Source organism: Brienomyrus brachyistius, chromosome 21, assembly GCF_023856365.1.
Source record: "Brienomyrus brachyistius isolate T26 chromosome 21, BBRACH_0.4, whole genome shotgun sequence".
NCBI classification, from domain to species: Eukaryota; Metazoa; Chordata; class Actinopteri; order Osteoglossiformes; family Mormyridae; genus Brienomyrus; species Brienomyrus brachyistius.
This window is the reverse complement of record NC_064553.1, coordinates 13185479-13309394: the sequence shown is the minus strand read 5'-3', so window position 1 is coordinate 13309394 and position 123916 is coordinate 13185479. Positions and strand designations below refer to the sequence as shown.

General features: G+C 45.1%; 7 protein-coding genes and 2 long non-coding RNA genes across 30 annotated transcripts; 5 read left to right on the top strand and 4 right to left on the bottom strand.

Moving 5' to 3' along the window:
- Positions 1–41238: 41238 nt before the first annotated feature.
- LOC125716930 (cold-inducible RNA-binding protein B-like) lies at positions 41239–46821 on the top strand. 4 transcript variants are annotated; one of them, XM_048989788.1, is made up of 8 exons: positions 41257–41343; positions 42137–42246; positions 42418–42524; positions 42618–42765; positions 42906–43068; positions 43149–43210; positions 45921–46014; positions 46407–46821. In XM_048989788.1, exons 2-7 carry the CDS (start codon positions 42147–42149, stop codon positions 45923–45925), a joined length of 585 nt encoding a protein of 194 aa, XP_048845745.1. In that variant the 5' UTR covers positions 41257–41343; positions 42137–42146; the 3' UTR covers positions 45926–46014; positions 46407–46821. The 4 variants fall into 4 exon arrangements, with proteins under 4 accessions (XP_048845743.1, XP_048845745.1, XP_048845744.1 ...); XM_048989787.1 differs by lacking the exons at positions 45921–46014; positions 46407–46821 and adding an exon at positions 43717–44708; XM_048989786.1 differs by lacking the exons at positions 45921–46014; positions 46407–46821 and having other exon boundaries at positions 41239–41343; positions 43149–43574.
- A 1062-nt stretch (positions 46822–47883) lies between these two features.
- On the top strand, positions 47884–51076 carry LOC125716933 (uncharacterized). Its single transcript, XR_007384438.1, has 3 exons — positions 47884–47957; positions 49205–49267; positions 50668–51076. It is a non-coding gene; the product is annotated as an uncharacterized LOC125716933 (long non-coding RNA).
- Positions 48665–66423, bottom strand: yjefn3 (YjeF N-terminal domain containing 3). 3 transcript variants are annotated; one of them, XM_048989789.1, is made up of 7 exons: positions 66191–66423; positions 66029–66113; positions 51644–51752; positions 50656–50766; positions 50351–50464; positions 49475–49625; positions 48665–49328 (listed from the first exon to the last, which is right to left on the bottom strand). In XM_048989789.1, exons 2-7 carry the CDS (start codon positions 66085–66087, stop codon positions 49132–49134), a joined length of 741 nt encoding a protein of 246 aa, XP_048845746.1. In that variant the 5' UTR covers positions 66088–66113; positions 66191–66423; the 3' UTR covers positions 48665–49131. The 3 variants fall into 3 exon arrangements, with proteins under 3 accessions (XP_048845746.1, XP_048845748.1, XP_048845749.1); XM_048989791.1 differs by having other exon boundaries at positions 50351–50434; positions 66029–66423; XM_048989792.1 differs by having other exon boundaries at positions 50351–50410; positions 66029–66423.
- A 1178-nt stretch (positions 66424–67601) lies between these two features.
- Positions 67602–71765, bottom strand: ndufa13 (NADH:ubiquinone oxidoreductase subunit A13). Its single transcript, XM_048989793.1, has 5 exons — positions 71606–71765; positions 70887–70965; positions 70143–70214; positions 68248–68317; positions 67602–67856 (listed from the first exon to the last, which is right to left on the bottom strand). Exons 1-5 carry the CDS (start codon positions 71697–71699, stop codon positions 67737–67739), a joined length of 435 nt encoding a protein of 144 aa, XP_048845750.1. The 5' UTR covers positions 71700–71765; the 3' UTR covers positions 67602–67736.
- A 436-nt stretch (positions 71766–72201) lies between these two features.
- gatad2ab (GATA zinc finger domain containing 2Ab) lies at positions 72202–90276 on the bottom strand. Of its 5 annotated transcripts, none has more exons than XM_048989774.1 (11): positions 90138–90276; positions 82543–82740; positions 78076–78202; positions 77833–77964; positions 77596–77670; positions 77354–77482; positions 77088–77264; positions 76466–76724; positions 75534–75955; positions 74699–74912; positions 72202–74186 (listed from the first exon to the last, which is right to left on the bottom strand). In XM_048989774.1, exons 2-11 carry the CDS (start codon positions 82731–82733, stop codon positions 74053–74055), a joined length of 1860 nt encoding a protein of 619 aa, XP_048845731.1. In that variant the 5' UTR covers positions 82734–82740; positions 90138–90276; the 3' UTR covers positions 72202–74052. The 5 variants fall into 5 exon arrangements, with proteins under 5 accessions (XP_048845731.1, XP_048845730.1, XP_048845734.1 ...); XM_048989773.1 differs by lacking the exon at positions 90138–90276 and adding an exon at positions 89910–90104; XM_048989777.1 differs by lacking the exon at positions 90138–90276 and adding an exon at positions 89910–90104 and having other exon boundaries at positions 74792–74912.
- Positions 90277–90390: 114 nt separating this feature from the next.
- On the top strand, positions 90391–91463 carry LOC125716934 (uncharacterized). The gene is made up of 2 exons (XR_007384439.1): positions 90391–90525; positions 91031–91463. It is a non-coding gene; the product is annotated as an uncharacterized LOC125716934 (long non-coding RNA).
- A 2627-nt stretch (positions 91464–94090) lies between these two features.
- mau2 (MAU2 sister chromatid cohesion factor) lies at positions 94091–106823 on the bottom strand. Its single transcript, XM_048989778.1, has 19 exons — positions 106535–106823; positions 105978–105993; positions 105689–105756; positions 104846–104941; positions 104580–104674; positions 102559–102586; positions 102239–102394; positions 101923–102069; positions 101433–101523; positions 99103–99206; positions 98775–98852; positions 98252–98317; positions 98042–98125; positions 97852–97901; positions 97621–97698; positions 97422–97533; positions 96919–97009; positions 96401–96528; positions 94091–95842 (listed from the first exon to the last, which is right to left on the bottom strand). Exons 1-19 carry the CDS (start codon positions 106766–106768, stop codon positions 95768–95770), a joined length of 1797 nt encoding a protein of 598 aa, XP_048845735.1. The 5' UTR covers positions 106769–106823; the 3' UTR covers positions 94091–95767.
- Positions 106824–107433: 610 nt separating this feature from the next.
- On the top strand, positions 107434–111909 carry armc6 (armadillo repeat containing 6). 5 transcript variants are annotated; one of them, XM_048989782.1, is made up of 9 exons: positions 107449–107597; positions 107693–107765; positions 107891–108036; positions 108130–108215; positions 108356–108926; positions 109578–109723; positions 110000–110131; positions 110218–110355; positions 111063–111909. In XM_048989782.1, the coding sequence occupies exons 3-9, from the start codon at positions 107916–107918 to the stop codon at positions 111273–111275; spliced, it is 1407 nt and encodes a 468-aa protein (XP_048845739.1). In that variant the 5' UTR covers positions 107449–107597; positions 107693–107765; positions 107891–107915; the 3' UTR covers positions 111276–111909. The 5 variants fall into 5 exon arrangements, with proteins under 5 accessions (XP_048845736.1, XP_048845739.1, XP_048845738.1 ...); XM_048989783.1 differs by having other exon boundaries at positions 107518–107554; XM_048989779.1 differs by lacking the exon at positions 107693–107765 and having other exon boundaries at positions 107434–107554.
- Positions 111910–112347: 438 nt separating this feature from the next.
- Positions 112348–123603, top strand: slc25a42 (solute carrier family 25 member 42). Of its 9 annotated transcripts, none has more exons than XM_048989560.1 (10): positions 112348–112720; positions 112940–112993; positions 116159–116236; positions 118140–118267; positions 119950–120061; positions 120166–120191; positions 120286–120452; positions 120644–120760; positions 120958–121109; positions 121234–123603. In XM_048989560.1, exons 3-10 carry the CDS (start codon positions 116209–116211, stop codon positions 121554–121556), a joined length of 1053 nt encoding a protein of 350 aa, XP_048845517.1. In that variant the 5' UTR covers positions 112348–112720; positions 112940–112993; positions 116159–116208; the 3' UTR covers positions 121557–123603. The 9 variants fall into 9 exon arrangements, with proteins under 9 accessions (XP_048845517.1, XP_048845516.1, XP_048845515.1 ...); XM_048989559.1 differs by having other exon boundaries at positions 112818–112967; XM_048989558.1 differs by having other exon boundaries at positions 112818–112993.
- Positions 123604–123916: the final 313 nt, after the last annotated feature.

Below are 123916 nucleotides of genomic sequence, written 5' to 3'. Positions count from 1 at the left end.
GCCACAGAAACGAAACCTAAATGACAGGCTCAGCAGCCTCACTCTGGCTTACAATCATTTTATTCTCCTTCGGAGAGGCAGGACTCCATAAATAACAGCTTAATTACAGACAGTAAAAAGGCAGTCGCTGGCTCCATTACCATGCACCACCTTCGGTGCCAATAACACATCCATTTGCGGTGGGGGGGGGGGATTAACTTGCTTTAGGAAGAATTCCTGCCCCCATCTTTATACATTAGAATGCAATAGATTAGCTGCACAAACAGTAGATCTTCACTGGTAGATTGTCAGCCAGTGGCTTGAAGCATCTGCCAAAGCTGAGTAGTGACGATCCCTGAGGGCTGAAGCCTTGCACTCTGCCCTCGGGTCCAGGAGACACGGGCTAATTACGGAGGGTGTGGCGTGGACTTGTGCAGTTTTTCTTGAACGGCCTCCGAGTTCCTTTTAACTTTGGCCCACCCCCATCACCTATGGTTGCTCTTCATCTGGCATCCCGACCTTTGTTCCCTTCCTGCTAATGCAACTGGGGCGGGAGTCGGGGGCGTGTGACGCAGGAGATCGCAGCGTCTGTAAGCGCAAGGGTGCGGCATGGATAGATTCACAGTGACTGGTAAACGCTAGCGGCGCTGGTGTTTACCACCAGTCAAACCACATGTTTTCATGAGACCCCGACATTTGAAGGCCCCCTGTTGGCCACAAGCAGTCACTACATTAAGGGGCAGGTGGGGGGGCAAAGGGAGGCCCTGAAGTGGCTACTGGAGTGGGTTTCCAGAAGGAACAAACCTGCTCCTGAATGCTAGCATGCATTACTAAGCAGTAAAACAAATCCACTGTTTATGAGCGTGAATACTGTAAGAAGAAATCAAAGTTAAAGGTATGAATCTATTACATAAGAAAGCATAGTGCACTGAACGAAGAAACGATCTGATTTCTTTAAGCAGAGTGGATCTCTGGGAGTTTTTTTGGCTCTTTTGGGTTCTTCTGACCCTTTAAATCCCTTTTAAGCTCTTTCAGGCCCTTTTCAGCCAGCAGGCAGTGGGCTGCTAGTGTGGGCAGGTCCTTAGGTAGCGGCTGGCAGTTCTGTGGAACTCCGTGCGTCTTTTGCAGCCGCCCCCGCCCCTAAGTGCGCCCCCTCAGCTGACCTGCTAACCGTCTTGGCGCCCAGCGGGGCCCAGCTAACCTCGTCGTCGCGTGCAGCTGCAGAATCGAAAGTGACAGCCGGCTGGTGAGCGGAGTGCGTCTCTCAGGCATTTCGCTTCCTGTAAGGGTTCTTTTTTTTTTTTGGTAGCAGAATCGGTTTTGACGTGTTTATTTCCAGGTAACCCGTGGCGACCCAGCCGGTCCCTGCAGCGCCGGCCAAGTTCATCTCCAGCGAGTCTGACGGCGGGGGCCATGAGGAAGGGAGGCGTCCTGTAGAGAAGATGACATCCAACACAGGACATAGAGGCTGAGAACACAAATGATAACCAGGGACTCTTCTACAATTTTCTACAGCAGGACAGTTGAGTGAAAGCAGAATAGGTCCCCTTCTGAGATTCACGTCTGCAACCTTCTGGTCCCATGACATGATATTCAGCCCCAATGCCAACTGCTCTCTGGGGACAGCTCAGCAACAAGAACCCAGAAGCTTGGATATTTAGGAAAGATGGAACTAAAATCTTATAAGTGCAGTGACAGGCTCTTCCGGTGAAAAATAACCCAGACCTTGTGTTTTGTAAGGAGTGACGTCTCCACCTGATCTCAGACTAATTGCTAGAATTGTCGCCTGTTCCAGACACAGTCGATGCATTCAGGCTTACGTCATGTTGTGCTCGTAATGACATTTTGGCCAAAATGGATGAACTGTGGTCTAAAACTATGGCTTCTCTAACTCGTGACCCTCTAAACACCCAGGCAGACACAGGCAATGATTTGAACACGCATTAAATAATTTGGATTCCTACTGACACAGCTGTGCGTTGTCGTGAAGCTCGTCACTCTTTATTAAGATTGGCAGATGTGGATTGGGCAATATGACTGAGAGGCTTCAAAGCAGACAGTCCATGACAAGACTGGAAATGAGTATCAGGAGCTGCGCCCGTCACAGTCCTGATTAAAGGGCCGCCTGCCAGCACCTCAGCCGTGTCGAGTCTTTTGTCTTCTGACGTTTTCGGGGGCCATGTCTGGGCTCTCATTGGCAGATAACAACTAAGCATAAATGCTGTCCGTCAACTCCCAGTATCCGCTTGTATACACCGGCTTAATGAATAGATATTGCATAAGAGTCAAATGATGAAGGGCGCAGGGGCGGAGCCAGATCTTGTACAATGAGGTAGTCAGACTAGTCCCAGTGATTTTACTGAGGTGGCAATGGGGTCATATTTTGCAAACTGGGCATGAAGGGGGGTTTCCCCTCAGTTTATTAATCGTCTCGTGATAGAGTTGGAGGCGAAGCACAGCTCGACTCATCGACGGGTTGGACTGCCCTGGTTTACAGAATTAAATGGCCCAGATTTTGTTTTAATGTTTTAGGTGGCGACTGAGACGATCATTTATTTACTGGGGGGGCATGGTCTCCCCTGGCCCCCCCTTAGACCCCCCCCCTGGATGGGTGGCTCACTGAATATAGTCCTGGCACTGTTTCTGTCTCCTTGGCCGCTTCCGTCCTGCCGTACATGGAAGCACGTGCTCATGGTCTGTGCCCCCACCCCCGGTCGGCCGTTGACCCCACCCCCTGATGAGGCAGATCCTGGGTTAATAAATCGGCAGAATTGAGGGGATAATTATGGCCCTCTGTTGGAAAGCACCGGTAGACAATCACCTAATTTGCACCAGGCGATACGGGTGACCCTGTAATCCATGTCAGGAAAAACACTGCAAGCTACTTCGGCTTTTAATAACAACGACAATAATAATAATAATGGCACGTGATTGATCCCGGTGCTGAAGTTCTCTTTTCGCCCACCCCATCTAGCTCTCCATGACACACAGACACATATGTAGGTGGCAGCATGGTAGGTGGCACCATGGGGCAGCAAAGGGCAGCAAAGGGCAGCCACCTGCAGCGGCGCCCATGGAGCTGGGGGTTTACGGCCTTGGTCAAGGGTCCACAGACGAGACTATTCCGTCTAAGCTGGGCTTGAACCGGCAACCAAGAAAATCTGTGGCACAGAGGCTTTAAACTACTTTAAAACTGAAAGGCTCCTGTGTTTGGCTAAATAGTTCAGTTCTTCTACTGCTTTGATTGGTTCCTTTCCTTGACTGGAAGACTCATCCGGCCGTTTCACCTTAACATTAATGGCACATGTGTGATTATAGGAGACTGACCAATCGGCACGCAGCGAGAACTCAGTGCTAAAGTGAAATCCAGGTCCTTTTAATTGAAATGATGGTTCACAAATCCTAACCTAGCTCATGTCCTCCCTGTCCTCCCTGACATAGATCATCTGGTCACTCTAGAAAACACAGATTCCAAGACGCACATCATCTCACACACTATCGCAGATCTCTGGAGAAAAGTCGGCAAAGAAAAATATTGATGAAGCCCATTTGTCCCATGGTTTGTTATACAACCATTTCTAAACTCGAAACTCAAGCCTCCCCACAGGCCACAGAGCCGTACTTAGCAAATGTGTTGGGGATAGTGGCAGGTCTACATAGTGATGGCTGTCCTGGTAAAATCTCTCCATGAACTTGGAATATAATCATCAGTAAGGTCAAAAAGAACTTCGTTAAGTCAGCGTTCACCATTCCACCATATGTCAGACACTGTTGTATGAGGAAGTAGCCAGACAGAAACTGCTGCACACTTAAAATAACTTTAGCTTATTTAAAACTGGATGACCCCGATGGAAGAATGTATTGTGAAGTGATTAATCCAAAATGGAACTTTTAATATAATGTGGGCTGCTGGCCAAAACCGAAAACAACGTTCCCCAGGAAGAATCTCTTGTGGTGCCGTGTAGTGGTGTGCAGGTCGGGGAATTTACCCTTTCAGGAGCTGGAAAAATCATCGAAAGAACTATGAATGCTCTGTATGAGCAAATACCTTAGGAGAATGGGATAGCTCACTCGTGTAGCAAGACAATGATTTCAAACATGCAACTGGAATAGTCTAGAGTCCAGTGTTTGGGTCCCTAATGATCGGATTGGTAAATCCTGATCTACAGCTGACTGAGACGTTTCAGCGACTCCTTTAGTCTCTTTTACCTAAAAGTATTTAATTCTTAAAGGCCCACAAGTGTCACATGGCGTAACTTAAACAGTTCTGCATGGGGACTGGGGCAGAATTATGGCATAACCCTGGGTAACATCTACAAGAAGCATTTAGTTGCAACATCGTAGCTAAAAGTGGTAACTGTAATGGTTTTTAATTACTTATTCACAAAGGGTTATTAGCTGATTCATTGCTGTCATTATCAAATGTTTTTTTCAGTTTCTTTTATCTAATTGTCATATTTGGCTGAAGATCTGATGATATCCTTTTATTCATTAATCCATCCATTCATCCATCCATCCATTCACCCCCCCAGACACTTAGCGTGGTCAGAGTCATGGGGGGGGGGGGCCGTAAAGCCTGTCCCAGGCAGCATGAGGCCCAAAGCAGGATACACCCCACATGGGATGTCAGTACATCGGCTGACACTGATTGCTCAATATGCAATAACATAAATAATAACATTGGGGAAAATGGTACCTTATAGAATAATATATATATGTATAGAATAACGTATATCGTGTTGATGATATCACAGTGTATTGATTTTCTCTTTGATCCTGACTTGGTCCCATGTGCTCAGTGATAAGTTCAGTGTGTGAGTGAGCAAAGGTGGGCAATTCAGGTCCAGAGAGTAAAACTCCAGGCCACGATTTTCTTTCTGCCAACCAGCTGAGCGTAAAGAGTCACAATCACAGAGAACTCAGCCAATTGGTTCTTGGTCTTGACTTGAACTAACCACCTGTCTGGATGAGAGCAGCTGCATCAGGTCCTCTGCTCCTGCTACAGCCAACTGAGTGACTGGAGTGCCCTCGTGCCTCATGACACAGAGTGAGCCTGTTACATGACTAAATGGATTACAAAGAGAACTACAACTGAGACAGGGAGCACGGGTAATTAGGAACACAGGGGGAAACAGCACAGGTACATACACGCAGTAATAACTACATGAACTACAGGTTACAGGTACAATCACTGTCCAGTGAAAGGAATGAGGGCAGACACATGAATCAACAGATAACAAGGGCTAACAAGGGGCAGGTGTGGACCATAACAAAATCAATGAATCATCACTGACATGGAACAAGAAGAAACAGGTGGAATACATCACAATTAACAAACAACACTGGGAAAGGACCAGGAACATAAGTACAGACAGAACAAGATTAAACAAGACATGAACAGGGAAAACCTAAAACAGGAACACAAAGATAAACAATAACAGACTCGAAGAAAACCGAAAACTAGTGAATAATAAAAAAAAACAGTGATTGTGACTCTTTATATTTAACTGGTTGGTTAAAACAAAAGCGTGGTCTGGATTTTCTAAAATAAAATTCTCAACGTTTTAGTCTGGAAGGGATATACAAATAAGATTGGTGTTAAATTTTGGGAGCAAGTGATTGGTGCTTGCTGGTGACTGTAGCCTCTGAAAGTCAACGGACATGGGTGACTCTTGGGTAGACAGCAGCTAGCTGTGACCTGTAAAGGGCACCAACTCAGGCCCGAACATCCCAGCTATCAGCTGACTATTTCATCTCTTTCAAGCGAAAATCATAAACGGTGTGGTTTGGGAAAGAGGCGTGGCCCGAGGTTTGAGGTTCTGGCGGGGGCAGGATAAAGGGAAGAGTGCCAGGCCTCACCTATCACATGGGAGGTGCCACATGCCGGCAGGAAGGCATGTGAGGATTGTGATGATTATCAGGAGACAAACAAACCCTGCTGCCTCCCAGTCCTCCACCCCCCCGCCCACTCTCACAACAATCTCACGGTTTTACAGGTCATATGAGGTCCGGGTCACTGCAGAGAGAAACATCCGCGACCGGCGTGTGTAATCTTACTGTATCTGCTCAATGATGAATATAGAAGTCCATTGACGTTCCTCAATAGACCCTCCTGCTCTCTCACCCGCTGCCCACACATTTCTCACTCTCCGGCTGTCACCAGATCCCGTGGCAGGAATTTTACAGAAATTTGGTCGGGTTTTTAGAAGCAAATGTTCATAGACACACTTTTAAACAATGTGCTTATATTGTTTATAAGCCTCTTAATGGCAGGAATTAAATACCAGCAGCAGTCTGATTAATGATCACACAGTCTCCTGTTCATTATAACATGTTTACTAAGGAAGAGATTAAAAGCCAGTTGTCTTGCCAAAGCAGAACAGATTGTGGAGGGATAGACAAAGGCCTCATAGTGTGAGTCAATTGTCCCAATTATTAGCAAAAAATACACTTGAGCTAACTGACCTTTCAAAGGTTTTTCTCAAAAATGAGACAGGGTTTTAAGCAGATATTGTATAGTAGAGACATAGAAGGCTTTGATCCGAAATCATTGTCTTTTATTAAGCCAGAATAATGATGGTCATCTCTTATGAAAGGAAATTGTTAAGATTTGGCACAGAGTAGCTTGACTGACTCATGATTTAAGTGAGATAAAAGACAATATAATTAATAAATTTTAAAAAATCAGTAATGTGTTGTGACCTCAGTCATTATTTGTATATTAATTCTTGTTTTTTAAATGCTGGAATTTACACACAGGACACAAACAAGCACTGATCTTATCCAGCTCATTCCGGTCCGGGTCATGGGGGGTAGAGGACTGTTTTTACTGGGAGGGAGCAAAAATGTGGACCATCTGGGGCCCCCCCAAGGACCATGTCGAGGAACACTGGTCTATGGACAGAATGGCAGTGGACATAGACATGGTTTTCCACTGAAGTTTGTGCTTCGCTCCAAATATCCCCTTAAAGGAAATTGTTGTCAGGATCCCTCCCTGCCCTGTTCTCTTGTTTTTCCCCCATTTGGCCAGCAGGTGTCGCTGGCCATCCTGTTCCATCTACAGTTTTGTAGCCCCTTAGTCCCTAGTGTGTTTGCCTGCTCCCTAGGTCACCACGTGGTTTAACAAGCTAAATGGTCAGCTGCCATCCCGACTCCCTTTTTGGTTGTGGGTTCAAGGCTGAAGGCCAGCCTCAATTAAGTGTTATTCAGTGTTGTTTTGTGCTCTTTTTTAACACGTTTATGTATTTCGGTTACCGTTTCTTGTTTTCTGCTCCCCTTTGCGTTTCTTTGGTGTTCCTGGTTTTTGGTTTTCTTGGTGTTTTGGACCTCTGTGTCTGTGACCCCACCTGTTCCTCATTGCCCCTACTCTCTCGATTGTATGTGCCAGTGTGTGGTTAATCCTCTATGGCTCGCACCTATGAATGGTCCTGCCTCATTAGATGTGTTTTTTAGTGCCTGCCTTTGTTCTGTTCCTAAGTGGGTCATTGTGGCTGTTTCCCAGTGTAGCTGTGTGATTGTTACTTGTATTCATGATCGTTATTGTCAGTTTCCTGTGTGCCCTGCCTTAATTTCTGTTTTATCAGTTTTGTTTTGACCCCCTCGCTGCCCCTTTGTTTTCTGGTTCTTCCTTTTAGTTTATTAGTTTAGTTAAATAAACCCTGTTTTTTTAGAGCCGCTACGTGAATCGGCCTTGCTTTTCCATGTTCTAAAGGAGTACCCGGAGGTAAAGATGCCATTTACACCCCCCAGAATCACCACCCTCAACAGTCCTCGCACCCATTAACCTTTCTCAGATTCCTCCGAGGCCTGTAACCGGTATTGACCCTGCTCCATTCTCACCAGCCCCCATGGTGCTGCCCCTCAGCCGACTGTACATTCCCCAGGTTAAGCCCATGGCGGTCCCCTGCTTCAATGACTCGCCCCCAGTCTGTCAGTCCCCTAGGATCCCATCAATGGTCTTGCCCTGTGCCTCCCAAGTTCCTTCACCCTCTGTTTGCTCCTTTACCTCCTGGTCCTATTCCCCTTGGTCCTCCATCTGTGAACCCCGTTGCTGTCCCTGTATCATTCCCCAGGTCCTGTTCTCATGTTCTGTGTCCTGTCCCCTTGTCTTGTCCTGTCTCAGCTCCTTGTGTTTCACCATCCATCTTAGTTCCCCTCTGGTGTAGTGTCTTGGTTCAGTCTGTCCTGTTATCTGCTAGAGGTTAGTTTTCAGTGTTATCAGGTCTCTGGCTATGTGCCCCTTCGTCCCTGTCCTGGTCCGGCCAGTACCTTGCATGCCTGGAGAAGGGGGCATTGCCTGCCTTTGTTCTGTTCATTAATGGGTCATTGTGGTTGTTTCCCTGTGTAGCTGTGTGATTGTTAGTTGTATTCATGATAGTTATTGTCATTTTCCTGTGTTCCTCCCTGCCTCTTTTATTGTTGTTCCTGGTGTTGCTCCCTACCCTAGTTTTTGTTTTATCAGTTTTGTTTTGACCCCTTGCAGTCCCTTTGTTTTCTTTTTTCCCTTTGTGCTCTGTTTTGTTAAATTAACCATGGTTTGTTGGAGCTGCTACATGGATTATCCTTCCTTCGTCCTGCCCCGGCATAATAATTGTCCCTATAATTAATATCACACTGAAACACTGGAAATAGTTTCAATTTGATCAATTTTGTACCTTGTTGAAAATAACGGTGGCTCAGAGTGTTGAGCTGTCGCCTCACCCGTTTTTCGGGGTGGGGGCCATTGTTTCCTGCCCCCACCCTGTGTGTAATTAACACTTTCTTCGAGCAATGCAGCAGTTCAAAGACATTAGGCTAACTGCCGTCTATGTGTCGCCCCTGGTGTGTTAGTGCGTGCTTTGTGGTGGACCACCATCCTATTCATGGTGCCCTGTGCTGCTTAGAACAGAAACAAGGCTCCCGGTGACCTGCCCTAGATAACACAGAGGGTAGCTGAATAGATGCTACTCGCAAATTATTTTGAAATATAACAAGCAAGTCCAGGTCATTCTGACACTGATGAATGGCCTCCCGAATGAATGATTAAGACGAGGCCTTGATGAAGGTAACTTATTTACAAGCATGAGAGGTCCAACATGACACCAGAATAGCAAACAATGCCTGTGAAAGGGGCTTTTGTTAAACTACACAGTCTTTTAATTGAAATGTGTGTGTGGGGAGGTGACATTGGCATCCTGAATAGTTTTATGTTGTGACTGGTTTGGTGTCACTTTTTGAACCGAAACCAGGACACCTTATCATGTGATTTTAATTGTTTCATTGGAATAAAGAACCTTTCTGCATTTTATTTTGCAATCCAGGCAATCAGCCCAAAAACACATAGGAAAGCAGAGTTTGCTACTACAAATCTACATGACATTACAGCTCTATGGGATAATAATCCTAATAACTTTTCACATTTAACATCTCATTCCATTTAGGCTGCATGAACTCATCATTCAAAGAATTGAATAAGGCAAAAAGGCTTTAAAGCAAGTTATCCGTAATTAAATACCATTGAGAGAACATTGAATTAACTGCATTTCTGGGAAAACTCTTTCCGAAGTGCACATGTTCTCATAAAATAATTAGCAGAAGTATCTGTCATTTTGTCAGGAATTGCCAAGATTACAAGTCTGTCTCTCATTATTACAAAATACATATGAACAACCCACAAAGAAATTAAAGATCTACTAACAGAATTGAGCAAATCACCTGATGTGTCTTGGTTACCCATGTTCTAGAGGGAGATAACCATGTTTGCCACCAGCAGAAATATCACTCTTATTTTCTAAACCAACTAGCCCTAAAAATCAACCTAATAATCACAGCCCCTCCCGACAGTGCAGTACTTCCAGTAACTTTCATGATTCATGATTTTATTTGCCATGTGCACAGTTAAACTGGTACAACTTGCAGTGAAATGAAAGTCTGGCTTGTTTCTGAGGTCAAAAAGATAATATTGATAGATTAAACAATTGAAGTAAAAATAGTGGGGGGGGGGGGGGGGGGGGTAGACGAAAAACACAAAACGAAGTATAACTTGCAGATAAATAAAAGATGTATGAAAATACTATAGAAGCCAGTGTGTAAAATAGCATTACATTCAGCATACATGGTAGGCAGTGTGCAAATGGTGCAGTGAGAGACATAAATAACACAATACAGACAATTGAAATAAAGTCATAGGCCTTGTCCATGCTGAGAAGCCTGATGGCCTCAGGCTCAGAATCTCATCTTGAGGTTCTCTGTTTTGGCTGTCGGGCCACGGAGGCAATTGTGAAATACACACACACCCTGTGTTACGATGGGCTTACGTTCCGATAAACCTATCGTAAGGCGAAAATATCGTAAGGTGAGAATGCATTTTAATACAGCACACCTAAGCTAACAAAACATCATAGCCTAGCCTAGCCTACCTTAACCACACTTAGAACACTTCGGGCAAAATCATTAACACAAAGTCTATTTTATGATAAAGTGCTGAATATCGAATATAATTAATTGAATAATGTACTGAGGGTGAAAATCAGAATGGAATTTGAATACCTATTGTAAAGCAGAAATATCATAAGATGGACCACTGTAACTCAGGGAGCGTCTGTACAATAAAGCAAGTAGTCGAAAGTAATCTAATGTTTAGCTTGCGGCCCTCCATAACTATTCAAGTATATGGGCCGGTTTAGTTGAGCTGATTTGTTTACTGGAACACACATACCAGGTGTCATTGACAACACATCAGACATCTTCAGATGGTGTTTATGTAGCCAAGTGCAATATTCCTTCATAATTCTGCATGAAGGGCTTTACCTAACAGCCATATTGACGTAACATAAATTTTTTGTCGACCACTGCTCGTCTAATGTTTTTTGACACCGTCTTCTCGGCACGTTATCTTCAGGTTAGAGGAGTAGAGGATTGCTTCCTGTTGTTCCCAGTTATGCCCGCGCCGCAGGAACGTCAAACGCTAAGTCACGGCTCTGAAATCCAGCCGCATTTGTGCTCAAACCTGCCAGCAAGACCCAGCTCTTGCACAGACACTTCCTCTTTCTATGAATCAAAAAGCAGAACTGGGTGGCACACTATCTGCCAGCCAGAAATATAAAGAGCCCTCCCTTCACACACAGCTCACAGAATATGACAGCCTGACCTCATTTTTGGTAATTCACGTCAATTATTTTTACCGCAATCATTCGTGTTTCACCTTCCTGTTATAAAAACAAAATGATCACCTAGCAATCGCTGCATGTCCGACAGCAACTTCATTCCACGATTTCATTTCATTCATCTGGAAATCCGCTTCGGCTTCTCAGAAACATGAACATATTTATCCTCTGGCCGCAGTATCCACACCAGCCGGGGGAAAAAAAAGTGACTGCATTTCTTTTGTGACATGTTTGCAGAATTAGCATTCCAGGGAAATCATAAGTAGCCTGGCCTGTTTCACTCAGTTTTTCATTTCCAGTGTCGCTTTGATAAGGTCTGGTTGCATATTGCAAAAGTCACAGGTAAAAAGTCAGTGTTTGTTGACATGTTCTGTATTTTTTTGACAGGACTAGTCATAGCTGGATGCGCAGATCAGTGTGATATTGCCTGCTTGGAAGAGAGACAGTGACTCAGCCTAATAGCTCTACATGAGTTTAGTCAAAGGCTGTGGGGAGGAAATGTGTTTCACAGAAGGGGTTATCATACTTATCAGAGTTAAAATACCGTACTGCTCAGCACTTAAGGAGGGTGAAATCAGAGGAAGTCATCATACTTAATCCTTCCCATCGCCTCTCTCCACACTTATTGACACCATCTTGTTTTCTTCTCCTTATCTGACTTCTGGGATGCCCAGTCACTCTGGAAATGTCTCGACGCCGGCGAGTGCTACGCAAATCAGGATATCAAAGCCTTGGATGTTTATTATTTAGAACTGGGGGGCTAGCTGTTGTCGGTTAATGGCCCTGTAGCCTTGAAACTCCCATGATTTCCTCTGAAAGGGAATTCTGTCGTCTTCTAGAAGATGGAAATCAGGAGAGTTGTGAAAGCGCAATCGCACCCTGCACTGGCAAACATACTGCTGCTGTCATCTTAAACTTTGGTTTTTATAAAATGGTTGTGTTGTGGATTCATGAGATTTCTATAGAATTGCTACAGAGGACAATAGAGAAGACAATATGGTCCTTCCCAAGTACTGAAGCTTCCTTAATTGTAAGTTTTCCTGTGCATCTGCTAGCACGTTCCAAACTAAATCTCATTGTACTTACAATGACAATAAGGCATCTCTATCTTTATTCCCAACACAGGGGGCTCATTCAGACAACGAACAGCCGACTTGGTGATCACACGTTACTCTTCCTAGAAGTAGCAGAAGCTATTCTCCTATTTTGGCAGCTGCATACTCCTTACCAATAATATAGGCTTGCTGGGGATGTTTATTTAACAGCCACTTTTATCCAAAGCAAAGCAGGGTCAGCCAGTTCTGAGAACAACTGGAGGTTAAGGACCTTGCCCAAGGCCTCAACTGCAAAAGCACTGCGCCAGCTGCAGCATTCGAACCCGTAACTTTCCAGTCACCAGCACGGCATCCTAACCCACTGAGCCACACAGCATTACTGGTGATTGGAAAAAAATTTCCACGCATTCCTCTTACAGTGATTTTCCACTAATAAGTCTGTGTATGTGTCTTTTTATTCATCTCATGCATGTAGACATGCAAACTGGAACTGAGAAACAGCCTGGGTTCAGGCCCAGGGCCATTTTTTAGTGTAGATTTGCATTTGTTTGTCTAATGCTCCTCTTTTTATTGTGTTCAGCTTCTATGACTCACGATTCTGTCTGCATTTCAGTCAGGTGTTCATCATTCATCATGCTTGTGTATCTGCTCTGCTGCTCCGCACACATTCCTCATGTTTTCCAGGCTGCGCCCCACACATGTGCCCCTCCCCACCTATGACCTATGACCTATGACCTACCTCCTCCATCCAATGACGCTCCGTCCCACCACTCCTCCCAAACCATCCAGATGAAAGAGAGCTTGTCTGTCCCTGAGGGCTCGACCATTGACCTGGTCCTTGTAAAGTATGGTCTCAGCGAGGGAGTGTGGGTAGTCGCTTGAACGAGATGCAGACCGAAACTCTTTGGCTACAGCAGTGTGGTAAAGAAGGGTGAGAGGTTCACGGCAAGCAGTTTGAGAGCAGTGGGTGTTATCAGCGTGAGTCTGGTGGTGGCATAGAAAGATTAAATCTGCCTGTTGTAGCGGAATTTTTAGCAATTAAACTCCATACCCGTATATTAAGTGACAAATAATTGATTTATGTACCGTTGATTAATTAATTGTTCAGCGGACTTAAAATGCACGTGCTTGGTGATGGCCTGTGCTGCCATTGTTTGTGGTAAGTGCCATTCTGTTGTGGGCATTACTGCTGTTGCTTAGCAACATCGTGAGGCAGTAGTCAGGGGGCCTCTTACGCGGAAAAACACTCTGTTCATCGTTGCTTTTCTGTACCCCTAGTTTCTTGTTTTTCCACCCAACTATTTTAAGCCGAAGGCTCCCCCCCCCCCGCCATGATTTTATTTAGGAAACATTTCAATGTGCATTGTCTGCCTTCATTCATCGTTATTTTCTTTGTAAATTGCCCGCTGAGCACATTTGACCTCTTCCTTGATTTGAGCTTTTGTTCACCAGGACAGCGTGGGCGTCCGTGCTTTTTATGGGGGGGGGGGGGGGGGGGGTTAGGCAACAGGAACTAAGCCACTTCACATTTAGGCTCGCTGCATGTTTATTACGCACATATTGTTTGCATCATTTATTTCTGCTGGGGCCTGTACTGCAGTCACAGTAATCTACCAGTGGTTAATGCTGGTTAAATAAAGTGTATTTGGAGGCCAGCAGTGCTTATATTTATTGGGTAGCGTGTAGAATTTTCTCATCCTGATAGTTGCTGACTGGTAAAGATAGCACTTTTTTTCGAATGTATTTTTTTTGTGTGTGTGTGCGTGTGTGTCTGGTTATTCTCAGCATGCTGAACATTCAACTTTCAACAAAAAACAACCTCAATAAGAACTCCACGTGTCAGCTGCTGCCAGGCATCTTAAATGGGCAAAGAGTGTTATTGGCGGAAACATGGAAGAAAGTAAAATTACATTGAATCCGACGAGTGGACATCGGTAATTGATATCCCTAGACAACTCGTAACATAGACGAGCAAATGGGCGGGTGGTTATGGGTTTGAGTCTAATAGATGAAAGCATAATGTTCATTGTCTTTGTTTTAGTCATACACACACAAACAGCAAGGGCATATTAACAGGAACACAATAGGACGCCATCGTTTAATAAGCTCATTTGTTTTTCTTCTAAATAGGTCACTGGCTGATTGTCCTCAGGGGCTGTTGACATATTTAAGCCTCATGTTAAGCCCCGCCCCCTAACACCAATGACAGAGTCCTCCCCAGGTTATGTGTGTAGGTTTGGCAAAACAATTACTGCACCATACAGATGTGGTGAGTGTTGCCATGCATGCAGTACCCACCTGTACACATATATAAAATTGGTTATATGCACTCAAAAGCACACCTACATAAAATACGGTATTGGGGGGTAGCTTGTTTAACCTGCCTACACACAACAGTATGAGGGATTTTCAGGTTTTTTACATGATTGTTTTTACAGACAGTGTGCATGGAGAAGTATCTCTACTGTTCCTCCACTCAACTTCATGAGCTAGCCGGCTATATGTTCTGCGCCTTGACTGTGCTCGTGTATGTGGTTCAAGAATCACAGAAAGCGATGCATTATTTAGAGTCATCTGACCATTGAATGTTAAAATTAACTGTGGGAGAGCATGGGGAAGGTAGGCTGATATTGACGGATGACACGATGACCATACGCGATGACCAGCAAACGACAGACAAACAAGGTCAAACACGCACACACGCAGACACACGCATCTTGCATCGAGTGTCTTAAACGAAAGCAGCCAAAAAAATCTGACTGCGCGCGTGGGCGGTGTGTGTGCGGGTCAGAGGAGGAGGTTGCCCCGGCAACCTGTTCCTGGTCCTGAGGTTAGCCGTGTGTGATTCTGTTGAGTGTCCCAGCTGGATCTGCTCTCTGGGGTCATCAGTCAAAAATAATATGGACACATCTGACAGTCCACCGGCAGCCAATTCTGCATCGCTTCCGCCCCACACCCCCCCCCCCCCCCCCCCCCGCTCCTTGCTTTTTCCATCACGTCAGTGTGCTGTCTTCAAATGACCTCGTTCAGGCCAATCAACCTCCTGTCAGAATATTTTCAATACTGTTTTGCACACTCCCTCAAATTGCTTGCACTCTTCTTATAGAAACTGCTCAGGACTGACCCCTGAATGTCCCAATATCAGATCACGCAAGTGTCCTTGGGCTAAGGTTAACCCTACTAACCGTGGGGGTGAGTTGGGTGGGTGGTACCGCTGCATACATTTTGCACCAATCACTGGGTCTCTGAGGTGTTCCATACCCTGGGTCTGTATGTCTGCCACATTTCCATTCCTTTCTCTTATTCTGAGTTTGCTACAGTCTCAAATTAAGTTCAAAGCATTTACTACAGGCTCAGGCCTCTGCCAGCAAGACAAAAGAACAGTCATTTCCCACAGAGATACTGTTGTGCTGCAAAGTCTTCCTTCAGCATAGTTTTGCCTCATATTATATAACAAAAGCTCCCCAAAAATCTGGTTTTATGACCCCGAAGTTCAGCCTTGAGGGGTAATCTTGCCAGACACGTGACAAAGACCAGAACACAAGCCTTTGAAGGCCAAAGGTGACCTACAATGGACAAACTAAATCCATCAGGTTTCGGCAGAACTATAAACATCTCAGTCAAACCAGGCTCTCGCATTGACCTCATATTTCAGCACAAAAGTCTGCAGTGCATATGGAGTTTTTGCACCCTCAAAGCTGCTTCCGCAGAATTCTGGGAGCATTAATATACAAAAGGTGCAATTGACCAGCCTTCCTGCTAAACTGCCATCAAATGGGCGGGGGGGGGGGGGGGGGGGGGTATATTTTCCAGGGAAAGAAACACAAATGACAGCCTGTTAGGACATGGTGCAGGACCCTTCCGGCCAAAGTTTCCTTTCAATAAACTGCTCGTTTGCACCTTCTGTTGCTTGCAATGATTATATGTTTTCCAAATAACAACCTCAATGAAGCAGAAGTGGTGGAGCAGAACTAAACAAGTCAACCTCCAGGCCCACAGGGGCGGCTGCGTCCCTCCCCAGTCCTAACAGGCCCCCTCCCTCTTACATGTGTCGTTCTGGTTCACATTCTCTCGCGTGATAAGAGGGTTTATCTCTCCGGGATTTAAATAAGCTGTGGAAAATGTATTTAAAAACCAAAGTTAATGGTTTATATAAAGCTGTGGTTATCTCTGTCACTGAACGTCTTCCAGTCCGGAGTTTACATACTGTCTCCACGTTTGCATGTGTTTCTATAACGTAAATAAAAATCACGCTGGATGCCTCCGCTGAGTGTTTTTAAAAATGTACAATGTACAGCTTGGAATGCATTAACCCACTTGTACCACAGTTACTACACATTTGGCTTGCACGTTTGTGCTTGAAGACATTATTTTCACATTGACGAGCCAAAAACACTTTTATTAGTGGATGTACTTTCTTCAGCCAATGATTACACATATCCTTTCAATTTCTGTTAAATTTAAACTGTGTTCTACTTCTGGAATTTTAACCAGCGTTAGTCAGAATTAAAGATTATAATCGCCCATTGATTTACTATCCTGATATGTCTGGTTTGCACTATGTGTGCAGATATAGAAAATGAATCAACACCCTTCTGACCAATTAAATCCAGGATTCAGCAGTGCCATGGAATAAGTACAGATTAGCTTTGCTAGATTTCCGGGTTGCTATGTCATGGCAATTTGAAAATCAGGGAACCACTACAAACCTACACTGCTGTGCAGTGACCTCATAAGCCCGTCCGGAGAATCCTCGGCTAGCGGTTTCTGGTCATGGGAGAATTCCTCAAATACTACAGTCTTCATTCCCTTGGCATTGATCTGTCTGGATTTCCGTGCTTCAAGAATGCTCTTGTTTGGTCACAGTGAACATCTTCTGAACAAGCTCTACATGCTTGCAGGGGTAAGCTGTTAGATCGGAACTCGATAGCCGGCTTAAAGGGAAATGTTCCTCACCGGTTGTTTAAGAACCTCCTTGGAAACGTGTTTTTTTTTACACAACGGTAGCGCAGGCCTCGTGAGAGCACCATCCGAGGCCGGCGCGATCTGATTCGTCACTTTGAAAACATTCTGGAGCCACGGCGCCCTGGGTGTCACGCACTGGCGAGATGACAGCGCGGAATGTTCCCCAATGAGTTGTCACATTTGCTGCTAGCTGGGTTGTTCGTCACTGTTTTCAAAGTCAGAGGAAGCCATGGGGAAGAAAGGCCATCTGCTCTGCTTCTCTGTCTGCTGTTTCTGTTTTTTTTCTCCCAACTGAGAGCCTATTTAAGCATGAGGGCTGTCATCCCTGCTATAAAAAGAACTGTGTGCTAGCCATTCGCTTTTCTCTAATTTTACACCCGGTTTAGCATTTTCTCTCCTGAGCCGCCACCTTTGCCTGACCCTCCAGGTGACCTGCTGTCGTTATTCACAACAGACGATCGTGCTGTGAGTCAGATCTTCCCCGATTACGCCCTCTGTCGCCACGGGCATGCTTGAGTGGCGGTTAGTCGCCCCAGTGCAGCGGTTTATCTGCAGCGTTTACAGTTTGCAATGCGACTGAGGCAGGAAATGCCAAACGGTGGAGAATCCTACACACCGTGAGCTACCCTGTGAGCTTGAGGATACGCCCCAGTATAGCTCCATGGCTGCAATGAGGACCTGCTCTCGTGTCATTGTGACATGTATTCGATCTGAACAGCTTCTCTAGGTACACAGGCATGCAAACGTGCTTTATGCAATGTCCACTAAAATCTTATAGAAAGTAATAAGAGAATATGACATAGTTTTTATAGTCAACTTTCTTGACAGACCTATCACAAGATATACAAACTTTTGAAAACACAGAGTAATATATGTAAAGGACTTAAAATATATGACTTGGCAATGAATGGATTTTGGACCCCATGAATGTTTTTTTTCCTTCTATGACATAATTGAATATTCAATCAAAATTGAGCTCTGAGCAGCACTGGGTCTCTTAGGCTTGTTTTGAACAAAAGAGTGAAAATTAGAGTAACCACACACATATGGTGGACAGCCAAACACACAAGTCCCTTTTCTCAGTGGCTATACCTTTTCTGTTGTAGGACAGTGTAGCAGTTCAGTTTTGTATCGTCTGCTTGTTAACTTGTATAATGTCACGTGCCCTTTTCCTGTGTATGCAGGTGTCCCTCAGTACTTCATAAATGCATCATGAGAGGGTCTTGAGGGAGGAAGGATTGGCTCAGTAGGCAAAATCACTCTTTTGAAGGTCTGAAGGTTGTTGGTTTGAGTCCTGGCCTTGGCAGAATAATCATACATCAGTGGCTCTTTGAGCAAGGGCCTTAACCTCCCCAGTTCTAAGGATGCTTCAAGCTGGCTATCCCAGCACTGTGACCCCCAGAGGTGGAAAATCCAGGTCCAGAGAGTACAAATCCAGACCACAATTTTGTTTCAACCAACCAGTTGAGTAATCTGTGGCTGTGAATCATCATACTCAATTGGTTGGCTGAAACAAGTTTCGGAACCTGAACTTTCCACCTCTGGTGACCCCCCCCCCCCCCCCCCCCCAAGCTTGTGCTCTGCTGTATGTGTGTCTCATGGAGAGTAAGATGGTGAAGGCAAAGACAAGCATTACAATGTTAATGCGCACATACTTCTGCAAATAGCAAATAAAGCATCATTTCTTTTGAGGGCTGTCATGGCGACAGATGCCAAGGGGCAGCAGAGCTGAGGGCGGGGCGTGGGGGGGCACCCACACGGCTCTCCCCCACTTTCTGTGAAGCTTCTGACCTTTGTCAGTGAGACCCTGGCATGCTAAATACCACCGTTGTTCGGACAGCAGTAGTCCTGCCCGCAAACACCTTTGCAGGAAGCGTGCACGGCAGCCCCCTCGCTGTGGCCCCCTGGGGGCCGCCCCCACAGCCCGCTGGCTGCACATGCTCCCACACCGCAGGCTGAAGGTCACACGAGCTTGTTAGTACTGGGCAGTTCCACCTGCCGCTCCGTAAGATGTCTGCTTCTGTAAAGCATTCCAGCACACACACGTCAGCAGAACACAAGTACAGAAAGTAATGAGAAAAACAGGCGACAACTCAAACTTTACGTGTATTTTCATTTAGCAGATGCTTCTGTCTATCGAACAGCACATTATGAACATATGGCTGATGAAGAGTCAACTAGACATAAGTGCAGCTGGGCTGAGCTTCCAGTGAATGCCCAGGCATGCACAGTTTAGTGACGGATTTCTCAGGTCAGGGAGGAAAACAGTGAGTGATACATGGGTATATGGGAGTGCCCAGGGGGCACCGTAAAGAGGGGCAAGTTAGGACTGAGTGACAGGGGATCGAAAAAGTTGCATGCTCCTGGAAGAGCCAACTGGCCAATGGCATGTGAGAGCAGACATGGGAAACCTCTAAGGTCCTTGTAGAAGTAGGTGTTTCTCAATATGCCTGCTTAACCGTATTTATGTTCTTGGGTACCCATTTTACATCATCTTCCATTGCCCAAGACCAGTTCCATTACTAAGAACAGAAGTACACAGGACGGTAAGAGTCCCCGAATGTCGTTTTTGCCCTGCCGCAAATCGCAAGGACACATCGATGGCATCCTCGCCGAACGTGACCAATCCCATGATGCATTGCACCCCACCGTCGTTTGTTGGAAGGCAAGTTAACAAGACCGTTCTTGCTCGTTCTCGGCATTAAGAAAGCCCCACATCTCCCTTATTGCTGTCTGAATCTTGGATGAAACAAAAAAAAAAGGGGGGAGAGAAGTGTGGTGCCACCCTGTGCCTGGATCAGCCAAGCGGGGCTGTTTTACTGGCAGATTTCTCTCCATGTGCAGAAAAGCATGAAACACATCAACACAGATTCTAGTCTAGAATTAAATTCAGATCACAATTACGAACGGTTTATGACAAAACCTGTCTGTATGATAATGTGCCTTTATGTATGTGTACTAGGAATGGATAGAATTGCTGAAATACTTAAGCATCTATTAACATCAAGCTACTGACAGGGAGTGGATCCACCCCAAGCCTTCAGAACAGCCTCAGTCCTTGGAATGCTGTTACAGCATAACATGTCTGGAACCGTGTGTAGTAGGACACTGTCACATTCTTCATGAAGACAGGCCCGCAGTTATGTGAGGGGTGAAGGAGGTGGGAATCTACTTCACACGCCACATTCCAGAACTTCTCATGGAGGTTCGCTGATGTGTTTATCAGGTTACCAGGGAAACCGGAACGAAGTCTAGTGCTCATCAAACCGCTCTTGAATTTCTTTAGTCATGTGTATGGGGTCATTATTATTTTGGAATATGGGAATGTGATGATGCAACATTTCCACCACTAGGGGCACCTTGTCCAGTATAATGGTCTTTAACCGTTATATGACCATGCAGAACAGACCATCAGACTAATGACCCCTGTGTGATCGCCATGTATCTCCACTTCTGATCCCCAGATGTACTTACCAGCTAGAAACAGACAGTACAGATCACATCTTTCCTTTGGCTTTCTCCAAATGTAAGCTGTAAAAGGTGAAAGATGACTCATTAGACCATATTACTTTTCTCAATGTTCGAATGCCCAGGTTTCATGTTCATAGCAGCAGGTTATGAGTCACTATACATTGGCCTTACATGGAAGTGGTTTCCAAATGCCAGCCCTGCATAATTCCCAGCTCGTGACGTACAGTTTTGGTTGAGATTGTGTTACAGAAGTGCTGATTCAGTTTGGTGGTCATTTCTGAGACCCTGTATTTGTCATACTCAGTAAATGACTTGTTTAATATCCGAAGATCCCTGTCGGAGGGTTTCCACCATTCCTCATTCCTGATGCAGTTTGTCCTTTGCTTTTGTTTCATAGGCTGCTATGATGTGATGTGAGATCATTTTGATGTGATGTGAGATCATCTTGAATCATGAAGCAGTTTAGCAGTTTTTCTGACCAATGCATCTGCAGATTGCCCACTGCCCATTCAGCCTCTGGGGAACTTATGTAATTGCTTCATGCTGCTTTGAGTACTCACAGTACTCAGTCAAATACTCACTTTTGATTGTATGAACTTTTCTGTAGCTCAGAGATAGATAGATAGATAGATAGATAGATAGATAGATAGATAGATAGATAGATAGATAGATAGATAGATAGATAGATAGATAGATAGATACTTTATTACTTCAGAGATCTACGTAGTTACATTAAAATCCATCTTTGTTTAGTGTCTTTGTTATTCTAACAACCTCTTGTGTCATTCACATCAGTTCAAAAGGCCTTAAATTAAACCGGATATCCCATTGATGGTGCATATCATTTTGAAGCCGACGTTAAGGCCAGCAGAATTTATTAAATCGCATCTGAAAGAGAGATGAATCATAAAGGACAAATAAGCTCTACTGAGAGGGGCATAATGACGTCGGAAAAAGAAAATAACCACCAACAAAGATGCAATAATTATATCAATATAATATACAGATAACTGCATAATTCATTTGCACATACTCCTGCAGGCAAGGTCGTGTATTACAGAGACAGGGTGTGTCACTTGGAATATATTTAAATAAGGACAAGGTCCTATACAGTGAGCGGGCTTTTCCATAAAAGGCAGTATCCAAGATAATGATGTGGCGCTGTCTTATGGTAATGTGTCCATGACCGATTGTTGGATTTCTTCACATGACTGTCCAGCTTGCTGTGCAGCAGATGAAAGGTTTGCCGGAGGGGCTGTCTGCAGACACGCGGGCATCGCTGCGGTGAAAGGGAGCGAGCTCACAAATTCGGCTGCTTTGAAACAAAACAGCGACGAGAATCTATTGTGCCGGGCGGAATTATGCAAACATGGTGCTATCCGAATTCTATATTGTCATTTTATGATTATACATACAACGAAACGCGGTTTGGCTCGGAATAGCAGCGTCAGTAGACAGGAAGAAACAGGCAAGATACGTTTTCCATGTCCATACTGTTGAAACAGACTGAATGTCTGGACTTAGGAAGGTTTTCCATGATATGGAAATAAGAGGAAGCTACAGGCAGTGCAAATGGGCAAAGGTGATGCTGTTAAACCAAATAGTTACTTCAAAATTAGTTCAAATGCAAGAACTCGTGGCAAAATTAGCGGGAGAACATTTTAAACTGGATTTGAGAAAACACTTCTTCACACAGCGTGTAGTTGGAGTATGGAATAGTCTTCCTGCTAGTGTAGCGCAAGCTAAAACCCTGGGTTTCTTTAAATCAGAGCTAGATAAGATTTTAACAACTCTGAGCCATTAGCTGAATTCTCCCCAGACAAGTTTAATGGGTGTAATGGCCTCCTCTCGTTTGCTAATGTTCTTATATCCTTAGATCTCCTGGATGCTGGAGGGTTGGAATTCTGTACATTTACATTTTACACATGTAGCAGACACTTTTGTCCAAAGCGCCATACAAGTGAAACATAAAGTCACGCTGCAGTCATACATGCTGTGTGTAAAAATTCACATTTACCCGATGCTTTTTTATCCAAAGCAATTTACAACAGATGAAGGAATTACTTCTGTTTAAAACACAAGCCCCCTGAGATTTAAACTCACAACCTTTGTGTTATTAGCTCAAGGCCCTTTTTTTTGCTGAGCTTCAGTTCCTTTGCTTCTTAAAAACCAATTACAATGGAACCAGTATCTTGCAAAAAATATCTCATTTAGACTCAACGCTGAAAGAATTTTTTTTTAAAAGGTTCCCTGGCTGCAGTTAGTTGACATGAGATTGACAGGATATCGCAGAATATGGGCAATCAGGGGTAGAATTAGGATAATTCAGCATTGTTGGTCAACTGGAGATGTCTGGACCAGGAGATAGAAAGTAGCACCCCCCCCCCCCCGCCTCGCTGCCTCTCAGCCTCCTCCGCAGCGTGTATGTGTCTGCTCAAAATGGGCAGAGGTGTGGGTGGAGTGGGGAAGCGGGTGGGGGGGGAGGGGGGGGGTACGTGGGGTCCAGATTCTTGGAATCATTTGCCGAGTTCATCTATGTGGAGGCGTAATGTGTGCCTGGAGACATGACAGAAAGTAAAATAAAAACAAGACAGATAGAGGGAACGCGAGAATACAGGAGTGCAGGTGCTGAGGGCTGGACGAACGGGAAGGTAGGGAGTGCGAGGCTGGGGGGCTGAGGTTTGAGCGAAGACGTCCTCAGGAGACGACAACAGCGGCCCCCCTGCGCACTGTCCTCCTCACGCATTTCGCGCTCCTGCGGCCATAGCTGCCAGCAGCGTCTGTTCTGCACAGCCTACGCACACAGCAATGACGCAGTCGCCGGCAGACAGGTCAAGGCGGAAGCTGCCTCCAGCAGACACACAGACAGAGACAGGCATGTGCAGGCAGAGGTGCAGGTGCAGACGCAGGCACACATGCACGTGCAGATGAAGATACAGGTGCAGATGCAGGCGCAGGCGCACATGCAGGTGCAGATGCTGGTGCAGGCGCAGACGCACATGCAGGTGCAGACGCAGATACAGGTGCAGATGCAGGCGCACATGCAGGTGCAAACGCAGGCACAGGCACAAATGCAGGTGCAGACGCACAGACACAATAACATGCACAGGAAGGCATCCATATGCCCCTCGTGACCTGACCCAGCTCTCTTTTCGTGATTTTAATAAAACTTCTCCTGCTCAGCACCGGGGAAGACTCAGCCCTGCCAGGAGCTCCACAGCGAATCTGACGTTTCACGTGGAAGGAGGTACCTGATAGATGAGCACCATGCGCTGAGTTTTATCTAACGGCAGTAGAAGTGCAGGACTCATCTAATGGATTTCTGTTGCTATCGGCTCACAAATGATCTGGACGGCATGACTGTGACAGCTACACCGTCACACTAAGCATCCATTAGCTGGTATGGTTCAATAGCACATTCACCTTAGCTCACCCATACAAAAACACCAGAGCCTGACCTTTCCTCCCTGTTGGATCAATGGCACATGACTGACAGGCTTGGTCGAAGGCCGTCACCAATGAGGACAAATGTTCATTGTGCCTGGGGGGCGGAGCAATGACCTTAATGGTCACATGACATCATTACACTGGGACATCATTCAGCACCAAAACCAAAAAATCGACAAAAAGGAGGGCCAGATTCTGGGTCCATGGAAGAGCTGGTTGGAGGCCCTGTGGCCCCCGAAGCAAGCCTCACACCCCTCCCCCCGCATGTTCACCACCTAGTTTCACTTTGTCTCATTCGCGTGACAGTAAAATTTGTCAGCCAGGGGGAGATTTGCTAAGACTGAGCCCTGGACAGTTGACCATCTTTGCCTTGCCAGGATTCACCTCTAGGGGGCGGCATGATGGTGCAGTGTTGCCTCACACCTCTGGGACCCGGGTTCGAGTTTCTGCCCGCAATTCATGTGTGTGGAGTTTGCGTGTTCTCCCCGTGTCATTGTGGGGTTTCCTCTGGACTCTCTTGTTTTCCCCTAAGGTCCAAAAACATGCTGAGGCCGGGTGGAGTTACCAAATCCTTCATAGGTGAGCGTGTGTGAGGGACTGGTGTGTGAGTGTGCCATGTGATGGGTTGTTCCCTGCCTTCAGACATCCCGCAACCCTGATCAGGACAAGCGGTTACAGGAAATGGATGGATGGATCCACTCCTAATCCATGGACATCTAGCGTGTTTCTCAATATACGTTCTTGACCATTCTTGTGTTCTCGTGTGCCCATTTTACGTCATCTTCCATTGCTAAAGCCCAATTCCAATACCATGAATATAGTGGATAGTAATTATCCCCAGATGTCAGTCATGCCCCACCCCAAATATCAATCCCATGATTCATTGCACCCCAAGTATGTTCTTGGGAGGCAAGTTCGCAAGACCGTTCTTGCCAAGAACACAAGCACGATCTTCGCCGTCTTGATATTGAGAAACACCCCATGAAGGAGATGGCAGCAATTAGAAGCTGGGCACAGGGCTAAACTAGAGTAGGCAAAGTAGCATCTGAGTCCTCAGTCTAGAAATATAGTGTTTACTCTGGCAGTTTATCAGAAATCTGTCACAAGAAGGTAATGAAGGAGTGAAGGTAGTGAAGAAGAGTAAACAAAAAGGCAGGGTGCGGACGCTTCGTGTCAGTGAGCGTACCACAGCGCCTGGTCCGTGTCTGCTACCATGACAGGAACCCTGGGAGAAATCAGTGTGTGGAGTCTGGTCTCCATCAGCTTCATCAGAGTCCTTTAAACCTCCGTTTTCTACAGGCGGACATTACAACTAAGGGAAACGTTTAATCGTTTGGGGATGAGTTTCTGCATGAATAGCTGTTTTTCGGGGATGGGAAGCGGCGTTTCTTACATCACCTCGGGAAGACGGCGAGAGGGTGGGTGCAGAACATGTAGAGGAGCTGCCATGTTTGTCTGAACAGGCGTGTGAATGTTAGCAGCCTACGCAACAGACTTCTGGGGGAGTGGGGGAGGGAGGGGCAGAGCATGCAGTGTGGCGAGGGGCAGGGGGGTTTGGGAGAGAAGGTAGGCGTGTCTCTGTACAGAACAACACCGCTGAGAAGACACCATAAAGTATAGGTTTCCCGGCTCTCAAACGTCACCGTCTGTGGTGCAGAGCTTCAAACTTAAGCTGTCACTGTGCTTTGCAGTGTCAGGTCTGCGGGGACTAAATACGGAAGCGGGGAAGTCTCAGACAAAAGCACTCCTCCTGCTTCTAAAACGGGCAGCCTGCCTTTCTCGCCGAGTCATTCACAGGCCTGCCTTCGCAGACGGCCGTCTGGGCTGAGCTTTCACTCCAGTGTTTTATCTATCAAGAATCTGAAGGAAGTTATGCATGAAAAGGCCCCTCAACCCCTCACTCCGGCTGTCTTACTCCATGGAGAGAATCTAAGAAAATGTCTCAGGAATAAACATTCAGTGTCATCCTTTTCCCCAAATTGACCTCACGCACATTGTTTTGTAGCAGTGTTTCTCAAGCTGGTCCTCATGGACCCCCAGACAGTCCATGTTTTTGCTCCCCTCCCAGCTGTCAGCAGGGAGCAAAAATTTGGTCTGTCTGGCAGGGAGCTGGGAGGGATCAAAAACGTGGACCGGCTGTGGATCCCCAAGGACCAACTTGGGAAACACTGGTCTATAGTCTTCAAGAGGTGAAACTCTGAAGGCCATGAGTGTGCCAGTGCCAGTGCCAGTGCCAGTGCAGCACAAGGGCTGCTTTGTGTGGGTGTGTGGTGGCAGCAGCATTGTGTCCCTGAAGCTGTTTGTAGAGCAAGCTGGAATGGGGCACCTTTGCTAAAGGATGGGCTTTGCAGAGTGACCGGTCAGGCTCACCGCTGGCTTGTCGTTGACTCTGGTGGGTGTCCTGCCAGGTAACAATCTGGCCATTTCGATCTCACAAGCATCTTTTCTATTTGGGTATCATAATATTTCCTTGTCTGAGATGCAGTCTCATATTTGGACAGGATTCCTTTGACTTGATCTCTAGTGTCCAAATTCGAAAGAGCGAATCGGTGAATCCAGGAAAGGCATCCGAGGCATCGTAGCTGTAGGCCGCAATGCCGGAGGGGGGGCGCCGGCTTGTTTGCTCAGATAGAAATCTAGGCAGGCTGCTGCATCAGGAAACAGGGCTTTTTTCATTTCTGTTTTTCTCTGCGCCACATCAGGCTCCTCTGCAGTTTCGGTGTGGGGATCCGCGCACGTCTTCGCACTGCCTCACTGCTTCACACTGATGCAGAGCCAGACAGCGATTGTGGGAAATCGCGGCGGCGTGGTCCTCAGTGGATAATTAGAAACTCATGAGCTGGGGTGTAGGGCCCGGGGGGCGTAGGGTCTGGGTGGGGGGGGAAATGAGGGGAGGGGTTACATGTAACCCCTAATATTTCATTTGTCTTCATTCATCCCCCCCCAATAAATAGAGCTTTCTATTTAAATTATTGTGTCCCACAATATCAATCTCTCGCCTACGCTGTTCACTATGAGGTGTGTGAGTCGATTTTATAGGAAGTCTGAGATGTTGGCTGAAGAACTGCTAAAACAGGACACAGGAGTTTGAGTCAAATGCTGGGGTTCATTACTGAGGACTGCGGGGGGGGGGGGGGGGGCTTTGTACTGGCCACACACCAGCCTTACAATTACTGTACTTCCTGTAAGTGTGTAAGTGAGTGTGTATGTCTGTTTTTGTCTGAGATGAGCGACCTGGGACTTCTTGGCGTGAAACCTTGTAATCAAATCCACACCCTGTACCCACAATGTGCAGTCACACCCGCCCACACACTCGCACACCCACGCAGTCACATGAGCGCACACGAACAGGCACGCGCGTGCAAAACATGCCGGCTGCAGAACGTGACCTTGTGCAACCTTCTGGAGCTGGGCGCCGGGGTGGAAAATTCACCCCTTTCTTGTGTGTTTCTGCCCCGCTGGCGATTTTGGCCCCGGATCGACACCCACGTCCCACACTTGGATGCACATCTCATCCTAACAGGACCCCCCCCCTCCCCCCAGCCCAGCTGGCCGGCTCCCTAGCTGCGGTTGGGCTGGGCAACCGCTGGTGACTAAGGGTGATGACCCCCTCCCCCTTCCCCCAAGTGACTCACCACCTTCCTCCACGCCCATAGTCACGCACACCAAAGGAACCACAAACTTACCAACCCATGGGCGACCATTAACCTATTCAAAAGGCCAGGGTATGGTTCTGGGTGACTTTAATAACATTCGAAAAATGAGCCCTATCATAAAGCAAACATTGTTCCTCTTTGGGGAAGTATGACCTTGGAGTTGAAGCAGGACCTTGAGTCGGGAATCAGCTTCAGCTTCCTTCAGGGAGGCAGCTTCAGCAGTATTAGACTCAGGACAACAATGAAAAAAATAATAATAACAGAAAGAATGAAACTCTGAGAGCGGCCGCTGTACTCTCCCATTTCCGTCGGCAAAGATAACTAATGATTAATCGCACCTTCTTCCTGTTATACATTCCAAAGTTCCTACATGAAGATAAGAAGAATGATAGAGCGAATCGATTACCAAAAGCCGCCCATATGAAGAAGGTCACGCGCTTCCAGATTGTCACCTGCATGACACCTTCAGAAAGATTCAGCTGCCTTTTCCATCGTCGCCACTTCAGCAGTCTGCCTCCTGCGTGCTTCTCCTACACCCTGGAAAATTAAAGCTTGTAATGTTCAAACCAAGCTCTGCTATTTTCCCACATCCCCCCACCCATGCCTGTCACTCAGTGTTTCTTACCAGTGCAAAGTTCACCGTAGGCCTTTATGACTATTTTGCCCACATTTTCTGTGTATGAAGTTGCCACATATACTGTTTATGACTTGAAAATGTTTCCATGAGCAAAAGCCAACGCGCTACCCAACACAGGGGGCCACCTAGGGTGCCCCCTTCTGAGGGGGTGTCCGATTCAGCCAACTGATTTCTCTTTGTCACAGACAAAGGACGGCAGTGGTCAAACCGTGTGGTCAAGAACTAGTACTGACGAGGCTGGTATAATAGGTCAGTGTGCAGCCCTCTTGCCTCACACCTCCAAGGTTGGGGGGGATTAAACTCCCCTGATGTGGGTGTGATATTTGCATAGAGCTCAGCTGGAATTTCAAATGATACATACATTGGTGGGGCTCCCAAATCAGCACTGGGTGTGGGCAGTCAGGAACGCACCTCTCAGGGAATTCGATTATGACACGTACGAGTAATACTCAGGATTCCAGCTACTAATGTGCTGGAACAGAGCAGTGACTCACATGTCACTCACAGAGTACACGGCATGCCGTTCCTGAGTCAGGAACAGCGAGGCACGTCTTCCTCTGCTCAGCGCCATCTCCAGGGCCTCTTCGGGACGTCTCACCACGCACATCCCCTCAAGGCACGTGTGGACATAAGCGAGTCCCCCGCCAAGAAATCGTGGGTTACAGAGCTCTAAGTTATCCCAGCAATGTCAAGTACTCTGATGAGTGAAGGGAAACGAAAATTGTATTTAATAGTTGCAAAGACAGAGCATGGCGACCTGACTTTCTTGGGTCTTGGTTTGCGAGGCAAATAGGGTCTTGTGACACGGCGGCTGAAATGTTGATTTAGACAAACAAAAGGTCCTCACTCCCAAAGTTCAGCGGGTGTGAAGTAGTTTTGTAACTTCCTCCTCCTACTCTTACACTCGGATAACCCACTGTGCACCACCGCCCCCCACCTCCACCCCCCAGTTGCATTCCGCGAGTGGGTGGATGGTTCACCAGGGGTGCCGGGTTTCAAAGGAGCCCAGACTGTGTCCGACGAGGTGCTGTGACTTACCTCCAGGTCCCATCCAGCGTCTGTCCACCACAGCTGGACTCTGGAAGCTGGAATCCCGAAGCTGGTTTGGTAATAGCTTCTAGGTCTGCTGCCACACACTGGTATAAAGGAGTCATGCCTAGGTTCTGTGCGGATAGCCAGCCTCCTGCTGGTCGGTAAGCAGTACTGCATCCTCTCTCGTTAACTAAATATCCATCCATCATTATTGCATATTCTGCTTATCCTGGTCACGGCTGTTGGACTAACAACCTTGCAAAAATCCACTCGAACTATTAAAAAGCTAGATACATACTAAATTTAGATGCAAACTGTAAATTTACAGAGCTTTTGGTCACCCTTGGGAGAGTTGCACTGGTCGTTGCACATGGTTGGTCACGTGACTGGTGACATGGCCGGTCACGTGGTTGGTCACGTGGTGGAGTCGCAGCACAGGAGTGACCGAGGAGTCTTGCTGACCGTGCGCTCCTGCTGGCCTGTACTTCGTCAGACTCCAGCAGCATTATGCTCTGAGAGTTCATGACGACTCATCTGAACGCCATGCGGCTCAGCAGGTTTGGACGCCGTTCCTGTCATCAGAGGCTCATTGGTACAAAACCTGTGGCTGGCAAAGCGATTTCAACATCTGTCCCTTGAACGAGTCTTTAATCTCCAATTGCTCCAGGGACTGGTTGACCCTGCTTTCCCAATCATAACGCCTTGGATAGAAGCATCTTATTGATAAGTTAAGAGTCTAGTTATCTTCTGCTTCACATGTGGATTGCCGAACGAACCGAAAGAACAACACCTGGCCATGGCGGTCTGACTGCTTCAGAAGGTTTCGATGGCGTCGATCCCCTGCCTCACTCGCTCTATTGCTCTCGTTTTCAGCACCTTCCTGTCTGACTGGTCGGTGGGTCATGTAGGCGGGCAGGACAGGATGCGGTGGAAGGCCGACGGGCTGCATTTCCCCAACTTGCCACTGCACTCCCGGCCCTCGGCAGATAGAAGCGACTCGGTCTAGGCCACCACACGCCCACCTGAGCCTTACTCGTGCACAGAGCACAGAAACGTGCATATCACACCTTTACTATAGACGCGCACGCGGCGGATGGCTCCTGCACCGGCAATCCATCAGCATGAGTTTGTTCAATTAATCATCGTACTGAGTGTGCTGATGGGGAGACATGGAATAAAGATGAAAAGAGCTGTCAGGGCAGGATTAGACAAAGATGAAGAATGAAATGAAGTAATGCAGTTGCCCTTTAAGACAGTTAACCGCATGCAGTAACTGTAGAAATCCCTCTCGATAAAAAAAAAACATTACCCATAATGCATTTCGAGGTTTAAGTCACATGACTATGGAACTCGCCAACCAAGGAAATCAAGTTATGCGGACTCACACTGTGCTGGGTCTGCCAACAGGGAGAGGGCGTCAGAATCAATCATGCGGAGGTAAGCAGCCAAGGATGAGACGAGTAGAACATGTGGGCAGCGTCCAGAAAGACCCCAGGAAAATCCAGGGGCTGCTTTACTTCACCTTCTATTGCCTGAATCAGGAATCTGGATTCATGTCACTTGACCTTCCGGCTGAAGGAAGCAGAACTATTTCCAGAACAAGAAGTGATTGCAGCTGTGCCCAGATCAGCAGCACACACACAAATAACATGTACACAATTCCGAACAGCTTGTACTCAGTCGAGAAGAACATATTTCACAAGACGTAATTGTTTTTGCATTGTATCATTTGGGTTATTAATTTATTTGGTACATTATTTATTTGTGCCTAAGGTATGCTTCCAGGATATGACAATACATCATTGTAATCCTACAAGAAATGTCTAAGTGGATATTAAAAATGAAATTAGCCCGAGACATTGCAGAAAGTCAAGTGATACGCAATTAATTTACTTTTACATTTACATATTTAACAGGCACTTTTGTCGAAAGCAATGTACAAGTGAGGCAAATCGCACGATACAAACAGACGTGCTGTCAAGGAGTCGACTAGGCAAGTGCAGCTTGGCTGAGCTTCTAATGAATGGCCAGGTCAAGTGTGAGCAGTACTGGAGCAGGAGCTACACAGCAACTTCTAACAAAGCAAGAACCTAATAAGATTTTTCAAGGACCAGAACTACAACATAAGAACGCTGAGGAAAAGTAAAGAGGCATCAAGTCAGTAGAGGATCTCATGGAGCAGATGGGCCTTGAGGCGTCTCTTTAAGGTGGAAAATGAATCTGATGGCCAGACGTGGTTCAGCGGCTCTTTCCGCCATCCGGGAATCACACAAGAGACCCTTCTGGAGTGACACTTCTCGCGTGTTGAAATTAATCATCATATTAGTTAATAATAGCATTAGTGAAATGCAGGGTTGTTTCGAGGAGCCTTGCGATTGCAGGTGGTATCGCTCTCTCGCCCCCCCCCCGAGAGCCGCTGGGATGGACGGGCAGGTGCCAGGGGCTCTGCTCTCACGGGCGTCCCCCCCTCGCACTCCTGGCAGCGACTCTGGCAACCCACAGAGCTGGCAGAGCAGACGCAGGGGGCCGGTGAGGAGGAACAGCGAGAGGATTTTCACATCTGGTCAGTAATGCTGCATCAGCCCTGAAGCACATCACAGAAGGCATTTTGTCAGAGGGAAGAAAATAACCAAAAAGATCCCAACACGTATAATAAGTCCCAGACTACTGGATAGTGGGACAACTGAAGACTCCTTGAAATGAATGCAAGAGAAAATCCATTTATCAGTAAATTTTCTATACCCACTTGTCCTATGCAAGGTAGCAGGGGGACAGGAGCCTGTTCCGGAAGCAATGGGTGCAAAGCAGGGAATAACCCAGGACGGGGCGCCAACCCAACAAGAGAGAATCAATAACATAAATTAAATAGTAATTTATAATTAAGCAGCATGTCCTGTGAATACATTTACATCCTTAATGTGTTCTGAGTTTTAATTAATAATGATCACATTAAGTCACTGGGCATCAGCAGGAATAATTAAATGTAACTGTGTTGAGTTGCAGCCATTAGTTTATTCACGTTATGCTGCAGAAATGGCAACAATAGCGAAAACACACAGCGACACACCAATGTGGCGCGCAGGTCGGGTGCATCCGCTGCGTCCGGCGATACACTTAGATAAGCCAGGAACCCTGAAGTTGTGATTTAAAAGGTCATTTTGCCATTTGCAAACACATACACACGACTGAGGGTGAGGTTTGAATGCAGAGCCAGCCAGTTATCCATGGCCTGACAGCGATTCAGCTGGTCTGCTGAGCATAGGGTTTGAACCAGCGACCTTTTAATCTCAGGCACATAGGCCAAAACCACAGTCACACCCCCCCCCAACCAGCTTCAGCCAGTTACTAAACCTTAAGATCTAGCAAAAAAGGAAATCAAATAAGCAGGATGGTGTCTGTCGCGTCCATAAAGGTGGCTGTATACTTCAGATGACGTCCAGACGAAACGAAATCAAGCTCGTCAGCGAGAATGATCCGCCGCACGCTTAAAGCAACCCGCACCCTGTTCCTTTTGTGTCACTCCACAACCCTAGAGGGACATAATGTTTTTGACGCAGTAGACCCACACACAGAGTGCAAATAAACACTTTGTAGCGAGTGCATGAGTCATTTTAATAAAGGAGATGTCAGCTCTTTTAAAATGGAAGTTTCGCTCTTTATTAACAGCCACTGTTGGTTTCATACTAGCAGCGGCACAGACAGGAAAGCCAACAATTTATGCGACACTCGTGGTTACACACTAACGACACACTGCATTCCACTGCAAACATTACATGTCACTATTAACAGTAATACACAGATACATATATTAATTTACAAAATTTAACATACAGTGTGGAACTGCCTAATTAGTCCTGCTGACCAATCCCGCGGCATCACATTTATCTCAGCCAATTGTGGATAGTGGGTGGGGATCAGAACAAACCAAAATGTCTGTCTCGGGGGGGACCCTGCACAGGTGGTGTGCTGAAATGGTGATCACCGCAGTGATTATGGTTCATACAATGTTGTATTACGGAAATAATGTTGATTTTGTCTGAAGTATACGGCCACCTTTAGTCCTAGACCTTCCCACCTCCTCAAGCTGTCCCCGTCTCTCTATACTGCATCGACCTCAGGCCTGAGAACAGATACGTGAGGAGAATAATGGCTGGTTTCCATGACAACCGGGCCTTCCTAAATTGGGGGTTGATGAGGATTATGGGGGACACTTCAAAGAGTTGCTAAAGGTAGCTAAAGTCAGGACTGCCTTGGAGGAGAGGTCGGGCAGGATCGGGCCTGCCTTGGGGGGAGGGGGAGGGCAGCATCGGGCCTGCCGTGGGGGGAGGGGTCAGGCAGCATCAGGCCTGCCTTGGGGGGAGGGGTCAAGTAGCATCGGGCCTGCCTTGGGGGGAGGGGGTCAAGTAGCATCGGGCCTGCCTTGGGGGGAGGGGGTCGGGCAGCATCGGGCCTGCCTTGGGGGAAGGGGTCAAGTAGCATCGGGCCTGCCTTGGGGGAGGGGGTCAAGTAGCATCGGGCCTGCCTTGGGGGGGAGGGGGTCGGGCAGCATCGGGACTGCCTTGGGGGAAGGGGTCGGGCAGCATCGGGCCTGCCTTGGGGGGAGGGGGAGGGCAGCATCGGGCCTGCCTTGGGGGGAGGGGTCAGGCGGCATCAGGCCTGCCTTGGGGGGAGGGGGGTCGGGCAGCATCGGGCCTGCCTTGGGGGAAGGGGTCAAGTAGCATCGGGCCTGCCTTGGGGGGAGGGGGTCAAGTAGCATCGGGCCTGCCTTGGGGGGAGGGGGTCGGGCAGCATCGGGACTGCCTTGGGGGGGAGAAGTCAGTCAACATCGGGCCTTCCTTAGGTGAGAGGTTGAGCAGCACCAGGCCTGCCTTGGGGGGAGGGGGAGGGCAGCATCGGGCCTGCCTTGGGGGGAGGGGTCAGGCGGCATCAGGCCTGCCTTGGGGGGAGGGGTCAAGTAGCATCGGGCCTGCCTTGGGGGGAGGGGGTCAAGTAGCATCGGGCCTGCCTTGGGGGGAGGGGGTCAAGTAGCATCGGGCCTGCCTTGGGGGGAGGGGTCGGGCAACATCGGGCCTGCCTTGGGGGGAGGGGTCAGGCAGCATCAGGCCTGCCTTGGGGGGAGGGGTCAAGTAGCATCGGGCCTGCCTTGGGGGGAGGGGGTCAAGTAGCATCGGGCCTGCCTTGGGGGGAGGGGGTCGGGCAGCATCGGGCCTGCCTTGGGGGAAGGGGTCAAGTAGCATCGGGCCTGCCTTGGGGGGAGGGGGTCAAGTAGCATCGGGCCTGCCTTGGGGAGAGGGGGTCGGGCAGCATCGGGCCTGCCTTGGGGGAAGGGGTCGGGCAGCATCGGGCCTGCCTTGGGGGGAGGGGGGTCGGGCAGCATCGGGCCTGCCTTGGGGGGGAGAAGTCAGTCAACATCGGGCCTTCCTTAGGTGAGAGGTTGAGCAGCACCAGGCCTGCCTTGGGGGGAGGGGGAGGGCAGCATCGGGCCTGCCTTGGGGGGAGGGGTCAGGCGGCATCAGGCCTGCCTTGGGGGGAGGGGTCAAGTAGCATCGGGCCTGCCTTGGGGGGAGGGGGTCAAGTAGCATCGGGCCTGCCTTGGGGGGAGGGGGTCAAGTAGCATCGGGCCTGCCTTGGGGGGAGGGGTCGGGCAACATCGGGCCTGCCTTGGGGGGAGGGGTCGGGCAGCATCGGGCCTTCCTTAGGTGAGAGGTTGAGCAGCATCAGGGCTGCCTTGGGGGGAAGAGGTCGGACAGCATTGGGCCTGCATTGAGGGGAGCCGGCCCAGCAGGTAGCTCCAGGGAAGCTGTCTGCTGATGGCAAGCTGACTAGGAGGCCTCAGTCTGGCTTATGTCTGCAAGAGCCGATGAGTCTGTTCTTGGATAGCTAGTCGACCATAGCCCCAGCACTGAGCTCAACACCCCCGCGCTCCACGTTCCACGCAACCCTTTCAATAGCTTCCAGCAGTCACTCCTGCTCTTTAAAATCCACTTACATGTTCCATTCCTCTATAATGAGAACAACACGCAACCGTATTTCATCCTCTTGTCATTTCTTTTATCTTTAATTAATACATAAAAAGCGAAAGACGATCTGGACTAGGTTTGCGTGTCTGTGTCCCCTTGCTGACCTCGAGCGGTATTTTTTTAATTTGCATGTACCTGATGAAAGTCACTTTGAACAAATCACAATGTGAGATGTTTAGTCGCGGACCATCATGGGCAGCAGAGAAAGTTTTAAACAGGTCAGGAAGGCAACATGGCTCAGAATTTACCCTGAGTCCTGTAGATACTCAGGCGGTATTCAGGTGGCAGCAGGACAGAGACCAAAAAGGTCAAACTTGATAGAGAAACCCTTATAAACATAGTGATCTGAGCATATGAATGGCTTTGTAGTCAGTGTATTAGACATTGCTAAAAGCTAAAAGCTAACACTAACCTTTACAAAGTCCTAGGTCCAGGATTTAGGCATGAAAATGCATAAGGCAGCAAAGAGCCATCAGCCTCCATATATTAAACATGGTGCCACACTGAAAGAAAAGATTAATAAAATCAATATTTTCGCAAAACATTTTCATCTGATTTCATCTTTATTGTACTTTACATCAGGAGGTTTCCGCCATTCAATAAATTACATTAAACTAAATTATAAAAAAATACTCATGTTGGTCAACCCCAAACCCGAACTGACTGCTTCCTCTCGGAATTCAAACTGCGTTTATTTCGAAAAGCAAACCGGCACAGATGATGGGGACAGTGGGGTTCAGCGTGACGAAATGCACTTTCTCCATATCCCACAGTCAAATGTCAATAATGATGTTAATTGTTATGGCCCTCAGACAATTAATAACCAGACGACTGATTCATCCTAATATATTTCTCTGTTGTCTTAGCTAAAGACGTAAACAAGTTAAATACTATTGTCAAGAGTAAGATGAAGCACTTCTGGGAAGATTGGTGTCTTCACAATACACATCCCTATTCTTACCTACTGCAGTAGTTGCCTTAAAAATGAACATATATCATGTTACAATTAGTATGTAAAATCATAATCAATTCAAATCAACTCATCAAATACAATCAATGAAGTAAACTTACTGATTAATTTCTAAATATATTCCATACTGGCAGATGTTATACCTTCTCTAGTAGCGGCTGAAGCAGGTCTAGCAACCACGTCCAAAAACATGCAATTAGGTGCAGCTTGTAGACCGAACAATGAAGTATCACTGCCCCCTGCTGGTGCTTTTAGGCAGCGCACTATATTAAAACGACAGATAAATTACCCACGTGACATGAAACTACCCAGATGCAGAGGCGTCGCTTTGCTTTGTGTATATTACATTATTCATTTATCTTCCACAGTCGTTTATCCTGCACTTGGTTTCACTGTATAGATATGTATATATCATTATCTTAACTATAAACTATAAATACAAAGTAAATAATAATATATTAACATATATTAAAATCATTTGTGCATACAAATGATAGGATTTAAAGATACCCTTTGCAGCTGACACAGATTAATCTTGTTTAGTAAAAACATAAATAACTCTTGGGAAATCAAGATCGGTACACCGTGATCTGACTTGAAATTGTTTTATGTGCATAGTTTTCAAATTATGTAAGTGTGGTAGCATGCGCAGTTTTATTTTGAGTAACAGTAGCTGTGTGATCCTTTACCCCAGAAAGGTTTATGAGAAAGGACATCAAACTGGAGGAGATGCGCAGGCCGTGTGAACAGCAGCGGCCGAGCGGAAAGCGGAGCTAATGAACAGGAAGCCGCAGAGCGCATGCGTGGGAGGGCATCCGCTGATCTCTGCTGCGGTATTTCGTGAAGCTGGAGCGGCAAATGACTTTTGGTTGTAGACCCCCGTGACCAGTAATAATTTACGTGGGGGGTCCATCAACCCTAGGGAGTTTAAGCAAACTATTTTTTTGTTATTTTACTACCTGGCTACGTGCATGCCTACAGCCCGACATACAGTGTCTTTCACAAACTAAATCCACTGTATTTGAAATTTAGAATAAAATATGTTTTATCACCTTGTATGCACTTGGTGAAAATCATTTTAACGAAACACAAATGAAGATGTTTGACCAAGAAAATGGAATAAAACACTTTTAAAACATCTCTTTTTTTACATTTAATCCGTATTAAAACTATAAGACTCCTGATATATTATACTGCATGTTGCACGTCATTATGCATAAGAGTTATAATTCGGAAATTGAAAACCATCTGCCAGACAGCAATTAAAAACGCCTAAACAATGGGTGTAAGATCAAAGCCAATATCCGTTAATTATTGTGGAATAGGATTGCAAATATAGGTAGGCCTACTGTTGTAAAGCTAAAACGCCAGTAGATGGCGCCAGGGTTAACTTCCTGTGTATTTCTGTGTATCGTTTAATTACGACACGTTATTATGATACGATAAAAAATAACCACTCACTTGCGTTATGTTCTCTTACTGTATTTTCCTTTTGTGCGATCAGATTTAACGATATATGCAGCTGCATTATGGTCTCACCAGCATGGCTGAGGGTGGAATATTTGTTTGTGGGTTAGGGATGCAGGAGTTAGTGCTTATGAGTGGAGGACTGCTGGTTCAAATTCGGTGACCCGCAGAGGGATTTCACTATTGGTCCCTTGAGCAAGGCCGTTAACTGCAATCACTTTGGATAAAAACGTTTGCTAAAGAAATAAAAAATAAACGGGTGTACTTCATGTATCTATACTTTACTATAGTGCACTAGGTAGAGTCCTTATGTTGCACTGTTTGCATTGGTACCAGAAACCCACAATAGTGCTTTTTTGTTTAACTGTACATTTGAGTTTAGTGAATAAACAATGAATTGAACTGAAATGGTCCAGTACAGATGAATCATATAAACCGGGAAGTTCTTAAACTTTTTGATCAAGGGTCCATAAGAACATAACAAATTTACAACCGAAAGGAGGTCATTCTGCCGATCAAGCTCATTTGGGGAGAACTTAACTAATAGCTCAGAGTTGTTAAAATCTTATCTAGCTCTGATTTAAAGCAACCCAGACTTTCAGCTTGGGCTACACTAACAGGAAGACTATTCCATACTGTAACTACACGCTGTGTAAAGAAGTGCTTCCTCAAATCCGTTTTAAAATGTTCTCCCGCTAATCACGAATTCTAGTATTTAAACTAATATTGAAGTAGCTGTTTGGCTGAACAGCATTGAAACCTGTTAGAATCTTATATACCTGGATAATGCCCCCCCCCCTTAATCTCCTTTGCAGAAGGCTGAACAGACTCAGCTCAGCTAACCTCTCCTCATAAGACCAGGAATCATTCTTGTAGCCCTGCATCAGATTTATGTTCAAAGTCAGAGGTCTGGAACAATTTTCTATAGCAAAATAGCATTTCATGAACATTAATGAATTAACAGTAACGTTTAACGTAGACATCAATATATAACAAAAGTGGGAATTTAACGTAAAGACAGGTTTAACACTCATTGATTGTTATCACTCTCTGTCATTGGGTGGGGAATTACGACGAGTTTTGTTTGTGGGAAGTTTGGTGGTTCTATGCTGTATTTTTGTACTTCGATCCACATCTGTAGTAAATATATATGCATGGATGATTTATTACTTATAGCTGCTTAGCAGATTATAGTTGTAGTTATAATTCTGAACATTCACAGAAGCTATTTAGTTTAATTTCTGAAGCACAAGTTTCTGACAACTGCCATTTTGTCCAGATACTCAGCCTCTTCCTGATATTGTCAAATGGCCCAAGAATTCACAATCGATATTCTGTTTGTGCAGTGGTTAGCACTGTTGCCTCACACCTCTGGGACCCGGGTTCGAGTCTCCGCCTGGGTCACATGTGTGTGGAGTTTGCATGTTCTCCCCTCGTCGTGGGGTTTCCTCCGGGTACTCCGGTTTCCCCCCACAGTCCAGAAACATGCTGAGGCTAATTGGAGTCGCTAAATTGCCCGTAGGTGTGCATGTGTGAGTGAATAGTGTGTGAGTGTGCCCTGCGATGGGCTGGCCCCCCATCCTGGGTTGTTCCCTGCCTCATGCCCATTGTTTCCGGGATAGGCTCCGGACCCCCCGCGACCCAGTAGGATAAGCGGTTTGGAAAATGGATGGATGGATTCTGTTTGCCAGGTGCAAATGCTAGACAGAATCTGTTTCCTAGGAGTGGTAATCATGAATGTGGTTTGTGCGTCTTACATGATTACACAATTTTGGGGGAAGATTATTGAGCTACCCCCCCCCCCCAGTATTAAACTCCCTTCTATGCTGCTGTTTGTTGTTTTTCCGAGCCTTTGTTTGAACTGCACTCACGTTCGTTTCATTGAATAAAATGTTTTTCATGGGATTCATCTCTGTGTGCAGGCATAATATTGTTTAGCTGAATAGCTGCATTAATGTTTGTCTAAACTGAACATGCATGCTTTACATTTTCAACAATTACGCGGATGTTGGAAGAGACCGCAATTATCCGCCAGTGATTAATAAAGAGAGTTGGCATTTGTAAACATCAGTCAAGTTACAAACTTATCCACATGAGGAGAAAATTAATAGAGATAGTGTGACAACGCTATTATGACACCATGTGGACAAAAGTATCAGGACACCAGCCTGTCTACCATCTCACTCTGACTCAAAGGGCATTAATATGAAGTTGACTAACCCTTACGTGCTGTAATAGCCTGTGCTTTTCTGGGAAGGCTTTCCTTTAGATGTTGTAACACTGCTGGTGGGATTTGCTGCCATTCAGGTCAGGTATTAATGTTGGGTGATCAGGTCCCTTTTTGTGAGCTTGTGTGGCTGCCACTTTGCAGCTGAACATGTTCCCAGATGTTTCTATTTCACAATCTCTTCGCGTTGGGGTAGTTTGCAAAAACTACAGACTGTTTACAAGGTAGTAAAAGTCATACATGTAGATGCGTGTGCAGACTTGTCTCTTATTGAAAATTTCATGTCAGCCAGCTGATCACAGTTGAAAACCCTGAATAGCATACTACTACATTATTTGTGAACGTCAAGTAGTTACTCTTTTGCCCATATAGTGTAGCTTTTCATTCGTATGGTGAATTCCTTTTACACCATACCCCGATTCTTGTGGTTCTATGTATTGCACGTAACTCCTATAGAAATATCATCGGAACACTGTGGTAATGTACCATTTTTATAGTAATAATGACGCTTTTAACTACTAAATTATTCTGTAAACGTAATTGTCATTAACAAAGCTTTGTTTTGTTTAAAATCCCAATTGAAAGCCTATGATCGAACGTTGTTTACGAAAATGTTTCATGAATGGCAGGACTCAAATCACATATTGCATGGCTGAAATCATTGCAAAATACCCATTTACCCAACTTCGAACCACTTTTGTACAATACAGAATCGCGAAGGAACTGGAAATGTGCAAGTATTAAATGAAATACACCTAAAATAAGAATGCTTTGTTTGCTTTTAAAGGAAAGCAAAGCCGCCATTAGAGTTTCTGCCGGACGCACGTGGGCTCTTTCGACTGCATCAGGACTGCAGTCCACGCGTGAAGCAATCGCATCTTAAATGACTCTGAGGTATATTTATGTATATGTGCATATATGATTAATAAGATTATATATATATAATTAAAATATGGCTATAGCAGCCACAAAGAATTAGAGTAAATGGATGCATTTTACGTTATCAGGTAAACCAATACGATACGCAGGAAGCGACGGTCAAGATGACGTAAAGGGGAGTGCTTTATACTTAAATATTTAAGCGGGTATTATTGTAATATGTAAATTATTGTGTTGTAGGGCATATCATTGGATGACAGCTCGACTTGTTACGCCCTTTATAAAAATATTCATGAGCTCGCGCCAGTATATGTCTTGTACTGGCGACTCCATTTTGTTACAGAGCAGTCGTCGTACAGGAGGAAGAGGTTCGCTGTTACCAGTGGAAAGAAAGGTAGCTTTTTGTTTATTTCCCAGATATATTCTGCTGTAAACTAATAAATAACACTAAGAAGAGATTGCTTCAGTCTCCAGAAAAACTTTTTTAAATAACATGTTATAGTGAAAAGTGCTCTATTTAATTTAACCGCTGTGAGAAGTGAGCCCGATACTGAAGGGAATGTATGTAGTTCAGTGTGTTTTGTAAAATTTTTATTCAGAGCTATGTATCGCATTCTGTGACTCGAAATGTGCCTGATTAATGCATACTGTGATCTTATAATTTTTCATAATTCGTTGTTGCCATTATCGTTAATGTTGTATTCGTTGACAATAAGTCGCTATCACAAGCAGTACTTTGGTACGTTTGGTTCTTTTGTTGAGAATCTTCGAATGGCGCAGATTTCCGAGTTAAAATGGCTGCGGCGCCCGAGGCTGCCTGGCGTTCGAACGGCCGGCGTGTTGGCCGCTGTCGGCGGCTTCTTGATAAATAATGACGAGGAAGGTATTTTTCTAGGATGGAGTTAACCAGAGTCCCAGAATTATAGCCGCGAAAGGGTTTGTTCTGAGCCCTAAAAGCCGACGGCCATGTGAGAGGAACGTGGCGCGGCGTTAACGCGGAGCTGATTCAGCTTGGCAAATGTGGGGCGCTTAAAAATGGCTGCTGCGGTTCGAACAAAAGGCGGGGGGAGGGGCCGGCCATGGCGCAGATGGATTTCTGCCGCCATTTTAGTTCCTTTCATGCGTAATAGGCGCGTCTCGCCTGAATAGCGTCAAACCTAGTTTATCGATGCGATTTCCCCATCCAGGATATCCAACATGTCTGACGAAGGGAAGCTGTTTGTCGGCGGGCTCAGTTTTGACACCAATGAGGAGTCTTTGGAAGAAGCTTTCTCCAAATACGGCACCATTACTAAAAGTGAGTGCTCTTCCAGTTCCACGTGCGTCGCTCCATGCCCGATGCGACTGAGTGTTGAATGTATGTGTGTAAAATTGCAGTGATTTCAGCAGTGCGTCGGCTGTTCTGTGTGTCTTTTTTTTTTTTTTTTATCTCCCCCCCCCCGAATAATCGACGGTACGATTTCTGCAGTTGATGTGATCAGGGACCGAGAGACACAGAGGTCTCGTGGATTTGGCTTCGTGACGTTTGAAAACCCCGAAGATGCAAAGGATGCAATGGAGGGGATGAATGGAAAGGTGAGTTATTAATTCTGTTTTGGCGTTGTTGTAGGGTGGGTGCAGTCTGATTGTGAACTAACCATTTCTCTGTATTCTCACCCTCATCTATAGTCTGTTGACGGAAGGACAATCCGCGTGGATGAAGCCGGCAAGGGTGGTGGTCGCTCCGGAGGTGGATACAGAGGCGGGGCCTCTGGAGGCCGAGGAGGTGGATTTTTCCGTGGGGGCAGGGGGAGAGGTGGGCGTGGTTATTCACGAGGTAAGGGCAGGCGATTTGCAAAATGGTGTCCCCCCATTTGCTTTTAGTCGTGCCCTCCTTGTTACACATTTTCCATTTGCACGCACAAATTGATTCAGGTGCCTTTAACAGTTGATAAATGTAAGTGTGTCCTTTGAAAGGTGGTGGTTATGGTGGTGGAGATAGAGGCTATGGAGACAGGAGCTATGGAGGAGACCGAGGGTATGGTGGTGGAGACAGGAGCTACGGAGGTGGATATTCCAACCGGAGTGGGGGTGGATATTCTTCCGGAGGTGGTGGAGGCTATTACAACAGAGATAACAGGTGAGGACCATGTACTGCTTTCAGTGACTGGCAATATGTTTACATGTGGGACTGTCTCATTCGTGTTTTTCATTTTGAAGGGGCCAGTCTGGATATGGAGATCGCTCTGGTGGGTCTTACAGGGACAGTTACGACAGCTACGGTATGTATGACATGGAAGTTTTTGTGGTGACTGTTCTAGGCTCCTGTAGAAATCTTAGTGAACCAGTCAACTCAATTGAAGGCCTTGGCATTGATGATAAATCCCTGGTCCTCTTTTACGCCTGCTGTAATCGTATCTTGCCGCCTGAACTATGGAAATCCAGATTCTTAACTGCCTACTTGCATTTAAGTCTCGGCTCTCCGGGTGACCAAAAATCCGAGAGAGCTGACAAACAGGCATTTGATCCAAAGAAATTGTGCTTTCTCTATCGTGGCCCCATCCCATAATCTCAGGAAGCGAAATGTGGATTTCCAGCCGTTGCGACCAGAAGGCTATTTAAAAAAACAAAAAAAAAAAACCAAAATGCAGCTCTGAGATTTGGCATTCAGGGGAAGTCATTTTACTTACTAAATGTATTGGAACTGTTCTGGGAATGATCGTGGAGAGTGGAGGAATTGTCCGTGTGATCCAGTGCCTTTACATGTGTGCCTACTTCTTGTCCTCAGCTACTCACGAGTAAAAATTCTTCACGATTCAAGATCCTCTCTTCGCTGGCTGTATATAAAAAGATGCACTCTTCGAAGATTTTTTTTTTTATTTTTGTGTTCTGTGTGACATGATTGTAGTCCTTATTCTGTGATGAAACGAGCATCTTTTCCTTTTAAAAAAAGCTTTGTTTGTGGTGTAGTAGTAGTTGATGCTTCACTGAGGATTTATATCCCAACTGAAGTGCCAGCAATTCCTTTTGTAGCATATCATTTGGGATTGATTAAAAGATGTGATGCTCCAAAGAGCTTTGTGTACCTTTTTAGGGCAATGCTCAAAGTAGTTTGGGACGGCCAATCTCTGTTATGACCATTTGGGCTATGGGGTGTGACCTACTTCACTGTTTATTCACATGAATTTTAAACGTATCCTGACCTAGTCCAGCCTAACGGCTTCTGGCTTTTTTTTCTCCTCCAAGTAGCCTCGGCTATCTAAAAGCACGTCTAGATGCTTTGGTTCAGATTTTTCTTCACCGAGCAAAATCTCAATAGAAGCTCGCCAAGCTGTGATTTGCGCCCCTGGTTTTCTCCGCGTGAGAGCACCAGTATTCCAGTTCAAGGTCATGATCTGTATCCGAAGGTCTTGATCTATAGTCGATTTAATCTGTAGATATTTCATATCCAAAAAGTGAATTCCTTTCAGACTGGTGAGGCTGAAACCCAGGACTTGGCCAGCTGCTCATGAGGTGCTGGTGTCAGCAAGCTGCTGTTTGCCAGAGGTATCCTGCTCTTTTGCAACATTTGGCATTTTTTTATTTTGGTTTTTTTCCTTTATGTGCTCTGCTGTCATGGACTCTGAACTCAAATATTCAAACTTCAGAAAAATGTTAACCAGTACTGTTCCAACTGGGAAAAGAATTGTGCTCTTTTGTTCTGTGTATCAACCACATTGAAGAAAGTTCCTTTTTGTAAAATTCCGGCTTCATGAAGCCTATTAAACGATTCGTTGAAAATGCTCTGATTTTCTTGTGCCTCAAAGAATGCTCATGTACCAGGCCAAAGCTTTTTAGACAATTTTTATGCGAGGTTAGATAGGACGAAGACTTCCAATAAATCAAACTGTTAGGGTTAGGTGGTGTATATGTACTGTACGTTGTGGTTAACTTGGTATGCCAGAAGAATTTGAGTAAATCTACTTTCCTAACACTCAGGGTATAGTTTTGAGAGTATAGTATCTCTTACTCAGCTAAATTAACTCTTAAACGGTTTAATTCAGTGCCAGCATTAGCTAGATTTGCCTTGGTCCTGTTCATAATGCCTCATTGCGTCCAAGTGTTCTCTGCTACAATTCTGGGGACAAATCGACAAAGTCCTTGGAGAATGAAGTGTTGCGCCTACCAACATGTGACTCCTCTGGTGCGAAAGCTGCTCTCTTGGCTAGTTCATATGTGGAGATAGGCCTTTGTTGTGAGGTAACTCCTTTTTGCTCTCCTGTTTTACATCCTTTTCTTAATGTGAAACATGTAACTGTTCATGGCCCCCTCCCCCCACCTCTGAGACGTCAAACGGCTGTCACTTTCAAGGCCTGTTGCCTTATTGACCTGGTTTTTTTTTTTTTAGCCTAAATATCTGCATGATGAGTTGTCTGCTTCACTTTCCTTGGAAAGTGTTCCATGTTCCTCCACCAAATGTCAGATCATCTGGGGGTGCCACTAGGGCATGTGACACTGAAGGATTAAGTCTCACCTTTGGCCTGCGAGACAGCAGGCCCCTGATTCGCAAAAAGAAGAATTTGCCTTCCATGCATTTTGATCAGTTCTTTTTTTTTTTTTTTTGTTAGTCTTTCAGAATATTAGTATGTGGTGGTGTTTTCCCTCCCATCTCCCATTTAAAGCAATTCTCAGGAGTAACTCTTTGGAAAGGCTATGTCTTCATTGCCTTGTGGTGTAGCCTTGATGTTTTGCTCCTTGTTTTTCCAGATATTGATAGATCATTTTGATATTGAAACTTAGTGCTGGAGAAGCTAATTTAGACCATTGTGTTTGGGATGAGTGTTCAGTGTTTTTGGGTTTTTTTTCCCCACATGGGGTAATCACAATTGCTATATGTAATGTAACTGTTAATGCATGCTTCTAGGTGTACAATAGAATGAGGAATTTTTTTTGGTTTGTGTTCCACGGCAGCTGAGAGTCTAAGTTCATTGTTTTGTAATTTCTATTGTTCAGGGTGAAGCCAATGGGAATGCTGCAGTGAATCAGCACATGCCATTCAAGAGATGACTGCACCTTAATTTCTGAGGTTTAAGGTCCATAAAAGCAGGTAAAGATCTTAACTTGTCTATGTCTAGATGTCAGACAAAATGTGTACTGTTTCATTGTTACTGATTTAAATATTTAGACCTGGAACTATAGGCATCTATTGAAATAGATCCTGATACAACTGTACTAGCTGTCTAACAGTAGTAAGTTTCAGGTCACACACTCCAATTCCAAACTTGGCTTTCAGGTAAAGCCACATCAAATTCTTTCATTTGGGCAAATCATTCTACAAATATTTCACCAAAAAATCTAATTTTGGTAAACTAATTTTTAGGCTGTTGCACTTTGTTGTAAAATCACAGATTTGGTCAAGTTTAGGTTCAGATATGAGCATGTTAAACACTGGCTAATAGCATTACTTTATCAAGTGAATTTCTCACTGATGTATTTCAGGTGCTGCGTGTGGATCCTCTCCTTTACGTCTACATAGGCGCTTCGGGGGTTGACGAAGCTGAGGTCTTGCAGTAAAATGATGTGACCATAGACTGACAGTTCAGTAGAATGAGTTTTAAAAATTATACTGAAGCTAATTGCTGTCAGTTACTGAAGCTCTTGACAATTAAATGGATGTCCACTGGAGGTGGGAATGCTACAGTGCCACTTGTGTCTTGATGCAGCACAGTCGGAGCTCTCCAATGTTTGTAGGCAAGTATTGCACAGAAATTGACAGAGCAGTTTTTTCCTGATGAGAAGTTTGACATGTATTTCCCATTTGTTTTCCCTCTTTATTCATAGAACCAAAACACATTTGTAAACGGTATTTGCATTTGGCTTTTAATAAATATACAATATATTGCAGAATACATAAGGTTTCCTGGTTTTCATATAAAGTACAAATGTCAGTGTCTTGTTTGCCATGTTTAATATATGTATGTGACAAGGTAAATACTGTGCGAATATACATATGATTTTTATTCACTGATGGTGGAGGACAGAGAAAATAGATGTGGACAAATTTGTCCCTTCCTCTGACAATTTTCTTGAAACTGACAAGTTTAATGGTATCCCTTATTGTTTGTTCACTTAACACAAATCAGACTGCTTTTATTGATTCGGTTGAGTATTTTATATAATTAAATGAAAATAGTTTATGTATTGGTGTCAATATCATTAATGTAAATTAGGAACAGTAGTGGTCCTAAACAGGCCCACTGTGACATTCTGCTTCTAATAACTACTTGCTGCTTCCTGTCAGTTAACTAGTTTTCGCTCCAAGCTGCTATAGTTCCTAAAATCCCTGAAGCTTTGAATTTAAGCAAGAGCCATTTGTGGAGGACAACAAAGGCCTTCTGGAAATCTCACTTGGATCACATCGTAGGCCTTTTTGTGATCAATTTCTCTTGTAGCTTCCTCAAAGAGCTCAAGTAAATTAAACGGGATCTACCTCTCCTAAATCCATGTTGGCTATCCCTCGTGTGTGTCCATGAGTGATTATAGGCAGACAATCAGGTCAGATTGGGGAGCATGCACTGATGCAGCCTGTTGCCACACCGCGAAACTTCGAGATTCCAGCCCGCGATCCCCCCAGGCAGATGTACAGTGCAGTCCCACCCTCTGGAAATGGCCATTTAAAATAACAGGACACACTGAAATGTATTTATTTTTCAGTTATTTATTGTATTATGGCGTTCCTTGGAACTCATTCTCTCGCGCACAATAATAGCTCGGGTTCTCTAGCGCATTTCCAACGTCCCTCGCGTAAGCAAGGGTCCTTCTCGCGATTTTCGCTCGGCTTTTGTCAGGTTTGGCGCCTCCAATGCGTCACCAGAACCATTTTCGCGCGACTTAAGGACAAGTGGGCCGTGATTGGACGGCAAAGCCGGCAAGTTTTTCCACAAGCGAGTACTAGCCAATCACGGCACAGCCATAACGCTTCTTGGAATTGTAGATGGGCAACTCGTACCCTTCAAGTTTGAATTGGCTAAATAAAATGTAAAAATATCGGTATGCGCTTAAAGTTAAATAGGATAAGATAGTGTTCCGCATCTTGATATAATAAGCAACGACACACGATTGATTAATCACCATCAATATATAACGCAGACAAACGCAGTCACATTATTTACCTTATTTTGTAATTATGAAGAGTATTTTTTAAAATATAAAATAACATGCATTTCGATGAACACTCAACGCTGTTACCTAATGACGTTAATATCTGACTGAATCAACACAATTATGAAGTAAAGTAAAAGCGTTATAAACTGGACAAAGGAAACATAAACGACATGACATACGCGCCTTGAAATAATACCACAGAAACGAATTCATGCTGCGGCCTGACCGTCCAAGAATTGTAATTTGCCGTCATAATTTACTAGGGTTAATCGGCGCCATGTTAGTCGAGATATTATTTATCCACTAGGTGGCAGTATTTCATAACGATGCTTCCTTCCTCCAATCACTTACCCTACTCATGATAATTGAACGTCTCTAATAAGAGAACAATTTTTGTATCAACGGAATACATGTGCTGTATGATATTTCATAGATGTTAAATTCCATGAATTGTCGTCTGAAGACTTTTGAGCCACCAAACTGCACTATATGATTGATATTTTTTTTATTATTAAATTACAATCCCTACAGCCATTTGAGTACCAAATAAAATGTTACATAATGGTCAGGCAACGATACATTTCTGTAAAAAAAAACAGCGATTTGGGTGAACTTTGTACATTTGTAACATAAGATTAAATTACAGTTTATCTAAACGTTTTCAGTATTTCTACATAACATTAAACTACTTTGCAGTAAAGATTTTGACTTCCAAGCAGAAAAAAGAAAACTTTACTTTTGATGTGTGCAAACCTTTGTAAAGTTCATTCAAACCAGCTTCTAAATATAATGAATGTTTTATTAAAAAGCAAACTCCAATATAGCTTCCAGATTCTGAAATAGTACAGGAACAATCTACATCAGTGTTTCCCAATCCGGTTTTCGGGGATCCACAGCCGGTCCATGTTTTCACTCCCTCCAAACTCCCTGCCAGACAGTCTACATATTTTCTCCTTGAGAGAGCAAAAATGTGGACTGTCTGTGGGGCCCCGAGGACCGGATCGAGAAATGCTGATCTGTAGAATACAAACCAGTAAAATGGAAGAGTGTGGGGTGTGTGCTACAGCTGTGTAAGGCAATCTGTGCCAAAATACTGGGGCAGGTTGAGCTCATACTTCTTCTGGATGTCATAGGGCAGAAAGCGTCCAGCCAGGAAGTGTCTCCCAGTGAAGGCAACAGTGCACTTCTTGGGTGCGGTGAGTGAAATAAGGACCTCTGGTCTGATGCCGTCAGCACTGGCTTCCTCCACGTCCCACCCTGGTGCATAAAGACAGCATCGTTCTCAGCTCCATTTGTATATATACATTTTATGTTCATATGGAGAACATTCAGCAGATAAGCCTGAAGACTGAGAAATGAGAACAGAACAAACACAGTGATCGATAGATAGTAAACCTCACTACCTGAGGGTATGTCAACACTGGCCATGGGTATCTTGACCTGCTTAAGGGTCAACAAGATGCTGCCATAGGGCTCCTTCTCAGGGGAAAGATCTGTCTCTGGTCCCAAGATGGCATCAATGACCAGGTTGTAGGCATCATTGATGAGCTGCACCTGACCACCAAGAGAACAACTTAATTTTTACTGCATTCTAGCAGTTTTAGCAATATGCCATAAACTCCCAGGTCCTCTTATCTAGCAGTTGCATCACCTGATGACTCTACAGCAATTAACTGTAGTGTTTGTCTGCAGTCTTTTTCTCTTAATCAGGCTGATTAAGTGGTAGGTGTCACACTAATGGGGTGTGGCCCCCTGCCAATCATCCCTGTGGAGACACAGAGTGTTTCTGTCTCTCTCTTACCCAGTTTCCACCAACTCGTAGCCAGTGTCGGGCTTTTTCCCAATCCGGGACTGGTTCCGTGTGTTTCCATTGCAAAAAAAAACGGTACCTGAATTTGGAACCATAGCGCCAGCGAAAGTAGGACTATCACATCCAAACCTTCTGCAGAGCTAGAAATAGCTTTGTCTATCACCGGTGCTGACAGCAAAAAAACTCTGGAAACTATGTGACTTTTGTCTTCTTGAAGCCTGTTTTTTGATTCGGCAGCTTTACAAAAAAATTCTGAAAAAAAAAATTAAAAAAACAGAATTCATATGGATCTATACTTTACTCTCACTTTGCCCTATGTAACTTTTCCTTTCTATTCTTTTATGAAACTGGTGGAATCGCAGGCTGGTTCTCAAAATGCTCCAAGCGAAAACCAGCCAAGCACTGGTTCCGTGTTGGTGGAAACAGGTTCTCTCTCTCTTCCTCTCTCCGTCTCCCTCTTCCCTCTCACCTCTGTGGGAAGGTAGGATAGGAAGGGGATGTCCATCTTCTCACACTGCACAGTGAAGTCCTGATGCAGGGGATGTGAAGAGCGCTTTGGGTAGAAGATCGTGGGTTCATACCCCTGGCCATCAATGGGAACACCCAAAGCTTCAGCACCATTGATATTCATTGTTATGTCATTAATTTGTATATCAGATATTGACTTGTGATTTAACAATCCAGGCTCCTAAAATGACTTGAACTTAACAGGTTCAAAGATCTTGGGTGTAATTTGATCAATGAAACACTGCAGGAGAACCAAATGTTCCTCACAAATATGTGCAGGTGACGAGCGCAGACCAGGCCGATGGCTCCGTTCTGTTCCGGCCCACAGACCACCAGGACAGTGGGCTGTTTCTTACTGAGAGAGCTCAACGGGAACGCCTGCAGAACGCAGAAGGAATGAACAAAGGGAGAGATGGGCCCTGAAATGATGGTCACACTTGACTAGGTCACCATACTGGCTTCTAATTCTGTGATTCTACATGCAGCATGAAAAGCGTATTTACCGGTAATCCCACGTTAAACATTTAAATATTTATCGTTGTTTTTAAAAGGTATATTCCTCTGTTAGATTTTCTCTGTTAAACGTGAGAACAAAACATTATCCCCTGACCCACTGAAGCTTAAATCGAGTTAATGATGAAGCTGAAGCTGAATGAAATTGATTGAATTTGCCACCAGAGAAGCAGCTTCGCATATTAGTTAAGCTGAACTGGGACTGGTTGAGATGCAAATAAAGGAAAGTCCACAAACAAGGTCTCTGGAGTCTCTTCCCATCCCAGTGTCAAGCCTGCATTTCGTGGCTTTATTATATGAGCGTATTGCCCCTCCTTGATGGCAGCGTGTTTGAGGGAGTAGCCCGGTGGGGTTTGACCTCGAGGGCTGCTGGTTTCCCTCCTGCCGCGATCGCAGGTTTTTCCCATGTTTATGTCGGTTTCCGCCAATCAGTCCAAGAAACATCATCACGTCATGTGGTGTCTCTGGCTGGAATGGGGATCCGTTTGCCCTGCATTTGGCTGATATCAAATCCCAGCTTGTCTGATGTCCTTTATTTTCTGGGCTAATTTTGACCCGGTACTAGATAAGCTGTTCCAGAAGACGGATGAATTACCGTCTTACTGGGGCCACATGGCACTCGCATAGCAAGGCTGGCTGCAGACTGCGGTGTCGTTATGTGTTAGCGGGACACTCATAGCTAATAATGTCGCTGGTGTAGGTAAACCGCGAAAGTGAGAAAGTGAGACGGCGCAGGCGTTACTTTGGCGACGGCGACGGCGCAGGCGTGACCCCAAGTCTCGACGAGCTGCTGCCGTCCGAAGCGGTAGTCAGTCAGCAGCTCCGTCTCGATGGCAGCCGCCTCCAGCTTGCTGCGCGGGAGAGACAAACACCCCCCAACCCCAGCCCCCCAGTCAGATTTTTATTTATTTAAATGGTCACAATTGTCTTCATAGTTCACACTCCTGGGGAAATCAAAATAGAAAATGTTTCTCTGTTCTCTGGAAAGAAAGTGATGAAAAATCTCTCCTGGAATATAGTTCCAGTAAAAGTACAAATATAACTGAAACACAACTGTAAAGCTACATGCAAATTTCTGAATCCTGTCTAAGGGGGAAATAGAAAAAAAACTGCAGAATAGCTCCCTGCTGAGGTTAAACACAGCAATTTTATATAAACAAATCCCAGAACAATGTTGGCTGATGGTTATCAGTATGTTGAGTGAGACAACAGAAATATGGACTATTACAGTAACCTGCAGTGCAGAGCTCTCACTAGCAGCACTGCAGCAGCACTCTGGGATGTGAACTTCAGGAGAACAGTGAGCTGCTGGTGTAAGTTTGATGGTCAATACAATTCATTTAGAAGATACTTTTATCCAAAGCAACATGTAATTGAGAAAGCGGGGTCAGTCAGACGGGTATCTGGCCTGTGGGCCATTGTCCTGCAGGTTTATCTTACACCTAAAACAAAAGGTGCATTGCAGTGCCCTTGCATGTCAGAGTTTTACTTGCACAAATATGTTCTGAGAGCAGAACGAAAAAATGATTGGTTCAGAGTGATGACCAATCAGATTGCAGAGTTGTTGGGTTCCAGGAACTAGAGGAGGCAGGCCCAAAATGTCTGATTGTTTGGACCCACCTCCTCTACAATCTGATTGGGTATCTCTCTGATCCAATCATTTTGCGCTCTGCCCTCAGACCATTTTTGCGTAAGTAAAACTCCCACGAGCAGGGCCCTTTGGAGAAGCCGCCAACGACTACACAGTGCAGGAGAAAGGGCACTCTGATGCTGTTCCATGATTGTTCCAGCTAGTCAGGAAGAAGCAGAAGGGATAAGTCATTCCTCCCACAATGCCTGCTAACAGCAGTGGCTGATTTTTGCTTGGTTGAATGAGCCGATAAGTGTTGCGGTGCTCCTGCCAGGGGGGTGGGGGAGTGTTGGGAGGAACACACACAGCAGTCTTTTCACAATAAATGAGTGAATGCTGCCTGTATGCCTGGCCTATGGCTGAATGCTAAAACGCTTCTTCTACACCAAAAGGTCTCATCACAGCAATGACCTCATGCTGGACTCATTGGCTATTATTGACAATTATTTACGGGACACATTTGTCCAAAACAACGTAGAGACAGGTGTAGTGAGTTAGTACATCCAGAGCTTATAGATGTCAAGGAACCAACTTATGCTGCTAGGGTAAGTTTCCAAAGTGTGACCAATACGTCACAAACATTTTTTTAAACAAGCTGGATGACTGCAGGTACTTTTAGGCTGCTACTGTTGACAGCCAAATCGTAATTGCCATATGGTCCCTAAGAAAGCAAGAAACAGACCATTCTGCGGGTCCCAGTCACTGCAGCTTCTAGTCATCGATTGAGTAAATGGATCCCCATGGCAACCATATTTTCCCTGTAAACCGTCTAATTTCTCTGCAGATGAAGATGCTATTAGCTTTTCTGGCATCTCTGTCCCTTAAGCTGTTCCAATCTTACAATGCTGCAGTAATAACAGTAATTAAAAACAAATGTGTATATATTTTGTAATCAATTTTTATTTTGAATATTATTCTTAAAAAAGATGTTATGGGTGGCAGTCTCTTATGCCCATTGGCTCATATTCCAGTTACCCATGATGCTCCTCTTGCCATTTGCTGAAAGCCATAATGATAATCATTTCAGAATCCAACCCCGGGTGAGAATAGCGGGCCAAGCATTAAAGGGGCCTTTTGTCCAACAATCAGGGCAGACTTTGTTATCTGCCAGGCTGTGCTTGTTTACAGCTCCTAAATGAATATTTTAATTCATAAGCAAATTATCGAAGACTCGCAAATTACAAGATCATAGATTGTGAGAAATGATTACGCTTCATGCTTTAATTATAGGACCGGTAGGCGGTATGAGCAGCTCTGAGGAGCTTAGGGTTTTGCTCCAACTCGTGAGAATATGTTAAACGACGCGTCTCACCGACAGAAGTCATTGGCTATCCCCCGATGTAGGACGCCACCAATAGGCTGTCTGGGAAATTAACAGCATTTGCTCGTCCTGTTGATTAAACAGCAGGCAGGGTAGCGACTGGCATCAGTCTTTCGCCCCGTCAGTTCATGAGGTTAACATGAGCTCTGGGTTTGGCTGTCCGAAGATAGCTGCAGAGGGGCCAGTCATTACTGTTACTGAGAAGCAGGATGAGTATGCTTTGCACTGGGGGTGGGGGGGGGGGTAAAAAGAGTTTTTGTAGCTTGGGAATGGGTTAGAGATACTAGCTACAAATGATCCATCTCATAATTAACTCGTTTATTTCAGCCTACAGATACCCTGCCAGCAATCTGGCTGTGAACCTCCATGGAAATGAACACAGATGGACAAAGATGCATCTATAATGGATACAAACAAAACCTGATAATATGTAAGCGTGGAAATGGTGTTTCTCTCTAGACCAAAGGACACATGCATAGCATTGCTTTCTTTGTGCAGGTGAAGGTTCTTCCTTAAGAGCCACAAGATGGTTAACGATAAATCGGATCTGTACTGCGCCTTCCATAATATATGCACTTCACATAGCCCTTCGCGATAATACTGTAGCACTGGAATAGCTGACAGAAAGGTCACAGTTAAATGGGGGCGACTGTGTAACGTCTGCAGTATCTTTTGTTGTGTTTGAGGGTAAGCCCCTCTGTTGGTGGCCCTTGGGGTCCCCTCTAGGCATTGCCCTTCAGGGTTTGTGTGGGCCAAGCCATCTGGCTCTCCGCACGGCGCAGCAGGGAAAATCCCTAAAGGTCACCCCTCATCACAGAGCCGCCTCTCCACTCCCCATGACGGGACCTAAGAATGCAGCTTAATCAATACAACCACAAATCCGTCCAGATGATCCAGCCCTGGAGGTCATCTACACACCACCTGGAGGTATAATACGTAACTGAAGCAGTTCCAACTCAATTGTGATATCAACTGCTTTCAGCCTGTTGATAGGATCAGTGAGATTCACCCGGGTTTTTCACATCTATCACGCAACAACTTTGAAAAGAAAATGCACTCACTGCTTTATGCACAACAGCTCATTAGCGACAACAGCCTGGTCATGCAAAGAATTACATGATGGTGACTCAGTACCTAAAGAACATACTGGATTCAGAGGTTTAGAAATGTGCATTCTAGACACGTTACGCTATAGCATGCTAAGCAAAGCCTTATGCCAGGTACCGAAAGCAGCTTCGCTAGGTGGTCTGGTCCTCTGCAGCTCCTTAACTCAGGGAACCAGGGAGCCAAACATCCTGTTAGCTCAGGAACGGTGCGATTTTGCTTCTATTTTTGACAAAGTAGCTCGAAAGCGAGCGTCAATCTGCCTCCCACAGTGCATGTCAGAGAGGCTACGCTGTAAAATGGGGCACCCCGCCTGCAACACCCCAGTGCTCAGCATGCAATCACCTCCCCTCCGCAATCAGAAATACCCCCCCAAGTTAGATGCCAACGTCATTCAAGTAGCTTAGCACAGATTTTGGGAAGCGCTCCTTAAAATCATAACATTTCGATTGAGTCTATTGTGATCCAGCACAACCCGCTGATGAATTGCCTAATTAAGACTGAGTGTTTGCATTGATTAAAGCAGTTTTTCCTCTTAATTATTGAGCTATTCATCGTTCGGTCTCCTCTGTTCCTCATGCAGGATGAAAACCATAAAGCGCATCTCACTTAGTGACAGTAACAGTACAGTCATATTGTTTTGGTGGGTTGTAATATTGTAGGATTTGATGGCTCATTGGGTTAAGACTCTTTGTCTGTGCTCAGACGGTCTCTAGTTCAAATCTCATGGTTCACCATGGGGCTCCATCTGATCCTGCTCTCTCAACCAAATGCTGCTTTGGGCAGAAGCATCCGCTAGATCGATGTAATAACCATGTCATGGCAGGAAACCTGCACCAGTTATGTGAAAAGCACAGAGGACCATTCTGCACCTATGCAGTGAGTCATGGTTACCTCAAGCCCTTGCAAATTATCGCAATAATGAAATAAGCAACGCTGCTCTGCCAGGACTAGGCGGGCGCCTGTCTGAATGGGCCGGCCGGTGATGAATGCGTATGCTCCTTTGTCGTCATTATTACTTTGATCATTGTTACCCTGCCTCTGCGTGTGCTTATTGAGTGCTTCGGCAACATGAATTCATCGTGGCATGTCTGTAAAGTGAATATAAAATGAGAAAAAAAAGTACAATGAAAGAGGGAGAAACGGGGAGGAATGTGGAGAGGGAGTGAAGGAGAGGAAAGATGGAGGGAATGAGAGGGAGAGACGCCGGCGGATGTGCGTTTAAGTTTTGCCCTTGTTTGAATGATAAACCAAAGCTATGGAATCGCCTGACCGGCTGCTTGGGGAGTCGTGTTAGGGGGTCTGGTTTGAGGGTAAATAAATACTCAGCAGATGGCTGGAAAGGTTGCAGGTTGGCTTTACTTCCTCCATCCGTGCTCTTCTGCTTCTTATCACCTCAGCTAGAAGAGGAATCCCAGAGAGCTTGGTGCGCATGCAAGCAGGGGCCCATTGTGAACTCCACAGACACCTCCTGCATATTTAATAAGGGATGCAGTATGGGTCTGCAGAGTACTTGACTCCTGGTCCTTGCAGCCATCCTGCTGTCGACAGCTGCTGACCAGTAGGGGGCGCCATTGCAGACTGAAACAGGATGGGGAATCGTGGTGCTGCCAGTGACTGTGGGGATGGGTAGGATTGGTGGGGCAAGTACCAGGGATTCTGTGCCGCAGATACAAGGTACAGCCGAGTAAAAACACTCAACCAATCACAGTGCGGCAAATCTGATAATAGTCCCACAGAGACCACACCCAGAGCACTGCAGACCTGCTATTGACACAAAGATCCACAAGGGTTCTCTCTTGTGGGATTTCTGCTAATCTTCCCTAAATGTCAGATGGATTGGCTGGGAGGAGACATATGTCTCATTGCAGCCCAGCCCCCCTTCCCCCCCCCCCCCCCCCCCCCGCCCCCAAAGCACAGAAACACAGCAGGAAAAGCACTAAAGCAACAGTTACACTGCTGTCAGCCGTACCAGCAGGCGGGGCCGGCTCTGACTATAGGCTGAATAGGCAGCCGTCAAGGCCCCCGGATTTCCTGCGTGTGGAAGAAGTGAAATGATAATCAGTAAAGCTTTGCTTAGGGTCACTGAGATGGTGGAGTGGCATAACAGTCAGTGATGTCAGGGAGGGCATTCAAGATAATTTAAAAATGCATTTTTTGGGACAAGATATTTGCAGGTTACTGAAATAGATAGATAGATAGATAGATAGATAGATAGATAGATAGATAGATAGATAGATAGATAGATAGATAGATAGATAGATAGATAGATAGATAGATAGATAGATAGATAGATAGATAGATAGATAGATAGATAGATAGATAGATAGATAGATAGATAGATAGATAGATAGATAGATAGATAGATGACGGGCAGGCAGACAGACAGGCAGACAGACAGAGAGGCAAAGGCTGGCCCAGTCTCATACATGTAAGGCCCTTATATATATGACACACATTCACCTGGATTTGATTGGCTGACCGCTGTCTGCTTTCGCAGTTCATTGCCATAAAGTTCTAGTCTAGCATCAGTTTCAGTCGACCAGGGAGGAGGCAAATGTAACATGATCTGAGCTGGTCTCAGTCTAAATATCCAGAATTAGGCAAGACCACAGAATCCATCATCCTTACAACCACAAACCATTATATAGTTATATGTATAGTAGACACCTTAAACATATGAATTGACATACTTCAGACAGCACATTAGAAATAGTAGCACTTCCCCTGTTAGACTAATCATACCAGCAGTACTTCTGATAGGCTAATACACACCAGCAGTACTCCTGATAGGCTAATACACACCAGCAGAACTCCTGATTGGCTAATACACACCAGCAGTACTTCTGATAGGCTAATACACACCAATAGTACCTCCTTCTTCTAGGGTCACATGATAAATGTACAGCTCTTTAGCTCAATATCTAAACCACGGCACCATATTACTCTGGCTGCCCAATTATTGTGCCGCCCCACATTTTTTATGCCATTGGGTAGAATTAACTTCACATTATTTTTATAAGAAGGTCTGTGGTTATTGAATGAGATAATAAACACAATTAATGATGAGCCACAGAGCACAGATGGTGCAGTGGTGTTATACAGGAGGAAGCAGACACGCCCCCCAGCCTTTTTCCATTTATGGTTTCATCATTCTCCTGTGTGATATGGATCCTCACGTGGTCATGCAGAGGTCCGCCATGGAGCACAGGAAGCGAAGGTGACCCGCAAGTCAAAATCTTCTTTCTTTCTCTCTCCCTCTCCCTCTCTTTCTTTCTTTCCTTCCTTCCTTCCTTCCCTCCCTGTACTATTCTGTATCCCCTGCAAAGGTGGCACCAGAATTTCACTGTGACTATAAAACTTGAATGAATGTGTTCAGCTTTTGCTTCTTCTATATTGCTCTCCTTATTAGGACAAACACAGATACTGGGGAGAGCAAACCCTGGGGCCAGAGCATAGGGTCAGCCAGTCATACAACAACGTTGGAACATTTTTCAGGGATTAATGACCTTGCTTATGAGCAAAGAGATGATGCCGCTACTCTGCTGGATGCCACAGAATAAAATGAACGACGCCCTAAGGAAGCCTGATTTATAGCTCAGAGCTGTAGAGAATCGTGCTTCAGGCTTTGTACATGGTGACTGTGAATTCTGCCTCTTTACAAGTGTCATCCATTCACTCCCATGTTCACCCACATCTGATCATGAACATTACAGATGCAAGCAGTTGTTTTCTAAAAAAAAAATCACAATTTTCAATTAAAATAGTTATTATTCCTTTCACGTTTTCTAAAGTCTGAACAAAATCCCCATCCTTCAGACAATTAGATGAAGGAAACTGTATTCATGACTTATATTTGTGGCATAAATAATTTATTTATGAATTACTTCTAAATTTATCTGATGCTTTTATCCAAAGCAGCTGACAGTAGAGGGAAGGATTACCATTTACACAAGATTCCCTGGGTTTTTAACCCACAACCATTGCATTGTAAATGTAATGCTGTATTTGTAGAAAATGTTACAGAGGAGGAGAATCTGAATCTGCGGCCATGTCTACCGTCACAGGGGACCTTATCCAGTGCCGTCTGAGAAGAGTTTTGCTGAAGTTTCAGCACATTAGGACAACAAATAGAGGCACTAACACACTGGATCACTGTCAGACCACCAGCAACGAAATGTAGTGTCGGATCCAATCACATTGCTGTCCCGCTGCATCTGGGATAGAAACGGCAGCTGAAATCCCACCCCCCTGCAGGGTGGTCTGCATGCCACTGGTCGTGTGAGGCAGAGTAGCAACTCACTGACTGCTTTGAATGCATATGCCATGAATTTGGGGGCAGCGTGTGGCGCAGTGGGCTAAGCTTGTGCGCCTGTAATCACAAAGTCACTGGTTCAAACCCAGCTGCAGCACAACTGTGGGTCCTTGAGCAAGGCCCTTAACCCCCCAGCTCCCTGGGCACCACCACAGGTGGCTGCCCATCACAGACAACTTACTCCACAAAGAGCAAGGTGAGGGAGGTGTAAATGACAATTTCCCCACAGGGATTAATAAAGTATTGATTGTTATTATTATATACCGGAATGTGTTCAAAAACACACTAAAGCTCCCAGTGAACCAGGGGAATTTGGACTTTCTGAGCAGGACGTGGGGAGGACTTACCACAAGGTCAGAGTTTGCAGAGCTGCTGGTCCCAGTAGGATCCCTTCCAAAGATATTTGCAGCACAGCTGGCTCCTGTTTACACTCACATCTTCACCATCTTCCTGTCTCTATTAATTTTCCCACTGTACATCACGGATACTACTGTTACGAAAAAGGCCCGGAGGGCTCAGTTTATCTAGTTTATCGAGTATCAGACTTTACCTCTAAGGGTCCAGAGTTCATGTCCTTCATGGGGCAAAAATCTCATTATATTGATGGGGACGATGTTTGGTTCAGCCTGGCTTTGCATGTTGTGCTCAGCAGGGTCATTATATTTTCATTGGGCCCTTGTGCAAGCATCTGAACCCCCTGAAAACTGCATATTCCAAAGTAATCGTACAAATGGCATTTGATTTTCAGTTATCATACTGCTGAAAGTGTGAGAGGTGTCATGTCTGAGAGACTGATCATGGAACACATCAACAGCATCATTCCAGACTCTCTGGATCCCCTACAGTTTGTGTACCAGAGAAACCAGTCAGTGAACAATGCTTTCTCCCTGGTCCCACCAGCCAAGAACACCAAGAAGAACATCAATGCTACAATGCTGAACTTCAACTTAGCCTTCAACACCATTGCTCTGGGTGAGTTGGCATGGCAAATTCAGGAACCAATGCCTTGGTATCTGAAATGGAGTCCTGGACTTTCTGAAGATCCCCTCTGCTCATCTGCATGGAGACTCTGCAGTGCTGCTCCCTGAGCCAAAGGCTGGTATGACAAATCTTCAATTGCGAAGACTGTCATGGACTTTAGAAGGTACAACATAATTCACAAATGGCCTCCAGGAGAGAATTGGGGGAACCCTGGTCTACACCTGGTGGGTCTCTAGCAGAAGCTGTTTGTAATCACATGGTTGTTCGATCCGAAGATCTGAGGTGAATACAGAATCGTGCTCATGAGAGTCTGCCATCACCTTTACTATCTACCTTAGTGTTAATTTGCACATCTTTCCTAGATACACCAGCTATGGGCAAGTGTGCCGGTGATCAGAAGGTTGCTGGTCTGAGCCCAACCTCAGTAGAATAGTCACATGTCTGGGGGCCTTTGAGCAAGGCCCTGAACCCCCAGACGGCTGCCCTTTGCTGTGAACCCCACATTTGCTCTTAGGCTGTGCTGTGTTCTGGAGAGCAAAGCAGGGGGAAATTAAGACATTTCTCCTCAGACATTAATACATTATTACTATTTCCTGAAGCATTTATGGGAATGAGCAGTCACACTTACCAGCCACTACTCCGCACTAACTGCAGGGCCATAGACCAGGTGTAGACCATCCATCCATCCATCCATTTTCCAAACCACTTACCAGCCACTACTCCGCACTAACTGCAGGGCCATAGACCAGGTGTAGACCATCCATCCATCCATCCATCCATTTTCCAAACCGCTTATCCTACTGAGTCGCGGGTGGTCCGGAGCCTATCCGGAAGCAATGGGCACGAGGCAGGGAACAACCCAGGATGGGGGGCCAGCCCATCGCAGGGCACACTCACACACCATTCACTCACACATGCACACCTATGGGCAATTTAGCGACTCCAATTAGCCTCAGCATGTTTTTGGACTGTGGGGGGAAACCGGAGTACCCGGAGGAAACCCCACAACAACATGGGGAGAACATGCAAACTCCACACACATGTGACCCAGGCGGAGACTTGAACCCGGGTCCCAGAGGTGTGAGGCAACAGTGCTAACCACTGCACCACCATGCCGCAGGTGTAGACCAGAGTTCCCCAAATTCTATCCTGGAGGGCAGAATCCAAAACAGCTTGCAGATATCCCTGTTCAAACCTGGTAATTAGCTGTGTGTGATTAAGATGTGCTTCAGCAGAGGAATCTGCAAACTGTGTTGGATTCTGGCCTCCAGGACCGGATTTGGGGATCCCTACTGTAGACAGTCCAACAGATCACTGGGATCGCTGGTGACACGTAGCACATAGTGTATTGCAGCACCCAAACCAGCTAATTTCCCAGCCTTGACCATAGATGTTGCTCCTTCTAGTAGGTGTAGCTGGAGAAGAAAGACTCCAACGTACAGCCAATAAAACACCTGGGGCTAGAGCTTCCCAGAACAACCAACTACTCTGGTCTCTTGTAGGACCAAGCTGACCGTGGAGAGAACAGGTTATATACAAATTAAATTACTTTAATTTAATTTGATGTGCAGACTACTGAGCAAAGAATCTTCTTAGCATTAGCATATTCCGTGCCTCATATGGATGACATGCGAGGTGCATCTCATTTTCATTCAGCAGCGCAATGGATTTCGATCTCCTGGAAGATTTCCCTAGCGCTGTAGGGGACAGCCAGCCTTCGTCATATTGCCTTGGTCTTCAGTATGCCAGTTTGGCAAACTCCCGTCCAGTTTGTATGAGGCCTCAGCCAAGATTCAGCCCAGAATCAGCAGTGTCCCTCCATTGGTCATTCTGTGCATTCATTGCGGTACATTCACTCAGGAGACAAAGTACAGTGTTACAGCGAACAAGTATCTTAGCGTCGAAAGAGTTGAGCTCTTCTTGCTGCTTCCTCCAAAAGCTCCTCTGGTGAATGATGCTAGCATGCGGAATATTCTTCCATTATAACCAGAAAGCGATTCCAGGAGAGCTGATGCACAAAGCAGGACACATTTTTGGATGGGATTCCTGTCCATCACCTGGAGCACGCTCACACACTACGGCGGTTAAAAAATAAAACCCTAACTGGTAGGAAGATACTGGAAACAGGCAGAAAATTCAATCTGCATACACAGTCACAGTGCAACCCACTGAGCTATCGTGCGGCCCCACACGTGACACGTTTAATGCAGTCCGGTATTACAGGCCTCTTCAGATTTCGCTGGAGGCTGCCGTTTTGCCTGATTATAGATGACAGTGTCTATGGTCCCTGTTGACAGTATCTGTAAGAACTGGCAGCAGATTGGGGACAAAACTGATAGCACTGCTAGGCAGGGAGTAGGTGGCTGACAGCAAGGGTACCCGGCCAAACAAAGTCTAGTAGGGGGATAAAAGCACACAAGCTGGTGCCCACCTGGTGACAGGAAGGGAGAAAGCAATGGGGCTGATAACCTGAAAGCAGCAGGTTCAAGTTTCCACATGAAGGCAACCAACTCAGGCAGGCAGACAGACAGACAGACAGACAGACAGATAGACAGATAGATAGATATAGATAGATAGATAGATCTGCTGAACACATAAATAATAATGACTACCCAAAGGGAAGCTCCACACTGCTACTCTGTCTCTCAGTAATCTATCCATGAGTGTTCTGTTGTCATAGTGATAGGGGGACACACCCTGTGACCTCGTGAGGGAGGGGCCACCTGGGGGAGGGCTGGCACTGCAGGGTATTTGGACATGAAAGCGTCCCCAGGAACATCTCAGAGCAACGTGGCGAAAATAGCAGCCGATTGATTTCTGGTTAAACATGCGGGGAAATGCGACAGCGCCGCAGCCGCCTGTGTGATGAGCCGCCTCGGGCTGCGAAGCGCAGGAAACACCGGCACGTGCTTTACAGCAACTAGCCCATGTGATAACATCACTCATCACATCCACCGCCTGAGGGACGTACACCATCCGGTACAGGGGTATGGAGAGCCGGGAGCCTATCCCAGAATGCACAGGGCACCAATACATCACTGGGCACACACTGTCAGCAATTCACAGATGCCAGTTCATCTGCAGAAAGGAAGCAGGATTCCTAGAGAAACCAGTACAGATGAGAACCTACAAACCCCACACTGAGGTCAGAAGTGGGATTCAACCATGCTGACCATGGAGATGGGAGGCAGCCACGTCATCCACAGGGGCCACCACGTCCCCCGGAACTTCAGCCAAATTTCGTATAATTGGTGTTAATTTGGGATTTTCATGCAATTCCCTGTACCAGTTGGTGACTCTAGGCTTCTATCCCAAGAGGGTGCAAGTTGAAAGAGCCCAACTGGATATATAGATCAGTGCAGAAACTTTTTTGGTAAATTTTGGCACCCGGATAAATGTGACGTGATCATCAGTGATCGAAAAGGGGCTTGATGAAGACAAATTTGTAAAACAGGGAATATATTTCTAATAAATAATTACTACACACTGATATGACGTAACACAAGTCACACACAATTTAATTATATTGAACTTAAATTCAAATGGGCTGCAGTATGGGATTGTGTTTTTCGTAGGAAAGAGAGGAGGATAATGCAGACTTATTATGGAACTTACCATTTAGCAGCCTTTTATGCTAATTTAGCATGAACAGAAAACAAGTGCAGGCTGCGAGATTAAAAAAAAAATAATAAATCCACTTCAGAACAGGAAAGTCTTCTAACGAAAAAAAAGTGCATTTTGAGTGTTCATGCCCAAATGCGACTTCTGTGTTCAATTGTCTATGATGGACAAAACAGGTCAAACCTAATTTCCTGCCATTGGCTCATGCACAGCACGTCCTCTGCGGGTGAGGTACAGACTCAGGATGACAGGCCCTCTTGGTAAATGAGATGAAATAAAAACAAGTAAAAGTTAAAACGACAAGCAGAGATGTCAGTTTGGGCCCCTGCCCAGTTTCGCGCATAATTTTAGGATTCCAAGGGCCCTGTGAAGTTCTGGCCCTCTGAACCTGCCAGGCAGTCTACAGCCCTCCACCACCCCTGATGCTAAGATGACAACAAGCAAGAGAAGACACCAATTCAGCATGCGAGAGACACATTGTCTCCCAGAGTGTGTGTGTGGATCTTAAAGGGGCCTGTCATCCCTTCCAATAGCTGCACAATGTGCATGGCTGTGAACAGAGCTCTGCTGCATGTCTGCCTGCTCCGCAAAGACGGGCGGCCCTGGCTCAGCTCGTTAATGCGCCGTGTAGCAGAAAGCCGTGCGGCTCCCAACCCAAACATTGTTTGTGCGATTCACACTACCGGGGATTCTGGAACTAAACAAGCGCAAAATGCTGGAACCAAAGGCTGTCACCCACCTAGCGAACTGTTCCAAATCTGGGACCACAATACAGCAGAGGACAGGATGTTCTCGGTTCAAAAAACAAAAATCTTGACTCAGAGACTTATGCACGTTCCTCGCATACAATCCTTTACTCGCTTGTTATACTGCGTGATAGCTGGTCCTCTGGTGACAGGATTCTCAGGACATGAGACATCGCACATGACAAGTGTCAGAATCCTGACTAAAGTACCACTCTGACTGCAGCTAACTGAGTAGCTCCAAATTCAAATTCTACTATTTTTCCATAGTGTAGCAGCCAGCACCAACAGCACAGGTGAGAGTACAGAGTAGTGCTTCATTTCTACCGGATCCTGCCGGAACGCATTCCAGGACTGTTTTTGACTGACTGTGTTCCGGCACCTATTGTACAGATAAAGCATGTTATCAGCACTGTTTTATACACCTTCCGAGACCGTCGCGCACGCAGTTACCCCTCTGTGTTCCGGCACCTTCTGATTTACACAGTATGCCCTGGTACAGAGGGCAGTATCTGCTCAGCGGGGCAGATTCTCAGAGGGCCCCATCCCCGCAGCCATGCTCAGCCGCCCCCTGGCTGGTCCACTGGCTTCTTCCCCTGCCCCCCAAATCCCCCCACCCCTGGTGCCCACGGTTGCCATGACGCAGTAAAACAGGGGTCTGCCAGCCTCTAATTTAAGTTTGACCACAGCTTGACCAAGAAAAAGAGATACACAATGCTGAGAGCAACATAAAAACTCTCTCTTTCTTTCTCTCTCTGTCTCACACACACAGACCTGTATTCATATCTTTGTGGGGACCATCCATCCATTTCTAAGGGAAAGACCAAAATCCAAAACTGACTCCCCTAACTCCCACCCAGCCCTAACTTCAACCATAAGTAACTAAACAAAATACAAGTCTTTTGGCATTTTTTGTTTCTTTGTTTTCCTTATAGCCACCAATATAAAATTGAGCTTATTTTCATTGGGACGGGATAAATGGTCCCCATCATGTCAAAGTAACAGGTTCTTATCGTGTCTTGGGGACATTTTGTCCCCACAACATACGGCACACCCGGACCACGCACACCCTGGTGATTTTGGAGTGGCAAGTCTTCTCCCTAACAGGCTCCTTCAGACACTCTGCCCATCTAAAGCAGACATGACCCCCTTACACAGGAGAAGACTGATGGCTCTGTTTCTTCCAAGCTACCACATAAGTGCTAGATTTTTTTCACCAGCATCTTGCTTGCGGTTCAATGTATGCAGTCTGTCTGAACTGAGGCCACAGAAAAATGGGTTCATCTCCATCCCTGTGCCACTGAACAGGGATTCCTTGACGAACATTGGTCAAGAAACTGAAGTGGTGAACTACAAAACTGTGAGATTTCCCATGTCTCTCATTCACCCCCAGACACCCCCGTCAACCATACCTGAGGTATCGAAGAGGCTCTTTGGACTCCGGCTCTGGATCGGCGCTACCCTGGTTCATTCTGCTGCTCTGCGAAGGCTTTCAGGCTGCCAAGAGACTCTCTAGTTTGTGGGAGGACAGCTGGCGAGAAGATTCAACAGGCACTCAGTCGGCTGATTCTTACGCTAAACTCGTTCCCACACCAAGCCAATCTCTCTCTCTCTCTCTCTCTCTCTCCTGTCCCGCCGTGTGCCGCTCTGCTTGGAAAGAGCGGCTGCCGGTTTGCTTATATCCACTGCCCCAGCCAATGGGAAGCGAGAAGACCCTGTGCAAGGAGTCGATTGGCTGAGCCAGCTGTGCAGCACAAATGTTGTGACACGGCCTTGTAGGTGGTAAATAGAGGGGACAAGAGACGGTTTAGAAACATACCAAAAAAAAGGAGGCAATTAAACAACTTATTGGGAAACAGCAAATCAGACTCAGAACCCCCAGACACTGCAGTAGGAAGGCTAAAGAGGACATTACTGGTGATACCAGCACCACACCAGCAGGTTCAAGTGACTCAATTCTACCCATAAGGTAAGGCTCCCTCTGCCTGCTCACTCAATCTGGTGCAATGAGGACACTGAGGACACAAGCTCTGCACAGCAGCTAACATAACAGCAGGGTCATTTCCCTGAACCAGAACTCGACCCCCTACATCTTCAGCTACATGTTTCACAAAGACACACACAACCAGGAATCAACTGTATGTGGTATGATCCAGTGAGTGTACTGGGAATCTCACACCATAACCCATCAAGCTGAATTGCGTCTTATTTTTGAAGCGTAGCTACATTGATTGGCAGAATAGGTGCTTCAATACCACATCTGGTCTGAGCCTCAATCCATGAGCAGATGGTTTAGTAGAAAAGAGAAACTGCCTGCTTAATGTCCATAAAACTTACTGCTTTTTTAATCATGATGCAACATCCTGGGTTCAGCTCTCATACAATATAGTTTACAATGAGAAATGAACAGAGCTGACTCATAACGCCATCTGGTGGTAATTCAGGGGCGGTGCAGCCTGGACATTACCATATGCTGGTAGGTTAGAAAAAAAAAGTCTTCTTGTTGTGAAACACTTGCAGTTTACAGTCCATGTTGCATCGCCATTGCTGCAGATCACTAATGGCCTTCAAAACACACTGAATGGGCTTCTATGTGTTCAAAAATCCTGTTTTCAGCACCATACAAAAGCCACTTCAAGCCCAGAGACATCGTCCCACATGAATGACAGTGAGCGACATCACCACTGACCAAACCAGGAGGCCAATGAAATTTCACTCTACGGGCTTCTTAGGCCCCACCCCCTTTTAGGAATCTCAAATTCAGACCAAGGTTTTGTTCAGCTGTATATAAAAAGTATCAGTCACAGAACTGGTTGGTTGAAACAAAACCTCGGTCTGGATCTGTACTTTCTGGACCTGAACATCTGGTTATAATATCCACGAAGGTGAAAATTGTAGAACTCTTGCCTTGTCCAGCTCATTCAGTTTCTCTTCTCCCTCTCAAACACACATAGTTTCACAAGAAAAACAAATCAGGCAGAAATCTTTGTGAAGTAGAGAAAAAAATATTTAATTACTGACATTTACAAGACAAGTGGGCAAACTCCTGTCCTCCAGGATTCAAAGACAGATGTTTTGATGGAAGACTGGGGTGGAGCTTGGATGGAGCTTGGGCGGGTCCTACACGTACCACTGGAACCCAAACTTCTTGCGGTGGAGCTCATCCTTCGGCCGAAGGTTGAAGAGTTCATCGGAGACAGGCTGTACCCAGCGCTCTGTGTGGAACACATTCTCGCCCACCTGTGCGGATAAAGACCATGAATCAGACCGGGACCGGGGCTGGCTGGGAGATATCCCAAACCTGCATCATGTACTTGGTTTTAGCCTGAAACAAGCTGAACATAACCAACCTCTTAAAATAAAAAGTAAAATTCACCACGTATAACTGAGCCAACCATGACCAAATTCCAGCCTCAAACCCAGACCTAAACCTACCCAACAGTACAGCTCCGAGACGGAAAGCGAGGCCTTTTTTGACCTTGTTATCTTACAGAACCTCCAAGTCTACAAAAACTAGAAAGTTCCTCCTTGCCTAGATCCATCGTAGCAAAACAGTCAACGTGAGGATACCTACATTAACTCAGGGAAAATGGAGAAATCCACAGGTTTGTTAAGCAAAAGAAAGTGTCACCTTCCAGCCAGGGACGTCCTTCATGATTCTGACCTCTTCCTCTAGGTTTTCGCGTAGCATCCGTAGCGTCCTGTGGATAAACATGTACAAAAACTCAAAATGAGAAACATCTCATTAACATTGAAAGCATCTCTTGGAGAATGCAGTCACTGAACAGCCCCCAAAAAGTTCTGAACAGTGACTGGAACCGTGGTAGATTCATCTTTCATGATAAAACTACAGCTGCACAATGTGTGATATTAATATCAACATCATATGCTATGTGCATGCAACTGTCACATGGTAAGGACCGCAACTGTCAGCTGGGTTAAGGCAAGAAGTTACGCTGAAACTTTTTAAATCTGTCATAGGAAACTAAACATAAGAAGCTTTGTATCAATGTGAAGTTTACCGCCTCTGCTTTTGCGTGAGCTCTGCATGAACTCTCTAATGGCCCTTTACATTTTAGTTCACTCATAGTGTCACACGTCTTGAGAAATTTAAGAAAAGCGAGTGTGGAGGACAAAAATGAACAAAAACTGGCCACCAACAGGCAATCGTCTTCCACTGTATGAAAATATTTTGGATTCCACAGAGACAATGTTGAGCAAAAGCATCGTTTTGTGGCTGTTGGCACAACTCATGACAACACAGCCAACTATTCACAGAGTCTGTCAAGTACATTCAGTTTGACTACAGTTTATTTTCGGGTACATTATTGCATTAGAACTATCTCAATATTAATCTAAAAAACAACTATCCCGGCTCTTCGGTCACAAAACTCCAGAGCATCCATCCATCCACCCATTCATTTTCCAAACCGCTTATCCTTCTGGGTCGCGGGGGGCCCGGAGCCTATCCCGGAAGCAATGGGCACGAGGCAGGGAACAACCCAGGATGGGGGGCCAGCCCATCGCAGGGCACACTCACACACCATTCACTCACACATGCACACCTACGGGCAATTTAGTAACTCCAATTAGCTCCAATTAGGACTGTGGGGGGAAACCGGAGTACCCAGAAGAAACCCCATGACAACATAGGGAGAACATACATATGAAATAAAACTGAAAAGGCTGCTTACCTTAAGTCTTCACACTAGTGATATCGATCACAAGTAATCAACCTCACTCAACAAAGCTCCATAAATACACCCCTCAACTTTAATTCCGCTCAATTTTCATACATGCACCATAAGCATAGATAAGATAATTTCAGAATATGTACTGGGGCTGTCACTTTTTAACCGATATTCTAACAATTGTTCGAACATTATGTGAAAAATTCGTATTTCAATGATAATTAACCCATTCGAATGTTAAAGTGCTACTGTAGCGTATACACACAAAACGGCGTTTGTTGCAATTTCGTTGTTCTTTGCTGCAACGTGACAGCAGGGATAAACCTAAATAATACAGACATGTCCTTTAAATAAGGCTTTAAGCGTTAAACTATGGAGGTCAATGCACAAAATGTAACTTACATCCATCCATCCATTTTCTGAAACCGCTTAATTTAACTGGACGCGCCTGTATCGTTTAGGCTTATATTCATTAGTCTTAATTTTATGTTTTGTGCTTTAAATGGACACAATATAGTCATTATTAGTATTACCATTGTGAGGGAATGCAGAAGTATTTCAAACAATATCTTGCCACCCTGACCTCTTAGGGAAAGGAAGTACTTCTGCATGGGTGGGACACAGGTATTCAAATATATTCAAACAAATTGCGTGACATCATTGTTGTGCGCGCTTCACTGTTCACAGCCCTAACATGTACTTTATTCTTTCAAATAAAACTGGTCCTGATTCACTTGTCACTACACAGTCGTCTGCAGATAATAAACAATCATTTGGCCGAGGAACAGGCGAGCTCATAACAGAACGACGCGTGAATATAAGGCTACAGCCTCACCTCCTGTCGTGTTCGGCCTGCAGAAGTGGCAGGAGAGCTATCCTGGCCTCCAGCTCCTCGATCTGCAGCCGCCTGTAACACATTACAGCCCATCACACCGGCACCACGCTGCAGTGAGGCTGTGTTGTTAGGTTCGACCTACATTCAGCGGGGTTGCCAACTCTGGTCAACAGGCTGGTATGAGATGTTCAATTAGAGACAAGTCTGCATGCAGATTTACAAGCATGTTTAGTAGGATTTGCAAACTGCCCCAACACTTTTGATGCAGCTTATTTTAGGTTTATAACGGAATAATATAGATTTGCCATGAGACTTCTCACATATGAAAGCGTGAATGTCATGCCAGATGCGTGAGAGTTGGCAATCCTCATTCAGTAACATGTAGAACTTTCTCCTGGGATCAATAAACTCTTTATTTTGAACTTAAGATCGCATGTCAAATACCAGCTCACTCAAAGTCTAACCCCAACACTGAACTCTGAGGGGATGCTGTCATCAGGAGAGGTCACAAAAAGGACTTTAAATGCCCCTGATTCAGAATACAGCCCCTCATTTCTATAGCAATGCGTTATCACCTTTTCTATGTTCTCTTTATCCATTAGAGAGAGCTTGGAAATAAATGTCACCCATTTATACATACTACTATATGAAAATGCCATTAATGAATATTTAAAGATATTTAATATGTTTTTGCTTATGTTTATTACATTAGAAAACTGTACAAAATAGACCCATTCTTCTTACCTCCTTTCTCTGTTCCATTTAAAAAGCCTCCAATAGCCGAGTATCATGACCCCGATACCGATTCCGAACATGGTGTATCCTGGCAAGAATGACGCGCATTTAAGACACTTCTATTCTAGCAGTATGTAAATACTGAAGTGTGTAATATTTCTGCATCTCGCTAATTAACAGCGTAACACTAAGTTATAAACCTGCCAGTGAAACTCGTGAGCAGGTTGAAAGAAAATGTCAACTTCTACCATTCAGCAACAAGGAATAAGTGTCAGGGTTAGAGAAAAATAATAAACAACAAATCACACAATTATCAGGAGCAGCCTCGAATATTACTATTACACGAGCACGGTTTGTGTGTATATATATGAATGGGTTCCAATTTTAATTTAATTTGAAGACGTTTAGGTATGTTATTTTTTGCTAATCGTAAATACTGAATTTGATCTTTGAAATTCATCCTCTAAAGGATATCAGGACTCCAAAAACATTAGCACCATAATAAAGTCATCATTTAGGGACACGTTTACCATATTCTACCTTTATTTACATAAAAAAAATCAATTAAAGAATCTGGCTAAATAAAATGTTTTCAGAAACACAGCGCAGAACCCCCGGCTCGCAAGCCGTTCCTTGCAGGCCCCTTGCGCTCTTTTACCGCTACCCGCCTGTTTCCTTTAAAAACAAACATGTGCATATTAGGAGAACTATAGTAACTGTTCACCAACCAGAAAAGCCTCTTTTGGGAAGATTTCGCTTGTAATCGAACGGCCCATAACCTCCAGATGGAGGCATGTCCTGCTTCACCTTGGACGCCGCCATCTTTCCTGCTCCCGACGCCGTCTGTCACGTGACTTCGAAAGGTTTTCAGCCAACCCGATGAGCGCACTACCGCCGCCCACTGGCGTGCCGTGGAAAAGGATAGCGATTTCATGCAAGAATAGCGATGATGAAACGAAGCATCGAATCCAGCACCTTTGGTTATTCAGTAATATCCGAAAATAAGACCTTTCAGCCATCAGGAACGGCAGAGATCCTCTCTATAATTTCCTAATTTCAATAGATGGCACAAATTTATGTAACCGTTAAGGAGGCGTTTGACAGCAACTTCCGGGACTGACTTAATATCGTTTAGTTATTACAACAAAACAATGGTTGAGTTCGATTATGTGATAGATGGATATGTATTTTATCTTCCAAAAGCTTAACTGTACAAGGGTTTTGTGTGATTAACTCTACATTTTTCCATGAGTATTGGATTGCAGTGTGTTTTTATACTATATTTCTCAAAAGTGTGACAGTTTTGCAAAAATGCAGAAACAGGCAAGGTTCATCATTTATTTAGCTAACAAACCCATTTACGTCTCAAACACAGAGAAGACATTTACAGAAATTACCCAAAGTAATCAAAATTCTAAATTGATATAGTAGACCTACAGCAAAGTAAGACGAAACCGAAACAATTTGTATCTAAACAGTGATATTCACACATGGAAAATGCATGGGTTAGAAATGTTTACTCACAGAGCAAAGGGGACATTAAACATGAAACCAATTAAACTGTAACTAAACAATGCCAAAAGGTGAAGGCACGGTGCCGATTTACACTGCTTTGCCATAAGCGAAGGATAGGCCCCCTGGTCAGGGGTCACAGGCAGCTGTGTGTGTCCCGAGCTGCAGGTAGGGGGCGACAGTGAGAACGGAACAGGAGGGGCTAAAACAGAAGCCATCAGAAAGACACAACCATACAGAGAAGAGGGGGGCAATGTAACCTGCTATAGAAGGGGGATGGGGGATTGCAGTGCGCATCAACAAAACTGCACCTCTATGTGTATGTGCATTCATTTATACACAGACCAGTCAAGGTGAGAATCCTGAATATGACATGACATCACATTCACAGGTGGCTCTCTGTGCCGTTAGCAAGTGTGCATAAAAAAAAAGATCGACTTCAGCAGGTTTCATCACAAAACCTCTTTAAACCGCGGCTGTTGTTTTATTCATTTTTTTCTGTCCTCACAGAAATGCCCCCAGTTCTCCCGCAAGGCCAGTGAGCAAAATGTACTATTCTGGTTACTATTCGGCCAACTGAGCAGAACATGAAACATGCTGCTGTCATGCTGAACAGATAATCTTTACCCTGTTATTTGAGCTCCTAAAACAATAATGACGGAAGCGGTGCGAGAACGAACCCAACACTCAACTTATGCATGGGGAGAAAAATGCAGTCACATTCAAAATGTAATGATCAGATTAAAAAAAAAAAAAAAAAAAAAAAAAAGACTTATATCCTTAAATTGGTACATATTATTTGTTCCAGTTGTCTATATAGATGTATGTAGGTTTATTCAGCAAAATGTGTCTAACTGCTCAGTTATATGCTGCGGGTGGGTGGGAAAGGTGGAGGGGGAAAAAATGAACGCACACGCACACAAGCATGTTTTTGGGAATAAAAGGTTTACCAGTTCTAGCAGTAAGAATTTTAATCATGCAGTCTGTGTTTTACCCTCTGGCTCTCCCGACTTCACAGTGTGAAACTCCGCTTTCACTTAAGAGTCCAGATTTTAAGTCACTTCCAAACCAGCAGATGTACAACCAGCTGCCCAGCTTGTCGTAACTTTTGTCCAGTTCCACAAGAACAGTTCAGAAAAATATTGCATATAAAGTTTTGCATCTAAAACAGCACTAAAATTAGCTATTCACAATAGCCCATGTTTCCAGGGCGTTTGGCTTTGAGTCACCTCTTTCCCTCAGAGTTGAATGTTAAATCAGTTTAGTATCCGGTAAAAGATAGTTCCGCAAAGCCCTAACCCCAGTGCCTGCTAGTCCATCCACAGAATCAGACCTCTTGTAGCACTTCCTACTTCCAATAGACATCCCTGCAGCATCCTGATGACATCATCACAATGCGACGGAATTGCCGGGGAGGCCGTGCGGAAGGCCACAGGCGGGAAAAGCGAGCAGGTCCTTTAAGCACTTCCTCTCAGGGTGCTGTGAGCTCTGTCCCACTCCCCGCTCTCCCAACCTAGTGCTAGGTTATCATATCTCCCCTACCCAGGACTCAACAGAATCAGAAACAAGCGTGTCAGAGGTCAGGTACCTTAAAAAGATTTATTATTTTTGCCTTGATTAAGAGAAGCAGGGTGGGTTGTGTCAAATAACAGGGGCACTGGGGTTACTTCCATGTATTGGCGGTCTGGGAAATTGAACGAGAGGGAATCATGTCCAGGAGGTACTCTCTCTGACGCTCCACAGCCGACGAGGCCTTGTGCATAGAGAGGCTGGGGTTCACGTAGGCCATGGTGACACCTATGGACAAGGCGATGCAAGATGCAGCATGAAATTTTAATCAATTTTTATTCGCTCGTACATTCAAACGTTCGCCAAGCAATATAAGAGAGATGACATGATTTTTAAGCATATTTATTCTCAGAAAAATCAGCCAATGGTTTAAAAATGGAAAAAAAAAGCCCAGAAAATGAAACCTTTCGGTGTCCAAGGGGCAACCAGCTACCATCAACAACTGAGACAGACCCACCACCAGCACAGATGAGAAGGAGAAACGCAGAGGGACGAAAATCTATATTCCAGGGACCCCAAAGCAGCGCCTGGTAAGCACTGGTGTTGGGCAGCTGATGTTTTTTTTTTTTTTGGTTCGATGTACAATTTTTTAAAATATAAATCCTCACTGAGGTAGCCTGACACAGGATTCTAATCGGAGCACAAAACAGAATCTAATGCTTTGGAATAAAAGCTCTGCCCAGGACCATGGAAGCTAGCAGAGAGGATAATGAGAGATGGGGGGGGTGGGCGGGATCTACCTGTGCTCAGGGCTCTCTGCTTCCTCCAGGTACCGGCAGAGGGGCTGCCTCTGCTGCCGGCGGCTTTTGTCCCAGCACGCGCGGCATGCTTACCTGGCGTGCCAACCAGCGCTGCCGCGGCGACGGCACTCTGCAGCTGTGAGGAGGAGGGGAACGTGTGGGCGACGCCCCTCGTGGTAGCCGGCTGCACCACGCGGGAAAGCTGCCCAGTGCTCTGTTAAAGTGAGATGGGATCGGTGACGTTCGCTAACCGGCACGAAGAACACGAACACTCTGCCTCCATCTTAGTCACTAAAATAAACAGCACTGTGCAAAAGTCTGAGGCGGTCAAAGAAAACGGTGTTTAATAGTCAAGTATGATTTTATGCCTGTCCAAGTGCATCAGCTTTTCCATTTCAAGGCCACTCCTAAAATCACCCCAGTATTTGCAAGCAACCAACCGTATAGTTTTGACTTGACCACTACCTCACCTTGATGAAGTATTGATTTTCCAAGCAAGTTATTCAACCAACTACCTGAAATGTTCATGTAATTTAATGAATACACCAAAAGGCTGAGGTGCCCCTGAGGAGAGGTTTGGGAACTGAAGCGGTGTTCATCTAGCCATCAAACAAAGCATCAGTGACTTTTTGGAGACCATAAGACATTTATTGTGTTACTATTCATTTGTTTACGTTTAATGTTAAATTGTGTTTTCTGGGCAAATATACTTACTACCCAGATAAACATTTTCTTCGACTGCCCAAGACTTCTGTGCGGTACCATTACGTCAAGACAGAATCCGCCTTCCAAAGACACAAACCAAACTGGCACAGTGATTAAGGTGTGCATGCACCTGTTTTATGTTTGAGTGCTGTCGTTCAATCGGCACCCCTCGGCTGTGGAGGGAGGAGTTGCGTGCCTGCTTCATCTGCTGGGCCACCAGGGCCTGTGGGTCGACCTTCATTGCTGAGGAAGAGGAAGATGAGGGTGTGGAGGAAGAAGTGGAGATGGGGTGGGACGTGGGAGAGGCCGCCTGCTGCTGGAGGATCCGCTGCTCCATCTCCTGCTCCTGCTGCAGGGCCTTGACGAAGGCGGCCTTCAACCGACTTGTATGCTCTGCCTTGAGCGCCCTCTTCTGGTTGGAGGCCATACATTGCTCACACAGGATGGAGCCACTCTTCTCTTGCCTCCAGCGGCACGTGAAGTCCGTCTTGCACTGGGCACAGGTGTATGGCTCCTTAGCGACAGCTGACACGGGTGTTGTCGGCGACTTGCCTGGATGGAGGGGTACACAAAATTATCAAAGAATTAAGGCTCTGCACACCACAGGTTCAGAAGCACCCAGTCATGGGCTGTTCAAGCAGCACATGCAAAAAATACACTAACTGCACACCTCACGGTGCATGTGCCAGGGAAGTCATCTGGACCACAGAGGCTGAATTCCCACTCACTGATTACGGCTCTAACTACCGTAAAGCAATACGTAAATCACGGAAACACTTATGTCTAATGTCCTGCTATTTCTCTCCAATACATATAGCTTGTATCATAAACACCACTACAAAAATGCACACACACATTGCCACAGCACCTTATCCCAGCTACTGTCTGACCAGCCAACGCTACACACAGCTCAGCGAGGGGCTCTGACGGGCCAATTCGGAGAAATGGTTAGGGGGTGTTCATTAAATTTAACCCTCCAGTGTGGATCCCAAGCAGCTCAGTTACATGCCTCAGGCCCCCAGTAGTGCATCCCCACCCCACCGGGGCAGCTGACACCCTTACCCAGTGTTTCTAGCAGGTTCTGCACCACCTCTTCCAGCCCCACCAGGTAGATGAACTCATTGTTGGCGGCGGAGGGCAGGAAGTTGAGGTCGGGCGCAGCTGGCTTTGGGGGCGGGATCTCCAGTAGGGCCTTCTCCAGCTGCTTTCGCAGTGCCAGCTTGGCGGCCGCCTGCCGGCTTGCGGGGGAGTCCGTAGCGCCCCCCACACCTGTGCCCGCTTGGGAGGTCAGGGTCGAGCCCTTCAGACTGGTGGGGGTGGCCTGGGGAAGGTGGGGGGTGGTGGAAGATACAAGTCAATGATAAAAAACAGCTGGCGTTTGCAATGTGAGTCACATGACTCTAGGAATGTATGTGACAATGGATAAGCTTAACATTGATCATTCTGGGCAGCTGGGGACAATTACCCAAGAGGGCTGTGAGGTGCGGCATGAATGTTTTGGCAAATAACGTGATTTACAGGAAATATGTAAAATACAACTACTCAGGACGTGTGTCTATAAGCAGCCTAATGCAGTGTGTGTAAGAGCATGAGCAATCGTGACAGAATGCACGAGAAAGCGTACGAGGATAGTGTACGAGGAGAGTGTATGTGAGCGCATGAGAGCATGACAGAATCCACTGACCTGTGGGATGTTGACCAGCACGCTGGCACTGGGCACGTTGGCCACGCGGATGAGGCCCTGCTGGATGATCCTCTGGCCCTGGATCTGCACACTGGGCACGGTGGCACGGGGGGCCAGCAGTAGGGGCGGGGGTCCCGACGTCGCATGCTGCTGCTGCTGCTGCCGCTGGCCATGCACCTGCTCATGGACACAGGTGTTATCGTCAGCGTGCTCCCACCTACACCAATCAGAAACACTGGGGGCGGAGGGATGCTAAGGGCACTCGCCTGCGCCCCTCGGACCAGAGGCGGCATGACGATCTGGGTGCCGGACAGGCCCAGCTTGGAGGAGACTTGCTGGCCGCCCCGCACGAGCGGAGGGGGGATGACCGTCCCTGAAGTGCGGCCAGACACCAGCTGAAAGGAGAGACGGAGATACCTATGCTCACCTGTTGGCCGTCACGTTCAATGCCACACCCCCAAGAGCCATGAGATGGTGCTGTGGGCTAAAGGTCTGAGGCAACGCTCACCTGGAGGGACCCTTTGGTTGTCGCCATGCTGCCTCTGACCAGTGGGGGCGGTGTTGCCACCGAGGGCCCTGTTGTCTGAGACAGGAGACAGACCACACATAGAAAGATATGAAGGCTCCTCCTGGCTTCCATTCAGTCAGACTACAGTCCAGAGTTACAAGCCATGAAGCCAAGGGCACCATCAACACCAACGCATTGGGCCATCTGAGGCACATGACCGGCCGGCTGGGGGGGCACCTTGGGTGCAGTGCTCTCCTTCTGGATCTGACTCTGCCTCAGCTTCTTCAGTAGCACCAACCGAGCTTCCTCTAACCGAAGCTCCTCCTTCAGCTGCTTGATAATGCGCTCCCGCTCCTTGGGGGTGCTCCTCTGCGGGCACATTACAGCATTATTCCATCACCATTACAGATAAATCTAAAGTAAATAAGCTTAAAGCCCCCCCCAAGTGTCAGAGGCCACAGTGCAGCACGGCCCGCTCACCATCAGCAGCTCGGTGTCCATGCCCTTGCCAATGTGGTTCATCCCGTTGACACGCGGGCTGGACGGCTCGTTGTCCGACAGCACGATGACGTCCGGAGACGGAGAGTTCCTCTCCTGTTTTACATCACTGCAAAATGACATCATGACACACGTCAGAGCAAGGGCAGGAAATGACAACCACTGAACTGCGGACAGAAAAGCATGCGCGCTTTAGAAAACGGACCTTTGTGGAAACCAAAAACCAAACTTTTACTAAGTAAAAAGTCTTCGGTTGCCAAAGAGGATCATCACAATATTATTTAAATGCCAAATATACAAAGAATGACAAAGAAACAAGAGTAAAAATACTAAAGTTTGACAAGGACACCAGATATAACAGAAAGTGACATAGCTACCTTAGTTATCCCTGGACACAGTGTCACCAGAATCTCACTAATTTTTTTGGAATTACATAACTGTGACAATTTCCAGAACATTCCGCTGTGAAGTCATGAGCTGCCGTTAAGACACAAAAGGCATGAGGAGACAGACAACCGAAACTGTCCACCAGGGGGAGTCAAGTAAGGGGGGGGGGGGGGGGTGCCTATCCTGTTTATGCAGCCTGAACGACGGATCAGAGGCGGAACATCCTGTACATGAGGGGCAAACAATTCTTTAGACCAGCTGCAGGGTTAGAGGTCAATTGGACCAGTGTGAGATCTGATACCTCAAGCGAGGGAACATTTTAAATAAATGCACTTCCACAGAAGCACATTAGAGTCGAGATAGAATGATAAACAGCACAGCCAGTGGCCTGAGGAACCTTGCGAGTCACGCTCTACGGCTACGACCACGCAAAAGCCAGAACAGACCACATGTCCCGAGAAAGTGACTGGCAGCCCCCTGAGGATGCTCCAGACTGCAGCCGCTGTGTATCAGGCTCCCCCGCAGAGTGATCGGCAACGCAACAGTGCCGCTCTAGTATTTAATCAAAGAGCTTCAGAGCTGAATAAAATCAGCCTGCAAGACTACACCAATGTTTATTCCAGATAGTGTCTTCAATCTCTGCTGAAACCACGTCCTGTCGTTTAATCATTTAAAGTCACATGACGTCAGCATTTCCGCTCGTCGCCGTCATTTCTCTCACACTCTCTCACACACACCTCCTTCCTCTAGCCACTCCCTCCAAAGGGGTCACCAAGGAAACAGCCAGTTGGAACCAGTTTGCAATGCAGGGCCTTCGTCGGCTAAAGGCCACCAAGGCTCCCCAAGGGGAGAGGTGTGCTTCCCGGGGTAGGGAGGGCCTACGTCGCTGTTCAGGCGAGACACACCAAACCCCACCTGCATGAGGGCACGCCCCCCCCCACCCAGCTCACCCTGCTCCGTAGAGCCGCTCCATCCAGAACCATCACTCTCAAACTATTTCAACTTTTTTTTTTTTTAAAGGTACATTTTAATGGTGTCCTAATTAATATGCATTAGACCATGGATCAGACCGTGTCACACCGTGTCTGCATTATTTACATCAGGCAATACTTTCAATACCAACTACCAGGAAGTTCCCATAATAGGACCCAATACCTGCCACAGCGGTGGTCGCCGTGCCGACAGTCAGCTACCGTCAGCCTGCACCACACTTAATACATCAGATTTCTGTTATTTTGTCCATTTCGTGTATATGCATTTTTTATATTGTCTCACAGAACTGCCACAGCTCGCTGCAGAGTGGATGTGACAGGATAACTCTACCCACCCCCGGTGGACTCCAGATACAGCATAGTCTGAGCTCTTGTGACTTTTGCTGTCATGCATCATGTTTAGACAGCAAAGACCCCTCCCTCCTTCCCATGGGGTCTCTTTCCCGCTCCGTTCTGGCAGAAGGTACAAGAGCATGTAAGCCAGTTCGGCCAGGGTCAGTGACAGCTTCTTGCGGGGCTGTCAGGACGTTAAGATCGTCGCTGCCCACCTCAGTCCCTCCACATTCCTGGAGTTATTCACCATGGGCTGGCTCTTTAAAATGCATTAATTATCTATCGGGCTGCCATGATTAAAAATCGCCTTCTTAGTTACTGGGCAATATGACAGAGTATAGTAGATGGGTGTGTAGACTACAGCTGTGTGGGAGCACTTTGTATTAAACAAAAACAAAAAAAAAAAAAGAGAAATGCGGGTATCGCAGAACTCAGATATCAACATATCGACAACAGCATGACTGCAATGCTATAACATTAAGAGAAGCTATCTACAAACCTAATTATGCCAGGTTAGCCATAGACAGCCATAAGCTACGTGCCCTTTAGCCTCTCAGAGGAGCCTAACCTATCACTGTCATCACTTACATTATTTACCTTAATTTACTTTCTGTGATTCCTGTATTGCAAGATAATCACAGCTAAAATGAAGGCTCGTCTCTCAGCTTACGAAATATGGTCCTAGATTCATTTCTGCCTTGCACCAATTGTTCTATATTATGTTATACACACACACGTGAAAAATTTGGAGACCACAGCACAATTTTTTGTTTCAGTTCTTATGGGTGTGCATCTGTGAGTGATATTTTTTATATAATAAAAAATTTCACAAACTCCAATCTGGCTCTTCCCTGTTTCTCATTGATGACGGGCTTCTTCCTTCCTTTATGGGACCTCAGTCCTGCTTCCAGGAGCCTGATACAAACTGTCCTAGCAGAGCACATCACACCTGCTCTTAGTGCTTCCCGCTCCTTTTGAAGGTCACTTGATGTCACCCTCCGATTCATGAACTATTGGATAAACTGACTCATCCCTGGCATTAGAAGGTCGCTTCCACCGTTTACCTGACTGGTTTCTGGTCATTCCCAGTGTCTCCTGTTTCAAACTGTTGTTAAGAACTGCTGTCTTAGAAATTTTGAACCTGGAAGCAACCTGCTGCTCAGTGTAGCCTTCTGCCATCAGAACCAGAATTAAACCAGGATTTAAAAATGCAGGTGTTTAAAAATGGATAAAAATCCACGGCTATATATGTATATATATATGTGTGTGTGTGTGTGTGTATTATATATGCTTTACATTATATAAATACACATACATGTTTACTTGCATACATAATTTCATGTGTATATTTAAAATGTATTACTATGGTGTAGGGCCTCCTTTTGCGGCCGATACAGCATCAAAAAAGGGAGAAGTCCTGCACAGTGGCCAGAGGGATTCTGAGCCGTTCCTCTCGCATAACAGTGGTCTAGTCACTACGTGATGCTGGTGGAGGAAAATACTCCCTGGCTCACTACTCCAAAAGATCTCAAGGTGGCTCAATAATATTCAGATCTGGTGACTGATCTGGGAGATGTTCAGCTTCACTTTCATGTTCATCAATCTAGTCACCAGTCTTACTGCGCGTATCGATGCATTAGCATTCTGATACATGGCATCACCCTCAGAATACAATCTTTGAGCCATTGGGTGAATATGGTCCTAAAGAATGGTTCAGCAGCCCTTGGCTGTGATGCGCCCATCTAGAAAAAGTAGGGGGCCTATGGAATGCAGCCCAAAACATCACTGATCTACACACATGCTGCGTTCATTGGGGCTTACCCACACCGTAACTCTCCTGCATATGGGAAAGACAGCGAAGATGGACTCATAGAGCAACATATGCTTCACATGGTCTACAGCCCAAGATTAGTTCTGATGGCACCATTGAAACTGACATTTGGCATTAGTTTTGGTGGAAACAGGTGTCAAGGTGTACATATAATTCTGTGGTGTGTTGGGCCATTGTGGTTTTATGGTTCTTGGATACAATCTGGGTTGGTACCCAAACATCCCTATCAGACAGCTTCCTCTTGCATCCACAGTAAGGATGTGGTCCATCCTTCGTGGTGATATGCTGACATTAGCCTGCATACCGTGGCTCTCGATGCACCACAAAAACTTGCCACTCTGGTCTTTTGAACTCTGATATATCTCCCATTATGCGGCAGGGACTGCAATATATTAGACTCACAATAATGTATTAGTATGCTGCTACCCTCCACAGCTGTGTTACTGCTCTGCTAATTCAACCTTCACTCTTTGTTCTTACTGATGGAATGTGCAGTCAGAGAAGTTTGGCCACCAGGACACACACATATAGGTGTGAAGCCTCAAATACTATTTTGGCCAGAGTTTCGGTTTCACAGGATCTGACACCATTGATGACCAGTCGAAACCAAGAATACAACCCGATAATGCAACTCATTCAACAAGCCCAAAAATTCCCAGCCCAGTCCTCAAGGACCCCCTAGACAGCTCACATTTTTGCTTCCTCCCAGCTCCCAAAAAACCTGTACCAGGTACTCAGTTCTTGATTAGTTAGTCTTGATTGGCTAGGAGCGGGGAGGGAGCAAAAATGTAGACTTTCTGGGGGTCCCTGAGGACTGGGTTGGGAAACACTGGTCTAAAAGAATCTAAAGGACAAATATATTGTTCACAGGAACAAAAACAAAAAGGCATGGAAGGCACCGCTCACCCTTTGGTGGTGCTCATGTCGACAGGCTGATCCTTGGCCTGCACCTCCACCTTGATGGTAGCCTTTACCTCCCCACCAGCATCAGCGCCCCTCTCCAGCCGTGCTTTCTTGCCATCCTGCTGTCCTGGCGGTCCGTCCCGTTCCAGGGCCCGCTTCTGGCTCCGCGTCTGACGGACGACCTCCTCCGACATGGCGGCCCTGGAGGAGGAAAGCGGGAGATTTACACGGAGGCCATTACGTTCCTCTTTCGGCACGCCACTGGAATTCCTCTTTCTTGAGAGGAGACCTTCACAAGCAGCCATGAAAAAACACCACATTTCCCCATAAAGGCACCGGGCCAGGCTCAGTATCATTCCAAAACATCCATCTTACAGGTAGCTCTAAGAAAAGTTGCCTCCAAGTGTCAAACCAGCAAATATCTAATTCTTTCTGAAACCTGGGCACTGTGTATTAGACAAATTGAAGTCTCAGCCGATCCATCATCTCAAAAAAGTGCTAGATGGATACTGCAAATGAATAAAACTTATTATGCAAATGGAACTAGTGCTATTAAAAACTGGTACTGCGCAGTCAGCTTCAATCGTTAATCCATTAAGGACCTTAACAGCTATATTTCAAGGAATTTCTTTCTTCCCAACAGAGATCAGGCGTAGGCACACTGCATCGTTAGAGAACACCCTGTTTCACCTTTTCCATGGTGCAGCCAGGTGGCGCCTCAGGTAAGATACCACATACAATGCAGAGGGTGATGCAGAATTCCTTCCTAAGAGATGCAGGAAGGTATTCCATTAATCAGTGTTTTCCAACCTGATCCTCAGGGACCCTCAGACTGTCCATGCCTTTGCCAGGAGCTGCGAGGGAGCAAAAACATGGACTGTCTGGGGGTCCCTGAGGACCGGACTGGGAAACACTGCCATGAAAGGACTCCACGTGAAGGGATACAGTGGGAACACTAAGACGATTTACATGATAAAACGAAGCTGAATCCACACCTACATCCCACACGCCAGTTGCGGTGTGACCTGCTACCCTCCACCAAACAAGGACCTCATTCCAGATTCACTTGGTTGCTGGCATGACGGCCTGCTAGGGGGGTGGGAGCTGGCAGATTCTGGGGCTCTGTGCCAATAAACTGCACGTCCCACTGAAGCAGTGCAGAAAAACAACAGAAAAGCTTTATGCTAGTATTATGCACAAAAAGAAACAATGTCCCCCCCCCACTATGGGCTGTAAAGTCTGTATTGTCCTCTGTGCAGAGCATCCTCCCAGCCCCCATCTCCCAGTTTCAGTATACCTGTATCCTGCACCACACAGTTCTCCCCAACGAAGACAGCTGACTCAAGGTCTTTCTCACTGCACGTGACATCACCGGGACTACACACAACTTTTCCCAGAATGCAGCTGGAGGACGACACAAAGCACTTCCCTGAAAACTGGCCTAAACCAGTTGCGCTGTGAATGGGTGGGGTGGAGGGGTGCCCTTTAACCCCTTTAGGGAGGGGGCCTGGGCTCGGCTGGCTGCAGCAGTGACCGACGCCACATGGCATTCCACAGCAGCAGTGTGGTGAAGCTGGAAGGAAAGCCACCATGGCCACTCTTAAAGGGCCAGTACCCTCTATCTCTTAAAGGCAAAGTCTTACAGAGTCTCCCCCCCCCCCCCCCCGCACCAGTTGAGTCATCAAGAGAACAAGCACCAAGAGAAAACCCAAACACCATTGCTTCCTCTACCACCTGATCACCCAAATCGTCCAAAACACTTTTATATGTACAAGTACCAATATCTACACATAAGTCACTGTTTTCTGCTTTTAGGTGCTTTTAATGAAATATGAGTCCCAAAAGGAACATTTCTGCTGTTACTTCTCAAAACTCTTAACTGAATGCTCCTTGTTCAGCTCTTACTAGATCGTTACTATGTTCTACCTACGGAAAGACCACGGAAATCACTAAGCCCCGGCCTGTCAACCCGGTCCATCCTTACACATGCAGGCTCTACACCACAGCACCACTTTCATCAGTCAGTTTCATCGGTGAAGTACACATCACCACCAGAGGGTGTGCAGCTGCGGTTCAGGGCCTTACTGGAGATGCAGACCATGTAACAAGTTTCACTTTATAATGTCATAGCAGCGTCACTCTAAGCTAGTGCCATATGAACCTGCAGTAAAATTAAACTGCATAGCCAAATATGTGCATAGGTTTGTGTGCAGGTGTTCCTGGAGAGGGTGTACACCTTTGTAAAAAGGTTAAAATTACAACAGGACCTCTCATTTGGAAGGAGGGTGGGACGGGGGGGGAGGCTTGAATACCAGAAGCCAAACTGAAGCCCCCAGCGTAGCTGCCACGAAGGACACAGGACCACGAGAGCCAAGACCATCGGCTCGGCAGCAGACAGCAGCAGCACCATTCCTTTTTCTCAAGTGGGCAGGAAGCCCCCCCCCCCAACCCCCTCTCTCCGCCCACAGTATTTATAGCATTCGATGTAATAACCTCCCCTTTCAGGACTGCAACGCGGCGACCCAGCAAAAAGACGGGTTTGTACATGCGTGTGACTGTGCACTGCAAAACAAGCCCTCTGAGCCCCCCCCCCCCCCCCCGCACCCCAAATCCACACGCCCACAGGCAAGATTCTGTATGACAACACTGTATGACACACAAAAAAAAAAAACCAGCAAGAGAGAAAAATCGGGACAGAAAGCTAAATACCCAAAACTTCATCCGTCAATGCACCACGAGTGTAAATCAGGGAGAACGTAGGGGAGAAATCACTGGAAACCCCCAGACTCCAAAGAACTGCGTTAAAAGTGGGGAAAAGTTTTTTAAAAAAGACAAAAGTAAACAAAGCACTGTCTAGGCCAAGTCACACTGGAGCTAGTACCGCACGCTACTCCGAGCAAACGGAGCGTTCTGGGGAAGGGGGGGGTGGGATGGGGGGGGGTTCTTTGCAATGAAGCCACAGACGCTCCCCCCGCCGCAGGCCTCTGCTGACTCAGGCTGGCAGGTGAAGGGTTAAGCGCTGCCATTTTAGCACCACTGTCAGTCCATTAAGGGCGTTGCCTCACAAAATGGAAGCCGTGCCAGAGAGACCAGGTTCCCCTGAGCGAGACGGCCACACACACACACACACACACACACACACACACACACACACACACACACACACACACACACACACGAAATGCCTGGTCACACATGCAGCACAAAAACATACAGGCGCCCAAACAAGAAAGGTAAACAAAACTAATGGACAGCAATTAAAAAGCAAGTACACTGTCAATAAAGTGCTAGGTGAACTGTACTAGCTATTTTAGGCAGGGATCCGCAGTGGGTATTCCGCACAAGCTCACTGGGTCAGAACCAACAATGCTCCCTAACAATCACAGAATGTACATGACAATATAGCCCGGGGGCCCAAAAGACCCCCCCCAAGACACAAACAAAAGTTGAGTTGTGCAGAACAGCAACATACAACAAAAATACTGCGATGCGGTTCACAAATCCACCAGACTAATAAATGCAGGCTTAAATAATACAAAGCGTTCGATTATAAAAAGTGAGAATCTTAAACACAAGTGCTTAAAAGCACTTGACTCCTGCACAATAAAATACTAGCTGCTCTGAGTTTATGTGATGCAGTAAACCAGGCTTTCCAGCTCTGATGCTAGTACAACTGTCGGTCAGATAGCATAGTGAACCATATTCTCCTGGTCATGACAGCACCCAGGACAAGACAAGACAACAGAGCTAAAACTGAACAATACTGAGAACTACACACCACCAAGAAAGCATTGGTCTAGTATGGAAGCACTCGAAGCCACATTTAAGGAACAGCAGGGAACAAAGGTTCATATCACTACAATATTTGCATATTGTTAAACAGCTAAACAGCCACCCAAAATCATTAGAATGGGACATGATTTTAATGGAATCTCATGCATCTTAAGTCCCTGCAGGAAGGTACCCCCACATGTAATGCTGACAGGAAACAGTGATGCCCCCCCAACACCCCATCTGTGAGATAGAGGATTGAGAACAGATGGTAACAAGGGCCGAGTCCATATTGGGCAGTGCAGATTACTGACGTCAATTCCACCTGCGAGGGCGAAGTGTGAGGACCCGCCTCTCATGCATGAGTGACATCACAGGTGTCCAATTAACTACTGGCTCCCATTCTCCCTTCATATTAACAGTGGTTCAAACAGAACAGCAAATAGAAAACAATATGCAAATCAAAGCCACACACTGGAAACTGGTGTCACATTCCGCTAAGCAAGTGCACCATTTAGATATTTAAGACACTTCTGATCAATTACGTCAGAATAAGAACTGACGAGACCAGTTCTTTAAAAACTATGTTTTAATGATCAGACCCATCACTCATATGCACAATCACTCTGCCTTATATACAAGGCCATTATAGAGTAAGCAGCAGGAGTTGGCAAATCCCACCCCCTGGTGCCCAGGGTGGGTCGCCACACCAAGAACTCCAGGTCTTCAACCTCCTCGTCTGTCAAGTCAAGCAGGTTGGCCGTCCCATTGTGCGCACAACACCCCAGGCACACTGCACATCTGTGGGTTGAACCAGTCCCTAAAAATGGGTTATAAGCGCATATATCCGTCTCAATCATACACGGCACCCTCTGCCGTTTTCGGTTGAAGATTTCAGAGGGGTGGCATGGTGGTGCAGTGGTTAGTACTGCCGCTTCACACCTCGCGGACTGGGGTTCAAATCTCCGCCAGGGTTCTGTGTGTGTGGAGTTTCCTTGGTCTCCCCGTGTCATTCTGGGGTTTCCTCTGAGTACTTCGGATTCTCCCCACAGTCCAAAAAACACACCTAGGTTAACTGGAGTTACAAAACTGCCCATAGGTGTGAGTGTGCCCTACGATGGGGTGGCACCCCATCCTGGGTTGTTCTCTGCTTTGCACCCATAGACTCCGGATTCCTCGTGACCCAGAGGAGACGTGGATACAGAAAATGTATGACTTAGAATGACATTTTTAAGGACCACACTGCCCAGATCACCTGCAGTCACCTGCCTAGCACTATGTGTACAGGCCCAAAAAGACAGATTCCAACCCCTCCCTCCACACACACACACACACACACACACAATTTTCCCAGCACTTTCAGTTACAAAGTAGTGTGATGCTTTTGTTCCAAGGCACCAAAGCCCCCTGCCCTCTATGCAGTAACAGGATGCCTGTATTTCTCGTCACCCTGCCCTCTATAGGCCTCTAGAGAGAATGCAACACCGAAAAAGCTTATTGTTGATCAGGCAAACATGCAAAATATCACAAATACTACAAACAGCCTCAGCAGTAATTAGTACCATAATTCCCATACAGAACTAAACACCCCCCCCCCCCCCCGGCCAAATGGGCAGACAAAACTGAAGCCCTTTGACAGGGGGGTATTTGGAGGCTAAAATCCCAAGCCCATGTTCTGTGGGGCATCTTTTTGAATCCTGTGACTCACAGAGTTGGCACATCAACGTTGGGCCCTTGAGCAAGGCCCTTAATCTCTGCCTATCTCATGAGTGTAAGATGGAATACACAAAAACTAAGGAATTCCTGTACTCCTGTACTCAGATAAATGCCAATAAAGTGACATTATCAAGACCCAACATTTCAAAATCTCACCCACATTGTGCGAATTGACTTCACTTTCAGCAACATCCATAACTTTACAAAACTGCGTCAACTACCATTAAAGCTAATTACCATAACAAACATCTAAATTCAACCAACAACATGCCACATTTAACATGTACCACAAATACTATATTCATGGGATTTAAACAGACCACCATCTTACATGCCAGCACTTACAGTTACCTCATGAATGACGGTTTACTAATCCGCAGATGTCATCAAGCATCACAGATGAAGCCCGAATTAAAACATTACAGACATTTAAACAAACAAGTTAACAGCATCTGATATCTTATTTGAACAGTAGATTATTGTTAGTTGATCATTTTAACAGGACCAGTCTCCTCATCCTGTGGAGTGTTGAACTTTCACACCGTCTTCGTACTGTCAGTGGTGTGTGGGGGGGCATTTAAGGTCAAACAGCTTCTTCAGAAGTGAGTGCACGAAGGAACGGCGGCGTACATTTTGCAAAAGCACAATGAATACCATGCTGAACAATTAAAAAAAAAACAAACATTCAAAGTAGTGAAGCCCCTAAAACAAAAGCATGCGCTTCGTTATGTCATTCTTGTACATTCAGAGTTTTTTTAACGCAAATTTAAAATGTTATAGCATTTGCAGGAAGCACGGGAGGGGGCAGACCGCAGGTATAATTCAAACCGCATTTAACCGCCAGCTACGTGCGCTTACGGCACCATGTCCGCATCTGAGATGTGCGTGTCGCTTTAAGATGAGGAGGAAGAGGGTGGCTGGCCGCTGAAGCGAGGAAACGCCGAGTAGGAAGGCTGGGGGGGACTTTTATTGTGACACCCGCTCGCGAAGACGGGCTGCCAGTCGGGTTAAGTGCCACGACTGGGGGCTTAAACCGAGGCACACGAATATCGTCCACCATTATGCCACGGTCGAGCCCCCCGTTCCCAGCCGTGAAAGTGCCGACGGTCGTGTCCACCACCACCCCCGACAAAAAAAAAATAAAAATACAAACACCACGCAGGAGCCTCGAATGTCCAGAAAGCCGGTTACAAACAGGCTTAAACCGCGCTTTCCGAGATCTGTTTATCCCGACGGTGTGCAACATAATACATAATTAACATTCATCTGCTTCGCCGTCGGGTCTCGCACAAAATGTTTCGAAAAGGTTTGACTCTAAAATGACAAAATACCTGCTAGGGACCAACTTTCCTGTCGTAAAAGAACAACCACATCCTGGCTGCGCGACTTCGGGCGCAAGCCAATGGGACGGAGCCGTTAGCTCACCGTCGGGCTACCGGGCTAACAAGCTCGCGTTTCGGAAAGGGGGGAACAAAAAATAGCGGAAAATTTAAACTTTAAAAAAATGCCTCAAAGTTTCCGAATATGGAGACCAGAAAACAACGCGACCTCGGCAACGACGCTTTGAGGGAAATTAGCGGCACGTACCGGCGCCGCTCTTTCGGGGATCCGAAAGTAAAGCGGCTCAGGATCGTATGAGCTCCCCGAAAAGCAGCCCCAGCTCGCACCGACACCCGGCTCCGGCGGCCAGGCGCTCCGGGGCGCAGCCACCCGCAGATGGGTTACTCCATAAACAAAACCTGTGAAAGACACCGAGGCAGCGCAAGCGGCTCATCCATGCCAACGGCTGGGCTCTCAAAGCAACCGCCGGTATAAGTTTAAACTGATCCCGACTACTTTGTTTCCCTCTTATAAATAAGGATTTTATTCCCTTTATTCCTTACTGTAGGCGGTGAGATGTATTAAATTCGCCCAGACCATTAGCGAGCCGCCTGCTCCAGTATTCACGCATTCATTCACTCCTCACTCACTCACTCTCTCACTTACTCACTCACTCACAACAGCTCGCAGAAGGAAGACTTTTCCTCCTAACTAGCTAGCTGGCTAATTCAAAACAAGAACGGCGTAAAACCACCCCAAAAAGAAACTTTAACGCGCCGTCGCGAACTTACAGAGTCCCAGTAGCACTGATCCGGGTTTCAGCGCGTCTTCCTCGCACTGTAGGTTACTATATACTCCGGTAATTCGGTGTTTTAAAAAATCCTGGGGATACCCCTTTTTTTTTCAACCCTCCCCGATGCCTCTCCGGTTGCCAAATAATGCGCTTCACACACATGGAGCTGCGGCGTCACCGCACCAGGCATGCGCATTTGATCACGATAGGGGGACCAGAGACACATCAACTACTGACCACCACGGGGCAAAACGGCCATAGGTCGCAACGTCCCCTCCAGCCGACCTAGTCGCGCCAAGACCCACTTATATGTCATTACAATTCCTGCCAAGAGCGCGGGGCTCCTAGGTTGTCACTCAAGCAGTCCTGACATCATCACTTTTAAAGTAAGTGTCAAAGCAACGTCACTTTCACATTCTTGTTCTCAAGTGCTAACCCTACATACCCAGGAAGTAACATGCTGGATTTTGTACCATCGTATTATAATTTACATAGACACGGTAGATTGGGTCAACCTGATGTACAAGTGGTACAAGCAGTATTTCGTCCCATATTGCATTAAAATTCATTCACTCATAATTGGACACACACCTTGCTTGAAATGGTCGCTACTGAGACAAATGAAATCCACTGGATTTGGATTATTATCCCTGATTGTAATACTCATATGTTTAAGTGCCTTAATGGGTTAAAAAGCATTTACAAGAGTGAAACATGCGTTTTAATAATGCGGAAAATAAATGTTGTATGCCAATGTTAGAAATAAGATTATTTTGAAATAAGCCTATTTTCTTGTATGCAACATTGCATGGAAACGGAAAGTTTGGGAAAGGTTTTAGGAAATAGCCGAACTGTACGTGAACATTTTCTCATTTTTGTGACATTTCTCAGCTGACCTACGACCCCGACTGGGATAAGCAGTAGGATGAATGACTTGGTTGATGCTGATCTAAAGCAGTTACCCAACCCAGTCTTCAGGGACCCACAGATGATCCAAGTTTTTGCAAAAACGTGGACTGTATGGAGTTCAGATTGGAAAACACTGATCTAAAGCGATTTAACTTTTTTATACTCCTCTCTATTTAACTGGAGCAGCCTAGAATGAGTACTTTCCTTAAGGGTACAACAGAGAAGACCCTTTTGTGACTTAAATCACTAATAATGAGGCTGTAATTTTGTGCTTAATATCCTGCCAATCTGCAAAATCTCCTTTTTTTATAAGTATGGGATTAAATAACAGTTTGTTGCTGAGCAAAGATTGCATTTGCCTGTATAGTCCTACTAATTCATGGTTTTTCGAGAAATAAAAAAAAAACTCTTCAGACTTCTATGAGTGTTTCATGTTTGATCAGAATCAAAAATACGCAGGTGTAAGTAGATCAGGCTACATAAATCTAGCCAGCTTTACTTTCAGTTTAAAATAGGAGAATGGGAAGTGTTATTATGGTTTACACTTGTGATCCTTATTGCTTTTGTCGCAGCTGAAAAACAGAGGCCACCTGACCATCTGTGGTACGTGGGCTGACCCACCCAGGATGTTCTGGGATGCTGGATGGCCAGTCCAGAGTACTTTATACCTTTCTGTGCTCGTGTCTGAGAGAGGCCCAAGTCCTCTCTCAAAGGCCTCTGGATGAAAACAGCCATTGTATCATTCACATGGGTTACATGGGAAAAGAACAAATATGTATTTCTTCTAGTGGATATGTACATGCTTAAATGTGATAGAGTATTAGTGGACGGACGGGGAGGGGGAGGAAAGATAAAAAAAACTGACAGCATTATTTTCATGGAATGTACATAATCCTCATTACGTCAAATCTGAAACAATTCTTGTCAAGTCTTGTTAATCTGTAGCGGTTGGTCAAAGCGTAATCAAAATCATACACTTGGAGAAAAATCCTTTCAACGGTTTATACCAGTGTTGTACCTGGCTGAACTGTACTAGGTAATGGCTGATTTAAAAAAAAAAATGGCCTCGAGTTAATCCCCATTAAGGTACAGTAACAATGCAGGAAGTACCCCTCCCTGTCACAATCAGCTGGACTCACTATTTGGCAGGAAGTGTATTCTCTGAAGGCAGTTTCAGTGGTGACACCTATTACCTAATAAGCATCACTAGCGAACATGGTTTCTCTAGTGTATTTGTAATTCCCTCTCATGAGTGATTCAGGGTAATTATTCACAACTATAGTGACTTAAATAGAAATGGTAGGACTTCTCTTTTCCTTTAACCCTTGGCACGAAACCTGCTGAGTGAAAGTCTTATCAGAGGAATGTCACAGCTACTGCACAGCAGGCTGGAAATAAAGACGATCATGTGACCAGGCCCGCAAGACTGACCTCAATGTTGGCAGCTCTCCACGCTGCAATTCACCATCGCAGATAACTCCAATGCAGCTCTCGATTGGGACTTTTATACAGTTTCGGAAATGGAGACACAGAAGTAGTCTCTCTTTCAGGACAAATGAACAAGCTCCCAGTGAAAGATTATTAATGAACTTGAGTTATTTTGAGAAATTTCTACCAGGAGTTTACTGTAAATGATTAAAAATTGTACATAGAACTATTCACTGATATACATCATCTTCAGTGCATTTAGTGAATGCTGATTATGATTAACCTCAGTTTAAACGGTTTGTAAGATAAGATACAATCAGCACACTGTTAAAATGTGTGATATTGCTAGTTAAAACACTCCAGTAATCCATAGAAAAAAAAATACTGGCAACTTTCTTGACCACATTATAGTACTTTGTGCATGTTGAATTTTGCTTCCTATTAATGCTTCCATAAAACAATATTTTTACAGCAGGTACCACCCCCCCATTCAGGCACCCTTTGGTATGACCCTTAATACAGAACAAGTGATTCAAGTAAAAGAATCTGTGGTTTTAGTCTTTCGAAACAGGTGCATAATTATCATTCACGTTCATTACAGGTTATTCAATGTAATTTTGCGGAGAAATATGTCTGACCCCCAAGCTGTGGAAATAGACTTAATTATAGGTATTATATGAAATTAAAGAACCCCTTCACATTTTGGTCAATTTGGGCCTGACACATCAGCCAGAAAAAGACAAACTCACATGAACCCACATGAAAAGAAATAATGGAATTTGCAAGAGAGACACAGAAAACTTTAAAGATATTTATTGCAACCATTTTTATCTGCATGTGACTTCAATTATATTGATAACGGATTTTTAAAAAAGCTCATTAGATCAAATGGCTCCAGCTGGGTTGTTGAATGGGAATTGGCAATACTGCTACAGGTTCAGTGATCAGTCACACAAACATACACCACACATAAAGTACAAACATCAAACATACATGTTTCCAAGCGCCTCTGCTTCTCACCAAACTAGACAACACAGAACTTGTAAGTACAGTCCTGACACCTCTTCGCTAGTACTGATGGGCACAATCTTAAATATCTTCTCTTTCAGTGGTTGTGATACTGAAGTAACCTAACCAGCACTGTCCCATTCAAACTGCTGGTCGTCAAAATAAAGAACTCTTGCACTCATTGGATCGCATGCTCTCCTGTGTTACGTACAATGTGTAAACGCAGCAGTCACACCAGCGTGACTGTAGCATTAACACTGCCGTTAAAGCACTGCAAACTGCATGAAGAACATACAGAAGCTATCGTTCATACTGTTCTATTATGGGTGTTTCTTGGCAACAAGCAGCTGATCTTCACTTTTTGATGCACATTAAGAGACTCTAGCATAACCATTCCCAAATCTCCCTGTGGCTTTGTTCACATTGGGGGGGGGGGGGGGGGGGGGTAAAAAAAAGGCCTTGGATGTTTAAGAGCTACAGACGGCAAAGGTAGTCGCAAAACTTTTGCCAGTTTTATTTGAAAAACTTCCTGATATTTTGAAGAGAAAAAAAAAAACACGAATCGCATTCAAAAAGACAGGAGTAAGAACATGGCAGTAACCAAAGTTTTCGTATTTTGGTTTTTTAATGCAGACATAAAATATAAACACTGAGTCGCTATTCTTATAGCTCTTGATTTTGTCTATATAGGACAGTTAGAAATACATTACATACCTGACATTTAAAGGTTTAATAATTTTATCATAACAAACGTTATTATACAACAAAATGTACTAATTGAGGAAAAACTAAGATTAAACAATTTTTTCAGCATTTTGCAATATTTATACAAACTAAAGGTTGAGTATTTGCAAATGGAAAAAAAAAATTAACTGTGGTATACAAATATTCAAACTTTACAAAATTTAATAAATGGATTTTTGTTCAAACTACAGGATTGAGCATAAGATGTTTATCTTCATAAACAAAAATATTGTTTAAACATGATCTGTACAGCTAAAACAGGAACCTGCATGACACACAATACAAAAAAAAAAACTAATTATGTGTTTCAAATATAATTGACAAACTGAAGTGATACTCCTGAAAAAGTATTACACATGACAGGTTACAAAATGCCTATCATTTGTTTAAAAAAAATAATTTAGAATATTACAAAAGGCTTTTGCCTCCCCAGCAAACTACCCAGATGCTACTCAGGTGACTGTTGCTGGTCCATTAAGGGACTGCACTTGGTGAAAGGGGGCTTTGCAGGAGTCTACCTGCGCTTAAGCCCAAATAAATATATCAAAAACAAAGATGAGCTAAAACAAACCCCTTATCTGCTCTCGACCTGCTCAAAAATCAAATCAAAAACAAATCAAAACTGCAAATTCTATTTTCTGCCTATATGATGCTAAATTAATCCAATGCCAAATTTTATATTTTATATTGTAAAACGAACCAGCAGATCAGTCTGATGTCAATAAAATTGCATTTACCAAACTTAAATCTCCACCCCCCCACCCCATGCATTTTTTTTGCATTCATTGCAGTCACACTCTGGGAAAAATCAAGCTCTAAAAGTATTTTCCTTAAAAGTAACAAATGCAAATAAATCCTATATAAGGGGAATGCATGTTCGACTAACATTCTGTAAAAGGGCCCGATAGATCAGTACGTCCCAGTTCACAGGTTTATCACGATGGTGGGAACAGAGCAGGAAATATCACAAGCACTCTGAGGAACATCAGTTTTCAGTGGCGTACTACCACCCCAAGCCTCGAGAACTGACTCAACATCCCAAGCTGGGGATTAACACCAAGAGATGGGCTCCCAGGAACTCTGGGGCCTGAAGCAGGCTCGGTGCAGGAGGAGTCCTTACGGGAAGTTGTTCAGGCTCCCTGATGACTCATCGTTTCCTCACTCAGCTGGAATGTGTTTGCCTTGGCCTGGGAGCGGTCGTCACAGCCCCGCCCCCTCCTCAATGCCTTCAGGCTCCACCCACCCACAACCGTATTTTTCCTTGAGGTAGGCTTCTCTGTCACCGTCTCAGTGGCTTGTCTGCAGCCCACCATGGCCTGTTCTTCTCTGGATTATAGAAACCCCACGTGGCACAAGGCCATCGTCACATGCCAAAATTACCCCTCCCCACCCCACCCCCCCGTATTCCCCGCCATGGACATCACCTTAACAGCACGTCTATGGGACTGTCAATAAAAACACTCGAGCCTGAAGCACTGGATTCAGGAGTGGGCCGGTCCCCCTCTCACAGTGTGGGCTTGGCTCCGGCCCTGGCTGCACTCACAGCAGGTTGGCCAGGCTGGTGGTGGGACCATTCTGGGCTTGAAACTGCACTGGTGGTGGGCCGTCTGTCCACTGCCACATGGGGCACAAAGAAAGGAGGCCAGGTGTTACATTCTTCCGGAAGCTATAACCCAGCATCACGTTCGCTGCTTTGCAAAACATCACATCTCAAAAAGGACAGATGCAAGGCAAGTCTTATTAAACAGGCCTTTTCAAATGACTGATAATGGATGGTATTTTCAAATAGACTCTACACCAATAGCAGGAACTGTGCCTAGAAAAATGCTTTTATGGTCCTAGAGATAAACAGGGGACATTAGTGTGTCCACATCAGAGTCGCGGCCTCAACCCAACTGAGCATCTTTGGGATGAACTGGAACACACAATTAGGACAAGACCGAGACGGCCCTCTTCAGCAGTGGATCCAAATCGTGCCTTAAAGGACCAGCAGAGCACAAAACTAGTTTTTCATTCTCTGTTACTGGAACTGAGCATAGAACCACCTTTGCAGAACTGAAGCTTCTATCAAAACGCTGTTAGATTCTAATCAGAGCAGCCTCTAGTTTTTGGTTTGCCTGTATGTCCAGGTCCTGCACTGGTCTGTACTGGGTGCAGGCAGCCCATACTCACGCTGATGAGGTTGTGTTCTGGGAGGCTGCAGGCAGCAATGTGGTCCTGGAGGAGCTGCTGGGAGAAGTTCTGGTGCATCTGGGCTGCTTCATGTGCCTCCATGGTGTTTCCACAGGCTTTGTTCAAATCTGGGCAGGAGTGTGAACACCATTGTCATAGTTTCATTATTATTTTTTTCATTCATTAAAACTCACTGCTGTAGCTCTTAACCAGAAGAAATCCCCAGCAATGATGGTGTCAGGTTTGGAACAACCAGTTTGCGGAATCTTAGGACACTGAAAACTCTTAACAGAGCATTTTAAAGTCAAGTTGTTTTGTCCACTGTCCTGACTAGCTGTATCGATATATCGATTTTTACTGAATGCATTGATTTGCCTTGGATACAAGCAGTAAGGAAATTTATAACATTCTAAAAGCTTAACATGTGTAATCATGACGGATGTGAACTGGAACATTAAATTTTAACCTTCAAACAAGATTAATCATAGCTGGAAACAGCTCTAAACACTTGAATGTACCTTTCAGTAGGGCCGAGGACCACAGCTGAACAGACATGTCTGGGATTTTGCTTGCCAGCTGCATTGCTGGGACGACCATGTTGTTGCTCTCCTACAAGGGAAAGGGAAAGTCTAACGAAGGCTGGAAGACAGCATCTGCAGAGCCGTATCAGTCCTGTCTGAAATCGTCAACCCAAAGCACTCAGCTTGTCTGGCTCCTTTCGAGAATACAAGAATTAAGAAACCTCATCACTGCCTCCAAGATTCACCCCAGACATCACCTGAACATGCAACCTGTGTGGCCACGGCAAAAACTGTGTACCACAGTGCGGAACAAAGCAAGGAAAATGCAGCATTAGTGAAGAACACAGCATGCATGGTCTCACCAAACTATCATTTTGTAAATTTTCCAGAGGGACAACAGAGTGAGCCTTTGTGAGCACCAAAGATGCACTTCAGGAGAACCCACACAGAATGTCCACGAAAATTCCGCAGGGTCTATTAAGCAAGAGCCGATATCTCACCCTGTGGTTCCCCAGCACGTAGAATATGTGGCCCAGCAGGACGAGAGAGCACGCCGTCAAGCGGTTCAGGTCCTCAGCATTGGACATCTTCAGCGTCTCCCGCAGGAACCGCCTGAAGAGGAAGGCGGGAGAGGGACACTCAAGGTGGGTCTCACAGCCATAAACAGCAGGAGAGGAACACGAGGAACAAAGTACCCACTTAGCTTCACTGTAGCGCCCCTGGAAGAAGGAGAGGAGTCCTCGGATGTAGAAAGCAGCCGCTCGCAGACAGTGGGAGCTGCAGTGAAGGAGACAGAAAATTATACTCACCCAATGCAAAAGAAAAGAAAACACAGGAAGACAAACACATAGATGGATCTGAGATGCAGATATTAAGCACAGATCTCTGCCTGAAGAGGAGTGCTGGGTGAGACAACAGCAAGTTCTTTACCTTACAGGAAAGTTGCGATCGGGATTGATTCTCTCCAAAAGACTGTAAAGCTTCACAGAGAAAAAAGGGAATCAGAGGATTTCGCACACGCCCCCACTCCCCTAGTTTAAATAATGGATCTCATTGTGCCAGTTTATGGAATTTCTTTTCCCTGCAGCGTCATAACAAAACGTGGAGCCCCAGACCAGACCTCCTGCTGCCGGTTCCCTTCCCTGATGTAGACGCTCGCCAGGTTGGTCACGATGAAGGTCCACAGCTCCTGGTGCGTGGTCAGCTGAGGGAGACACCGCTGAGTTAGTGCTCAGCTACCAGCTTCCGCTGGCGCCCACAGGGCGCAGCCCAGAGCGACAGACTGCAGGGGGCGCTGTGTAATCCTCAAGACGAGAAAGTGGTCACTCACCTGAAGTGCAGTTGTGAACTGTGCCTCTGCATTGTCCATGCAGTTCACAGAGATACAGTACAAACCCTGCAGGCAAGAAACAAGATTTACAAAACAACCAGTGAAGGTAAGGAAGCCAGAAAAATGCTACTGTACCGCAGTATGGGTTCATGGGCGTTTCTAACTTTTGAAATAAATCAGGGGTTAAGTCAAGTTCACCCAGGGCATCAGGGGTAAAATAAATACTCAGGGCTACACCCCCAAGCGATTAGACTTAAGGACGCCCACGGATAGGTCAGCCACCCTTTTAAAGACACCCGCTAGTTTCAAACAGGATTTTTTTTAGGAAAGATCTGGTGAAATACTGAAGGACTAGTATACATACAGACGCACCAAATACCTGATCTAAAACCAAGTGAAAATTTCTGACAAAGTCTGCTGGAATTCCCACCACGGTAACAATAAAAAAAAAAGAACATCCAGCTCTCTGTATCTAGAAGCTAGGGATGCCTGGAAGGTATGCAGAGAGAAGAAAAGAACTCACTAGTAGGGTATGGAGCTGAGCAGCATGGTTGGAGAATAACCTGGGCGACTGCTGGCACAACTGGCAAACCTGGGAGATCTGAAGCCAGACAGGAGGAAGGTAACTAGCTACACATTTAACATACAAACCCAGGCTAAGTGAGAAGCCTGTAATGCACCATCAAAAATGCAGTGGCTGAGTCACTGCAAAATAACACTACAGCTCAGAGCGTGAAGCACCCACAAATGGAAACATTTCAATGAACTTAGTCTCTTAGACCGAGTTCCCCGCCTTTTGTCGAAAGCATCAAACACAAGGCAGAATCCTGCGAAAGCGACCTGACACCAACCTCTTGCAATGCTGTCGCCTTGTGGCCAGTGACGAGTCGGCACATGATGATGTGCTCAAGGAGGATGACTTGGAAGGAAGAAAGGATGGGACTACAGTCCAGCACTGGAACGGATACAACGACACAAAAAGAAAAATAAGCAGATGACACTGCAATGATATAATGCACTATAAAACAATGATGAGGTCATGGGAAGGCAGCAGCGTTTTCGTGTGGGATTATCTGCATTAGTTACAGGAGTCTAGTAAGGTGATCAAAGGAGAGTATCTTAAATAGATCAATAACAGAAAGCACTGCATAGATTCCACTCACAACGGGTTGGGTGACTGCAGCGTTGCGGATGTGACATTTAGACTCATACTGGCAAACAAAATACCTCAGAAAATAGAGAAGCTTAATATCAATGAGTCGATTTATATTCTTCATGTAACCTGTACTGCTGTAATGAACATCCGAACTCTCAAGGGTTTGCGAACCGTGCTTAAAATTCGAGCACAAATACCACCCCCCCCCCCCCACAAACATATTTAGATATTTAGAAATATAACTGATCTAATGTGGATCTTCAAAAAACATTTTGTTTTCTAAACATCGTCTATGTTCTTATCCCAAATATGTAATGTTTCAAACCAAAAGTAAACAATATGTATGTCTGTGGTCTTCTAGGGCGTAGAATATGTAGGCCAGCGAGATGGGACAGCATGCCTTCAAGCAGTTCAGGTCCTCAGCATTCTGATCATTTTAACGTTAAGTATTTTTTAGGAAATTACCATGGGAGATCAATGATTAAATATGAACATTTATCATTTCGTAAAGAGATTAGTGACATTTTTTTCGGTGTTTATCCAAATAAAAATCTGCATACTATTAAGTAGTTTGATCCGGATTGTTATATGAGAAATGTTCAGTGTGTTCAGTAATAAGACACATAATGTGAATGCCTGTTAATACTTTGTATCATAGATTGTTTTATTTTTTAGCAGCTACCATTACAGCAAACTCTCTTGCTGCAGAGCTAATTCGTTGCACAGCTAACAGGTTTTATATATTCCGAACGTCGCCATCAATTGTTCAAAAACGGTAACTCAAGAGGCATTTCTGACTGTGAAACAAATGTAATAAGGAACATGTCATTATTTGAACGTTAATCGCCAAATTTTTTATTAAAAATGGATTTTAGGACGAGACCTTTTTCGATCGACAGTACATAGATAATATGCTCGGGATGCACAATTGTCATCTGTAAACCTCAGAGTCTAGAAAAAGTACACATCCAAAGCACACAAACACTTTGGGGTTTCACTTTCAACAAAGGATGAGTTCCACATTGTCTGTAAACTGCGCCTTACGGAGCTTAGATATAGTGCAGGAACCACAAACTTTAGACTAAAACTAAAGAACTTGATAAAGACATCAGTAGTGTGGTCATTTATTTGCAAACATTTTTTAATTAAAACACTGATGGAAAAAGACATTCAGTATTCTGTTATTTTAATGATCGGCAAATCTGAAAATATCAAAATAATGAAAGATAATGATTATGTATAAGTTTTCACTTTTTTATGCCTTGCAGACCGGTTTGTGTATATGCCGTACTGTCTCGTGATAGTCTTGCCCTAGGCCTGGTAATACACAGCCCTAGTAGCCACTTGGGCTGAATATCCTCAAACCTCCATAATACCTGTTACAGTAAAATCCCGTTACACCGGACTTCAAGGGACCTGGCAAAACAGTCCGTTATATCCAAAGTCCGTCATATCCAGAGCTGCTGTATGCCCAGAACACAACTACAGGACACCATTTACTCATGCCACACCCCAGCAGACACACTTGTGGTATAGATTATTATATTGTACAGGTAGCAATTCAACTTCACCTGACCAGATGCGTGACTGTTAATAATCCCGACTACATATCTGTGCTGGATATCACCGGCACACCACACGCCTTCTAGGCGGAGCCTGCATGTCCGTTATGGCGAACAAAACTACAGCTGGATATCACTGGCACGCCACACACCTTGCAGGCAGAGCCTGCACGTCTGTTATAGTGAACAAAACTATAGCTAAAAAGCGGCCCTGGGGATCAAATCGTTTGTCCAATATAAGCAAAATTCCATTATATGCCAGTCCGTTACATCCGATGATTTTTCTGTATGTTCGTAAAGGCGCACAGCCAGGACCAGCTGAACTCGTCCGTTATAGACGATATTCCGTTATAACCGAGTCCACTAACAGGATTATACTGAGTGTTTTATCAGCATTATGGATGTGACATCAAAGGGACCTTTACATGAAAATGCCCAGCTTCAGTTCTCCCATCTTACTTACTTTTCAGCTTCTCTAACTGCATGAGCGCTTTGTCTGTGTATTTCTGTGCCTTCTCTAGATACCCGGCCTGCATGGAGTGCATCACAGTGACCTGCAAGGCACACACACAAAAAAAAAAACTCAACACATACAAAGCACACCTAAGGTAAGCTGTGAATCACCACCTGGTTCACCTGATTAGTGCCGAGGAACTGTAAATTAACAATTACCCCAGAATGTCATGACATTTAATAGCTGCTGATGCACTAAATCCCAAAACGTTTCCAGTGATCAAGCTGCCAGTGCAGGGGGTCAGTAATTACATTATCCAATGGGATGGGTCAGGTGTTGTACAGATATAACCAGGACACTTCATATGAGAAACAAAAGCCACTGGTGTGTGTGTGTGTGTGTGTGTGTGAGTGTGTGAGTGAGTGAGTGTGTGAGTGAGTGAGTGTGTGAGAGAGCCTGGACACCTGCAGCCTATAACGGAGAACAGGCCAAAGCTTACCAGATAGACCAGTACACACATGTGCTCCTTAGGTAGCCAGTGGAAGAGGTCGGCTGGGTTGCTAGGGAGAATCTCATCATCATGGAGAGTGGAGATGGTCTGGATACACTGTTGTAGCTGCTTCAGACAGGGCTTGACGCTCTTAACCTGTGAAAGCCGATGACCTAGTCAGATGCTCCTGCCCACCAATCACAAATTCATAGGAGTCATGCACCTATCCACCCAGGCACCCATCTAGCCATCAACTTTAACCCACATCCATCCATTCCTTTAACTTTACGTCCTAGATGAAGAGACATGCTCCCTAATCGCTCACCTGACCGGCATCCAGGTAGTGCGTGACCTGCAGCACCAGGAAGAAAACCCTCAGGGACTCCTTCTGGATGGGGTTCCCCTGCCAGTTCTCCACGATCTGGCCACACAGCGTGAGCAGGGGGTGCACTTCCTGCAGCTTTCGCTCCATCAGCAGCAGCTGCACCAATTGCGAATAGCAACAGTATTGCATCACTACAACTGGGGCGACCGAGCAATCCACACACATAACGTCCAAACAATGGGGAAAAAATAGCTATTTTTCCCCACAATGACTGTGATTCAGCCAATAAATACTTACTCAAGTCCACTGAAATTACTTACCATTCCTTTACTTAAAAGAAACAGCGCTCTGTAGAAGGGAGAAAAGAGAGACATTTTTTAATATGAAAAGAACAATGAATTTATGATTCATACAAAGAAATCTGTAAGCAGAAGTGCACTACTGCGTGACTGTCCCTAGGAATCAGTACCGTCCCTGGCTAACAATCTACCACACTTGCCAAAGTAAGGAAACACAGAACTGCTGGTCAGCCACGTAACCAAAAGGCAGGTTTTAGTTGCACTTAGGGTTGGGTAGATCATCGATAATACGAATTAATATAATAGTTTTTCCTTATCAAATTTTGTCCCAACTACATCGATATAACACGAAAAAGCATGTAAAGAATTTTTATTGTTAGCTACAACTAACACTATTTTCATCGGATCAAATTGCATTAAAAAACAAAAAACAAACACACAAAAACCTGCAGCTCTGTGATAAAAAAAAAGCCGCCAAAAAGATGACACACACTGCATGTCCACTGCGCGCGCAGCCAAATCCTACCCAAATAAACATGCCTGCGTTTCTCGCTAAAAACGCATAAACAGGTTACTGTTTAAGTTCCTCTCCCATACGGCGATAGCGGTTTGCCTATATATTTCATTAATGAGAGTGTACTAAAACACACAAACAACTATGATGGTTGTTATTATTACGCTCTGGAATTTCTGTTGGGCATCGTTTACTTTCGTTATACAATAATAACCACTGTTGGTTGCACTGTTTATTTGGGCAATATTTCCTGCTCCTGTTTCAATTGCGGAAAATACTACGTGAAAAGAGTGTCTCAGTTATGTCGAGTAGGTTTTACGCAGATCACCAGTTAGTCGCATATGTATCATGAGCTGTAAACCACAATAAGAGGGGATTCACATGCTTGACCTGTGTTAGACTGTAATACTTTCTGCTTGGTGTCTCTGATATTATCAGTAATTTGGATATTTTGTGTGTCTATAATCAATAAAGAATACACAGATATCAGCCCAACCCTAATTGCAGAACCTCTCTTACCTGTCACATCACATAGAATCATATAATCCATTTTCAGTGCCAAAGGTCAACCCCAGCAGTTTCATTACCTCGCTCTACGGTTTTTAGAAGTTAGACCACCAATAATAATAACAATAATACAGAAATGCAGAGGTCTTACAAGTCCTGAATTAAACTGCTGGCACTTCTGTCTGATTTTCCATGAAAATTTACTGCATGCATAATTGCTTTTCTGTTATGCTACTGCACCAAACCTTTTTTTTTTTTAATTCAATTTACTAGATGCGTAAACTCAGTCACACTACACGTTGGTGTAAGCATCTCACTGCATTTTAAGCAAATTTTGATCTTTTCATAGGCCCAAAGACTCATGGAAATCTTACTTGGAAAACACGACTGACACAGCTGTACCCAAACCATACCCGAAAGACAGCGGTACAGCTTCAAGCAGGCAAACTGACAGCCAAGGCCTAGAAATATTTCTACATACATTCAGCAAAAATTAAAACAGAAATTTCCAGATGGTTTTTTAAGAGCTCATTTTTATATGATGGATACGACTTGTAAGGGAATATGCATATTATTCAGTACGCATGTACATTCTCATATACAATTTATGTTGGACAGACCAGCCACTTAACACTGCACATTCAATTCTAATAACAATATTTTATATATATTAGTATTTTATAACTAGCTTTATTTTATTTCTTCACTTTAACAGTTTTTTAGCTACGCTAAATATGTAGCTTTTATATGCTCTCTACTGTGCTACTCTTTTTCTATTTTGCAGCATCAGGAGAGAGCAAAATACAAATTTCACTGTGTAGGGCACATATGACAATAAATTGCTTAAATCTTGATTACAGAAGAGTACAAGACACAAGTGTAATTCCCTTTTAGGTATATAATTGGCTTTCCTAAATTTCCTTCAGGATCAATGGAGTCCATCTATCTTAAGCTACAACTTGTATTAAATAAATAAAGTAGAATGTAAAAGTAGTTAATGATTATCTGCAAACGGTCATACCTGGTGTACTCAGACCCGACCACCCTGGCGTACTCAGCCCCAACCCCTAGCAGGTCACAGGCAGATACCAGGTCCTTCTCCAGTGTGTGCAGTTGCTGACAAAAATAGATTGTCTAGTTATCAAACTAGCCAGGAGTATAGTGGGTTTAGGAGCAATTCCTACGACCATGTGGCTTTAAGCCCATTTAAGCAAGCTACTTCTCAAATACATCCAGCAGCTCAAATGGCCAAAACGCTCAAAGAGAAAGGTTAAGATAGGTACTTACAGCCAGCTGAAACAGCAGTCGACAGTGCCAGTATGGAGTCTGCTGGGAAATCTGGATGGCCTTGCGTAGAAGAGGTTTGGCAGAGTCCACAAGATTCTTTGAGTCAGACAACGAGAAACAAAATTTTCAATAAATTAAAAACAAAAATTTTAAACTACACGCATTATGTTATTTGAATTCGATAAAAAAAAAAAAAAGATTGTGGTATTTAAGATCCTTGTGAAGAAAGGCAGCAGGGAAGTTCTAGCGTTGTGGATGTGATGGGCAAACAAAATACTTCAGAGCATGAACAAGCTTAATACCAATGAGTCAATCTGCATCTCTTTTCATGTAACCTCTTGGGTTGAATATCCTTAAATCCTGAATATTAATATATTAATTTACTTCTTAGAAATATACAGCATTTTATCGGTGTTATGGACTTGACATCAAACTTACAGACTTTGATAGAAACCTACAGACTTTCTACAAACTCTGAATTTTAAAGACAACTGAGGAAAGCATAGTGTCTCACATGACAGATACTTGGATTAACACAAGAAGTGTAGATTGAAAATATGTTGGAAATAAATTAAGGAAGAACTAGTGTTATGGATGTGACAAGTCCTATGGAAACCCCTGGCCTGCATGTTTTTTTTTTTTAATATATGAAACAATTTAAATAGTATGTATGAAAAATCTAACAATGAAATGAGACATATATACATAAGTAAACATTTGTAAAAGAGTTCTCTTCCTGTGCTCTAAACTGTATTTTTCTATGGCAAGTTTGAGATTTACATGGAACTGCATCTACTCAGAGACAATTAGCAGGTAGCATAATAAATATCACGTAAAACATACCTGTTGGCAATAGAGTTCTGAAAGAAGACTTGCAGCCTCAAATTTAACATCTTCAAACTGAGGGACTTAATGTTGTGGTTAAGGAAATTCACAGCTCATGAATACTTCATGCTAAAAAAACACATTTAACTGCTTTTGTTCATGCAGAAGGTATACCAGCTTTAATTACGATGTGCAAATATTTAAACAAGTTGCAATCCGTAACTGTTATGCTAAAAAATAAAGTATAATCAGAAGTCGCTGACCAACCGCATAGTTACAATGGGAACGTTGAATGAAAAGGATATTTGCTGAGATATAAACCACTGTAAAAGAAAAAAAAGTGTTGATATTAACACAATGAAGAAGCTTCATACTGCTGTTAAATGATGCTCAACTAACGAGGCAAGTTTCCTGCCCAACTTATTTAATTTCTTACAGCAATGCCTTGCTAACTTATTTCACACCGAGCTAATTGCAAATGTCAAACCTAAGGGGCAATGTCAAAATTAAAATGTTATTGAAATAACAGAAACACCTCGTCCAAAGTCAAACTTGATGCGACAATAGTAACAGTGAGCAGACAGTTAGTTACCAGAATAATTTATGACAATGGTCCTACAGTTATACGAGTCATTAACTTACATGCCCAATTCGGGATACAGAGAAATTCACAGAACATGATTAACGTGATAAAATGGAGATGCTAGACGTGACACGCCGGGAAAAGGAGTTAAAATACACAAGACAACACTTGGCGGTTTATTTGATTAGTTAGTTGCTTGCTCCGGTTACTTGTCACCGACGCGGCCTACACTTTTCCCGTCTAGCCGTCACATCCCCGGCCTTTCCCAGGCGGTACCCTACCGCTTTTTCGAGATGGTTCCGGGCAAGCTCGCTGTTCTTGGTATGGTGATACAGTACGGAACCAAGCTGGAGGTGAGTCCGGGCCTCGACCCGCTGCGGGGGCTTAAACTGAAAGACAGCTTGGAGACAGTGGACGCAAAGACGAATTTTGGGCGGACTCGAGGTGCGGAAATGCTCCGCAAAACCGAGCAGAGCTAGGTACCATGACTCCGGGGCCTCACCGCCAGACGCCATTTTGCCGACGACAACAACAACAACAAGCCTTAGCACTTTACTCCATCCCCGCAGGATTTCGGCTAATGCAACGAGAACATAACAAGATAGCCGAGGTGAATGGCTCTTTGGGAGATGTAGTTTAAAACTCGTCGCCTAAATATGAATTCAAAACATCCATATCTAGGGCGAAAACGTTGCAGCTAATCGAATATTTGAGTTATATATGATTACTACATTTTTATGAAATATGGTCACTCGACATCTCTACCGTATTTCATTTCACTTTGAATAATGCCGCACTATTTCAGCTCAATGGTTTGCCTTTAAACGCCTCAAAACCTTATTTTATTGATGATTTTTGTGTCAGATATGCATCTCAACTCTTTGTTCAGACTGCAGTAGAAGAAGCCAATTTGTATTCTATTTCCTCATACTAGCTGAAGTATGAAAACAAGATGTCAAAAAAACACAGATGGGCCTAATAATTAACTGCAAAACAGTTTATTATTTATTTATTTGTTCTTATTAAGAATAATAAACAAACAGCCTTTTACCAAAGTGAAACATGTGGTAAAACATACACAACCACCACACTGGGATTGAGAACGATTAAGTGATTTAACTTAGAAAATAAGGCACTAAGTTGGCGGAACTTAGAGTTCAGCTACATAAACCACCCGAGTTGGTTAGGCAGCCGGTACCATTTCATATTGACATTCATGCACTATTACCGCCACGGCAGATGAGCAAACATAGCTCAGAATGTCATTTTACGCCGGTTGCGTACTGGATTCGGCGTATCGGGTAGGGATATCGTTTGTTTGCAGTTGACAGTTGCGGGTGGTGGGTAAGTTGCAGTGACTGGTTCATTGTTAACTGAACTCAGAAATTTATCTGGGGAAAACAAGTGACTTTTTCAATTTTTTGTTACGTGCTGGATAGCCGATGCTACATTTTACCACGAGGGTCTTCTAACCAGCGTAACATACACTCGGATACATCTTTGTGCATTTTGGTAATGTGCTTTCTGACATTTGATGAATAATATTTTTTTTCATTATCAGTATTAAGACGTATTGATTTACTCGCTTTTGTTGTATTCTGAAGGGCAATAGTATATAATCGATCACTGTTTTGTAGTTGGCTTGGGGCACGGACGTTTGAGATGGAAAATCGCAGGATCACCCAGGAGACCTTCGATACCGTGGTCAGGGAGAACATTGAGGAATTTGAAATGGATCCGGACGAAGCACTGAATGAGGCCATTCAGCAGTTCGAGTCTCAAGGTGATTATTTAAAACCATAATGGAATTTGTTACCAATAATAATGATGCAGGATGATTGTTGGTACAAGATATGAAATTAACGTTTGTTTTCAGGCGTGGATCTCAGCAATATTGTAAAAGCAATGCCGACTGCGCTGTTTGACCAGGATAAGGAGAATCAAACGCACGATATTCTTAAGGTAGGAACGCATAGTGACATTTGACATTCTCTATGCAAGAATGTTTTTAACAGAATTTATTCAGCTAAAATTAAAGGTGTTAACGATATTAATATATTCTATCATCTCCCACATAATTTGTTTTACTTTTGTCTTAATAGGCTCTAGAGTCCCTTCAAATTGAAGCCAGCACATCTGGATCTGAAAATGTATGTTGTAATTTGACGCTCTTCGCCGATCAATGCAAACTGGGATTTGCCCAACGTCATCTGGCTGCCCAGAAAGGAGCGTACCCCGCAATCCTAGCATGCTGCAAAAAGGCCGAGAAGGACCAAGATGCACTGTTACCCGCCCTCTCGGCCCTGTCTGTGCTGATGGATGGACAGCCTGACCTCCTGGATGCTGAGGGGCAGGACTTTCTGATGGGCGTGCTGAGGCGCTGTCACGCGGACCCAGCGGCGATGGGATTGGCTGTGCGCACGGTGCGGCACTGCTGTCTGAAGCACGAGCAGAACCGGCAGGATCTAGCGAAGGCTGGAGTTTTAAAGTCACTTACAGGCACCATGGCAGAGCATGGCAGCCATTCCGAGCTGGTGAAGGAAGCCTCTGCTGCCTTGCGGGTCATGACCTTTGACGATGATGTCAGGGTCCCTTTTGGCCATGCCCACGAACATGCTAAGATGATAGTTGTGGAACATAATGGCCTGAAAATCATTATAGAAGCAGCCAAAGGTAAGACAGTGATTATGTAAGGGATAAACCATGACGGGCTGTGTGATTATTTGAAAATTATCGGCAACATCTTGGTGTAATATACCCTGCACACCTCAAAGTGATTTATTCCGTTTATACCACGGCTAACTAAATAAAAAACACGATGATCGCACCGTTACTTTTCTGAAGAGAATTACGTCAATTAACATTTAATGATGTTTCATCTTTTAAACATATAGGCCCTGTAAGGATAGACCACCTGGTCAGGCTAGTCACTGCAAGCAGTGCATCTGTTAGGTTACCGTGGAAACTGTCAACAGACAGGCGCTTGGGTTTTCAAAACCAAAGAAAATGATGCTGATAAGAATGACTGCTGATTTGTTTGTAAAAAGTTAGACAGGCTTTTATATTAACATGTTCAGCAAAACATTACAACAAATGAATAAACAACTGTTATTAGGTTGTGGGAATGACCTGTGCCGTTATGCAAAAATAATCAACATCCGCATGACATCTGCGGAGAATAGTATTTACCGAAATTGTGGTATATGTTATCACTTAGGGTTGGGTATAGGGTTATGGTATGGAGGGGTTATTTACTGGGATATTTGTAGCAAAAGCCAGATAAATGTCCTGTTACTGAAGCATTTTGTTGGTATCGTTTCCCAGCTCACCCTCAAAACACCGCCGTCCTTAGTGAACTGTGTGCCACGCTGTCCCGGCTGGCTGTCAGGAATGAGTTTTGCCAAGACATCGTTAACCTGGGGGGGCTGGAATTTATGCTCACCCTATTGGCAGAGAGTCTGGATCACCAGGTGAGTGGAGGATAGACTGATAGTACCACCACAGAATATCAGAAGGCCCAGAACTGCATGTGCTCTGTCGGCTTTCACACTCTACCGCTGGGTGGCACATAGATAAATACATTCCATTGACACGTGTATTTTATTGTGCGTATGTGAATAAAGCCAAAGGGAAGGTATAAGTCACATTGTTATTATGTGGGCTGCGTTGGTAGAGCACACACTAAAGTGGCACCCAGGACTCCTGGTAATGGATGCATTATCTCAGCTTTTAAACCATCTTCTCAGGATTTGGTGAAGCAAGTCCTTAGTGCTCTTCGGGCCATAGCTGGAAATGACGACGTGAAAGATGCCATCGTGAACGGCGGGGGAGCTCAGCTCATAGTCCTAGCCATGAACAGACACATGTCGTGCCCACAGGTTTGATATCACTCGACGGCCACTGCTATTGGCGGTTTATTTCCTGCGGCTTTTATTGGCTCTTCTGATTGGCCGCTCACCTGCAGGTCTGTGAGCAGGGCTCAGCGGCCTTGTGCGTCCTTGCTCTACGCAAGCCGAACAACTGCAAGGCGATCATGGACTGTGGCGGCGCCCTGGCTGGCCTGCAGGCCATGAAGACTCACCCAGAAGAGGGTAACGTGCAGGTGAGTGTCACAGCAGGGGTGGGGGTGTTCGTCAGCATGATTATTTTTTTTTAATGAAATTTTATGTGTTTGTTTCCTTCCACAGTCCAAACACATGCAGTTATGAGATGTATTTAAATTCACCTTGTATGTGTGTGTCTGTATGTGTGCCCCTTGTTGTGCACTGGCATCCCATCCAGGTTATCTCCTTCCTTTTTGTTGTTGTTAATCTGTCACTTGGTTTAATGTCTGGGATTTGAGCGTGGTGTATGCTTTCCTCACAGGAGGGTTGTGGTTTCAAATCTTACCTCTGCTGTATGTGTGTGTGTGTGGTTATGTATATATTATATTGCATATGTCCCCACAATGTGATTTAAAAACCTGTTCTTTTGATGTCGAGACATTTTCTCAGTCCCCACAAGGGAAACTAAAATGTATAAAAGAAATCTATGGCTGCAATCAAAAACCTAAAAATGTGTGTGGAGTTTACATGTTCTCCTCATGTCAGGCCATAAAGATGCAGCTTGGCTTGCCGACGTCTGTAAATTGGCCAAAGTCTAGTATAGTGTGTGTTATATGCACTATGATGGATGGGAAATATCCAGGGTGTAGCCCTGCGATTTGCTACATGGAATTGAAAACAATTATACTCTTGAAGTAGCTCAGTTCCTACTGATCAGTGTCTTAACGCAGACTGACGTGTTTCCCCCTAACTGCACCTCCTGCAGAAACAGTGCTGCATGTTGCTGAGGAACCTGGTGTGCCGCACGCAGAGCTTCAGCCAGCCCATCCTGGAGATGGGGGCAGAGGAGCTCGTGGCCCGGGCGCTGGCCTCGCACCGCGACTGCGGCGATGTAGCGCGGGCCGCCTTGCGTGACCTGGGCTGCAAGGTGGAGCTGCGGGAGCTTTGGACGGGGAAAAAGGGCAGCCTGACAAACTGAGGGGCCGGGTTCCCAATTCCACAGAAACGCACACATACACACACGTACAAACAAACTCTTACAAGACTAGTCCTCTTGTCATTGTTGTGTGTGTGGGTCTTTTTTATGTTGGCATGAGTAGTTTTTGTGTAGCCTTGTGAATTTGTGACTAAATTGTGGCATTTCCCTAATTTGCGTTTATCTAGCGCTCTGGTTCTTTCATTGAAATGAATGCTCCTTATTGCAAACCAGGAATGTTTGTTGTATAAATCAAGGATTGAAGGTGATTTACAACAGGTGTTTCTCAACTCTGTCCTTGGGGACCCCCAAATGGTCCACGTTTTTGCTCTAGGGGCTGAGAGGGAGCAAAAATGTGGACTGTCTGGAGGTCCCCAAGGACCAGATTGAGAAGCACCAATGCAGCCTATGTTTTTAAATCCCATGTCTGTGGAAGGAATTGCTTTTTGAGCAGAAATGTCCAGCAGAATCCACCATGATGTTGACCACTGGAAACTTAGGGACTGTTCGCAGCTTATGGCAGTGTGACTTCTCAGCTCAGTTTAGTCATCTTTTGCTTTGTGAAACTGTGCTGTGTTATTTGTATTGGCTGAATGTCCGTCCACCTTTTATATTTCGAAATAAACATTCCACAGTATCTCCTGTGTCTGCCTGTGACTGACTAGTGGGGTAGGTGTACAACACCATCTGAACTGATGTTATGATGTTTTTACGCTGAAGTGTGTAAAAAAAAAAAAAAAAACGTATTTCAAGATCATTATGTAGAAATTTCATCAGAGTATTTTCCTTGAATGAATCCACTTCATAGAAAAATATTCTTTATTTACCTGATACTGATACAACATCCTGGACATCTACAACTTTCAGCAGAATGTAGGCAATTTGTAAAAAAATAAAAAATAAAAAAATTAATTTCAGACACTATTTAAAGCATTGTTGTCATTTTATCTAAATTACTTCACCAACCACGTAGAACTTGGCTATATTTTTATCTATTTCCCCATTACGCCCCTCAAAACAGCCTATCGTCGCGTGCAGCGCTCAGTTACTTCGTTTCCCATGATTCTCCTCGAGTTCTATACCCCCTCCCTTCAGAAAGCTAGTTGATAGCGTCACCGCAAGGGTGAAGGAGCGTGTGGGGCTTCAGATATTTTCTTCTTCAAACTCGTGGGCTTGTCGACCTGTGGAAGGGAGGAAGACAGGCTACGGGAAAGTGTGAGCCGGCTGCATGGTGATTTTCACACCGCTTGCATGTAGAGCTGAAGGGCAGAAAACATTGACGTACTGGAATGGTGGTGTGCGTAGCTGGATTGTGTGCGGGATAGACAACAGTTAGCCAAACTCAAGGAGGAGGGGTCATCGAAGAATTGGCTGTCAGAGGGTCGACAGAAGTTTTCCGCGGAGAAAAAATAAACCCTGCGATCATTCGTTGGCTTTGCAGAATATCGGTAAGCTATGACGACACAACAGAACGCATACGTATTTTTCGAACTCCTGGCACGCGCTAAGATTCTACATGCCTCTGCGATTGCTTGTGCACGTCAGACTGGACGTCCGACTAACTTTTTGAGATTAGCTACGCGTGACAGCACTGAGCTTGCAACTGAATTCCTGCGACAAGGTGTTAGTTCATGCGAGTGACCTGACATCGATCGGTTGATCTACAGCATTCAAGGAAACTGAAGTTTGCTTCTGGTAAGAAGGTCAGGCTGTGTCGCGAGGTGAGCCAGTATTGTGGAAATGGGTTTGAATTGAACCGTTTTCCATTTCTTGTGTCTTAAAGCATGCAGGGAACTATAATTGTGGCTTAGTTCATGTAGAAAACAAGGAGGACTCTCTTCAATTAACCTGTACTTTAATAAAAAACAAAATTTCTGGAACTACCACTTCTGACACCCGATTGCTTAAGTATTTAAAATGCTATATTGATTATGCATATTAACACATTAAAACATATTAATTGTGACGGAAAGGAATATGGGAAATCGCAATTGCTTAAACGAATTGCATGTCCCACGCCCCCTCCTGTGCACGCAGTGTTTACGCAATTATGGTTTTTTTTTTGTTTTTTACGTCACAATTAAAATGTGTGCTACCTAAACGTTCTTTTTTTTTTTTTTTTACCACAGTTGCATTCTGGCTCTTATTTTTCATACAGGCTACACATTAGGGCAATTTGGTTTTATTAAATGCTTTTGCAGCAGCTTGTACAATTTTTTTCATAACCTCAATTTTTTCATTTTTGCCCCCCTTTCTCCACAAAAACGCATTATTCCCCTAACATTCTGGATAATAGGTGCAAAAATTACGTAATGGGTGAATGATTTGTTGAGTACTTCTTAGACACATAAACTGTTTAAACCTTTGATCTTTTATGGTTCGTTATTCACTTTGTTTAAGCTCATTCACACAATTGTCTGTCAAGCCACAGGTTAAATATTCATCCATTTTCTGTAACCGCTTGCCCTATTCAGGGTTGTATGGGGTTAAATATTCCCAAATAAAATTTTCAACTAAATGTCCCTTCAAAAGGCCCGTAACCCCAAAGTTTTTCTCTTTTTAATGAAATGTGCAGCTAACGGAACTTGTTGTTTGGAAGCCAAAATCATTTTTAGGATTACGAAGCTTACAAAGGTAGTCTTGCACGTATATGTTTTTATTGTTTTATATGTTTTTGCTGCAGATATTATTGTACTTAATAGCCCAACAGCAGAGCCACTCCCTTCAAACACGAGTGCCTTAAGTACTATACCACCTGTTGGCCCCAGGGGGGAGTGCACTTAAAGGAGTGATGAAACTAATGATGGCGTTGGGGGAAGAGCAATATTGACCTCTCCTGTTAATGTCAGTGGGTTAATATGTATAATCGATGTAGCTTTTCCAGAGATTGAAAGTTCAGGTTCAAAAAGTACAAATCCAATCCAGTAAAGACCCTCCTCTGCTTACGAATGAGTTACGTTCCGAATGGCCGTTCGTAACTTGAAATGTTCATAGGTCGTTCAACACCATTTTAAGAGTATACACGAGATTCTTTATACTGAACTAGTTGGATATTCAAATACTTAAGCGATTCGGTGTCACAAACTTTATTGCATTTACCTTTATTAAAGTGCCGGCTAATTGAAAAGAAACCTCCTTAGGAGTGGCAAAGGTGGATCAGAAGATAGAGTGTAGCTTCCTCATTGACTCAGTTAGGCTTGTCATAGTGTATCCAAGGAGTTGACATCAGAAGTCCACCAGGGTTACAGAATTGGGTTTACAGTGTAGACTGTAATGTGTGAGTGGTGGGTTCAGGTGTTCAGGTGGGTTCAGCCACTGGGCAGTCTATAACGGAGACATTTTCCCGAGTCCGCGAAGTGGCAAATCACACAGACTCAACATTCACCAAAGGTAGTTCTTGACTTTACAAGTTAATTCGTTCAAAATTATCACTCGTTAATGGAGAACTTTTAAAGCAGGAGGTATTTTTCCATAGAGATGTTATAAAAATTATGACTTTGGTGCCTGCCAGGCAAAAAAATCGTTATAAATTTTTACCAAATAAACAAAGGAAACAAAACATATTATTAGAATTAACATTTAAGTAATTACGCACATTTAAACAAAAAAAAATCCTTGGAGAAAAACAAAAGAAGAATTCATTGTTAAAATTGTAGCGTTCACAGGCAATTTTGGACACTTTGATTTTCAGCAGATGGGGTGTATTAACGGGATCAGCATGCGTTAAGCTATTTGCTAATTTTTTTTAAATTAAGAAAAATTTCATAAAATTTTTTGCCACTGAAAATTCTTGTAAAGATATAAACTCATAAATCGGGAGTTTGGAAAGTGAGCACTACCTGTATAATTTAGCAGGGTAAACCGTTTATCCGTCTTCCAGTTGCTTGTACAGTACAGGCTTGCCTGGAGTAGACTAAATGACTAAACTAATTTGAAAATGAATGGCTTCCAAAGATGAGCTAACCATCTTCTAGTGTTCTTATTGGAGCCACTGGCAGGATGTGTAACGGTACACCATTGTGATGGCCTGTCAAATCAGGCCACCGCATATGCTTAATCTTTCTCATCACCTAATCCCCCTTAAGAGCATTGTTCTTTCATTGGGAACAAATCATTCTGATGTTCTCTCGTTTAGCCGCCGGTAAAGCGATCGCTAAAATTAGTCTCGTCAGAAGTCAAGATGGGACAAAGCACAAGCCATTGTAACCTGACCCATACGGTTGGGCGGAGGTGGGGATGGAGTGTGGGTCGATTTCCTGGCCCCGGGCTTGAACGCGGCAGTGCTAGAGTAGGCGCCAAGGTCAGCGGCCTTCTCCGAGCCACCCTCCATCAGCACGTCTATTTTTACCCCGTTGGGCTCTCCAAGATTCCTTCTGTCAATCCTCATGTAATCGGTCATCTACACTCCTGCCTGACTTAGGCGAAAACTAGGCGAAAGTGCAAATTAGGGTTGGGTGGGCGCATGCTGTACACAGGCCTGTTTCCTTATGGATATTTGGCCTCAGAGTATGTAGGACAAGGAGTGAAGCTTTTGGTCCAAAAGCTACTGCATGGCCTCAGCAGAGCGTGGCAGTGTGCCGTTATGCCCGAGAGGTTCCCAGCTCTGGTTTGTGGGCCAATGTGGCAAAGGTAGTGTTGACTATTGCTGTAAACAGGTCAGCTGATAAAGTAACGTCAGAATGGGGCCTTTTTTTTGATTGGCTGGCAGGATCAGTTGGGGAGATGCTACCACATGAAGTCCTCTTAGGTTTATAGTGTAGTATAGAATAGAAAATTATAGAATAGAACACAATAGAACAGAGAATTCTATTCTGTTGTGTTCTGTTCTATAAGAAGTGCTAAGAATTTGAGCTATATGTTGTGTTTTGTGTCATGGCCCATTTTAGATTTAGCAGGCCGTCAGTTTGTGGTAGCTGTACAGTGGAAAGCAGGTGAAATGCAGTTGTGGGGTATACTGGAGGAAGGTGAGTTGTGTATTTTTAGCGTTAAGTGAGTAGTGACACGTTTCCTCAGTAATATCAGTTGTAACAGTGGAATTTTTATTAGTGTTATTAAAATAATTTATTATTCAAGCTCCTTAGTGTAGCCTCTTATGAGTTTTGACCCAACATCATTCAGGTCACCATGACCCCCATACAGTTAGGTCCATATATATTTGGACACTGATACAAGTTTTACTATTTTATCTGTTTACTGAAATATATTACAATTGAAGTTATACAATGGGCATAAACATAAAGTGCAGACTCTCAGAGCCACATTCAAATTGTATGAAGGGTTTAGGAGTTTCAGCTCGTTAACATGTGCCACCCACTTTTTAAAGGGGCCAAAAGTAATTGGACAATTCACTTAAAAGCTATTTCATGGACAGGGGTGGGCAATTCCTTCGTTCTTTCATTATCAATTAAGCAGATAAAAGGCCTGGAGTTGATTTGAGGTGTCTTGTTTGCATTTGCAAGATTGAGGTGTGAACATACAACATGCGGTCAAAGGAACTCAGTATGCAGGTGAAACAGGCCACCCTGAGGCTGCGAAAACAGAAAAAAAACAATTCGTGAAATTGCCACAACATTAGGAGTTTGGTTCATCCTGAGAAAGAAAGAAAGCATTGGTGAGCTCAGCAACACAAAAAGGCCTGGATGTCCACGGACAACAACAGTGGTGGATGATCGCAGAATCATTTCCATGGTGAAGAGAAACCCCTTTGTAACAGCCAACCAAGTGAACAACACTCTCCAGGAAGTAGGCGTATCAATATCCAAGTCTCCCATAAAGAGAAGACTGCATGAAAGCAAATACAGAGGGTTCACTGCAAGATGCAAGCCACTCATAAGCCTTAAGAATAGAAAGGCTAGATTGGATTTTGGAAAAAAAAAACCTCTAAAAAAGCCAGCACAGCTCTGGATCAGCATTCTTTGGACAGATGAAACCAAGATCAACCTGTATCGGAATGATGGAAAGAAAAAAGTATGGAGAAGGGCTGGAACAGCTTATGATCCAAAGAACACCGCATAATCTGTAAAACAAGGTGGAGGCAGTGTGATGGCCTGGGCGTGCATGACTGCCAGTGGCACTGGGTCTTTAGTGTCTCTTGATGATGTCACACAGGATGGAAGCAGCCGAATGAATGCTGAGGTGTTTAGAGACATCATGTCTGCTCAAATGCAGCCAAATTGATTGGGCGGAGTTTCATAATACAGATGGACAATGACCCAAAACACACAGCAAAAGCAACCCAGGACTTTATTAAAGCAAAGAAGTGGAATATTCTCGAATGGCCAAGTCAGTCACCTGATCTCAACCCCACTGAACATGCATTTCACTTGCTAAAGACTAAACTACAGACAGAAAGACAAACAGCAACTGAAAGCTGCTGCAGTAAAGGCCTGGCAGAGCATTAAAAAGGAGGAAACCCAGCGTCTGGTCATGTCCATGAGTTCAAGACTTCAGGCAATCATTGCCTGCAAAGGGTTTTCAACTAAGTATTAGAGCTGAAAATTTTATTTGCAGTTATATTAATTTGTCCAATTACTTATGAGCCCCTGAAAGGAGGGGATTGTGTAGAAAAATTACTTTAGTAATTTAGTTGAAAGTCTGCACTTCAACTGCATCTGACTTGTTACTTTTAAAATTTATCGCGGTGATGTACAGAACTTAAAAATTAAAAAACTTTGTCTCTGTCCAAATATATATGGTCCTGACTGTACTACATGTTGTCCTGTGTTTTCATATTTCCTTTCTGTAATCTTGTGTATATGCGCTTCTGCTAGCATGCCTGTGTTGGTTAGCACGTTACCGTGTGAGTGTGTGAACGGGGCATTCGTTAATACTGGATGTCTAATGTCTGTGTCTGTCCCCCAATTCTAGTCTACAGTGCTTGCCCGCATGATCCTGAGGCACCACCCGCTTCAGGCATGGGCAACGGTGTGCAGGAACGCCAGGGGGCACTGACACAGGGCGAGGTGCTGCCCAGCCCACCTGCCAGCCAATCAGAGGTGAGTGTGGCACTGCCCGCCTACCTCAGGTCCACCCGCACGGACCTGGTGTGGCACTGCCCGCCTACCTCAGGTCCGCCCGCACAGACCTGGTATTTAGATGAATCACATCACTGGATTTAGGGTAGACTCATTAAGGCAGAGCATTCAAATTATGGTATGAAACATTTATGTGTGGCTGCTAGTTTGGGTAACTAGTATTCAGTGTTAAGACATGGATGGCATGGACCTGTATTTCCCAACCCAGTCCACGGGGGAACCCTGGACAGTCCACGTTTTTGCTCCCTCCCAGCCAATCAGCAACACCGAATTCCTGATACAGGTGCACTGGTAGCTGAGAGAAAGCAAAAATGTGGACTGTCCGGGGTTCCCCCGAGGATTGGGTTGGGAAACACTGGCATAGACAACATACTCACTAAGCTTTACTAGCTTATGTTCATGTCTGCCTTTGTCTCTTTTGAAATATGGGCTCCTGCTTAAGCAAGACTTCAGAGAAAGAGAAGCACGTGACACTCTTGACTTCCATCTAAACCGCTCTTCCTTTATCTGTTCAGCCTACCAGAAAACGGAAACCCCTCCCCATGTACATGCTGGGTCAATTATTTGCCCCTCCCCCCACCCACTTTTAACAGAAGCCTCTTATCGCTCAGGTTTGGTTGTGGATGAGGCTGACCATTTACCTTGTTTACCGGTGTTATCGTGCCCTGTGGATGGATGTGCTTTACGAACTTTTAAATGTATTTCATCCAGTGTCATTCCTGAGCTGGAGATCAGCATCACATAGTGCTTGTTTACTTCTTGTAACTGATAAAATTAGATTTAGCCATTTTTATTTCCTGGTGGGTGTGTGTGTGTGTGTGTGTGTGTGTGTGTGTGTATATGTATGTGTATATATATATATATATAATATATATATATAATACACACACACGCACAGTATATCTCCCTATATTTAAACTTTTTTTGTAACCTATAAGCTAGAAGAGTGTGAGGTCACAATTGGATCATTTTGGGAATTAATTCCCGTATATTCCTGTTAATTCCCCTGGAAAGTTTCCAACTTGGAATATTTCCAAAATTCACCAGGTTAACTTCCCATGGAATGGAATAGTATCCGGAAAATGTCCACCCCTTTGCAGTGGTTCACATAACTTGCTTCAGAAGCATGCATGCATTCGTTTTGATTTATAACTGAAAATTGTGAGTTATATTTTGGGATACTGATTTACCAGGCCACAGAAAACTAGTTAATTGAGAAGCTATATGTGAAATTATGTAATAAAAAAAATTAAGGCATATAATAATCCTCAAAATGTATCTGAATTACAGTGCTCTGTAATAAACAAACTGCCCAGAAAGGTAAATGTTGCCTACTAAGCAGCAGCACAATCTGTTACATCCTCCTTGGCTCTGTTTTCATAAATCAGGCACCTCCCCCCAGTTCCTAAGCAAACTGTCTGGAAGCCAGGTTTCATGTCATGCATTATTTCAGACATAATCTGGTCCAAAGAGGGAGTATAGGGGTTGGAAAACAATATGCCAGGTTCACAGAGATCAACATATGGGTTCATAGATCATACTGCTATCTGTGTTTGGTGGATTTTACTCCTCTTATACATTTGTATACATCTGTGAGACCGCACTGTGCTTGGCCACTGGGCCTGATTCTGCTCATCCCACAGGGCTACAGGCAGGGTCTGTCAGTGATGAATTCCTTGGCCTCGGGCGCCTTAGCTGGTGCCGTTGCCAAAACTGCCGTCGCCCCTCTTGATCGAACTAAGATCATGTTCCAAGGTAAGGTCCATTTAGTCAGCAAAACGCCACCGAAAACTTATTTTTAGTGATATGCTGCACAGAAAACCAGTATATTAACAAAGGTCTACTTTAATTTTTTTTAGTGTCTTCAAACCGCTTCTCTGCTAGGGTAAGTACGCTGATGCCACGTGTGTGTAGAGGAAGCTGAAAGTTGTGGTGCGTTGTGCGCGCGGCGTTTACAGCGTAACGGGATGTTCCATCAGGAGGCCTACAAGTTCATCTACAGGACCTACCAGACACAAGGCTTCTTCAGCCTCTGGAGGGGAAACTCAGCCACCATGGTGCGCGTGATGCCCTACGCCGCCATCCAGTTCTGCGCTCACGAGCAGTACAAGCGCATCCTGGGCAGCTACTACGGCTTCCAGGGAAAGTAAGACTGCCCCCCTGCTCTCTCAACAGCGCACACTGTCTCTATCCACTTAAAAGCGTGATCTTATCTTGAACAACACAGTGGCTCAGTAGGAATGGCGCCCCCTATCTTCCACTCCTGGTTCTCCAGCCTTTCGTCCCCTCAGTTCCATCATCGATGACCTCATCTGTTGAACTGTTGGTCCTTGTCAGGTCTCTGACTCCTGTCCCTCGCCTCGTGGCGGGATCCATGGCCGGCATGACTGCGTCCATGATGACCTACCCTCTGGACTTGGTGCGTGCCAGGATGGCTGTCACTCCCAAGGAAATGTACGTACCTCCTACCGAAATTGACGTTCAAGCCTTTCACACTACAGACCGTATCAGAGACAGGGCCGTGTAAATGCTGAAGAATATGTAAAGATTTATCACCCATTTCTCTTGCTACTGCGCCGCCTGTTGTCTGAATAATGCCTTTAGGTAACAGAAGTATAAGGTAACGGAACGCACAATGTCCCCATGCGCAGGTACGGCAACATCATCGACGTGTTCGTACGGATCTGGCGGGAGGAGGGCCCAAAGACACTGTACCGCGGATTTGCACCCACCATTCTGGGCGTGGTGCCCTACGCCGGCCTCAGCTTCTTCACCTACGAGACGCTGAAGAAGCTGCATGCGGGTACGATCGCGGTGATGTCATTTCCTGTTGCGTGGGTCACGTTGTCCTCGCTCCCTTCACTCACACCGTGGCTCTGTCTGTCTGTCTCTCCCTGTCTGTCCCTCTGCTTCCCCGTGAACCACAGAGAAGAGCGGTAGGTCCCAACCGCACACACACGAGCGGCTGGCATTCGGGGCGTGCGCTGGTCTCATCGCCCAGTCAGCATCGTACCCCTTGGATGTGGTGCGTCGCCGCATGCAGACGGCAGGGGTGACTGGACACTCCTACAGCACCATTTTGGGCACCATGCACCAAATCGTGACTGAGGAAGGACTGATCCGTGGCCTTTATAAAGGCCTCAGCATGAACTGGGTCAAAGGGCCCCTCGCCGTCGGCATCAGCTTCACCACCTTTGACCTCACGCAGATCCTGCTGCGCAAGCTGCAGCGGCATGGCTACTTTCGGTAGCCGGCAGGGACACGGATGTTTAAGTGTTTTGGGCGTCTAAGCCCCCTATAGGATAAGTGGTGTATTACAACAATGAGAAAAAAAAAAAGTGAGATGATGTTTTTATTTGCCATTTGCACAAGTACAAGTACATCTTCTGTCCTTTGAGACATACAGATACTTATAGAGCAAAGCTTGCAGGGTCAGGCCATTTATCCGGCACCCCAGGAGCATTTTCTGGGTGGGGGGGGGGGTTAAGGGCCTTGCTCAAGGGCCCAATGGAGATGTGACTACTCTGCTGAGGACAGGAATTGAACTGGCGACCGTCCGATCACGGGCACAGTAGCCTAACCCACTGAAAAGCCAGCCCCCCCCCCTTAACAGGGGCCAGGAGGAGCGAGAAGGGATAGGAAGCTCGTGATTGGCTGCTGAACCTCTATTTTAACGTTTGCACTTTCTCGCACACGCGTAACCACATGCGGGGTATTGTACACAAGCACCCTGTTCATTTTGCGGAGTATTGTCCTTGGTGCACTTGCTGTGTGTGTATGTGTGCGTGAGAGTGTTTTCTCTATTGACGTGCGTTAAAAGCAGCGGTGAGGTGACACAGCGACGTGGCTGCAGAGGGACAGTGGGGGTTACCTACATAAGGTTAAAGGTCATCAGATTTGCGTCATTATATAGTTGAGCTGTTACATAACTGAGCTTAGCATATATTGGCACTAAACTTATTCTAATCAATACGTGATTAAAACTCTAAAACCCAGATATACTCCCATTGATTAGAGTATATGGAGTACTTCTGTGAAATATTCTTCAAATACTGAGTGTTAGTCATTTTAAAGTTTTCAAAATCGTCATTATTATACGATCCTTACACGGTGAATGTTTAGCGCTGCAGTATTGTAATGATTTGATACAGACCGCACACCGCGTGTGCAGTACTGCCAACCGGCAAAAGGGGGTGTGGGTGAGATACTGGGATCCATCTCCATGGACGGCCCCCAGTGCTCTTTCCAGCTGTTCTGCCCATGGCTTAACCTCTGTATTACAGCATCACGCTTTAATGGCACCTGGCGAGTTCTCGCCTTGTAGCCACTCCTGATTCTCAAGTGCCTAAATGAGCTGTGGACGTCCCCATTGCAGTCCAGCGTCCACCTTCTGTGCTCTGCTGATGTCCACTCTCTCGTTCCACTCTGTATTTTCTGTGTACTTTAAGTATAATAGCACATGATTTTCTGTTAGTCTGACATGCAAAATGTGAAAATGTTTCCCCTGCCTTCAGACGAGGAACGTTAAGAGTTGCGTTGTTTGACGTGAACCCGATCGTGGTCGGGTGTCTTCATTTGTGTCTCTACGGAAAGCACAAACCCAGCTCGTCCCAGAGTGTCTGTGTTGCCCTCTTACAATTCAGGCTGAAAGACAATCTGTATACGCCAAAGCTCAAGTCTTCTGAATGCATAAACACACAAGTATTAGCTTATTTTCCTTTAACTTTTATAATTTGCAATGGTTTACCCAAAGTACAACTGATGGTTCTTCAGACTGGGATTTATATATGAAATGATGTTTCTGATGTTCTGTGTGGTATACAAGACCATTGTGTATACTTGGTATTAGAATATTTTACTGAAAATAATGTGGTGGGTGGATGTTTTGGATAATTCTCCCAAATACATTTAAGGACTGAAACCAGAATGCAAATAATTGTGGCCTTCTCACCAGTGGATATAGCTGTTACATTCAGTAACGGCTCAAGGACTGTCTGCAGGTAGATTTATGTAGGTTTAACTGGTACTGTTGAGATGTCCAGTGTGCAATACTTGAAGAGTATTACGCAATTGAAATGCAATGCGTGTGTCATTAATGAACAAAAGCATTTGGCTTTCATTTCCTAATATGATTCGTTTTGACTTCTAATTTTTACAATATGCAGGAGATTTTTGATGTTTCTGTAAATTAATTATTTGTGCCAAGAGAATGTATATTAAAATGATTTATATATTATGTAAAGCTCAAAAAAATGGTTGTATGCTGATTAAGTAAAGACCTTTGTTGAGATCCCTAATATTTTTAGACTACATTGGTTTATTTGTATTGATGTTTTGTGCTGGTGCCAATTAACCTGAGAAAAGCCCGTAATTTATATTAAAGATTTTTATTTATAACTTAAGAGAAAAACATGAGTTGTCCAAGGCCATAAAATGTACTGAGCATGTGTGGCCACAAGATGGCAGTGCTGTACAACAGTGGCAGGTTTCGCAAGGTTTCGTGATGCACTTGACCTTGATGACTTGCCCCAGTGCCCGGGCTAAGATTTCCACGCTGGTAACTGGATTCTCACACTAACTTGCAAGCTAACCAAACGTGTATGGCTTCAC

Bases quoted from the DNA above. Each gene is read 5' to 3' on its own strand.
- slc25a42 (XM_048989561.1), top strand. From the start codon at position 116,209: ATGCAGTTGTGGGGTATACTGGAGGAAG. The intron at 120,192-120,285 runs GTAAGTACGCTG...ATGTTCCATCAG, and splicing joins CAAACCGCTTCTCTGCTAGG to GAGGCCTACAAGTTCATCTA. The intron at 121,110-121,233 runs GTACGATCGCGG...CGTGAACCACAG, and splicing joins GCTGAAGAAGCTGCATGCGG to AGAAGAGCGGTAGGTCCCAA.
- LOC125716930 (XM_048989786.1), top strand. From the start codon at position 42,147: ATGTCTGACGAAGGGAAGCTGTTTGTCGGCGGGCTCAGTTTTGACACC. The intron at 42,247-42,417 runs GTGAGTGCTCTT...CGATTTCTGCAG, and splicing joins ATACGGCACCATTACTAAAA to TTGATGTGATCAGGGACCGA. The intron at 42,766-42,905 runs GTAAGGGCAGGC...GTCCTTTGAAAG, and splicing joins TGGGCGTGGTTATTCACGAG to GTGGTGGTTATGGTGGTGGA.
- armc6 (XM_048989779.1), top strand. From the start codon at position 107,493: ATGAGCAAACATAGCTCAGAATGTCATTTTACGCCGGTTGCGTACTGG. The intron at 109,724-109,999 runs GTGAGTGGAGGA...CCATCTTCTCAG, and splicing joins CAGAGAGTCTGGATCACCAG to GATTTGGTGAAGCAAGTCCT. The intron at 110,356-111,062 runs GTGAGTGTCACA...CACCTCCTGCAG, and splicing joins CAGAAGAGGGTAACGTGCAG to AAACAGTGCTGCATGTTGCT.
- mau2 (XM_048989778.1), bottom strand. From the start codon at position 106,768: ATGGCGTCTGGCGGTGAGGCCCCGGAGTCATGGTACCTAGCTCTGCTC. The intron at 98,853-99,102 runs GTTGGTGTCAGG...GTCTGGCTTCAG, and splicing joins AGGCGACAGCATTGCAAGAG to ATCTCCCAGGTTTGCCAGTT. The intron at 97,534-97,620 runs GTGGGTACTTTG...CTTCCTCTTCAG, and splicing joins GGGCGCTACAGTGAAGCTAA to GCGGTTCCTGCGGGAGACGC.
- yjefn3 (XM_048989789.1), bottom strand. From the start codon at position 66,087: ATGAACCAGGGTAGCGCCGATCCAGAGCCGGAGTCCAAAGAGCCTCTT. The intron at 51,753-66,028 runs GTATGGTTGACG...TCTCCCGCGCAG, and splicing joins GAGCCTCTTCGATACCTCAG to CAAGCTGGAGGCGGCTGCCA. The intron at 50,465-50,655 runs GTGAGGAACATT...ATTGATGGCCAG, and splicing joins CTCGTCACCTGCACATATTT to GGGTATGAACCCACGATCTT.
- gatad2ab (XM_048989773.1), bottom strand. From the start codon at position 89,977: ATGCGTGAATACTGGAGCAGGCGGCTCGCTAATGGTCTGGGCGAATTT. The intron at 77,965-78,075 runs GTGAGCGGGCCG...ATGTGCCCGCAG, and splicing joins TGGACACCGAGCTGCTGATG to AGGAGCACCCCCAAGGAGCG. The intron at 77,671-77,832 runs GTGCCCCCCCAG...CTCCTGTCTCAG, and splicing joins AGGAGAGCACTGCACCCAAG to ACAACAGGGCCCTCGGTGGC.
- ndufa13 (XM_048989793.1), bottom strand. From the start codon at position 71,699: ATGGCGGCGTCCAAGGTGAAGCAGGACATGCCTCCATCTGGAGGTTAT. The intron at 70,215-70,886 runs GTAAGAAGAATG...AATGTGTTACAG, and splicing joins AAATGGAACAGAGAAAGGAG to GCGGCTGCAGATCGAGGAGC. The intron at 68,318-70,142 runs GTGAGGCTGTAG...GTTTATCCACAG, and splicing joins CAGGCCGAACACGACAGGAG to GACGCTACGGATGCTACGCG.